A 136212-nucleotide genomic window follows, 5' to 3' on the forward strand; every position below is an offset into this window, starting at 1 on the left:
TGAAGAGGATGGTTTGCGCCTGAACGATCACACTTCACTCCTCCGATCACAGAGACTGCAGTCTGGGTATTGGCTTCTAAGGCCTGGGCGGTGACTTGGGGGGTTGATTAAGGAGAGGATTAGGGAGAATCCTTCCCCACCACCTGACAGGTCACCTACAATTCCACCTTGCCAAACTCATTCCCGTAGGTGTTTAACCGCCACGTAAAACACAAAGGTGATCCGTTACCCTGAGGTCTTAAGAAAGAGAGGGGTGGGCTGAGAGCAGGAGATGGAGGGGACGGGGTGTGCGGGTCACCATCAGGTGCCCCTGAGCTTGGCTGAATGACTCCCAAATGACTCCCACCAGAGGATCCCTGGTCCTAGCACCCACACGGGGGCCTTTGTGTTGCTATGAAATGTGAGATCGGCTTTTCTTTCAAAGACTCTGGGGATTCTGGATCAGCCTGAGAAGGAGGAGGGAGGTTAATAGGAACACAATGGGAGCCTTGATTTTAGCAGTGTGGGGGCCAGGAGGGGAGGGGAGGAAAGAGAGATGAGAATAGATCTTGGTGAAATCACATCCTGGCAAAATTGTATCAAAGCCCTTTGCTTTCAAGGAAGGGAAATAAAACCCGGGCCCAGATAACACAGTGACAACGTGGGCGCGTAGGGAAACCGGAAGAAAGCATTCCTACAGAGCTAGCTCAGCCTGGCACTATTTCTGAGGCGGGGCCTCCCTCTCCCCCCCACCCCCCCCACCCCAGGATGGGCAGAATGCGTCACTAGCGGGGGCACCTTATCACCAGAGTGGGCACAGGAATAGGGCAGAAGAACACAGACCACTGAGATCCCATCAGCTGAGTAAGAAATGATGTGATGTCTGTGGAAACTCAGGCACAGGAAGATGGACAAGAGGCTTATGACAAAGCAATCTGTGACCAGAAGACAGAACATTTGTGTATAGCCTCAGAAGGTTAAATTTTGGAGCCATCTGGCTTTTTGGAGGCGGGGGTAAACAGCACAGTGGATTTGAAATGGTGTTATTATGACAAGCACTGTCTAGGCCTTTATCTAGACTAGAGATATCAAGTTGGTCAGCTGTACCAGTGGCCCGGATCCTGCACTAACATCAATTCTTGTCATTTTTTTAAAGGCCGAATGCCTGGGAAGTGCCCTTAAATATGGTTGTTCTTGTAAAGAATCATTCACCAGGCTGTATGGGGGCTCTTTGTACTATCCTGGCAATTCTTTCAAAATATTCTTGCAAATTACTTTTAAAATAAAAGGCAAAAACTGGGTTATTCTCTCGGGGCAGCAATTCTATTTCTGAATATTTAGCCAATGAAATAAAAATTTAAAAAATTTCCCATGCAAGGAAAGGATATGTACAAACCATTATTTTGTCTATCTAAAAACTGGAAATAACATATGTCCCCAAGTAAGGCAATAGTGCGTTATAATGCAATATTGTGTAGTCATTCTGAGGATTGATAATAGAATTATACAGAATATCAAAACCGCCAAAACCGGTTTGGCTCAGTGGATAGAGCGTCGGCCTGTGGACTGATGGGTCCCAGGTTAGATTCTGGTCAAGGCAATGTATCTTGGTTGCAGGCACATCCCCAGTGGGGGGTGTGCAGGAGGCAGCTGATCGATGTTTCTAGCTCTCTATCCCTTTCTCTTCCTCTCTGTAAAAAAAAAAAAAAAAATCAATAAAAAGATATTTAAAAAAAAAGAATATCAAAATCAATCACATATTACCACAAAGAAGTAGAAAACAAATTTGTACATGAACTGTGATATAAACTATGTGATATAAAACAAACACACACACACACACACACACACACACAGATTAAAAGATAAAACCAAGTGTTGGAGTGCTGCGATTTTTGGTGAATTTTTTTTCAGTTCCTTTCTCGAAACTTTCAGATTGCTTTAGTGAAAAGAGACTTACGGGCTCCACACGGGGTCCAGTCTGTTTCCAGTAGCTTCTCTCTGACGCAGGGTCTGAAAGGCAGGCTTGTCCATGACTGTGTGTGTGGGGGGGAAGGTTGGGAATTTCCCTTAACCTTTCACAGAATTCCATGAACTTAATTCAAACTCTTCTTCAACACATCTCACTTTCAGTCACTTTGTGGGGGGAATGGAGCTTTTCCGGGTGGCTTCCCAGTTCTCTAACACAGCACTTCTTGCCTTTGGGCCTAAAGCAGCCCCTGTGAGCGTTGAGGCAGAGCTGGTTTCAGTCTTCTAGGAGTCAGCCTACGGCCGCCTCCACCTGCGCTCCCGCTCTGGTGAGCCGTGCGGCTGGTGGGGAGAGCCTGTGGGCTGTGAATCAGGAAGTTTGCCCTTTTTTCTCCGAAATTAGTTGCCTGTCTGTGGGCCAGTGTGCCTTGTGCGTTAGCTTCCTTGTGCTTCAGAGGATTATTATTTGACTGGAAAGGGAAAGAAAAGGCTTTGAGACAAATGACATGCCATTGGTGATTGAATAAGCTGCGCCATACATTCTGTTTCTGCAGCTTTCTCCCTTTTCTACTTCTGTTCTCAGAGGGGAAGCCCTTTGCAGGGGAGAAACTCACTCTTTTTTCAGAGGTGCCGTAAGGGACCTGAAAGAGCACCTACTTGGGATTTTCTTGAACCGTCTTCTAAGCAGTGTTAGTGCCACACATGTGGGGCAGGGTCAGAGGGGAGGTGTCAGGGGGGATATCAATGCTAGTAATATTTTTTTCTCTTAAAAACATTACCACACATTTCTTTTACAAATACCACCACTCTGAGCTCAAGATAATTACGGGGAAACAGTGGGGAGAGGGAGGGGAGCAGGGTATATGGGAAACTGTACTTTTTGCTCAATTTTCTGTAAACCTAAAGCTTTCTTAAAAAATAATGTCCATTAACTTAAAAAATATTTACTTGAAAATGCAAAATGCAGCCATTTCTGATATAAAATAACAGTACCATGTATTCGTGCATATGTATGAGACATTGAAATCTAACTTTTATGGAGGTTTTTGCAGAGATTAGTTGGTCTATGATACCACTAAAAATGCCATCTATTTATATTTAGGAATTTCCTATCCAATCAATACCTGCAGGCATTTTATCAGCATTTCATGATTTTTAAGGGAATCTGTAGTCAATTGAGTTCAGGAAAATTGAGCTCTTCTAGTCCCTTCACTTTGTTTTTCTTTAATTTACTTTTATTGTTGAAAGTATTACAGATGTCCCCTTCCTCCCCCGACCCCCACCGACTCTTCCACCCCACTCCTGCCCCCCGCCCCCTTCCAGGCCTTCAGCACTGTATTGTCTGTGTCCAAGGGTTATGCATATATCTACTTACGTCCTTTAACGTTAAGCTCAAGGACACTGAAAAGTGACTGCTCCTAGTCCCAGGGCAGGGGCTGCTGGCTAGCGCTGGCATTCTGGTGTCCTCTGCGTCTGTGACCCCTGGTCCTAGTGCTGTGCCGAGGGCCACCACACCTGGAGGCCTCAGGTGAGGGGCTCCATTGGTTTCCTTTCAGCCTTTCTGGTCGTTTGTCTTAAAATAATGACAGCAGCAACAGCCAAAACCAAGTGGCCCGGGGTCACCCAATGAGTCCTGCCCTCCTGCTGACCCTGACGTGTTATGTCCTTGCTACCGGGACAGAGCGGGCAAAGCCCGCCTCACCTCAGCCATGAGATCATCGTGACACGGGAGGCAGGCTCCGAGTGCGTGGTGGCTGACGAAGGGGAGGCTCTCCCTCAGGCCTGGTCACGGGCTGCGCAGCGGCATGGTTGGGAGGCAGGGGGGAGGCAGGAACAGACTGTTGACATTGGACCCACCTTCCCCTGCAGTGACACAGGACTCCCTGCTCGGGAGACCTTCTCCCTGAGCCAAGCATTTTTGCTCAGTGAACACAGTTCTGAGGAAGCTTTCCTCAGACCCTTTCCTCACCTCGGGGAAGTGATGCATGTTTTATGGGATTCTTTTACCGCATCCTGACTGAGTTGTACGTGTTTTCCCTGTGTGGGGTTTGAACCAATCCGAATGAACCTGAGATTTTTTTATTTATTTATTTTTTTTTTCTGTCAGCCTCCCTTTATCTATGGGGCACAGGGTTTCCTATTTAACTTTTTTGATGGAGGACTTTTATCACATTTCAAATGTCCCTTGTCCTATCTCACTGTGTTGGCTCAGGAGTGACTCAGTCCCCAGCTTTTCTTAGACACGGAGGGAAGCGGTGAGAACACAGAGCACTGGAGGCGCTCCTGTCCATCTGGATGATCTGGCCTTATCCTCCAACGAAAAAGAAAGACTTTCGTGAGCGCCGACTCACTGCCTGTCATGACCATCACACCCATTCTGAAATCACTATTTCATGTGCTTGGGCTAATATGGAAATGACTTTGGAATGAGGAGAAATACATCAGGTTACCAAACCCTATGAAGCCAACTTTCAAAAAGCACACACTCCTCAAGAGGTTAACAGCAGAGGAGAGGTTGTAGCTGAAGATTTGAAAAACAATTGCTCTGAAATGATATTTGAAACCAAGGGAGTGGGCGAAGCCCTCAGTAGGGAGTGTTGAGATCACCAAAGTTTGAACCTTGGCATCAGAATAAGGGAGGGAGGATTTTTAGGATGTTAGTAGGCACGGGGGTAATGGGTCGTTGAGTCCAGGCTGGCAGAGGGCAAAGGTGTCAGGGACAGGTGGGGATGGTGCTGAAGGGCAGAGGAGGTTCGAGGACCAGGAAGAGAGGAACTGGGAAAGCTAAGGGGGTGGCATGAAGCTGGGAAAGAAGGCAGCTTACGGGGGAAGTGAAAGGGAATCTGAGCCATCAAGGAAGGTAGAAATTATTTTTGAAGGGCGGTGCTGATGGCACGGCCCTCTACGTCACCATATCACAGCTGATACCTACAGGATGGTGTGTATTTGGAGAGAAGATAGAGGGGGAAGCCACATGCTTCCAATGTGAGCCTGCCTTGCAGACACCACGTGGTTGTGGCTAATAACTAATTTTGTATCGTGCTTGGCCTTTCACAAAGCACTTTCACGCACATGGCCACATTTGTTCTTCACAAACGTGATGTCCTATGAGAGGGACAGAGAGAATGTTATACACAGACCACAGAGCAGGGAACTGGGCCCAGAGAGGACTCGCCTGTGGCCACAGAACTGCTTGTGAGTATGAGAGAGAGCCCAACAAGGTCAACAGAAATAAAATCTGGGCTCCAGCCAGGACACCACCCATTAGAAACACTCTCCTCCTTCTGGCCACCTGTCAGCGGGCAATTAGAGAACCCCACGTTGGCTGTCCCAGGAGGCCGCTCAAGTGAGGATTAAGTTTGTTGATGTTTTTGTCTGACTTGCTACCAGCAGCACCCACACCACATCAGAAACAGACTCTCACGGCGTGCTGGCCAGGAGGGATCCTGCGGTGGTAGGCTCACATGCCAAGTGGCTTCCTGTAGCACACGCCACCCCTGTGCTCGTCATGTCCTCACGGCAGAGCTGTGGAGCTGGGCTCTTGTCCCCACAGAATGTTCCTGAGACTACTGCATATTGTATTTCCTCCTCCTCGTCTCCTTCACGGATGGGAATAGAAGACCCTTCCCTGAGTCTTACGGCTGCCCCCGCGCCGTTTCCTGGGCTTCTCGGCTCCTGCGTGCCAGTGGGCAACCCTCAGGAACTGTTGATCTGAAATGACCGCAGCCTTTTCTGGTCAGGGGGAGGTCACAGCCACCAAGAAGCTGCAGCTGCAGCAGAGCTTTGCCCCCGTACCTCCCTCCTCTCTGTCAGGCTGAGACAGATCACTCTTTTTCCATCCCTACGGATGCCAAAGGCGTGCCCTTGCCAGAGTCATTAACGTCGTCCCTGTAGACGTGACCTCCCATTGGGCTGCGAGCCCCATTGTGACGGCGGGTCCTTCTGGCCTGTGCCCAGCCAGCAGCTGGGATGTGAGGGCCAGAGGATGCTGGGCCCCAGCCTGGAGAGCAGCCCCGCCTGCCGCCACAGGGCCAGGCCGGGGAAGCTGATTTCCGGCTGAGAGAGGTGCCAGGAGGCAGGTGGGAGCAACAGGCTCACATCTAGCACATCAGCTCAGAAGCTCTGACAGCCTGTATTCGTACTGATGCGGGCCAGAGGGCCAGCTCCCAAGTGCTCAGAGCCAGTTTCCTCATCTGTAAAATGGAAATGAAATCTGACGCTACGTACTTGCAGAGGGATTTTGGAGGACCCAATGATAATTGGTGAAACATTGCTATGCAAACCTAAGTTAAATGATTCTGTATGAATTAAAAAGAGCCCAGACCGGAAGGGAGGGAGGGGACAGGGAAGGTGGGGAAGGAAGTAGGCTGCCTCTGCACACTCCACCTGGTGACCCGGCTGCATGGGATTTGTTGAGGCCAGTGTGGGGTCTTCCAGGCCTGCGGGTGTGGTTGGCAGTCTTGGGGGTCGACATGCAGGGAGCACGGGTGCCAAAGGCTAACAGCACCACTTCCGGGAAGCCCTTCTGCCTGGTCTAAACAGGAAATGGTAACTGAGTGCTAAATTCCCATAAGTGACTCAAGGTAAAGCACTAAACAAAAATATATCTGAAGTGGCTCTATCCTGCAGCAAGTGGAGACAAGATGTTAAACAATTGTTTACCCATATCCACATGCTCTCCTTGCACAAAAGGAGACTGTGTTTCCATCAGTGGCCTAAACTTCCTCAATTGGGGCAGGAAGGTCAAAGGTCAAGGCTCCCCCCATCGGCACATGTCAGCCCACCCCACTGGAGAGAATATTTCAGGAACCTAAGAACTTGCATTTTTATTTTCTGCAGATTTAGGTCCCAGGTGGCTCTGTTATCTACAAACTCACAATTCTGTCTGGTTCTGTGTAGACCTTTTGTGACCCTGTAACCGGACAAGCAAGAGGCCTGAGCTACCTGTCACCACTCGAGCCAATGAGCCAATCTGACCCTCCTTGCCAGTTGGTTGGTCTTAGGCACACGAGGGAGAAGATGGCTATGTGCAGCCACAAGCCGCAAGTGTAACGTGGGAAGGGGAGGGGAGGGTGTGCAATCTGGCCTTCAGGAGCTCAGTGTCCAATGACAAGCTGGCCAATCGTTTAGGATGTTACAGACAGCTCAACCCATTCCTGGAAACAGAGAATGGTCAGCGTTCCTGAGAAAAACCCCTGGGGTGGGTCAGAGTCTGGGCCCAGCAGCCAAATCAAAGCATTTCCTGTCTTTGGTCTGTTTTCAAAATGAATTTCTTTTCTGAGTAATAGACCCATTGAGGCGACTTATCTTTTTTCATCCTCCAGTTTCCCAGGGTCTGTAAGAAAACTACTTATCAATAGTTAGTAAGGTGAATAATTATTAGACAAGTGTGGCTCTATTCTATTTCACGCCCTTTCCCACTATCAACCCCGTTTGATAATACCATGCAGAATGGCTGCCTCTGGGGCCCGCCACCTGCTAGAACCACCAGAGTGACTACTGACATTCCTACTGTTAACGTTTCAAGCATTTCATCACCTCTGACCATCATTTTTAAAATATATTTTATTGATTTATTTTTATTATTATTTTTTTTTTACAGAGAGAGGGATAGAGAGCTAGAAACATCAATAGAGAGAATCATTGATCAGCTGCCTCCTGCAAACCCCCTACTGGGGATATGCCTGCAACCAAGGTACGTGCCATTGACCAGAATCGAACCTGGGACCTTTTAGTTCACAGGCTGCTGCTCTATCCACTGAGCCAAACTGGTTTCGGCCTGACCATAATTTTAAAAAAAACACTTTTATAGTTTTATTAAAAGGAGGATTGAGTTACTATGGAGAATTTTTTCCCCAATGAATATTTTTTTATTTATTTATTTATTTATTTATTTATTTATTTATTGTCTAAAGTATCACACGTGTTTCCTTTTCCCCCCAATTGACTGCTCCCCACCCCCGGCCATTCTCACCCTGGGCAAGCCCCCACCGCCCCAGTGTCTGTGTCCACTGATTATGCTAATATGCATGCATACAAGTCCTTTGGTTGCTCTCCAAGCCCCAACTTTTCCCCTACCATTTGTCTCTGATCTATTCTTGTTCATCAAATTATGTTGATCATTATATCCCACATATGAGTGAGATCATGTGATATTTATCTTTCTCCGACTGGCTTATTTCCCTTAGCATAATGCTCTCCAGCTCCATCTATGCTGTTGCAAATTGTAAAAGTTCCTTCTTCTTCTTCTTCTTCTTCTTCTTCTTCTTCTTCTTTTTTTACAGCAGCATAATATTCCATTGTGTAGATGTACCACAGTTTTCTAATCCACTCCTCTGCTGATGGGAACTTAAGCTGTTTCCAAATCTTAGCTATGGTGAATTGTGCTGCTGTGAACATAGGGGTGCATATAGCCTTTCTGATTGGTGTTTCTGGTTTCTTGGGACACTATGGAGAATTTTAACAGCTACCTCTTATAGAACACATTTCATAGGCAGGCCCTTCGCATATGTTTAATCCTGGAGGCAGGTGCTGTGATTGTCCCCATTTTGCAGATGAGAAAACAGAGGCACTGAGAGCTGGAGTCACTCACTCAGTGTTATGCACCTAGTAAGTGACGGAAACAGGATTTAATCCAGCCTCATCCAGTCGGCTTGTGTATCCACCATGCAACACAGCTTAGTGAAGACACGAGCTCCCTCACAAGACTCTCCCGGGGAGGACAGAAAGGGCGTTAGAAAGGGTAGTAGTATTTTGAGCCCAAGAGAGACCTGTGCTTGAAGTGCTGTACAAAGGCCAGGCCTCTCCCATGTGCTGCTCAGGGATGGCCCCAGGGAGCTCTCTTGAGCAGAGAAGGGGATATATTAGCTGAGTAAACAAACCAATGAGCTGGCCTGAGGGCAGCAGACCCTGGGGCTTTGCCCGGCGTCTCTTCTATCTGCAAGATGGCTCCTCTTAGGCTGGTACTCTATGCCTCTGAGGGACACAGACGTTATAGCTCCAGGCTCAAATTCTTACAGCCTATAACCACAGAGAACTCCTGCAGACCTGCCCGGCCCGGGCCACGTGTCTATCTCTATGGCTTGGGGATTGAAGTCTGCTATCAGAGGCAGAAAGTGAAGTCTGTTACCAGAAGCAGAAAGGGGTGCAAGGAAGACAAAACAGTAGATACAACATACCAGTCTCTCTCTGCACTGAGGTCCTTGAACCTTCGTTCCATAAATGAGAAGGGAAAGACAAAACGCCTTCTCTAGTACATGCTTGCAAAGACAAAAGCACAACAAATCAAATTTGCAGAATTATGAACTAGATGAAGCTTTAGATTTCATTTGGTTTAGCCTATACTTCCATTTCTCCGCACCCATCGGTACTCAACCAGTTAGTAGAACTGGGAAGCAGGGTCCTTGACCCAGCCTAGGGCTTTCTCTAGAACAAACATCATGTGATAAAACTGCTCCAAAGAAATGAAATCAGGCGAGGTGAGATGACGATAGGGTAAGCGATGCTGTCTCTCAGAAGAGAGGCTCAGTGATGACCCTCCATAAAAACAGGTATTAGAAAGCCCCAGATAGGGGCATGAAGCCACTATCACCTCATGAGGGACTCATTTGACCCCTTGTTTTCCTTTCCAAAATCTGACTGCGGAACTCTCCCTTAGACAGAAGCGGGTGCACACAGTTTCTGCTGGGTTTCTTACTGTTCTCCTGCCTGTAGAGTCTGTTTTTTTTTTTAGTTTTGGGCCCTAGGAGCCATCCTCAGAGGCACTGTGTAGAGATAGGGAATCTCTTGTATGCAATCAAGCTTTTCATGATCTAAGAAAGCTCCTTTCTTTCGCCATCTCATTCTGATACACGATTGGGATCCAGGAAACCTCATCTCAATCAAACAGATCCTGCGCCTCTGAATTCAAGCCTCACAGAAGGTCCTCACTCCACCTACGGATAAGGAAGACTGAAGAGACATGTGCATTTATTTATTTGTGTGTAAGGTCTTTTAGTCCTCAAACATTGACTGGATTCTTGCTTTGTTGCAGGCAGTGTGCTACATGCTGGGGATCGAGAGGCAAGGGACAGTCTAGTGAGAGACAAGTATGTACTAGAGAAGGTGTTTGGCAAATGTTTTGGTAAAGGGCCAGAGGGTAAATATTTTTAGGTGTTGTCAACCATATGATCTCTATCGTAGCTATATAACTCTGTCATCGTACCATGAAAGCAGCCAAGACAATATGTTAGCATACGAGGGTGGCTGTGTTCTGATAAAACTTTATTTACAAATCGGGTGGAGGGTTGGCTTTGGCTCAAGGGCTGCAGTGTGCTGATGATCCCTGCCCTAGAAGGTGGAGGTGCAGGTGGAAGTGAGCACCTGGTACAGCATGACTTAAGAAAGGGAGTTGCTACTTTACTAAGGAACAGGCTTTGTGAAGAAGGCTTTGCTGTGCTGAACCAAACAAGAGAAGTATGGATTTGCCACGCGGGCTGGGGCCAGGGAGGCACACCATGGAGCAAAGGCGCTGTGATAGGGGCCCTGCACGGGGGTTAGGTGACCACCACCAATTAGTGCGATGAGACCGAGGGGGGAGAGGGGAGCCATAGACGGGGCTAGAGAAGGAGGCGGCAGATCAGAGAGGCCATTTAGGCCACCATGAAGACTTCGGTCTTTATCCTCAGGGCAGAGGGAGTAGAAGAGCAGACATCCCTGAAGCTTCAGTTGTTCAGCCTTGATTCCAGATAGTGTACAGAAACAATCTCATTTTCATTCTCACAACGTGCAGTGGGGTGGGTGTTAGTAACCTCATGTTGTGATGGGAATGCTTGTCAGGATCAAACCAGATGTGGTTGGCGCCCCACCCTTGGCTCTCTCCACATTCCTGCCCCTCAAAGGGGCCTGAGCTTGGAGGAACCTGTCCTCCTTGGTCCCACCGCCAGTGGCCTGCCCCTGCCAGCAGGAAAGTTTAGACAATACCACGATTTGTCAGAGGTGGATGGAGACTTCCACGGTTATGGGGGAGAAGATTAGGCCTTTGGTGATGTGTGGAGGGGATCTCCAGGAAAAGGGGTGCTGACAGATCACCCCATTACTCAGGCGGGGAGGTGGCAGGCTCCTCTGGGCCCTGGAGCATTCCCTCATGGCTGGCTGTGAGCCAGGGAGATCCTGGTCCCTGGGGGGAGAAGGGAGTGCCTTGCGGCAGAGTGTTTGCCTGCTCTGTTCCAGCCGTCCTGGCTGAGCTCCACCTGATGCAGGGGCTGCAGCACCATTAATCTTCCTGCCTGAGATCATGAAGGGAAAGGAATTCCAGAGATTCCAAGTGAGGAGTCATTCCTGGCTCATCTCCTCCCAGTGCCTAGTTTACTTGGTTGCCTAGTTGCTGCACATTTGGGTCATTGATTCCACCTGCTGAAAGTTAGGGTCATTCTCAAGACCAAGCCTCTTGTTCCGCTCTCATGTATGCCAGGCATACATGAGAGGTGTCCAATAAATATGTGTTTAATTAAGTAATTCATATCAAAGAATACCATTTGCCCAATGCCTTTTCTTCAGTTCTTCACATTTGCTCCACACCAACACCTGCTGAAGCCATTTTACAGAGGTTAGTCCTTCACAGAAGTCTGGTTTGTTGCGACTCCAAGTGTGGAGTTGGACCTGCTGGGAGAATCTCGGGCCCTCCCCCAGACCTACTAAATCAGAATCTTTTTACAGTAAGACCCCCAGGCGATCCATATGCACACTTGAGTTTGAGAAACACCAGAGACATGATTTTGCAACTACACTCAGAAATGGTCACCAACCCTAATTCTAGTCCTTGAGTAGCCTCTAAAATAATATTCTTAAAAAAAAAAAAAAAAAAAAAAAAAAAAATATATATATATATATATATATATATATATATTAGATTTTTTACAGAGAGGAAGGGAGAGGGATAGAGAGTTAGAAACATGGATGAGAGAGAAACATTGGTCAGCTGCCTCCTGCACACTCCCTACTGGGTATTTGCCCGCAACCAATGTACATGCCCTTGTCCAGAATCAAACCTGGGACCCTAGAATCTGCAGACTGATGCTCTATCCACTGAGCCAAATTGGCTAGGGCTAAAATAATATTCTTTATATATATTGATTTTGGAGAGGAAGGGGGGAGGAAGAAAGAGATAGAAGCATCAATGATGAGAGAGAATCATTGATCAGCTGCCTCCTGGGGATTGAGCCCATGACCCAGGCATATGCCCTAACCAAGAATCGAACCATGACCTCCTGGTTCATAGGTTGACACTCAACCACTGAGCCACACCAGCCGGGCTAAAATGATATTCTTTACGTATTTTGAGTCCAGCTATATTCTGAATCTAGAAGACATTGTTAACCCCCACAAATCTCTCCTCCTTCCCATGTATCTGTCCTATTCCTGCTTCTAGCAGCAATGGTAGTTGGCTTTTAGTCTTCCAATGGTGGTGGTAGTTGGCTAGGCAAGAAGGAAGTGAGAGCAGAAAAAAAAAAAGAAATTCGATGACACATTTGAGGGTCAGAGCCAAATACCTCACCCTGAAAGTCCCATCTTACTAGTACATAGACTACGTATATTCAGTATCCTGTTTCTTTATTCGGCTGCCAAGCTTTTACTGGTGTAGAATAAAGGCAAAGTGACTTCTCTGAGGTCACACAGCTAGCAAAGTGGCAGGGATAGGGCCAGGGGAAGAGGATCCCTTAGATGCACTATGGTCTCTGGAAAGTCAGAAGCCCTCCGGTCCCTGGTCCCCAGCTCAGCCAGTGCTCTCCTTTGGCAGAAGGCAGGGCTTCTCCAGGTGCTCACTGAGACAGGTGCTTAGCCTGGAGGAGAGGAAAGGAGGCGAGCCTCAGAGCCAACACACTTGCTTTGAATCTTAGTTCCACGATTTGCCAGCAATGTGGCCTTGGTGAGCTACGTGCTCTCTGAGCCCGCTCCCCATTTGTAAAACAGGCTGAGGGGCTTAGAGAAAGACTATCCACTGTGCTTGCACAGAGCCTGGCACATACTGGCTGTCTCCAAATTATCCTTTTTAAAAATATATTTTATTTATTTTTTACAGAGAGGAAGAGAAAGGAATAGAGAGTTAGAAACATCAATGAGAGAGAACCATCGATCAGCTGCCTCTTGCACATCCCCCACCGGGGATGTGCCCGCAACCAAGGTACATGCCCTTGACCAGAATCGAACTCGGGACCTTTCAGTCCGCAGGCCGACGCTCTATCCACTGAGCCAAACCGGTCTCGGCTTCAAGTTACCCTTTTTTTTTTTTTTTTTTAGAGAGTTGTCACTATCCTTTTATAGAGACTTGTTCCCAACCACCTCCCAACAACACCTTCTTCGCATTTACACCATGCTCAGAACATTCCTTAGCTCCCCAGTGCAGATGGGAGAACTGCGCCCCTCCCCCGCTCCTGTCGGCGCCCCATCTCACCTTTGTAGCTGTCTACCCTACTCCTTTAAGTGAAGGTGTGCTAAGAAATCTGATTTTCTTATCTCTAACTTATAACTAAGTGTTATTTTTTCCTACAAAGGTGTCCAATAGTTTGGTGAACATACTGGTGGGTTATTGGAACTAAGCCATTTAATCAATGCCCTTTCTAGTAGGAGGTTTGGTATTTTTATTTTGTAACAAAGAGCGCTTTCTATTTCAAAAGAGCTGCACCTTTCTTTTTTCTCATGAAAATTACCTTGTGGTTACTGTTCTAAAAGTATATTTAAGCCCAGCTGGTGTGGTTTAAGCGTCCACCTGTGAACTAGGAGGTCACCGTTCCATTCCTGGTTAGGGCACATGCCCAGTAGGGGGCGTGCAGGAAGCAGCCAATCAATGTTTCTCTGTCATCATTGATGTTTCTCTCCCTCTCTCCCTCTCTCTTCCTCTCTCTGAAATAAATTAAAAAAAATATTTTCAAAAATGTATATTTAATGTTTAACCTTAATTTTATCTTAGGCAACTGTCTCTAGGCAGAAGTGACCTCTCCCCCAAAACTGATAAATCTCTCACTATGTTGCAACATAGATGACATCCCTCTGTTCATTGTTCATGAGTTATTCATTTAGTTACGGGATTTTAAACCAGTAAGATTTAGGGTGTATAGCTCTGGTTAATTTTTTATGTCAAAGATATAACTTTTGGTTTTCACCACTTTTACAATTACTTTGTCATTTTCTTTGAGAATTTTAAAAAAATACCCTGTATTGCTTCACTTCTGTGAGTGAACATAGATGCTTAGGAAATATTAAGCACAGTTTAATTAGACTTAGAAAGAATTAGGGTGGGTTCAGAGTAATCAGGTGTTCCCCAGGTTCAGAGTAATCAGGTGTTCCCCAAACCTTCCCCAAATAAATGGGGTGCTTGGCTTGAGTTACAATTGGATTCATCCAAGTGAACCGTTTTGACTGCTTACTGTACTCTGACTCATCTTTGTTAGTTCCAATAAAACCCATCATACTATGACGTACAAATTTTTCATTGAGGATAGAGATAGAGAGGTGGTGTGGGAGTGTCTTATAGATTGGTTGGATTAGTTATTAAATCCTGCTTTTGTCTATTTAACCATGGACACATTCATAAACTAGATAATGTAGCTGATTTATTTTTAACCCAAATACTGTAACTTTTCTTAATGATTTTATGACTGTACTTGTGTGTATTTTTTTTAAAAAAATATATATTTTATTGATTTTTTACAAAGAGGAAGGGAGAGGGATAGAGAGTCAGAAACATCAATCAGAGAGAAACATCGATCAGCTGCCTCCTGCACACTCCCTACTGGGGATGTGCCCGCAACCAACGTATGTGCCCACAACCAACATACATGCCCTTGACTGGAATCGAACCCGGGACCTTGTGTCCACAGGCTGATGCTCTATCCACTGAGCCAAACCAATTAGGGCTGTGCTTTTTCTTCTACTCAATTAAAACTCTGCTGATATAGAGAGTAAGCTGACCCTTATAGGAGAATATTAATTATAAAACGGACTCAAAGAGAATTATAAGAACCATCCATTATTTGAGTTTTAAGCCATTACTAGCAATTCTCTGGCAAAAAAAAAAGTGCTTTGTCTGTATTAGTTTAGGATGAAACATATAAAGCATCTAATGTCAAAGTCTTGACTTATGCATTCTCTAATAGTAAAGCCATTTTCTTAAAATCACCAATTTGCATCTACAAATGTAATAATTTGGTCAATCAAGGATTATCAATAGGTGTTAAAATCATTAGGTGAAACATTCTTAGTGAAGAATATTTTCATGGCAACAAAATAGCATTCATGATTAATTATGAATTTCAAAGATAAAATGTATATTTATTTATTTATCTATCTATTTATCTATTTATTTATTTTGATTGTTACTTTTGAAAATGTACCTTTATAATGGAGTGATATGGTGGCCACCACTTTGAGTGATCAAAATAAGCCTCACAAATAGTGCGGCAACCTGACCATATGTGATATGATGATGGGAAAACATATCACCCATAACGTATTTTTTGTTCAAATGTTGAATCTGTGTCTAATCAAGGCTGTAAACCTAACTTCCAGTTCTCAGGACATACAGGGAGGGAGAAGAATTAAAGGACATCAAGATACCAATTAGACAAACTTAGACAAACTTGTGGGACTTTCCACAAGACAATTATTCTGGACTCAACAAAAGTCAAAATCATTGAGTGGGGGGGAAATGAGTGAGAGTACTAGTAGACTGAAAGAGTCTGAAGAACTTAACAAGCGATTAAAAAACAATGAAGCTGGGACCGGTTTGGCTCAGTGGATAGAGCGTCGGCCTGCAGACTGAAAGGTCCCGGGTTCGATTCCGGGCAAGGGCATGTACCTTGGTTGTGGGCATATGCCCAGTGGGGGGTGTTCAAGAGGCAGCTGATCGATGATTCTCTCCCATCGATGTTTCTAACTCTCTATCCCTCTCTCTTCCTCTCTGTAAAAAATCATTAAAAATATTTTTTAAAAAAAGCAATGAAAATATTTTTTGGAACAATTTAGAAAATTTGAATATGGGTTATTATATAGTTGCTATTATGGAATGATGTTAGTTTTCTTTAGGTGTGAAAATAGTACTGTAGTTCTGTAGGAGATTGTTCTTATTCATAGAAGACTCCTGATAGAATATTCAAACCTGTCCTCCTGCCGTAATGTCTACAACTTACTTTCAAATGACATAGCAAACCATAAATTATATAACTGTATGTCTATCTATCTATCTATCATCTCTCTCTCTCTCTCTCTCTCTCTCTCTCTCTCTCTCTCTCTCTTTCTGATGAATGATTCTCTCTCATCATTGATGTTTCTCTCTTCCCTCTCCCTTCTTCTCTGAAATCAATAAAAATATTTTTAAAAAAATATTTGAGAAAGAAAGTGCTTTGAACAATTGGCCAGGACCAAGAAGAATATTTTCCAGTTATGCTGCTGGTTCTTCACAAGTTTACTGATCAAGAGAAGAAGAAAAGCACCGGAGATGATATGCATGGTGATAAGGCTTACAAATAGTATGAAATTTGTCCCATCAAAAGTTTAATGTACCTCGCCTTTAAAAAAATACTAATGAAGCAAATATAGCAGGATGTCAACATCTATTTTTAAATTAGTGGTGGATATGTGGTATTCAGAATAGTTTCACTACCCTAAAAATCCTCTGTGCTCTTACTCATCCTTTTCTGCCTCCTATCTGCTGACAACCGATAATCTTTTTACTGTCTCCATAGTTTTGCTTTTTTCAGAAAGTCATATAGTTGAAATCACCCAGTCTGTAGTCTTTTCAGATTGACTTTTTTCACTTGATAATATGCCTTTAAGTTTCCTCCGTGTCTTTTCATGCCTTCATAGCTGTGTGGTGTGTTTTTTAAGATCGGAATAAATTTCCATTGTTTAGGTACATTCCGTTGTTTATCCATTCACCTACTGAAGGACATCTTGCTTGCTTCCAAGTTTTGGCAATCATGAGTAAAGCTGCTGTAAACATCCATGTGCAGGTTTTCATGTGGACATAAGATTTCAGCTCAGTTGGGCACTTACCAAGAAGCGCAATTGCTGAGTCACGCGGTAAGAGTATGTTTAGTTTTGTAAGCAACTGACAAACTGTCTTCTATTAAGTGGCTGCACCATTTTGCATTCCCACCAGCATCATATGAGAGATTTCCTGTGGCTCCACCTTTTGGCTGCCACTCGGTGTGCTGTCAGTGTTGGGATTTGGTTCATTCTACAAGAGCTGTAGTGGCATCTCACTGTTGTTTTAATTTGCAATTCCTTAAAGACAAACTGTAGAGCATCTTTGTATATGTGTATCTGCATAGATGTGTCTTATTTTCTAAGTAGGTTTGATTAATTTAAATTAGTATTTTTATTACTCCTAGTAGGTCAAAAGTTGACAAAAGCAACTATTTTTAAAATATTACTTTTTAGATGGCCAGAAGCAATGTTGCCTGGGCTCATTTACAGAAGTTTAGGGTTCAAATATTTTGTTTTCTTTTATTTTCTCTAGGAAATATTAGGTACAGATTAGTATAAACAAACCCTGTTCCTACTTTTGTCCTGGAATGTAAGGTTGTTAACAGTGAGACTTCTCTGGTAGAAGGCAGTTAAGACCAGAGGTCATACTGGGCTTAATAATCCTAAAATGAGTAGCCAAGTAGGGTTTATTATAGAAATTAGTTTAAAGGGTAGGAAATAGAGTTAATTATAAATTTTTCAAGACCTGATTCAAAGATGATTTTTTTCAACCCAGTTTTTGAGAACTGCTTGGAGGGGATGCTGTGTTTGCATCTGTTTGACCATATCATTGATCATTTAATAACATGACATGATTTCAATGTTTTATTACCCAGTAAAATCTTTGAAAATATTGTTGAGTAATTTGAAACAGTGACCATAAATAAGGGCAAAATTTTAAAACAATTGATTAATATTTGAGTAAACACGCACCCATTTTTGATATTTTCAGAAATAACCATGTTATGAAAAGGGCAGTAGAAATAAAGATTACTGAAATATAATAAAATTTAGCATTTTGTTAGCCTAATTATTATGATGATGATTAATATTATTATATTGACTATGGCTCAATGCAGGTTTGAAATGCTAGTCATCTGCTCTACATTAGTAAATGTAAGAGTATGGACAAGACTGGTTATATAGGCATATGGAATAACTATTTTAAGATTATTTGGATATTGATGTTACTTGTGTATATGTATAGATGATATAGGAAAAGTGATCACATTTATTACTATCAAAATATTCAGATGATGCATTTAAATCACTGAGCATATCTGACTTTATTAATAGTTTATCTAAAGAGGCTTGTATATCCTATTGTCTATAACTTCTGGGTTATTTATGGTAACCAGGTTTTGGTTGCATTAAGGATATATTGACACTTTTCATAAAATTATTTATTATTTTATGTGGGAGTTTTATCATGCTTTGAGGTCATCCAACCAAAATGAGCAATCCAGTCCTATGCATTTGTCACATGAGTGGGGTAATTTTATTTGAAAGGATTGATTACTAAAGCTTCTAATCTGACCCTACTCGACACCAGGTGGTTAATTATTCTGGTTAGGAGAAGATAGTGAAACAGCCTATTCTGTTTCCTGTTTAGAAAATAAGGAGGATGTGTCCTGGGCAGTCCCAGTGCTGTGGTTGTTGGACATGTAAACGGACAGGGCGTACCTGTAACATATGATGCCACAGATTGTGTTTTTTCTTTATTTCCTCCCCTCAGATTGTGTTTTGAGCAAACAGGCCTGATTTAAGTGTGCCAAGTTCCTTTTGCTTCTTTTAATCTTCTTTACTGTATTCCTGTAGATTAATAATGATTTTAAAAAACTAATTTGTAATTAATTTTTTAAATAGCAAATTAATTTTATTATGTACTTTTCCCATTCCATTTCAACGTTTCTTTGACCTACATCAGAACAGTTAGTACTCAAAACTGCACCACCAGACTTCACAAATGATTTGTTCATGGCACGTTTCACTTCATCAGAACCATCTGAATAGATCTGTTGAAATAATTTGTTTAAAGCTGCATCTCCCCCCAACTTCTCATTCTTTTCTTCTTCCTGGATTTCTCCAACCAATTTATCCCAATTTCTTGTATAAAGAAATGATGATGGATATAGGTTCTTTACATCTGCCAAGAACTGTTTTGGTTTAGGCACTTCTCCTTCTCGCTCTAGCTTTTCCCATCTCACAGCCTCTGACTTTTTCAGTTTAATTTCAATCTTGAAAGAACTTCAAACATGCTCTGTTCTGGTATTACAGGATGAAGAAGTCTCAGATTCCAATTGTAATCCTCTTCAGCAAGAAGTTTCGCCAAAGCAGACAACTCTTTTTCTGAAAATCCCACATTCATGTCATTCTTCTGAACATTCTTGATCACAAGTGTAATGATTACTTGGGATTCTGTTTGATACCAGTCACACTTGATTTTTGACTGAGCATTCCTCTGGGATACAGACGCCGTTGATCGTAACTCATTCTGAGCTTCTTGACACCTTTTAATCCAGACAATAAAATCAACATCCGCACTATCTAATTTCTGTTCTTCTGTAAATGTTTCCAGAGCAGCAGCGTAGTTTTTTGTTTGTTTGTTTGTTTGTTTGTTTGTTTGTTTGTTTTTTATGGTATTCACATATCCCCTTTCTCATCATAGCAGTGGGATTATTTGGATTAAATTCAAGAGATTTCTTTGCATCAGCAACAGCATCACAGTAATTCCCAAAAAAGATATGACAATAAGCTCTCTGACAGTAATATTGTGCATCATCTGATTTCTGTTCCAAAGCCTTATTCAGCTCCTCTAATGCCGCCTGGGGGTCCTCGTCAATCAGAGCATCTGAGAAGCTCCGCAAAACCTTTGGGCTGTTGCAGGTCCAGCTGCTGCCGCCACCATCTCTATGAGTCAATGCTGTGTTGCTACAGCTGCTACTACGGAGGTTACCAGCTCCGCCACCGCCCAAGGGGGAAACTTCTGGAGGGACACCCACCGAGCTTCCTGTAATTAATTTTATATGGTAAATTGTCAACTATCAATGGATTATCCAGTCACACAGAGCTGCTCCATGTAATTGGTCCGGAATTGGGAGGCAGGACCAGTCCCTGGACATCTGAAAAGCCTGACCTAACCCTTTGTTTAGAAATCACTCGTTTATAATTCCACATGTGTTAGGAACACCTGTCCTTAAACCCCCTCGATACCGCCAAGGAAGCCAGAGCACTGTGATTGGATGACACCATGGGTCTCCAACTTTTGATGTAAGGAAAGCAACAAAATGAGCTAAGACACTGCAGTGCTGCAGGCTGTGTTCACAAAGGTTCAGGGATAGGTCGCCAGCCACCTGTCAGCCTCAGTGCCCAGGGAGCCACCCTGCTCCGAGGGCAGAACCCCTTGGGCGATTGAGAATCACACAGGCAAGCAGAATAGTGTGAACTTTATCTGGACGCCACCTGGCATGCATTTGACAGCAAAAGAAAGGGCAAGTGAGGCACTGTCTCTAGGAACCCATAGTTTCATCTTCTTGTGATCACAGGAAAATCGAGAACTCTCAGGCTCAGAGGGGAAAGTTTCTTAGTTTCTCAGACTCAAGAGCCCTTACCCAGAAAAGGCCTGTAAGACATAAACCCCGCAGAGAGCAATTTGGCAATAACTATTACAATATTTACATCTGCATACTTCTTTTTTTTTAAAAAATATATTTTATTGATTTTGTACAGAGAGGAAGGGAGAGAGATAGAGAGTTAGAAACATCGATGAGAGAGAGTCATCGATCAGCTGCCTCTTGCACACCCCCTACTGGGGATATGCCCGCAACCAAGGTACATGCCCTTGACCGGAATCGAACCCGGGTCCCTTCAGTCCCCAAGCCGATGCTCTATCCATTGAGCCAAACCGGTTTCGGCTGCATACTTCTTGAACTCTTAATTCCACTTCTGGAAATTTCTATGAAATTCTTCACATGTGTGTAGAGACACATAACAAAGATGTGTACTGCAGCACTGCTGTCATAGCCCAAATTTGGAATAGCCATCAATGGAGAAATGGTTAAGAAGTGAAACATCCATCCAATGAGAGAATCTGCTATGAAAAATAAGTGGAAACATTACAAAAGAGTTTATCTCCGTGAATGGCCTTGAGAAAGCCTTTGCTTTCTGTAGAATTTATTCTGTATTAGACATTTCTGTATTGCTCTGTTTTTTCCCCCCTCTGAGATATATTGTTTTTTCATTTAAAAGTGCATTAAAATAGGAAATATATATATTTACAAGTATAGATGAGGATACAAAGAGATTTACAAAGCCCCTAGCACAGATGAGGCATGGAGCGACACTAAACCTTAGCTCTGCAAGATCAGTAAACATCGGGATGCCTTCTTAGACTTGTTGCAGAAAACCACAGCAGCTCAGTGAGGAGTGCCAGTGGAAAGTTCCTCAGCAGCTTTTCCGCCCCCTGACTGTCCCTACACAGCAATTTTTAGCTTCCTGTTTAGGGAAGATGAACTGTTGATACTATCGTTTGTCTTGCTGGCCATCATGTCAGACAGCTGTCCCGTGAATGCCAGATGCTACGGTAGTGAAGTAAGGTGGAGGATGTTCTCCAGGAAGCACTGATCTTTCCCCTACAGCCCAACCTTACTGCTCCCTTTACAGATACCTCGGGTCTTCGCACCCATATGCCATATGTGATAGGATCCAGTGGCGCTGGTATGCCTCTTTTTAAGAAACTCAGATAACCTCTCTAAATACAAATCACGAGACAGGGAAGGGAAGGAGCGAATTTTACAATTGCAGAAGGACTCTGCTTTACTGGTTCTCTAGGTTCCCTTCAACAGAGACTCTGGTTGGTTTACAAAAGGATTCGCTTTATAAAAATTGGGAAACTGCTAATAAAGCCAGATATGTTCAACCTTCCATCAATGTCTATCACATGGGGCAGGAACTGTTTCTACTAACTGGAACGATCTAAGATTAATGAGACTAATAAATGGCAAGCCCTTCAATTGTCTCAAGAAAGCCTGGTGTCTCTCCCGAGTCTTGGTGAGACACCAGGACTTCCTGAGCCCTGCTATAAGGCCATGCATTGAAGAAAGCTCTGGAGGGAGATGGAGAGGTTGGTGCTGGTCCCAGTATTCTACTCACTTCTCTACAGCCAGGTATAAGTTGCTTCACCTCTTTTCCATTTTTTTTATTAGCAATGATGGAGAAATATTTTGAGGTTCAAATGAGATCATGTATCATCTTCCAGATCTTAAAGCATATGATGAAACTACAATAATTAAAATGATTTTTTTTTTCATGGAGAAGAAAAGAAAGCTTAATTAAACAAAATAGAATGAGGCATAAATTCAAAACAAATGAGAATAAAGTTTCTAATAGAGGTGTCATTTCAGTTCAATGAAAAAGAAGATGAATTTTTAAGTAAATGGCTTTAACAATAAGCCAGCCCTTTGGTGTGTGTGTGGAGGGGGCAGTGCTGAATTCTTACCACATTACTCTTACAAAAGCAATGCTAAATGGATCATTAAACCTAAAAAAAAGAAAACACATAATTACAAAGTGAAGATGTGGCTGAAATTTATTTATAATCTTATAGGGAAGGCTTGTCTAAACAGAATATAAAGCCTGAAGCCACAAGTTATCAAATGAATGTTTAAAAATTTTTTTTACCACAATTCCGACCATCGTGGCTTGGAGGTTGAGCATCGATCTATGAACCAGGAGGTCATGGTTCAACTCCCAATCTGTCAGGGCATATGCCTGGTTTTCAGGCTTGATCCCCAGTGTGGGGAGTGCAGGAGGCAGCCAATCAATGATTCTCTCTCATCATTGATGTTTCTATCATTCTCTCCTTCTTCCTTCCTCTCTGAAATAAAAAAAAATTTTATATATATATATATATATATATATATATATATATATATATATTAAATTTATGATATAAAGCCCCACACTAAGCAGTGTCAGAAAATAAATTGGGAAGCTTTTGTCAAAAGGCTTATTTTCTTAATTAACAAGGGAAACATACACACACACATATGAATAAAGAGAATGTATGTTTATGAGAAAAATATTTGATCAGACAGTATGAAATACAAGTGGTCATAACCAACTAAAGAGATTCAACATCAGTTGTAACACAAGAAATGTGTTTATAACCATAATTAAGTTGACAAAAATGTAAAATTCTAATAGTTTTAGAGTAACAAGATTTGGGTTAAAAAACACTCCATACATCCCTGATGGGAATATATGTGAATAACAACAATTTTCTAATCTTTGAAATTGGGAATAATTGAAATACAGGAATAACTGAAAACATCTATAACAGTTTTAAATGCATAAACCTGATCCAGCATTTCATTGCTAGAAATTTGCTAGCTAGTCTAAATGTTAGCTGAGATATATTGGGTCGGCAGCTAAGTAATTGCGGGTTTCACACATATATGGCTTCAGTTGAATTTTTAGGTTTGCAGACGTAGTACAAATGTAAAACACATTTTGTTATTGATAGTTGGCTATTCAGCTGTTAATCAGTAAAAAAAGTTTTTTGATCTGTTTTGTAGTTTTCGTTTGGCGTTCATTGAAAAATGGAAAATCAAAAGGAACATTTTCGTCATATTTTGCTTTTTTATTTCCGCAAAGGGAAAACGCATCGCAAGCTCATAAAAAGTTATGTGCTGTTTATGGTGACGAAGCCTTAAAAGAACGGCAGTGTCAAAATTGGTTTGCCAAATTTCGTTCTGGTGATTTTTCACTCAAAGATGAAAAACGCTCTGGTCGTCCAGTTGAAGTTGATGACGCCCTAATCAAAGCAATAATCAATTCGGACTGTCACAGTACAACACGTGAGATTGCAGAGAAGCTTCATGTATCACATACATGCATTGAAAATCACTTAAAACAACTTGGCTATGTTTTAAAACTCGATACATGGGTTCCTCACGAAATTAAAGAATCACAGTTAACGCAACGCATTAGCAGCTGCGATTTGCTAAAGAAACATAATGAAAATGATCCATTTTAAAACGACTGATAACTGGCGATGAAAAATGGGTTGTTTACAACAATATCAAGCGGAAAAGATCGTGGAGCAGGCCAGGTGAACCAACTCAAACAACATCAAAAGCTGATATTCATCAAAAGAAGGTTTTGTTATCAGTTTGGTGGGATTACAAAGGAATTGTCTACTTTGAACTCTTACCACCCAACCGAACGATCAATTCTGATGTCTACATTGAACAACTAATGAAATTAAACAATGCAGTTGAAGAAAAGCGGCCCGAATTGACAAATCGAAAAGGTGTTGTATTCCATCATGACAATGCAAGGCCACACACATCTTTGGTCACGCGGCAAAAATTAATGGAGCTTGGTTGGGATGTTTTGCCACATCCACCATATAGTCCTGACCTTGCACCATCTGATTACTTTCTGTTTCGATCTTTACAAAACTCCTTGAATGGTAAAAATTTCAATAATGATGATGATGTCAAATCGTACCTGATTCAGTTTTTTGCTAATAAAAACCAGAAGTTTTTTGAACGTGGGATTATGATGCTGCCTGAAAGATGGCAAAAGGTCATTGATCAAAATGGGCAATACATTACAGAATAAAGTTATTTAGTTCCATGAAAAAATTGTCTTTGATTTTCTTTAAAAAATCCGCAATTACTTAGTTGCCGACCCAATATGTGCAGGAATATTCACAGCAGCACATTTTGTGATAACACTCCAAATATACACTAACTGGTGGTTATATAAATCATGTTACTTACATACAATAGAATAACACTCAGCTGATAAATCAACTAGGTGAAAACGTATGTGCTTGGTTTCCAAATACCATTCTCCACTCAAAGGAACCAGGACTCCTTTGAGAAAAGTGTAAGCTGATCCTGGAACATCTTGTTGTACCAGAATGTAAGGAAGTACTCAAAGAATCATGGGGACATGCCAAAAAGACTCAGGCATGAGCTTGCAGTGACTTTCACTGAAACAATTTGAGCATCAAAAAATAAATAAATAAATAAAATAAAATAAAGCATTGGATTTAACTCATTGAATAAAATAAGAATTAGAATTTATATTAATATAACAAACATAAAATAGCAGAGAAGGGAATGTTATTCTTTATAAAATTTATTTTATTGATTGATTTTAGAGAGATTGGAGGAGAGAGAGAGAGAGAGAGAGAGAGAGAGAGAGAAAGAGAGAGAGAGAGATCTGTTGTTCCACTTACCTATGCATTCATTGGTTGATTCCTATATTTGACCTAACCAGGAGTCAAACCTTCAACCTTGGTGTATCAGGATGACACTCTAATCAAATGAGCTAAATAATAAAAAAATAAATGTAAAGGTCAAGGAAGACAAAGAAAGGTTGAGGAATTTTTCTAGATTAAAAGAGACTAAACAGACAGGACAATTAAGTGCAGTACTGAATGTGATCCTGGATTGGGCCCTGGACTGAGGAAATAGCTATAAAGGATAGTGCGGGAACAACTGTAAGTATGGACTGTGACCCAGGTAATAGTTTTGTATCAATGTTCAATCTCCTGATTCTAATAATTGAAATGTAATGGGAAGTCCTATTCTTAGTAAATGCACACTGTAATAATGAAGGATAGAAGGTACCCCCAAAGTTTCTAATGTACTCTAAAATGGTTCAGAAAAAAATAATATGCAGATGGGTAGATTACAGAGAAATTGACTAAGCAAGAGGGATGAGATAGAAATAATGAGTGAATCTGGGTTACAGGTGTACAAGAGTTCCTTATATTATTCTTGCAACTTTTTTGTAGGTTTGAAATTAATATATATATACGCTGGCATTGAAAGAGCTCCAACATGGATTAGGCAGTGACAAAAGGGAAGGTGCAGAGCCACACGTATATTATGTCACTTTAAAGCAATATCCCCTCTTCGCCCCTGCAAAGGACATGCAGGAAATGGTTGACCATGTTGCTCGGAAGGGACAGACTAGGAAAGAGACTTTTTAGTTTTTTCATTTTGTGTCATTCTTAACTGTTTGAATTTTCCCTCCCTTCCCGTAGAAGATACTCAATACACATTAATTTACTTTCTACCTCCAATTAGAATTCAAATGCTCCTGCAAGGGTTCCCATGGACAGGGGCATGAAGGTGAAGACAGAGGCCCAGGAGAGAAAGGAGCTGGGCGTGCTGCTCCCAGTTACAGCCCCAACCCCTGAGGTTAGAAAGGGGTGGCTCAGAGGTCGAGACCCAGTTTGGGTGATCTGGCGGCGCTAACAGTCACTCTGCAGAAAGGAGAAGTGGGGACCAGCAGGCAGGTGGGACAGACACCCCCGACAAGGGGAAGTGCCGAGAGCGGCCTGGGCTCAGGATGGATTTGGGTCTGACAGTTGAATTGCAACACAGCTCTGGGCCCTTCAGTGACGTTCCCATCTCCGCTGGCTGGGTGGCCTTTCCCACCCCTCCTCCCTCTCCACTGAGCCCCGGCTTTCCCCCTTCCTCTCTGTTCCTCTTTCTCGGTATGGCCTCTGGAGGCTCATGAGTAGCAGTCCTTCCCGCCTGGGCTAGCTCAGCCTCAGTCTGCGTTATTCTAGAGCCACTGACCTGGGAGGTTCTGGTCTGGCCATCTCTGGTCTCTGACTCCTCTGACTCCTCAGCATGAAAAATCCGGCCCAGCCCAGCCCAGCCCAGCCCAGCAGTCTGGCCACACTTTTGGCATTCTCTAGAAATGATGGCTAAGACCTTAAATTAAAATGAGCCAAGCTACAAAACTATAGTGACTGTGGGTCAGTGGTTGCTAGGGGCTGCGGGGTGGGGGTTTGGGGGAGAAAGGAGGAAGCCGGGAAGGACTGTGTCAGAGGGTGGGGGAAGGGGGGTGATGACTAGGGGAGGAGCTGGAGGGAATCTTTTGCAGTGATACAACCTATAAGCAATTGTAAAATAACTCATTATACTGTACATTTAGCATTGGTAAATTTTATTTTGTGTAAGTTACACCTTTATAAACCTGATTTTTAAAAAATGACCAAAATGAAGTGGAGACATTACTTATGACTGTAAACCATCTGACATCCTCCGGGAATAAAATGAGTAGGGGGTCTATAGTTTTTCCCAAAAATCTCCCCTCCCATTTTGCCATTCTTTGCCCACTTTTCAGACCACCCACTCAGTCAGTGTCAACTGACTCCTCAGAAGGGCAGTTTGTAGCAGCATAGAAGCAGCAGAGAAGAAAAACCTAGCTATCTAGGAACAAAACTAGTCTGTTGCTCTTTCTAAAAAGGGAGGCATACATAATTCATATCAAATCGTTATGGATCCCTTCTTACCGGGAGTGGTGGCTGGGCAGGGACAGAGAAAGGAATTAGACAGCATGGATAGCCTGTTCAGCTCAGAGCTTGCTTATGCAAAGGGGATACCCTAAGGGGTCACAGAGCCAGAAGGGGGTCACTGTCAGCCTGAGAAGAGCAGAGTAAGAGCAGGTGCGTGGGGCCATCAGCAGGAAAATGGGTCTCAGCCTAAGGCACTGGGAATCAGAATGGGAGTTAGACTGCTGTGCTGGCCATCTCAGAGCCCCTGGCTGCAGGGCCCTACTGAGCAGCCATAATCATAATATTAATAACAATTATTAATATTATTATTATGTTGTGGCCTGCACACATGTAGGTGATGCATGGACACTGGGGGATAGAATAGGCAGACAGGAAGCTACCATTAGTGGGAGGGGCAACTAATAAACAATGACTAATATTATATTAAAATTAGTGAGGGCCTCTTTTCAGAGCTGCCATTAAGTGCTCGGTAGCTTCCAAGGGAAGGGAGGGCTGCTTTGGGGTGAGGCTCTGTCTTCATCCAGCAACCAGCAACAGGCCTGGTAGCCACCAGCCCAGCACTCACCTGCATCAGGGCATTCATCTTTCTTTCTTTCTTTTTAAAAAAAAATATATATTTTATTGATTTTTCTACAGAGAGGAAGGGAGAGGGATAGAGAGTTAGAAACATCAATGAAAGAGAAACATCAATCAGCTGCCTCCTGCACAGGGATGTGCCCGCAACCAAGGTACATGCCCTTGACTGGAATTGAACCTGGGACCCTTCAGTTCACAGGCTGACGCTCTATCCACTGAGCCAAACCAGTTAGGACAGGGCATTCATTTTTTTAAGCAGTTTGTATCTTCTGGTCCTCAAACTGCAGGACAATGAGATGACGGTCATAGATGATAGGATTAACGCCGTCATTACAGCAGCTGGTGTGAATGTTGAACCTTTCTGCCCAGGGTTGTTGCAAACGCCCGCCCTGGTCAACATCAACATTGGGAGCCTCATCTACATCGTAAGGGCTGGAGGCCCTGTCCAGCACAGGCTCCTGCCCCTCCATTCCTGAAACCCCTCAGTGGGGGAGAAGAGAGTGGAAGCAAAGAAAGAAGAATCTGAGGGGTTTGATGATGGCAAGGGCTTTGGTCTTTTTAACTAAATCTTTTTGGTAACATGTTCAATAAAAAGCTGAAGTCTTTAAAAAAAATTAATACTAAGTGCTCTGAAGGACTAGAATAGAGTGTGGTGACAAAATAGCCAGTTGTGGTGGAGAGGAGGAGTTCTTTAGAAAGGATGGTTAAGAAACTAAGAGACATACCACCCACCTTTTACATCAAATTCCTGGAAACATGAAAGTTCACTGTAAGGTGGGAGGGTTTGAGCCCATTTCATTGGAGTCACAAAGGACTCAGATAAGTTCTGTGTTATTGCATACTAATAATAGCGAAATATGCAAATTGTCCAGGACTTTGTCACAGTAATGACTGAACAGCAGGCTGCAGGCTGCGTGGGGCAACAAGGCCCATAGGGGGGTTAGTGAGGGACAACCAGATGATTGAACAGCAGGCTGTGTGGGGTGACCAAGCCAGCAGGGGGGTTAGTGAGGGATAACCAAATGACTGAACAGCAGGCTGCGTGGGGCGACCAGGCTGGCAGGAAAGGTAGTTGGGGGTGAACAGCTGGTGGGAGAGGGGAGGCAGTGAGGGGCAACCAGGCCAGCAGGGGGGGGAACTTGGGGGTGACCAGGCCAGCAGGAGGAGAAGTTAGGGGCGATCAGACCAGCAGGCAGGTGAGCAGTTAGGAGCCAGCTGTCCTGGATTGTGAGAGGGATGTCTGACTGCTGGTATAGGGCCTAAATTAGCAATTGGACATGCCCCTAGGGGTCCTGGATTGGAGAGGGTGCAGGCTGGGCTGAGGGGACCCCCTCTCACACACGAATTTTGTGCACTGGGCCTCTAGTTTAAAAATAATAGCATAATAACCACTATTCAAAGAGGGCTTAGTAAGTATAGGCTCTGTACTAGGCACTTTAAATATAATCTCACTTAAACCATACAACCATGAAGAATAGGTTTTATTAGCTCCCATTCTACAGACGAAAAAACTGACACACAGTAAGGTTCAGTAAATTGAATTCACAAAGCCAAGAACATGCAGAGCCAGGATTAGAGCCCACATCTCTCAGACTCCAGAGACGACATATAACCAAAAGCTACAGAGTGCAGCTATCACCAATCTTTACATTGGCCAGTCCACTCAGGACATTTTTATTGAGCGCCTATGATATACCAGGCAGTGGGAGCGCAGCAGTGAACAAGATCTCTGCTACCTTGGAACAAAAGCAGCAGCTCAAAACTGAAGTGAGTGGAGAAATGTACCTGCCAGTGCATAAACATATAAACCTAGTGTCTATCCTTACTGTCTATCCACGGTCTCTCTGCCACCACCACCAAGGAAGGTTGTGTTTGTGTGTTGAGGGGGTGGGAGGGGGGGTTAGGGGGTGGGCAGCTGCCTTTTAGTAACTTGTTCCTCTTTAATTTGAACTTACTGGAATAAAACCATGTGTATGTAAATACCAAGGCAGAGTTCAAGCTATCATTCCTCCCCCAGTCTATCATTCCTCCAGGGAGGGTGACTCAGGGGCCCAAATCCTCAGCTTTCAGCGTTTCCCACCAAGGTTGGAGGCATGATGGCCTGGCTGGCCCTCTAAAACTTTCCTGATTCCTCTAGCAGGCGTCTTCAAACTACGGCCCGCGGGCCACATGCGGCCCGCAGAGGAGTCTGATCCGGCCCGCCAGGTTTTTTGGGCAGTGAGCGCAGCTGAGGTGTTACAGTAGGAATTAGTAGTTCATATAGTCCGGCCCTCCAGCTCTCTGAGGGACCGTGATCTGGCCCCCACTTTAAAAAGTTTGAGGACCCCTGCCTAAGGTTTCCCCATTGGTCCAGGTCTCCTTCACAGAGGCTCCCCTCCTTTCCTCTTTTGCAGCCAGCGATGCGCTGAGCCCCGAAGGACCTGGACCAAAGTGTATTCTCACCGTAAGCCTCCGCAAGCCCACCCCCACGTCCCACCGACTCCCCTAGAACAAAGGAGGATTTCTCCAGCTCTTCCAGCTTATAGGCCTAGAACAAAGGAGGATTTCTCCAGCTCTTCCAGCTTATAGGAGTTTCCCAACGTTTCTGGCAGAAGGTTTGTTGAAGGAGCAGTTTGACTTGCAAAATCTTCTCCCTGCAGGGGTAGGGATAAAGGATCATGAAAACGTTGCTGAAGTCGCTGAACCAGAGCTGACCCTGGGGGCTGGAGAAATCCTCCCTATCACGAGTGGGTCTGTTTTATTGCCTTTCTGTCTCTCCAGCTGGCTTCTCCTACTATGACTCATCTTTCAGAAAACAATCCTCCCCTCCCCAGGAGCTCAGTGCCGCTTTGCCTGGATGCTATCAGTGAGAGAGCAGTTTTCTCAAATGGTGGCACAAAAAAAGACTGAGAGGAGAGATATCTATGTCTGACTCTGGGAAGAAGGTTATATTTTACAAAGAACGACTTGGAAGCCATATCTTTATCACAAATACCAGTACTGCCTCCTAATTAGCACAAGGTTTTTATTGCCTGGTCCTTATCTGGAATTCTTTGATGGCCCTCTGGGCGTCTTATGTCCCCAGGAAGATTCCTGGTGTCTCTGATGAGAGTTGTTACATTGCTTGAATTCCTTGGGACGGAGGTGCCCAGGGCTTGGTGAGGCATTCTGGCTGCTCAGTATTTCTAGATTATCCACTAATCACTGCTAAGTAGCATTCACTGCCTCAAAACAGGAAGCAAAAGAGATACTATTCTGCCCACATCTCTAGGGCAGGATAGAGACCAGATATAATCAGTGGACATGTCTTATCTGGAGGGAAAACAAGGCATAGGCTGATAAATATCTGGGACATGATAAACCCAGAAGCGCCTTCCTGGGCCATCATTAATTTTTAAAAAAATCTAGTAATCGATGACATATCGGAGAGATTTATGTTCCGTTGCAAATCAAGTTATTTTGAGCTGAGCAATGAGAACTCCTAAATGACAGTGGTCCAGAGTACACCTTCAGCTTATCGGTTATCAGCGGAAGTTTCAGGGACAGTGATTTTCAGAGGTGACAGGATGTCATACAGGAAGTAGATTCTACCGAGAGCCTAGCTCCTGTACATAAGTTTTTATTTTTAAAAACTTATTAAACAAACACTTATATTGCTTTACAACTACTTACTCATGCTCCTTTCTCTTCCTGCATTGAGTGTTCTATATACTTAGCAGAGATCAGATAGGGTAAGCTGAGAAATTCTGAGCAGCCCAGAGTGCCTGGCGTGGCTCTTTGGGCACTGCTGACCCCTCTGTTTGGGTTGACATCGTTCCTAAGAATTAATTAACTTCAGCCTCTGGACTCGTTCAGGCCGGAGTGTCCTTTACCCTGACCTCATCTCTCCCTCACAACAACCCTGCTGGCGCCTGCTTTTCTGACTTGTGTGCTGAAGCCGCTCTTGTGCTGAAGCAGATGACACGGCTGATCTTTGTTGCTGATGTCTCAACTGCTTTTGGCTTATACAAATGACAACCGCGTGCAATTCAACCTAATGCTGCCTACATTGTAAAGAAGAGGCATGGATGCTGGCACTGGTTAGGTAATTGGAAGTGGATCCTCCAAGGTAGTCGTCAGTCAATAGCAGTAGCTGCTTCGAAATTCAGTTGACCTTCTGAACGTCTTAGTAGGGTACTATGAACCAAATATTAAGATTTTTTCATATATATATATATATATATATATATATATATATATATATATTTTTTTTTTTTTTTTTTTTAAGAGGGAAATGGAGCCAAAACCTGTTTGGCTCAGTAGATAGAGCATCTGCCTGCGGGCTGAAAGGTCCCAGGTACGATTCCGGTCAAGGGCATGTACATTGGTTGTGGTTGCGGGCACATTCGTGTGTGTGTGTGTGTGTGTGTGTGTGTGTGCAGGAGGCAGCTGATCGATGCCTCTCTCATAAATGTTTCTCACTCTCTATCCCTCTCCTTTCCTCTCTGTACAAAAATCAATTAAAAAAAAAAAAAAAAAGAGGGAAATGGGGGCTGTCACTTTTAAGGAGCAGGCTGTGATTAATCATTCTTGATGAGGAGCCAAAGGACCTCCAGACCAGGGGAGCCAGCAGCAGGAGCCCCGCAGGCCGGCCGCACTTCTTGTGAACAGGCCCCAGATCGCCCCCGCGGGGGCCGGGAAATTCCACCTGGGGAAGGTCTAGGGAGCGGGCCGCTCACCCAGGCCGCGGGGTGAGGAAATCCCCACCAACCCGGTCCTGGAAACCGCTCCAGTGCCAAGTCCTTTGTCTAATGAGAACTCCGGCATCTCAGGGCTTGTGGGAGCGCAGCTTGTACAACTTGGATTAAAAGGGTCTAGAAAAAAATTAAAACAAAAATAAAATGGTCTAGAAGCCATACGCATCTACCCCGGAGCCACCGGAGCGCGAGGCCCCCCGGGTACCGCCCGCCCGGGAGGCGCCGCCGCCTGCGGGCACCAGCCCCCTGCGGCCCCTTTAAGGGCGGGCGGCGGCCCACGTGACCCGTGACGCCAGAAGCAGGAAGTGTTTGAGGAAGTGGCGTTCGGCCGGCCGCTGTAAATTCCCACCTTTTTAATGTCTTCGGGGTGGTGCCAGAGCCCCCCGTCTTTCCGCCCCAGCCCCCCGCAGCCCCCGCAGCCCCCGCCCCGGGTCCCCGCCGACAGGTGAGTCCTCGGGCGGGCGTGGGCCGCGGGGTGCTGGGGCCCCCGTGACACCTGCCGAGCCCCGGCCCCCCTGCTCTGCCTGCACCTCCCTGGAGTGTTTAAAAAGTCGGGGGTTCCGGGCGTGGCAGCCCGTCCCCGGTGCAGGTGGAGCTGGGAGGCCCCGAGAACAGCCCCCGCCGGGCGGTTCCAGGTGGCTGCCTCCCGGTGGGTGGCTGCGGGACGGAGCCGTGATTCACCGGGACGGAGCCGTGATTCACACGTGACCGCGGGGAATCCCAGGCACATTCTGCCCCTGCCACCTGGGCCGAAGGGCAGGGCAGGGCGCCCCTCGCTGGGCATCCCTTTCCGAGGTCATGGGCTGTGGGAGGCATCGTCTCCTCTGCATGACCTGCCTCCCTGCTTTGCTGACACCTCAGCGGAGGTGTGGGTGGGGGAAAGCGAGAAAGACAAAACTTTGTCACCCAAACCAAAAAAATACACACTAGACTTGCATCCAGATCGAACACCAGCTAGCTCAGCGTTTTTCCTTCTCTTGCATGGAAAGGCCATGGTAGCTCTTACCTTCTCCATTTCCTTGAGTTCCATTTTTTTTTTCTTCTGAACCATAACCTTTTATCCCCCCACCCCAAATTGCTTGCAGAGTTAGCACGGCATCGGTATGAGCTGGTCACCTTCCCTGCCAACCCAGACATGTGGGGCCTGGGAAATGAAAGAGCGACTTGGGACAGGGGGATTTGGAAACGTCATCCGGTGGCACAATCAGGTAGGGGTTCTGTGCAGCGGGGAAGGGCCGTGGGCAGGCAGGGGTGGGCGCTGTGGAATAATATATATATTATTGATTTTTTACAGGGAGGAAGGGAGAGGGATAGAGAGCTAGAAATATCGAGAGAGAAACATCCATCAGTTGCCTCATGCACACCCCCTACTGGGGATGTGCCTGCAACCAATGTACATGCCCTTGACTGGAATCAAACCTTGGCCCTTTCAGTCCGCAGGATGACACTCTATCCACTGAGCCAAACCGGTTTCGGCTCTGTATGATCCTTTTTAAGCCCCTCAACCATTTTATGAGAGTTGTTAAAAATTAGAGAATACAACTCATAATTATAACTAAGCGGAGCACATGTGACCTGCAACTTTCCCCCATTGGCCCCTGTCCACCCCTGACTATGAAATGCCCTTCTCCTTAGGAAGCCTCGAGTACCAGAAGTGGCAAATGACCTTTTGACCAAAGGTCTGAGGAGAGTGCCAGATAGTTAATATCAGAAAAGCTTAGTTTCTTTTTTTTGTTGTTGTTGTTGTCGGAACCCAGTTTTGGGTAACCCTGCAGTGCATATAACCCAATTTGGAGACCACTGCGCTAGGGAACTCTCACTCACCAAAAAGCTAAATTAGCTTCTTGATCCAAAATTGAGACCTAGCGAAGCCCTTGAAGGCACCTGCTTTTCAGTCAAGGGCTGCTGGGTCTTCACCCGAGGATATTTTTTCCAATGATTTCTAGAGAGAGAGTGGAAGGGAGGGAGGAGGGGGAGAGAGAGAGAAACATCAAGGTGAGAGAGACACATTGATTGGTTGCCTCCTGCATGCACCCCTTCCTGGGTTTGGGGAACCTGCAACCAAGGTTTGTGCCTTTGACCAGGAATCGAACCTTTCAGTCCACTGGCTGACGCTCTAACCACTGAGAAATACTGGCCAGGCCATGAGCACCCCTTTGGACTGAAGGGATGGCAAATTGCATACCACTTGCCAGGAGCCTGGCTATAGCAAGTAGGGAAGAGTCATTGATTGTGTCTGTTGGCTAGACAGTAACATTCTTATACCCAACTGGTAAACCAGGGTTCTAGCAGAGCCTACCCCTGGCCGAGGGGGCCTCAGTAACACCACTGGCTCAAATTTATTCTGGTCAGAGCATAGCCAGGGGTCTAGCATTACAGCACAAGATCCAGATCATTCTATAGCCTAATGTACCTAGGCTGGGTTGCTTTTAGACACGCCAGGGCTTTTAGAGTCTGGACTATGGCAAACATCTTGCTGCAGCTGAACTAGAGACATCTTGGTTCCCTTCAAAAGAGTTTGGCCAATTGTACCACTTGTCTGTTATCTCCAGCTCAAAATGCCCTCTATTTGCTCCCTGGGTTTGGAAAGCTATTGTGAGATTCAATTTTCTTTCTGGCTTCATATATATGGGCCTAAGAATATGCATGTGTGTGTGTGTGTGTGTGTGTGTGTATTACTTTTCTAGAATAACTATTTTCAAGTTCCTTCCCTTGTTAAAAAAAACAACAACACAACTTTAACTTGTTTTTTTTTCTTTTAAAAAGCCAACAGCCAAACTCCCCCTCATTCTGCTGTTTGAGGCCCCTCCTCAGTCTGGCCTCCCTCTAGCAGTGTCTGACTCCTCCTAGCATTACTGGCCTTTGTTGGTTCCCAACAGGTTTGCCAGCTGAGCCCCCTCTGGACCAAGTCTCCCTCTCCTGGACAGCTTTATGTGAATTCTACCCATTCCCCCAGGGCCAGCCTTCTCCATAAAACCACCATAGACCATCTCCTCCATGAAACCACTGTAGACTCCTTCATTCTGCAGGGAATTTTGAATTCCTTCGGCTATACTCATTTGGCATGCCTCATAGAATGCCTTTTTGTCTGTGTGTAGGAGTTTGTCTTTGAAGGCTCTAAGTTTCTGGTCAGCCAGGGCTCTTTGTGGCTTTGGGTTTCTTTCACTTCCCCATTCCAACTCTCTTTATGTTATGTATGTGTCAGGTACACAGAATCATTCATTCAGTCCGTCCACAAATACTGTCTCTTATGGACACAGTGGTGATTAAGTCCTGTTTGGCTTTTGATAAAGAGAACGAACCATTAATCAATAATTATAAGCGTAAGCTCCCAGTTATGGTAAGTCTATCATGGGATAGGGGCCAAGGGCAGTGAGTCCCAATACTAAGTATCAGGGGAGGCTGTCCCAAGGAAGTGGCACCCAGCAGAGACCTGAGGGGCTGGCGAAGCTGTTTGGGTAGAGAATGTGGGGAAGAGAGATCCAGGCTGAGGGAGCAGTCTGTTCAGAGCCCCTGTGGAGGGGTGGGTCATGGCAAGCAGGTGGGACTTAAAGGCCAGTGAGACAGGAAAACAGGTGCCAGGGAGGCTGAAGTGTAGAAGGTGAGAGCCAGACACTGCTGAGGAGGTTTTGCTGTGATTCAAAAAGCAACAGGAAGCTGTTGAAAGTGGTCCGCTCTGACTGCAGGGACAGATTGGAAGGGGCCCACACAGCGGTGTGCTGGGAAATCAGCTGTCCAAAAAAAAGCACTGATTTCCGCACAGTAACTAGTCCCATCATGGCTTATTTCAAGCCACTGACAGTTTGACAACCAGTTCTCACTAAATGTTTTCAATCAGTTTGAATTCCTAAATGTTTAGCAATCAGCTCTGCGGAACTGGTACCAGGACCCCACTGGCACTACCTTGTCATGTGGGGATACCAGTTATGAGGTTTTTTGAGTAGTCCAGATGAGAGATTGGACAGGACTGATGGTGGTGGAGATGGAGAGAAGGGGGAAGATGTAAGATCTATTTTAGGAGTGAAATTGATAAGACTTGGTGGTGGAATAGAAAGTGGCGGGGCTGAGGGAGTGGGAGGAGTTGAGTGTTCACAAATTCTTAGTGATTGCTTGCTGATGAGCCTGGCTCAGTCCAGGAAGTTCTGTACCATCCTCCTGGGTTTTTCCTCAGTTGGAGAAATCTGTAGAGCTGCTTTAGGTGCTTAGGGTGCGGGGGGGGGGGGGGGGGGGGGGAGGGAGGGGGGGGTGTTGGGGGGGCGGGCCCGCAGTTCTTGAATCAATGTTCAGGATCAGAAGATGAGCATGTGTTGTCTGCTGGATACCCCTCTGTTCAGGACCTCTTAAAGAATTCAGCTGGGCTAGGGCAGTGTCTATTTGCTTAACTATAGTCAAGTATAATGATTATACTTAATATAATCATGCATGTTTTCCTAATACTCTATGTGCTTTATATTGCCTACAAAAGAGAGACTATTATTATTATTATTATTTTTTTATCATGAGACATTACATAAAAGAACTTAAGCATTTGTATCCTCAGTCAGATAAGTGATGCCTAATAATAGACCCATCATTTATTGAGAACTGACTACTTGCCAGCATTAGGCAAGGTATTTTATTGTATTTTAGGTTTTTAAAATACATTTTTAGCCGAAATCGGTTTGGTTCAGTGGTAGAGCGTCGGTCTGCGGACTGAAAGGTCCCAGGTTCGATTCCGGTCAAGGGCATGTACATTGGTTGCAGGCACATCCCTGGTAGGGGGTGTTCAAGAAGCAGCTGGTCGATGTTTCTCTCTCATCGACATTTCTAGCTTTCTCTCCCTCTCTCCTCCTCTCTGTAAAAAATCAATAAAATATATTAAAAAAATACATTTTTATTAATTTCAGAGGGGAACAGAGAGAGAGAGAAACATCAACGATGAGCAAGAATCATTGATTGGCTGCCTCCTACATGTCCCCTACTGGGGACCGAACCCACAACCTTAGCATGTGCCCTGACCAGGAATCAAACTGTGACCTCCGATTTCATAGGTGGACGCTCAACCACTGAGCCACATTGGCAGGTCTGGGCTAGGTATTTTACGTGCTTTATCTCCAATCTGCACAGTAAACCTAGAAGGAAGTACTATTGTCTTTAATTGCATTTTATAGCGGAGAAAATGGAACTATAGCCCAGAGGCTAAGCCGCTTATCCATAGAGGGTAAGCTAGTAAGTGGAGGATTTGGAATCTGAACCTACGACTGTTTGAGTCGCAGCCTCACGCTTTCTCCACTGTGGCTGCTCTACGGTGGGGCAATCCAAGTGGGGAAACCCCTAGGACAGGGGTCCTCAAACTTTTTAAAGTGGGGGCCAGATCACGGTCCCTCAGAGAGCTGGAGGGCCGGACTATATGAACTACTAATCCCTACTGTAACACCTTGGCTGCGCTCACTGCCCAAAAAACCTGGCGGGCAGGATCAGACTCTCCTGGGGGCTGCATGTGGCCCGCGGGCCATAGTTTGAAGACCCCTGCCCTAGGACATTACCAGTTCTCCACAATCAGTCTGAACCATTTCAAAGCACTAAGGGAAAAGGGAGGACAAAATAGATGCCTTCCTTCTTTAACAGAGAACTCTAAAAAGATTATTTCCCAGTGTGGAAGGGCAGTGTAACAATGACCGCAGCCCTGAGACCTTGAGGTTTTTTTTATTCTCTTACCAATCATGGGCCTTGACAATCCTTGCTGCGTGGTACTCCCTTACATCTTCTGCCCAAGGGTCCGTACAGCCTAGATAGGCTGATAGTTTCAATAAGATCTTTGTTGCCGAAACCGATTTGGCTCAGTGGATAGAGTGTCAGCCTGTGGACTGAAAGGTCCCAGGTTCAATTCCGGTCAAGGGCAAGTACCTTGGTTGTGGGGATGTCCCCAGTGGGTGGTGTGCATGAGGCAGCTGATGGATGTTTCTCTCTCATCGATGTTTCTGTTTATCCCTCTCCCTTCCTCTCTGTGGAAAATCAATAAAATATATTAAAAAGAGAAAAATCTTTGTTAAAAACAAAAGAAGAGGAAGAGGAGATGACCTGAGTGGCCTCAGCCTGCAGCACCGTGTGGGGAAAAAAGGGGGAGAAAATACATGACTCATAATCACACAACATTGGGTTCAAATCCTGGCTCTTATCATGACTTAGGGCCACAACTTCCTCTATAGATTTTTTTTTTTTTTTTTAGTACATTTTATTTTTCCCATCGCCATTTGTCTCCTCTATGCCCTCTTTCCCCGTGGATTTTGAGGATGCTAAGATACTGATCCCCTTGGCTCTGGGCCAGACATGAGCAGCTCTCTGGAAGCACCTGGAAAAGTCCTAGGATGCCATATAGACATATTCTTTGTGTGCTTTGATGTGAAAGGGTCTGTGTCTTGGGTTCCAAATGATGCTTGTGTGAGGATAAAATGAGGTCATATGTGCATTGCCTGTTATAAAGATATAAAAGGTAAGTTATTACTAAACATCCCTTCTTTGAATTAGTACTGACTTTTACTTGTCCCCTCACTGGATAAGACTGAGCTCATTTCAGCTTACCTGTGTGTTTTGAAGTCTTAAAGACTTTAGTCAGTCAGTTCACTTTGAATTTTTTGAGCACTGACCTCAGCTCCATCACAATCCATCAAGGGAAAAAAGGACATGACCTTGTCCTTAATGTGCTTATGCCCTATTTGAGGAGGGAAAACGAATACTTAGGAATTTATCCAGTATATTGAAATTTAAGCACCAGTTGTGTGGAAATGATACTGGCTACTGTTTATCAAGAGTGTCGTGTGCCAGTTGGTCTAGGTGCTCTATCTATATTGTCTTCTTGAGTCCTCAGAGGGGAGCGAAGGCTTGAGGAAATGGAACTTGAGCAGGATCTTGAAAGGAAGTAGACCTAGATAGTCTGATGGGAGAAGACAGGGCACTTCAGATGGGTACAAAGGGCCAGAGAAAGGAAATGATACCAGTCATTTACTCAAGGCTCACTGTGTATCAGGCACTCCATCTCATTTTAACTGCCAACACCAGAAGGGGTAGAGTCATCTCCATCTTGTGGACTAAGACCCAGGAGCTTAAGTAATAGGCTCAATGCCACCCATTTACCAGGTGAAGGATGAGGGAGTCCCACCCGGACCTACTTCATCCCTGAGCCCCGTGGGTGAGTGGGTGAGTGTGGAGGCTATTGTGTCCATTGGGTGTTTACACGGAGCAGGGTGGGCTGAAGTCTGAGCTCTCTCAGCATAGAGTCTATGCCATAGACTGTTCAACACTGCTGAGGCAGGGGTAAAGCCGCAGTCAGACCCTGGACCTTTGGACTATTGGGCCTGGATTCTGTCACTAGGATCTCTCAGGGCTCAGCTTTGCACCTCCTTTCTGAAACATCCATTTTAGAGGGCAGGACCTGAGGAGGAATGAGAAGGTTATTACTAATTGCCCCCTTATACCACAAAGTCCTGTTGGATGGTGGCCATGGTAACAAGAGACTGGGCTTTCCATGCTAACTAAAGGTTGAATGTACTTTTTGGCTTCCTATGAATTTTCCCTGGTCATTAAAAGAAGGCTAACTTTGGGAAGTTGCACCAGCTCCTATATAAACTAATCTTCTAGATTACTGCTGTGGCAACTTTTTATTTTTATTTTAAAAAAATGTATTTCGTTATTGATTTCAGAGAGTTAGGGAGGGAGAGAGAGAGAAACATCAATGATGAAAGATAATCATTAATCATCTGCCTCCTGCACACTCCCTGTGGGATCAAGCCTGCAATCCCGGCATGTGCCCTTTGCCGTAATCAAACCCACAACCCTTCAGTCCACAGGCTCACGCTCTATCCACTGAGCCAAACTGGCTAGGGCTGCTATGGCAACTTTTGATAACTCAGAAGTTTGAGGATGTGTCTCCCCAACCCACCACCTCCTGCCTTCTACACCTTATAATACACTCACATTTATACACACTTTTTATGTTTGCATGTACAAGAAGCAAAGAGTAACAGAAACTCTTAGTGACCTTTGTAATGAACTTCATCCAACATAGATAACACTGTTGGCCCCTGTCTCCATTTCTCAAAATACAAACCAATCTTAAATTTTGTCCTAAATGAGGAGTCCGCTTACTGAAAGTTGGACAGTGAGATGGTTCTGGGCCAAATCTAGGATTCCACAGAACAGAGCTGAAAGTAGGGGGTTCCAGGCCAAATAAAGAAACCACGTGCTGCTGTTTGAGTTTCACTGCTGGTGAAGAACAAACTCCCCAGGACTTCAAAACTGGTATTCATAGTCTGTTTCTGTGCTATTCCATCGAATTTTGCTTTCTAGACCAGGCATATTTTAGGCAGCAGAAAGTCAGTGTTCAGACTTGTAGTTCAAGTGAAATATTACAGAAAACCGGAATGTTTTAGGATATTCCAGAGGGCCATTGTGTAAAAATAATTGGTGTGTCTGTAACTGTAAGGGACATCCCCAGGCCTAGGAAGTTAGGATTTCCCCTGTAACCTTAGGACTAAGTTGGATTGTCCACAAATAGAAAGACAGTTTTGGTCTCTACACCCAGTCGCCCAGTTTTCCCAGTGTCCACATTACTCAATGTACTCTTTAGTTTGTGTTTGAATATTGAGGCCAATATAAAAATTTTCCATCTTTAAGTGTCGAAATCTATTTCTGGATTCTGGGTTGGGCCAAGGTGACAGATGTGTTAGGTTTAATGTTTGTGTTGAGCAGAATACGACAATTCTCTACAGTTATCCAATGTATAGATAGAGTACCTAAAATATTATCTAAGTCACCTAATAAATCTACCTTTAGAGATTGATTTATCATCATTTCTCTGAAGGAAGCATACTGTTTATGGTAGGTAGAATAATGGCCTATATCAAAGATATCTATGTCCTAATATACTGAACCTGTGGATATATGAGGCTTCACGGCAAAGGGGAATTAAGATTGTAGATGCAATTAAAGTTGCTAAGCAGTTGACTTTAAATGGGAAGATTATCCTGGATTGGATGAGGGAGGCAGGAGAGTCAGTGTCTGAGTAATGCAACATGACAAAGACTCAACTGGTCATGGTTGGCTTTGAGGATGGAGGGAGATGCCCTGAGCCAAGGAACATGGGCACCCACCATCTAGAAGCTCTAAAAGGCAAGGAAACACATTTTCCCCTAGAACCTCCAGAATGGAACATGGTCCTGCTACCATTAACCTTTTTATTTTGGTCCAGTGAGACCTGTTCTAGACTTCTGACCTCCAGAACTTTAAGGGAACAATTTGTGTTGTTTTAAGCCACCAAGTTTGTGGCAGTTTGTTATAGCAGCTAAAAAAAACTAACTCTTCTGTGAATTGAAGTTAAAATAGATGCACATTTTAAAAAATATATTTTTATTCATTTCAGTGAAAGGGAGAAGGAGAAGGAGAGAGAGAGAGAAAAGAAAGAGAGAGAGAAACATCAATGATGAGAGAATCACTGTTTGGCTGCCTCCTGCATGTCCCCTAACGCAATCTGGGCATGTGCCCTGACTGGGAATTGAACTGTGACCTACGGTTCATAGGTCAGTGCTCAACTACTGAGCAACACTGGCCTGGAAAAATAGGTGCACATTTAAAATATCTTGGTTTAAACTCTCAGAGTCATTCTGAGTTAACAAGCCATGTGTGTCTTCTGCTAACCTGTTGCTTATAAGTCTGTCCATCAAAATGTCACATACTGGGTGGACACTCTCCGCAGTGTCACCTCATTTTACAGCGTGGCCCCCCAGTCTTCTCTCACTTGTAAAACTCTGCAATTCCACAGTCTGAGATTCTGTGGCGATCCCATCTGACTGGAAACAAGCATCTATAATGGCATGTGAGAGCTGTTAACTGATGAAGTTATCAGAGAACTGGGCAAAAGTGCAAGTCTGAATGCTGATGGGAAATGAAACTTGAAACCAAATTCAAACAAGTTTGAGAACAGACAGAGGAATTTAGAAGTTCATGATGTAGAGGGGGTGAGATGTAATTAAGTCTGTACATCGATTTTAAAAAAATGGTATTCTTTTTGACACATTTCCTAGGTGGACTTCTACTCAAGTTCACTTGTACAACTCTACTAACTGGTTCAATAGAAACAAAATTCGCAATTTTCAACATCTTCAGAGAGAGCCTTAGGATCTAGGCAAAGAGCAGAGCTCTAACACCAAAGTATGTGAATGATACTTATGGCAGACCTGGTTACCAATGCCTAGTACTACGTGCTGCACCAAGGACTGCTGTCACCAAAGTAGGCATGTGGTGAGCCTTAGAAACATGCTAAGTGAAAAATGTCGTCACAAAAGACCAAATACTGTGTAATTCCATTTATATGAAATGTCCAGAACAGGCAAATCTGTAGAGCTGGAAAGTAGGTTCGTAGTTGCCTAGAGCTGCAGGAGTTGGGGGCAAGAAGGAGAGTGACAGCTGATGGATGTGAGGTTTCTTTGGGGGATGATGAACATATTTTAAATTTGGTTGTGGTTTTGTTGCACTACTCTGAGTACACCCCAAACCATTAAATCCTATATTTTCAATAGATGAGTTGTATGGTATGTGAATTATATCTCTATAGAATTGCAGAAAAAGGGTAGGCATGTGAGGGTAACTGCATGATGGAGAGCTTAACCACAGCAATATTGGGGTTTGATAAAAGCAACTTCTGAGAGTATCTTAGAGGTGTTGTAAGTATCTGTTTTCTAGAATTGGAGCTGTAAGGGTCAAAGATGCTGCTCCCTTATTTCTGAAGCTTGTAGTTTTGACTGTTGGTTTTAGGATTTGGCTTATTGGGCAGTGAGTCGGTGGTCTTACTAGAAGACTTATGCTGTGTCTAGAGACTTCCATTTTTCCTTTTCTCCCTGCCTGCAGGGATCATGGCTAGTTTGGTAAATGTGTGTCTGTGATGCGGTTCTGTTGCCACAAGGACAGCCACATGCACCCTGGGAGGTCTTGTCACGATCCTTGGCATGTGTTTTTTTTTAAAGTCCCATCCAGTACCATATAATTGCTGCACTTATAAGGCTAATAATTATAAGGCTTATGATTGTTTTCAGTATGCGTTTTTATAACATGAGAAAATGGTCTGGCAGCATCTCGACACCAAAGTATGTGAATGATACTTATGGCAGAGGGATAGAGGGCAGCAGTAGGATTTTGGGATGGTTTTGCAATATTTTCTTATTGAGCGGTTATGTACCGTCCTGCACTCTGTGGCTCTTCCCGGGTGCATCCTGAGCACAGGGCTATTGGGGAGGTTCTTGCTGCATGTGTACAGAACACAGTATTGGTATGGCTTGCTCACTAATGGCAGGACCATTTCCCAGGCTGGTGTCACCAAAGCCTTAGCCAGGGGCAGCTGCTGTCCCTCAGCATTCCTGCAGGCCCCCATGGAGGTTGGAGCAGCGTAGTGGGGGACCCCCTTGTAGTGTCTGGAACAGCCAAGGCCAGGGCCACTGTCCCTGCTACTGCCAGTGCTGTATCTCAGGGCCTTCCACGTTTAGTCTGTCCCCATGAGCTCCTTGGTGCTGCCTAGAGCACTAAGTCAGAGGGAGGGGCGGATCCTCAGGACCCAGGCAATCGGTTAATTATTCACAAACATTTTATTACCTTCTCTTCCATTCACAAAACCTCAATTGAGGGCATTGTGCTAGTTAGTAGAGAGGTTAAAGTGCATGAGGACAGACAAATTTAACTAAGAAAAGAGGAAATAACCCCATGGCCCCATGGGAAATAAGTCTTTGGCAGGTATGTACAGTGGAGGAGTTACCTGTTTTGGGAGGAGGGCAAGAACCCCTTGCAGTAGGAAGACTGTAGTGCCTGTGCACCTGTCGGAGCACAGTCTAGAAAAACGCGGGAGTGGGACAAGTGGACTAGCCTAGCTGCAGAGTCAGATGCCTTGGCTGGAGCCATGGGAGAATGTCTGGGAAGGCAGTTGGAGCCAAGCTTCAGAGGACTTCAAATGCAGGGGTACCTGCAGAACATGGGTGTTCCCCCAGGAGTGTTGTTGGACACCTGCGTGGGGCTCAGCTTCATGGCAGTCCTGAAGTTGGGCATCTGTATCCCCATTTTAGAGATGAAAAAACTTTGAGTCAGACCAAATGGTCTGCTCAAGGTCACGGAGCTAGTAAATGGCTGAGTTGGAATTTGAATCAGTCTGTCTTCCACCTACTGTACTAGCTAGGCCTGCATTCTCTCTGGAGGGAGAAACATGAAAAAAAAGAGAAACACAAAACATGAAGAGAATGTGGCATTAACTCTTTGGTTGAGCCACATGGAAGTATCAGTTGTGCAGGTCAGAATGGTCAAGATCGCAACGTCATATGGTTGAACCTGGTATGACTGCAGACGGGTTCGGAGGAATGAGAAATCTCTGGGGCTGGGATGGTCAGCCGAGGTTGCAAGGAGGAGGTGGGAGTGGAGCAAGGCCTCGATGTGGACTCTGGATGGATAGAAAAAAGGAGAGAGAAGGGCAGGGTGAGAGGCAGGGAGGGTGGAGACCAGCCTGATGGGCCGGCAGGTGACTTGGGGATATTTACCAGCGGGTACATAGATGGGCCCCAGGAGCTGGGAGGTGATCAAGATCCATGCTTTGGGCTCTAGGGAGACAATTCCTGATTTGACCATGAGTTTCTCTGTGGTTGGCCATTGGTTGTGCTGATCCTTCCTGTGTGTGCTCTCCCCGCAGGAAACAGGTGAGCAGATCGCCATCAAGCAGTGCCGGCAGGAGCTCAGCCCCCGGAATCGAGAGCGGTGGTGCCTGGAGATCCAGATCATGAGAAGGTGAGGTCGGAGCACCAGTACGCCCAGCCACTTTGACAGAGTTGCCCCCGGGGAAGATTGGGGATGGAGGGAGGTGTCAAGGGTACTGCTGGAGTGAGGGACCATGGGACATTGAGATGAAATCTGGAGGGTGCCAGCTGAACTTTGGCATCTGGAGCAACAGCCCCACCTGCTGCGTATCTCAGTCCCTCAATCAGAATACCGGCCACACCGTCCAGGTAAATGGGTTCCAGAGCAGTGGTGCTTAGTGTCCAACAACTGGGCCTTGTCCGGGGCTTCTGGGCAGTGTTATTTGTCATATGAAGGACTTTAAAACAGTTACCCCAGTGAATTTTCCTTCGTCAGCAAAAATCCCTTTCCCCCTATATTTCCAATTCCAAGGTGGCATGTGACTCCACTACTGTGAACCTATTGCTGGTATTTATTCCTCCAGTGTGGAGACACGGCCTGTCAGTCCCTAGATGGATGCGGTCCTCCCAGCAGCCCCATCAGCTCAGAAGACCTCAAACAGGTGCTCCCTCCACGAACCTCTTAAAAAAGGGGAGGCGTCACCTTGTCTGCATGCACAGACACGCATCCGGGCACTCACACACCACCGCCACTCCAGTGGCGTGAGATTGGCAATCCCTCTACTTCCTCTGCTTTTAGAAGCAGTTTCGAAGTACGATGAGGACTTGATATGGGGCACTCAAAAGAAAATTCAGTTATACTGATGCAGCCACAGAGCTCTTGAGTTCATGGTGCTGAAAGCAGATCTGGGTGGATGCTAACGGACCAGGCACCGGGGTGAGTCTCCGGTTCCTGACCTCTGCCTTCCTACTTACTCCCGAGAGCACCTGGCTATTCTAGGCCTTTGCTAGAAGGCGAGCTCCGATGAGACATGGACAGAGTGGGGAATGGGTTTGAGCCAACGCTTGGGTTCCTCCCTCATGGGTTTCTCCTCCTTCTTTAGGCTCAACCACCCCAATGTGGTGGCTGCCCGGGATGTCCCCGAGGGGATGCAGAAGTTGGCTCCCAATGACCTGCCCCTGCTGGCCATGGAGTACTGCCAGGGAGGCGATCTCCGAAAGGTGAGGCGTCCAGGGCGGGAGCCGTGGGGAGGGAGACCTTTCACCTCTTTCATCATCAGGAAGCTCAGGGAGCCCCGGTGACTTCAGCGGGATTGCTTTTCCTTCTCAAATCCTCCTCCCGTGCCCCGTGTGGGCGTGTGAATCAGAGGCTCTTACGAGAAAGCCAGGGAAGGGCTCACTGTACGTTCTGCACAGCGATTACTAAAACTACAAGGAAACAGTCCCCGGGTCTTCAGTGCGGGGAGAGACTGGACACACTCCAAAACAAACTTTCCTCCCTCGGCACGTCAGGGCCGCCTCAGCCTCTCGTGGCAGCATCTCTGCTGCCCTTTTTAGGAGGGATGGCCCCCACAGACGTGGCAGCAGTGCCCCCAGGGCCCCCGAGTGGAGCAGGAAGGGGGCTGGCTCAGTAGTCAGGGGACCCAGCTGGGGTTCCAGAGCCACCACTGACTCGCCTTAGGGGCTCTGCTCTCTTTCTTCCCACATCAGCTTCTCTTTACGAGAACGTGCACTTCAGGGTGGGTGATGGCAGCTCTCCCTCCTCTCAGGGACGGTAGTGTGTGTCCACCTCCCCGGTGTTCTCTGAAACAGCATCCCACATCCTGCTTTTACACATTGCCTCGCCCTTTTTTTTTTTTTTTTTTTTTTTAAATATATTTTATTGATTTTGTACAGAGAGGAAGGGAGAGAGATAGAGAGTTTTAGAAACATCGATGAGAGAGAGTCATCGACCAGCTGCCTCTTGCACACCCCCTACTGAGGATGTGCCCGCAACCAGGGTACATGCCCTTGACCAGAATCGAACCCGGGACCTTTCAGTCCCCAAGCCGACGTTCTATCCATTGAGCCAAACCGGTTTCGGCCACATTGCCTCGCTTGATTCACAACCCTGTGACACTAGCTAAGCAGTTAGGATTCCCGTGTAAAGGGTGGGCATCCTGGCCCAGAGAGGGTAGGTGGCTACAGCCCTCACCGCTGCAGTGGCAGAGGTTCGCCACAGCCTGCGAGAACCCGAATGCAGGCCACCTCTCCTCCCGTGAAGCTGGGTTTTGCCGTGTAGCAAGAGGAGAACTGACAGCTCTGAACAAAAACACTTGTTTTGTGTTGAAATGTCCCTGTTAGTGCGCTTCTCCCTCGGCTCTTCACTCTAGAGTGGGGTTTGAGAACGTCCAGCCTATCGACCGTATAAGGGAGGTGGGAAGACAGAGAGAGAAACTTCACTGTGAGAGAGACAAATCCATCGGTTGCTTCCCGCACACAGGGCTTGAGCCCGCAACCAAGGTACACGCCGCCCTTTCAGTCCACAGGCCGAAGCTCTGTTCACTGAGCCAAACTGGCCAAGGCTAGCAGGCTAACTGTTAAGGCGGTACTTTTGTGTGGCCCTTGAATGATGCTGTAAATATCCAAGTGGCCCTTGGCAGAAGAAAGGTCCCGCAGCACTGCTCTGGAAGGAGGTCCATGAGGGGGGTGCCCGGGCAATTCTTCTGCCTTCACAGGGCAGTTTCCCAGCACCATGCGCTGTTCTCATTACTCTGTGGCCCCTCCTGCCTCCTTTCTCACCAGGAAACTTTCCGTGGAGGTTGATCCGCCCCAGTAGCTCTCTCCGCCCCGGGAGGTGGGCACATCCTGGGAGTGCCACAGCAGGATGTGAGCACAGCCGCTGGCAGGGACCGCAGGCAGGGCACTGATTACAGATGAGAAATGAGGAACGTGACAACGCTTCGATTTCCCCCTGTATTTTCCTAACCTTTGACAATCATCGGATTACTAACTGCAGTTATTTGAGGAGATAAAGCCACGTTGCAGTTGAGCAGATGGTTCTTTGAGGGCAATGAAGGGAGGGAGGTAGGAAGAGACCAGGTTGTGGAGGACTGAGCAGGGGACGACGGACTTGCTCTCGTAGGCGGCAGAGAGCCTGCCAGCCAGGGGAGAAGACACACACTTCGGCCTGATCGGCCTGGCGTGGGCGCAGGGTGCTCCGAGGAAGCAGGAAGTGATGGCAGCCCAAAGGGCCTCTGTCCGTGGTGTCACCCACAGGGTGGGGGTGGGAGAACGTGGAGGAGGGTGCTGCTGCCCAGAGCGATGGGGTTCTCTGTGTTCTCCAGATGAGGTGGCCTGTCTTTCCCCCCTCTAAAAAGTTCACAATCTACACCCTGGTCTTAGCGAGACGAGCGTGGCCAGCACGCGAGCAAGTGTAAAAGCCAGAACAGACTGAAAGAGCGAAGTCCGTATGCCCCGCTCAGGAAGCAGGCTCTTGAGGGTTCATGGTTATAAGTGCTAGTCAATGACTGTAAACATCAATGGGGAAGTTTTGTCTCTACTGCCAATTTCCAGCAGTATATCGGGGCCCCTCCATAAGCTGAGAGGGCCAGGAGGGCAAAGGGGTTAAGTGTTTGGGCTTGAGCCAAAAACAGTTTGGCTCAGTGGATAGAGCGTTGGTCTGTGGACTGAAGGGTCCCAGGTTCGATTCCGGTCAAGGGCATGTATATTGGTTGGGGGCACATCCCCAGTAGGGGGTGTGCAAGAGGCAGCTGGTGGATGTTTCTCTCTCATCAATGTTTCTGGCTCTCTATTCCTCTCCCTTCCTCTCTGTAAAAAATCAATAAAATATATATTTTTTAAAAAGTGTATATTTGGGCTCGAGCCTCAGATACACACAGCTTCCTATGCCAGCTCTGCCTGGAATGGCTGTGTGAGCAGACAGGTCGCTGACCCCTCCAGTCTCAGGTTACTCACCTATGAAATGGGAATTCCACCAGCGCTTACCTCAGTGGTAGTGGGGAGGATGCAGTGAGACATTGCAGCTTTACCTGGCTTATCTGTGCGGAGGTTAGCCCGGTGCCAGGCACGTAGTAAGTGCTCATTCATTATTCTCTCCTGTCATCATCACCCCACTGGCAGGGTAATGCTGGGAAGCGGTCAGGAGGTGGTTTTTAGCGAGAGCCTTCCACCCTGCCTTTTGTGGGACGGTCAGGCCCCGTAGACCAATTGTGATTGTGCTTAGACTCCGGCCTGTCTCCCTCAAAACTGCACCGCAGGTGAGACTGAAAATCCCTCATCTTAGAATGACTCAGAGGCGCCTCAGATATTCGTAACCGAGCGCTTCTTGGAGTTCTCAGTCTGCTTCCTCCTCTTCCGCCTCGGGCCAGTTCCTGCCCGTCCCACTGCCCATCAGCCCGGGTCCCCAAAGCCCAGGGCCAGGGTCTGCACTCACATGACTTCAGCTGATGAAAGCCCCTGGGGGACTTATTGGCGGTGGGTGACCAGTCAGCCTGACCCTTCTTTCCATCTTCTTGACAGTACCTGAACCAGTTTGAGAACTGCTGTGGCCTACGGGAAGGAGCCATCCTCACCTTGCTGAGTGACATTGGTAAATCCCAGACCTGGAAGGCAGGTCTAGCCCTCCAGGGAGAGTGTGGGGTGCCCCTGTGAGTCCTCGTGGGGCACAGCGGAGAGATTTTGGTCATTACAGAGGGCTGAGGTGTGACAGACAGACAGCGTGGGGAGGTCAACAAGGGGTTAGGCCAGTCAGGCAGGCGCTGAACTCAAATAGATTTCCCTTCCTTCCGGACTAAGTCATGAAGTGAATTATGATGTATATAGAGCCACAGATTTCCTTTCCCATTACAAATCTCCCCTCCCTACTTTCCTGGAATGGCCAGCGGCGGGGCAGGTTGTCACTTGAATGAATCTCACCCCTTCGCAATGACTTTTTCCACTTCCACTCTGGCAGCTCTTTTGCAAACCCCAGGCATAGGAAAAACCGCCCTTGTTCAATCCTGGGGCACTGATGGTGTCCTCAGAGGAGGGCGTCAGTGGCACTCTCTGAGAAGGCAAGTCTGGCTTCGGGGAGAAGAGTGACCACTGACTGCAGAGGTCAGGAGCAATGGCAGGTTGACTGAGATCTAGAGTTATCCAGAGTTTATCACTGAGTGTTGCCCTGAGATTTGGGGAATGACATACCATTTTTATCCCTTTCTCACGGAAACATTTTTAAGGCTGTATTTCGTTTGCTCACACTTTGTTTTATAGAAAAATGGCAAACATACAGAAAAGTTGAAAGAGTAGTCCAGTGAAACCCACATACCTGTCACCGAGATTCACCACTTGTTACCATTTTGCCCCAAGCTGTGTTCTTCTAAGTCTTGGCCCAGTCTCTAAGACACTTTGCCTTGCTACTGTGGGTCTGCCTCTAACTTGCACTATGCCACTATATATATATATACACACACACACACAGAGTGGCCAGATTATTATGATCTCTGAATGCATAATAATCTGGCCACTCAGTGTATATCCTATATAATAAAAGGTTAATATGCAAATTGTCCCCTCAACCAGGAGTTCGACCAGCAGGCAGGCTGGCCAACTGCTCATGTCCCCTTCCCCTGGCCAGACTGGCTGGACCCTACCCATGCACAAATTCATGCACCAGGCCTCTAATATATATATATAACACACACACACACACACACACACACACACACACACACACTGAGTGGCCAGATTATGATGTGTTCAGAGATCATAATAATTTGGCCATTCAGTATATAAGTGTGTGTGTGTGTATGTGTGTCTGTGTGTGTGTATATAATTAAAACATAATATGCTAATTAGACCCGACAGCTGAACGACCTTCCAGATGTCATTCTGGACATCCTTCCGGATGAAGCTGTGGTGGCGGGGCCGAGGCAGAGGCAGTTAGGGGCGATCAGGCAGTCAGATGAGCAGTTAGGGGTGATCATGCAGGCAGGCAGAATGGTTATGGGTGATCAGGCAGGTAGGCAGAGTGGTTAGGGATGATCAGGCAGGCAGGTAGGTAGATGGTTAGGGGTGATCAGGTAGTTAAGTAGGTGGTTAGGGGTGATCAGGTAGGCAGTGGTTAGGAGCCAGCAGTCCCAGATTGCGAGAGGGATAACAAACTGCCAGGTTAGGCCTGATCTCTGCATAGCAAATCTGTTCATCCTATAAACTTTTGCTTGATGTCACTGCTTTAAGGGACATCTTTAGGAAATCTGACCCCAAGAAGTGAGTCAAGTACTGTTCCTATGTTTTGCTATAGCATTTTCTGCTCAGCCACATTCTAGGTCCTATCCCCATTGAAATCTGATTCATCTGTCTCCCTCCTGGACTGTAAACTCCTCAAGGGATTGGGCCTAAACCGACAGTCGGACATCCCTCAAGGGGACCCGGATTGCGAGAGTGTGCAGACCAGGCTGAGGCCTCCACCCCATGCACGAATTTTGTGCGCTGGGCCTCTAGTATATCTACATATCTCTATATCTCTATCTTAAATTGATTTTTAGAGAGAGAGAAAGGGAAGGAAAGAGAAACATTGATATGAGTGAAACATTGATTGGCTGCCTGATGCACGCCCCTACCAGGGATCTAGTCTACAACCTGGGCATGTGCCCTGATTGGGAATCAAAAAGGCAAACTTTTGGTGCGTAAGATGATGCCCAGCTAACTGAGCCACACTAGTTGGGCACTCTGTGCCACTTTTGATGGAAAGTAGGCAAGAAGGAAATGAAATGGGGCAAAGTTAAACAATGACATATTTAAGAATAAGATCCAAACAGTCTGCTGACCACTGGCTCAGTGGATAGAGCATCAGCCTGCGGTCGCAAGGGTTCCAGGTTCAAAACCAGTCAAGGCGTGTACCTTGGTTGTGGGCACATCCCCAGTAGGGGGTGTGCAAGAGGCAGCTGATCGATGTTTCTCTCTCATTGATGTTTCTAACTCTCTATCCCTCTCCCTTCCTCCTATAAAAAAATCAATAAAATAAAAAATAAATTAAAAAAAAGATCCAAACAGTCTGAAAATTTCATCTCCTCCTCTATCCTGTGTCTTTATCTTTTGGATAGAGTTCACAGTAAGGGCAGTTAGACATTGCACCAATTAGATCTGATTGGGGTGGATATCCATCACTGGCCAGACTGATTCCTTCATGCATTGGCCCCTGTGGGTCTCCCGGAAGGGTCCTGTCTGTCTACGTAGAGAGTCTAGTCTGTAGGTCGAGAATCTCATCTGTGTCTTTGACACCTTGCTACATGGCTAGCCCATCTACATTTTGCTCAGACATTTACTTGATTGTTTTCCCCGGTGGCCAGATCATTAATTTATTCTCTGTTGAGTTGGGTTGAAAGCAGGTTAATAGGTTGGGGGATATTTTGCTCTTCATGGGCAACTTTTATTTCTCCCTTGTTAGTGCTTCAGGTAATTTACTAAAATGTTTTCCTTGCCAATATTTTTCTTTCACACATCGTGCATTCAGCAAATAGTTATTAAGAAAGTCTTAAATTATTGGCTTAGGCACACATAACTGTTTACTTCCTCATATAACATTTTAACTTCCTCAAGCGATTCTCTAGTGATATTAATAGAAATTCTTCCAGTTGTATATCCAATTACCACTGACTTGTGGAGTACCTTTTGTACTATTTATTACCTGTTTAAGTTGTACGTGTGTGTTTAAGATATCTGTAAATCAGAATAACCAAGAGGTAAACATCAAAGGACTTAACGTTGCTGTTCAGTTCACTTATAGGTGAATGAATATTAAAATTATTTAGGTCTCTGATTTCCTATCTTTCCTCTCCATGACCACAAATTGGTATTAATGAGGTGTTGAAGTAGTAGTACACTAGAATTAAATTCTCAAAAGTGGAGACTGAAGTTATTGCTATGACTTCAGCGTTTGGAACCATAATATCTTTTTTTTTTAAATTTTATTTTATTGATTTTGTACAGAGAGGAAGGGAGAGAGATAGAGAGTCAGAAACATCGATGAGAGAGAGTCATCGATCAGCTGCCTCTTGCACACCCCCCACTGGGGATATGCCCGCAACCAAGGTACATGCCCTTGACCGGAATCGAACCCGGGACCCTTCAGTCCCCAAGCCGACGCTCTATCCATTGAGCCAAACCAGTCTTGGAAGGAACCATAATATCTTATCTAGCAGCTTCTCCATAAATATTTGTCAAATGAGTGAAATAAATTCCAAGATAAATTAAAATAAGTAAGGACCTATTAAAAAGAAAGATATCCACATATATGTAACACTGCCAGGTCAAATACCAGCTCTTCTATTAATTGGCAGTGTGACCTTAGGCATGCTACTTCATTTTTAAGAACATGAGTTTTATTAGCTGTGAAATGGAACCATTACTCCCATTATTAGAATTGTTATGAGGATAAAATGAGATGATGTAGCTGAGACCATTTTGGCTCAGTGGATAGAGCGTTGGCCTGTGGACTGAGGAGTCCCAGGTTCGGTTCCGGTCAAGGGCATGTACATTGGTTGCGGGCACATCCCCGGTAGGGGTTGTGCAGGAAGCAGCTGGTTGATGTTTCTCTCTCATCGATGTTTCTAGCTCTGTATCCCTTTCCTTCCTCTCTGTAAGAAATCAATAAAATATATATATTTTTAAATGAGATGATGTACATAGGGCTTCTAGAAGAACTGCCGTCACCAAGTGTTGGTTTCTTTCTCATTTCCTTTCCCCTCTGGATTTGGATTTAGAGCATCCCTTTTGAAAATCTTATCCTAATATGGGTGTGGACCTGGGATTGGGATCCAGTGAGCCAGGTAGGAGGTTGTCTTTGAAACTTCTCTTCCTCAGACCCATTCCTATCAGCCAGTCTTTGTAAGCAGATACCTCCCCTGCCTTTGTTATGGTTGGTTGAGGTGGCTGATAACGTTGTATTTTACTTTTTTTTTTTTTTTTTTTTTACCCATTTCTGATTTGTATATTCATCAAATTTATTTCTTTTGCAAGCGTTTTGTCACTGAGCCAGAGGTCAAAAGCTTTCCTTGGAGCTCATCTCACTTAACTGTTCTGTACTCTGAAACATTTCCTGAACTTATTTTGTTCTAGTTTGTTTCAAGTGCTGGCGCCACGTTCCCTTTGTTGGAGTTGCCACTTCTGTTCTCTGCCAGGTTGACTTCAGATAAGCGGCAGAGCCACACCCTTCACTGCTGGGTCGGGATTCATTGCCTTCTGGGTTACACCTGTGTAGCCCCCCCCCCCCCACCCCGACCCCCATATCTTCTGTGCCATTCACCTCCCAGAGATGCCCACTCAGAGCAGCTCCAAGATAATAGACACAGGTAGGATTTTCCCAGTGAACTTTCCATTGCCCGAGAAGTGCTGCAGTGTACATGAGAGAACATGAGCAGGTGCCTGGCGAGCACATGGTGAGCCCTGTTTCCTCTGCCAGGCCAGGCCAGTTCAACCATTGTTCTCTGCTGGTAAGAGATCCAGAGACAGGTGCAGGGGCAGCTAGGAAATATTTGTCTTCCCAAGAATATGATTCTAAAATAGCTTAAGAAGGTTGTATCTGAATGGACTCTATTAAAGCAGTCTTGCTCATTGTTCATTGGAAAACATTGGCGTGTATTTCCTTCTGTCAGTAGAGGAGCAGACTCCTGGGCACTCAGGATTGAGGCACAGATTGGAGTCCCACGTCTCTGCTCTCTGAGGGTGGGGACCTGCCACGCAGGCCAGCTGGGTGGGCCAGTTGTGCATTTGCCAGGGTCTTACTCAGTTTCAGATCTGACTCAGTCTTCCCAATTCTCCAGGTGGCTGGCTAACTGTGGTGACTGACCATCCTATCCTCTGAGCCTTCAGGAACTTCACTCCCTGTTTTTGTCTGTGCTTCTTCCTTTGAGTAGCCATCTCTGTCCTTATTGGAACTGCTCCTAGAAGGCACCCAGTACTTCAACATTGAAGAGCAGAGAGGGATTCAAAGAGGACACAGGGCTTTAGGGAACAAAGCTGTCAGTCTGGAAATCAGAAAATTGAGCTCTCCATTTAGTGTTTCTCTAATTGTGGAATCATAACAAAAGAGGATCACTCGATATCAGAAATGCAGATCATTTGTATATAAAGTATGTTGGAAAGCATAAATTACCAGGTTAATGAATATCTGTATATATAAAAGCCCAGCGACCAAATGGCGGAGTGACCAGGAATGGTCAACCAGTTGCTATGACGCGAATATTCCTGTATATTCAACAGCTCGACGCAGGAGCTGCCCCCTGGTGGTCAGTGCGTTCCCATAGTGGGAGCAGCCGCTAGCAGGCCCAGGGTGAGGCCGAGTCTCTGCACCTATCAAATACCTGAGACAATCCAGACACTGGCCTGACCCCACCAGCTGATGTGGCCCTCTAAGGTGTGTTCTAGAAAGAGCGCAGGGAGCTGGCATAGGCAGATGGCAAGAGAGGACGTGACTGTGGACCCCCCAGGGAGGCTGTCCTGCTGGCTGAGGATCCTGGAGCATGGCTGCCCTAAACATCCCTGATGGTGTCACCGACCTGGCATCACACATCAGAGGACATTCACCGAGTGGCTTCGGCGTGCAAAGCTCTCTGCCAGGTTCCTCCAGGACACAGAACATGCTTTTACCCAAGACATTACCCCGAAATAGCAGCTCAGACTAATTTCCTCATTCAGCAGCTGCTCAGAGGGCAGGCCCACAACTGCTCAGCTGACTGGGATGAGCGGTGCTCCTACAGCCGGCCAATCCCCACAGGCCATCCTCCCACCAGTGCGTGAATTCGTGCACTGGGCCTATAGTCTACTAATAAAAGAGTAATATGCTAATTAGATCAAGTTGACTGTACATCTTCTGGTCGTCCTGCCTTCCTTTCAGACAAAGCCATGGTGGCAGGGGCTGAGGCATAGGTGGCTAGGGGCGATCAGGCTGGCAGGAGAGGGCAGTTATGGGTGATCAGGTAGGCAGGCAGGTGAATGGTTAGGAGCAAGTGGTCCCGGATTATGAGAGGGATGTCCCAGATTGGAGAGGGTGTAGGCTGGCTGAGGGACCCCCCCACCCCATGCATGAATTTCATGCACCAAGCCTCTAGTAATAATAATAATAATAAAAGAGAAAACAACTATCTGTCAGTTCTGGCTTCTCCTCTTTCTCAGCTCTGTCTGCTTGTGTGAGGACCTTTATTAGTCTACTTATATTATTATTTCCTCTTTATGGAAAACTATGGTAACTTTCTGGGCCTACAAAAAAATGTAAAAAATAAAAGAGAGATTTGGGCTAGGTGGCCTTAGAGAAGGTCCATTCTAACTTTAAATATTCCATTTTCATTATTCAGGTAGCTGATTTTCAGAATGGTTGCCCCAGAATGTCTTTATTTTAAATGTTTTTACTGATTTTAGAGAGAGAGAGGAAGGGGAGGGAGAGAGAAGCATCAACCGGCTACCTCCTGCATGTCCCCTACTGGGGATTGAGCCTTCAACTGAGGCATATGCTCTGACAAGAACTGAACCAGAGACCTCTCCAGGCATTGGACGACTCTCAACCAACTGAGCCACACTGGCCCGGGCACCCCAGAAAGTCTTGATGTTCTCTCCATTGTTCCATCCTGACTACTTCCCACAGTTTCTCTCCCCTCTCCCTTAATGCATCCTCTTTTCCCCAGAGCTTTGCTTGATGCATTCTTTTATTTTTGCTCCATCCTATCTGTCCCTGGACTGACCACCCACTACTTCCCAATATTCTGTCTGCCAGGTCATTCTCATGACATCTATAGCAATCACATCTCCAAAATCTGCATGTTCAACTCTGACCTCCTTCTTGCATCACTTGTCCTACCTTCCTGCCAATTTTGAATCTCCTATTTAAAAAGTGTCCAAATCCTTTCAGCCTTCCTTTGTGTGGTATATGCCACTTTCCTTTGTGCCTCCACTATTGGTGTCATAGGAAATTACTATAATGACCTCCTACCTCACCTCCTTATCCCCGTTTTATTAATCCATCTTTCATTTGAAAGGACACTTTAAAAATTTTTTTATGTATTGTTTAAAGTATTACAAATAGTAATACTTTGTCTCCTTTTCTTCCCCATTGACCTTGCCTTTGCCTCCCCTATTTCCCCCCCCTCCCCCACACATGCCCTTACCGCCCCTACCCCCCAGTGTTTTGCGTCCATTGTTTATGCTTATATACATGCATACAAGTGAAAGGACACTTTCCTTATAAATCCATCGTTAGATCAAGGCCAAACCTCTTAACCTTGCATTTCTCCCAATCCACTGTGCCAGCTTCACATGTACATGACTCTGAAAATCCACTTTTCAATGCTGCTAGCCTTTGCATATGCTCCTCCTCTGAGAATGCTGCTCCTACATCTCCCCAACAACCCTATGCCTTTTTATCTTTTGGAGGTCTCCCTTCCATGGAGACTTCCCTGATCCGTCACTCACCATGGTTTTTCCTCTCATGGCTTTCCTTTCCCCCTTTTGCCTATTTCCTCACTTGGTACCTGGCATCTCTGCTGTTGTTACACGATCTCTGCCTGTGCTTGGCAATAAGGACTGGCTTCTGGGTTTGGGGCCTGTTGAACAGACTCTGTGCTGTAAGTGAAGAAAGCGCTTTGATTCACTGGCACATTTTCCACAACACCTAGCAAACAGAAGACACTTTATACGTTGCTAGTTGAATGGATGAGAGAATTATTTTTCACTTTTCTCGTAGCACTTGGCATGACCGCCTCGCCACCTTGCCGATTAGTCATAGGAACCATTTTAGCTGAGAAACCGTTAGCTGGACTAAGTCTTTCTCCACATGTCCGCACTTGGCCTTTTAATGTGTTTCATTTGGAAAGTCCAGTGACACCAAAATGACTGGCACATAGTAGGAACATGGTCGGTTTTTATGGAGTGAACGAACATCCTGTTGCCCTTCTTACTCATTGCTCACTTAAATCACCAATTGCTGGTTGCCTTTTCAGTCTCTTCTAATCTCTGTGTTAGTCTTTCGGTCCATTTATCTTTCCATTTCTTCTTCTATGGAAATTTTCCCAAACACAAATGTTCTTAAGGGAGTTTAGTAATCCTTTTGAATTTGGAGGGTGGTAAGTATAGACTCATGGACACAACCTTTATAAACCTGTTTTTCTACAAGGAAGTCTAGCTGGTCCTATCTGTCACCTATCTTGTGATTTGTAAATCTGAAGAAATACTCAGGATCTGTGCTTTGGGATTCTAGTTCATCAATAAGGTGTGACACACTCTTCAGTTATATATTCGTCTACCTCATGAGCTAAGGGAAGGCTGGGGTAAATACTGGATGCCAAGCCTAACAAGGATAACAGAAGGAGGCTGTTGTTTTCCTGTATGCAGTATCTGTCCTAGGAATTCTTTTCTATAATTGGAACATGAGAAATGAACTTTCAGGCTTTGATGCTTATGTTGTGGTTTTCAATTTTTATGCATGTATATTATCACCATTGTTAGATGTTTAGATTTTTAAATAAAATTTCAAATGCTAAAGTATTTTTCTTAACCTCAAATTCTTGTTTTCCACTTGACTTAAATCTAATGAGGTTCTCTTGGCTTCAGACAATTTTGATTTATTTTATTATGATCCTCAGGTACTATTTGGTAAGATGTAGCACAGTCAAGCTGAACTAAGCTTTTTAAGGACTGATTCTGCCTACCAAAGTTTTGACTTTTTCACTCAGCCAAGAAACTATATATAACAATGCCTTTAATTTTTTTTTTTAATATATATTTTATTGATTTCAGAGAGGAAGGGAGAGGGAGAGAGAGAGAGAGAAAAACACAATGAGAGAGAATCATGGATCGGCTGCCTCCTGCACACCTCCCACTGAGGATCAAGCCCGCAACCTGGGCAGGTGCCCTGACCGGGAATTGAACTGTGACCTCCTGTTCCATAGGTTGATGCTCAACCACTGAGCCATGCCAGCCAATTAACTTCTTTAATTTCCAACTTTAAGTTGATAAAAATAACTGAGAATAAATGACTGCTCTAAAATGAAGGTTAAAGTTTGTTATGTACAGTTGCTGAAGCATAAACGTAGTCAGCTATTAATAGTAATCAGTAGATTGAGTGACCAGCCTGCCATCTGCCCTCACCAAGGACCTGGTGACAGTTCTCAATCAGCAGGGCGTAGAGAATGGGGCTTTCAGTCTGATCCGAGCTCTTCTCCTCATGAGGAGCTGCTTGGGGCATCTCACCTGCTCATACCCTGCCATTTGCACTGAGACGTTCACATCTAATACAGAGGCCCTGTGTTAGTCTGTGTGCTTGTTCCAAAAACAGTGAGTCTTAATTTTCATATCTTCTTCTTTTGAACACATCAACCCACACTTTTTTTTTTTTTTTTTTTTTTAATATTACTAGGGTCCCTTAGCCTGGCCTGCGCCCTCTCTCAATCTGGGACTCTTAGGGGATATCTGACTGCTGGTTTCAGCCTGATCCCCGCAGGATGTAGTAGTGCAGGAAGCAATAGACAGCCAGGGAGGAGCCCAAGCCTGGGCCAGGCAGTGCTCCTGCTCATCCTGGCGGCTGTGCCTGCTGCTGCAGCAGCAGCTCGGTAGCACTGCTGTGGAGGCGGGAGAGGCTCCCACCGTAGCAGCTGCACTTGTCAGCCGTATGCCCAGCATCTGGCACCTGTTGGTAAGCTGAGCAGCGCATTGACCACCAGGGGCAACCCCTGCATTGAGCGTCTGCCCCCTGGTGGTCAGTGCATGTCATAGTGACCGATTGACCAGTCATTTGGTCACTTAGGCTTTTATATATATAGATACCCTGACACTCTTGTCATACACCCTAACAGGTCTTTTCTGAGCCCATCAATAAACATTTTGAGTTATTGCACATCTGTGCTCCCTGCTAGCCACTAGTTCAGTTTCAGCAGCAGCACCATCCCTGTGTGCAAAGTTGTGTTTGTGTAATTATTACAGTGTGTTATTGTACTTTGCTTTGATTCTTTAATAAAGCTTAGTAAAACAAAAATGAAAGTGTGATAAGAAACATAAGTCTTTAAAACTTAACACAATAGAGAACAAGATGGAATAGAATTTTTTTAGGCATTGAAAGTAGCAAAGTCTTTCATTTCATTTGGACAATCAGTGGATCTAAGCCAATTTAGACTGTAGTTGGTGACCTCAAGGATTCGAAGCTACGAGTTCTTTGCGTGAGAAAGTCAGATTCCTGTGGTGGTCCAAGTTCTGCTCACATAGCCAGGTCCTCCTCACTTGGCCTGAGGGGCAGCTGCCTAGGCCCCATCCCTCCACCGTTTCTGTGCCTGGGGAGTTAGACTGTGGGTCAGGCACACGCATATTCATTTCTCACAGTACAGGCGATTTTGAAGTGAAAAGTGTTTTTTGTAGGCTTAATGAAAACTCCTTCCCCTTTCCACCCTCTCAGCCTCTGCGCTTAGATACCTTCATGAGAACAGAATCATCCATCGGGACCTAAAGCCAGAAAACATCGTCCTGCAGCAAGGAGAGCAGAGAGTGAGTGACCCCCTCCTGGGGCTTGGAAAGTCCCAGGGGAAGCGGCTCTGGGCTCTGGCGGAGGAGGGACAAGCTCTGCATGTTTGTTTATACTTGCATTTCCTTGCGTTTACATTTGCTTTGATTCTCTGGGACTGCTTTTTGATCTGAAACAGGTGGAGGCAAGTTTGAATGGATTACATTGTTAATGGCCCAAGTGGCGGGAATCTGATAAGGAAAATAATGTTTTTCTTCCCACCTCCAGCGCCAACCTCTAGGACTAGCACTTCTTGGAAATAAAACTTTTTGTTTCCATTTGTTTGAGAGCGTCCACTTTTGACGCTAGTATGGGAACCAGCTAAGTTGACTCTGGGTGGGGCTGAGAAGAGGTATTTGGAGCTGGCACCTGCCCATGGAGCCCGGTGCAGCCTGTGGTTTCCGCAGAGCCCTTGGCGGCCTCACCAGTGGCGCTCCTGAGTGTGTGGTGGTGACCTCTCCAGGGGCTCTGGGCTGCGCTTTCTCATGGCCCTGTTTGTCTAGCTGGGGGTGATGAGCAGGGGCTCAGCTGAGAGGAATGTAGTAACTCCATTGTGGGCCACTGAATCTCTCTGATACAGCTTCCGCCAGCATTCTAGGCTGACCTGTGATATCGGTTCATTGTTTCAGTTCATACTCATACTTGTCATTGGTTCTAAGAAGTGAGAACTGAAGGTATTTACTTCCGAGAAGAGACCGGCCTCACCTTTCACCTTGTAAAGTCCGGATTTAGCAATGTTGAGGGCTGGTGCATGGTCTTTTAACACTGATTTTCCTCTGGTGATTGGTCACAGACCAACAGAGAAAGTATGCCCTTTTCCAGCATTTTTACAGCATATGTTTGTTTCCTTCTGCCCTAAATCCACCACGATGAAGGCATTCTCCTGTGTATTTGGTGGCTCGTAGGAGCTTAGGCTTTAATACCACCTGGAAATTCAGGTATATCCCCTGACCCGTCAGCAAACAAATCAGAATTGTTATAGGAGACAGTGTATTCTCATAATCTTCAGATTTCTCCTCTTCCCCCCCCCCCTTTTTTTTTCAGTTAATACACAAAATCATTGACCTAGGATATGCCAAGGAACTGGACCAGGGCAGTCTCTGCACTTCCTTTGTGGGGACCCTGCAGTACCTGGTAAGAAATGGGGTTCTATGTTTGCTCATCAGTTTCTCTTTGATGGCCACACTTGTGGGGCTCCTCTCTGTCCTCGCCTCCTAGCACCTCAGTCTTGCCAGCTCCTTGTATGTCTCCTAGATGCGTAGGAAATGTTGTATGAGGTCAGAGCCATCATGTATCTGGTCAAGCCAGCACTTCTGCCAACAGAGACCCTGAGGAAGGATGTGGTCAAAAGGGCTGCTGATGCGCCCTCACACAGATGCAATAACCTTTGTGCTTCGGTATTTTGTCTAAAAAAAAAGAATTCTTGCCGAAACCGGTTTTGCTTAGTGGATAGAGTGTCAGTCTGTGGACTGAAGGGTTCCAGGTTCAATTCTGGTCAAGGGCATGTACATTGGTTGCGGGCACATCCCCAGTAGGGGGTGTGCAGGAGGCAGCTGGTCAATGTTTCTAGCTCTCTATCCCTCTCCCTTCCTCTCTGTAAAACATCAATAAAATATATTAAAAAAATAAAAAGAAAAAGAAAGAATTCTTATATTGTCTGGAAATAAGAATTTAAATTAGATTCATACTGGTCTATAGATACTACCGTTTCCATGAGGTGTCTCAGGGGCCACTGAGGAAGATCTGAGCTCTGAGTCCCTAACCCTTTCTTATTTGGTCTGAATATTGTGGTTTTATTTGAGTCATTCATTCATTCAAGAAATAGTGATCGAGTGTAGGCTCTGTGCCAGGCACTGTGCAGGAGCCAGCAAGGCAATAGGAAAGAAGACAGGCACTTCTCTGGCCTTTAGTAGTTTAGCGTTTAGCAAGAAAGTAGGCCTTACCCTGAGACTTACACCAATAACTAAGAAAGTGCAGTTGTGGTAAGTGCTGCAAAGGAAAAGGGATAAGAATATATATTAGGAAGACCTAACTTAGCCTGGGACCTGAAGGGTGAATTGGTGAAAAAGGGGGCTGGAGGTGGGGGAAGGAGAGGAAATCTCTCTGGGGATAGTACATTGGAAGACCAGAAAGTGAGACAGGAATCTAGAGGAGAAGGGAGAGAGTACCTCGAGTTGAAGTTGGAGAGAGGTAGAGGACAGACGATTCAGGGACTTGTTAGCTGGCTTAAGATTTTAGGCTTTCTCCTAAAACATTTGGAGAGACATGGAAGGATTTTAAGTTGGAGAGAGAGATTAGGTTTACCTTTAGAAAAGATCACTCTTGATAGGGTGGGAAGAATGAACAAGAGTGAAATCTTGAGCAAGTAGTAAGAAGGAGGACATTGTGATAGGCAGTTCAGAGCTGATGGCAGCAGTGAGGATGTAGAAAATGATGTAAGCAGTGCTTAGCAAGAGACTTAGCAAGACTTGGTAGTAGATTGTGTCAGCAACATGTTGATTGAATAGAGGAGCCTGCGGTTTAAAAAAACAAAAGCAATAAAAGATTGAACGCCACTGGGTTGGATGAGCTTAAATATTCTTTCTAGTTCTTAAATTACAAAAAGAAATTCTAAATCTTTCTGAGTGCATTTACTTTCTACTTATCCTACTAACTAGGTGTGGGCTCCGTCAGCTTATCACCTACACTATGGAAGAGAGGTTTTGGGGGGCGGGGCTATGGTAAGGCACTTGTGTCCACATAATGTAATTATGCAGGTCCTGCTAAGTATCCTCGGGAATCCTAATTGACTTAGCAGCATTCTGGGAGAAGGGGAGGACCAAGGATGGTCCAGGATGCTCAGTGAAACTGTTCACTTGCAGGAGACAAAACTGTCCATAGTGAGACCCAGAGATTGACCTGACCACCCCCCAGTTTTCCACTGTGGTTTGACTCCTTAGTCCGTCCATATGTGTCACACATTTAGCCAGACCACACACGGTCCTGCCTCCCTGCCTTTGCTTGTGCTTCAGAGCTTTCCTTGGTCACCTCACAGCTCTCTCTACGTGGGCAGCAGTCATGTATCTGACTTTTTTCTTGCCTGATTGTAAATATTCCATTTTCATTGTACACACGTCATAAAACACATCAGTTTAGGAGACGTGGCCAGCCTTTAATGCATGTGTTATGCGTTTGGTATATACAGCTCAGTATCACTTTCCTTCGTTGTGTATAGTCTACTTTCCCATTTGCCTAAGAGAAAGATATATGATGTATATCTACCTAAAAATGCCCTTTTTTAGTCAGCGAGGTACAGAAAAATCCTAGATACCACCACCTAAACACGGTCACCTCCTCACCCTGGTGCGGGCATGCCAGTACCTGCCGAATGGAGCCAGGAAAAGTGTGGGGTGTGAGCGGAAGGGCTGGTCGCCCCCTCTTGCAGTGGCTCAGGTGTGTCTCCCTCATGTGTGTGGCAGGCCCCGGAACTGCTGGAGCAGCAGAAGTACACGGTGACTGTCGACTACTGGAGCTTTGGCACCTTGGCTTTCGAGTGCATCACGGGCTTCCGGCCCTTTCTCCCCAACTGGCAGCCTGTGCAGTGGTGAGTGAGAGACCACAGCCCCGGGGGGGGGGGGGGGGGGCGGGGAGGGAGGCGTGTGGGGGCTGGGAGAGTCTTCTGAAAGAAGGGAGTATGTCCTTTTGCTTTATCATGTCACGTCACCTGTTTCCATCTCATTGGGGCTCCCAGGCCAGGCCTGAGCCATCTGTGTTCTGTCTTCCAGAGTTCAGGTCCTGTTGTGACCCACTGTGTAGGCAGTTCAAACTCCGAAGACCTAGAAAGGTAGAACAGTTGTCAAGTGTGAGCATCATTAAATATAACTAACTATACAAGTGGCCTTTGTCCCCCATTCAGTAGCAACAAGTCAGTACATTCACAGGCCATTGTGTAAATGTGTGCACGCACCCTGACAATGCTGTGTATTAGTAAACAAAGCAAGGATATGTGTACAAGACAAATGAGAAATATTTACATGAAAACTTATTGACAGTTTTTACTAAACCTGAATATACAATTTGTTTTAAAATTATAAGAAAGTGGCTTAAAATGTGAACCAAATAAGTTACAAAGAAAGATTTTTTCTAGTAAAAACAACCAAAGGGTACAATTAAGTTTTTAAATGTCCTTTAACTTTTTTTTATAATAAAAATGTGTTGATCATTATATATGTAAAAGTTAATCATTACTGAAATGCCTAAATAAAAATTAACATTCCTGCCCTAACTGTTTTGGCTCAGTGGATAGAGTGTCGGCCTGTGGACTGAAAGATTCCAGGTTTGATTCTGGTCAAGGGCATGTACCTTGGTTGCGGGCACATCCCCAGTAGGAGGTGTGCAGGAAGTAGTTGATCGATGTTTCTCTCTCATTGATGTTTCTAACTCTCTATTCTTCTCCCTTTCTCTCTGTAAAAACTCAATAAAATATATTAACAAAATGTTAACATTCCTGCCCTAGACGGTTTAGCTTAGTGGATAGAGTGTCCACCTGCAGACTGAAGGGCCCTGGGTTTGATTCTAGTCAAGGACATATGCCCAGGTTGCAGGCTTGATCCCCAGTAAGGGGCGTGCAGGAAGCAGCCGATCAATGATTCTCTGTCATCATTGATATTTCTATCTCTCTCCCTTCCTCTCTGAAATCAATAAAAATATACATAAAAAATAAAAATTAACATTCCCTAAATTAATTAAGTTTCACTCAAAATTGCTCTTTGAGAGGCCACACACTAATTTAAACGATGCTATGTGGCTCAGATTTTTTGTTTGTTTTCAGTTTTTAGTTTTTTGTAGTAGTAATGTTTCATGGTTCAAACTTCAACGAGTGTGAAGTTTGATTTCCTTCCCCACAGACACTCGATAGCATTGGTTTTTGGTATGTTTCCACGGATGTTTCATACACATACAGGCAAATTTGGCTTGTATATGTTTGTTTGTTAATGTGTTTCTCCCCTTTTTTCACCCCAGTGGTAGCATAGTATGAACTCTGTCTTGTATGTGCTCCTAAAGCAGTTTTACAGGGTGAGGGTTTCTTTAACACTCCTTGAAAACAACCACTATTAACATTTTTTTGTGTCTTCGGCTCTTCAGTGTGTGTGTGTGTTATACTTAAAAACCACACCGTGCAAATAAATTACATATTCTCATAGAACCTGCTTTCAAACTTAGTATTGAAAATGCTTTACATTTTTCCATGTTATTTGTAATGTCTGTTTGGTATGCTATTGCGTGGCCGTTTTACAGCTTATTTAGCTTCTCCCCCATTACCGGAAGCATGAGTGGTTTGTAATTTTTACTTCTGAAAATAACACCAAGATAACATCTTTGTAGGAAAATTCTTGTACATTCACAATTAATTTTTCCCTAGGACAATTTTCTAGAAATGGAAGCAAAAGATCAAAGATTATACATGTTGTAAAGTTTTTGTGAAGCAACAAAATACTCCATAGAGAGGTTATATAAATACCGTTTCCACCAGGAACATACAAAGCTGTCCCTTTCCACACACCCTCACCAACACTGGCTGTTGTCATTTTTCTACCTTTCTGGAAGTAATAAAAACAGTGAACTTTTTCAAAAACAGGTTTTTTTTTTTTTTTTTTTTTATCATGAGAACACTTATTTATGAGAATAAGATGTATTACAAATAAAATCTGCTTCAGCGCCGTTGCATGTGATGGCAGTCCAGTCACACTTGATACACCAGATGTTGGAAATGCAATGATACATGAGGTGAAGGCCCTGCTCTTGAGGAGTCCTGTGAAATGACAAAATACGCCCTCCTGTGGTGGCTTATTTTAAAAACAAGTAATGCTTGTTGATTGGCACAGGTTCTGAATATTGAGGAATTAGCTAATTAATTAATTTATAGTTACAACTTATTCTGTGACCATTATGAAAAAAAATTAAATATCTGTACAGCTGCAGTGTCTCTAGCTAACCAAAGAATTACTGCTTTTCTTCAGCTCAAATGTTGACCTTTTCTAGTATTTATAACAAAATTAGTTAAAATCCATTTGGACTGGAAGAACAAGTGCTCTTTGAAAATATATTCCTAATGGCTCATCATTTTCCTAGTACGTCTGCTGTCTGCAGAATCAGATTCTTAGAACTCCCCTCATTGGTGCTGGAAGGCCAGGCGACCACTTTCAAATGGATTTCTCGGCCTGCTAAGGAGCTGTGCAGTGGAGAAGTGTGTGAGAAGCACCTGTCTCAGCTGCTTTGTAAAGCCAAAACAACTCTTAAAATTTCACTCTCTCATCTCAGGTGGCAGGTAGATGGTAATTTCAGGACCAATGTAATTTTAGCTTTGTAATTTGATTATAAAGCTACGTTGCAATACACAGGACCTAAGCAATAAGCATTTTATTTACTATGTCCTTCTATTTTTATAATTTCCTGTTGACAGACTAAGTATTCTTAGAGGATCATCCCACTTGAATGTAATGAAGAGTCTTGGTGCACCTGACTTACAGCAGTCAGTCTCAGCCAGAGCTGTAAGCCGCCAGCCTCGGCCATCTGCCAGCTCTTTGAGGTTTCCCATGAGCTCCAGATAGGCGAGTTCACCCTTTACTAATGAGAAGTGTTCATGGGAATAGTCTTTATTGACATTTCCAAGGTGTGTTTGGAAAGGAAAGGTTTAGACATTCAAAAAAAAAAAAAACACCAGACTTTGGATTTGAGTTACCAGTTCTGACATTTTGTAGTTGTATGACCTTGGGTAAATCACTTGATCTTTATTTCCTTACCACTGAATGGGAGTCTAAAAATAGTGTCTGCCACATGCGGTTATTATGGCAAAGGAAGTGTGTGTTCAGTGTCAAAGTACTTGCTTAGCTATGAAGCATTATTCAAATTATTATCCTTGTCATCAAGAAGATTTGAAACTGGTTGGATTTTAATTTTTTTCTTTCATTTAAAAAATATTTTTACTGATTTTAGAGAGGAAGGGAGAGGGAGAGAGAGATAGAAACATCAGTGATCAGAGAGAATCATTAATCTGCTGCCTCTTGCAGGCTCCCAACTGGGGATCGAGCCCACAACCTGGGCATGTGCCCTTGATTGGAATCGAACCCAGGACCCTTCAGTCCGCAGGCCGGTGTTTTATCCACTGAGCCAAACCAGCTAGAGCTAATTTTTTTTCCCCTTTAAAAACGATTTCAGGTGCACTGATAAATTCTCTAAATTGGGAATTGTAAACGTTCACTCACCCTTATAAATAATATTTAACCATATACATTTTGAGGGAGCTCATGTGTTGTGCATATTTCCTGTAAATGTGATATGTGCATAGTCATAGTTTGGAAGTCTCAGTTTTATCCTCCATCAAAACGTGGGAGTTTTAAATTAGAGAAAATGAAAAGGACGGGCCACGGATGAAATGAGTCAGCAGCTCCAGCTGCAGAACTCTGGGCACAGGAGGGTTAATGACTCAACTCGTTCAGGCAGCACCATCATTCCTACTAGTAAATGCCTTCCTCCCAGGATACACTGCACTGACCATTATCTGCAGAGATTAAGTAGTGACCCGGGGGTATCCTGCACAGTTGTAAAGGGACATGTTACAGGTGTCAAATGGCTCTTGACCACGAAGTGAGATAAGGGCTGTAAGTAACAAGAATGCATGTCTGCAGGCATTCCAAAGTCCGGCTGAAGAGTGAGATGGACATCGTTGTTTTTGAAGACTTGAATGGAGCAGTGAAGTTTTCGAGCTCTTTACCCTACCCCAATAATCTTAACAGGTAAGGGACGGTGGCATTTTTCTTCAACAGTTTCCCCCCCTCTTTTTGAAATAGATGTCTGAGATGACATTTGATAGCTTTTAAATGCGCTATCAGGATATCATCCTATGATAAAAACTGGACATAATCCATCTCGATCTTAAACTTAGGTGGATTCCCAGCCCTACCCCCACCTAGAAATCTTCTTTTCTAAATTCATATAACAATTCCTATGTACCTTTTATTACAATTAGTAGCTTCGACCTTGTGTTACATTTGGTTTTGCATCGAGTTTATCTCCTACTCACCTGTAAGCCTTTTTAAAAATATATATATTTTATTGACTTGAGAGGAAGAGAGAGGGATAGAGAGTTAGAAACATCCATGAGAGAGAATCATCAATCAGCTGCCTCTTGCACAGCCCCTACTGGGGATGTGTCCGGCAACCGAGGTACATGCCCTTGACCGGAATGGAATCTGGGACCTTTCAGTCTGCAGGCCGAAGCTCTATCTACTGAGCCAAACTGGTTTCGGCTCATCTGTAAGCTTTTTAAGGGTAGGGAATATTTCTCCTTGCATTGCTCATGTAACCTAGTACTGTACAATAGCCAACAAATAAACTTTGTAGTTTGAACAGCATTGCATTCTGGTCTTAGAGTCAGAATGTGAACAGCTAAACAATAATATCAGAATTGGGGATTGGTACAAAAGAAAGCCAGAAGGCGGTCACATTGTCCACAAGTAGCATGGATAAACAATTACCGTGAGGGTATAGAGGATGGGGAGATGTATTGGGTGGATGAAAGCTATGTGGAATGACTTCGGCTGAGCTAGAACTTGGTGGAAGGATCTGGAAAAATGTGCAGGACATGGATAAAGAGGAAGGAAGTTCAAAGGGGAAAAATTGCGGGGGAGCAAAGGCACGTTTAGGGAGTCAATCAGTGGCAGCATTGGCTTCATGAAGGGCTTTCGTGGGAGTGGTGAGAGGTCAGCTAAGACCTTACAGGAGGCAGGTTGTGAAGGGCCTGCAGTGCCAAAGGAAGGAGTGACTTTTGTCACGTGAACCTTTGACAGGGTGATTAACAAAATAACTCCAGCAGCAGGGGTTCCAAGTTGTGTGTGGAGATCACCTGGAGGTCAGGCCACGCCTATAAAGTGCACTTAAAAGGCTTACATCATTCTCACAGAGCCAATGGGACATCAGCCTGTTTGTTGACCCATCTGCTGAGAATCCCTAATTTTGAGGAGGTGTTTTAGCAGACCAGGAGAGGGGATAAGCACCGGAATAATTAAGTTAGTTGGAAATGTTTACTTTTTCTCTCAGATTAATTCATCTTAAGTGATTGTTTCTTTGGATGCCACCCGTGTGTATAGTGGTGAAATGGATGTGAGGGTGTGCTTTTTAATTCCATATTAAGGCCCCCTGAAATTTGCATTAGAGGCGTCTCCTCCTACATTGTGCTCTTCTTCTTCTTTTTAATTTCTTTATTGATTAAGGTATCACATATTTGTCCTCAACCCCCCATTCCAGTACCCCACCCCTCCCCACTCATGCCCTCACCCCCTATTGTCTTTGACCACTGGTTAGGCTCATATGTATGCACATAAGTCCTTTGGTTGATCTCTCCCTTTTATTCCCATCCTCCCTCTGAGGTCCAACAATCTGACCCATGGCTCCTTATCTCTGGGTCTGTTCTTGTTCATCAGTCTATGTTATTCACCATTTCCCCTAGCTGAGTGAGATCATGTCCTACTGGAAATATACTTATAAGAATCAAAAATGCAATAATCATTATGCTGAAAGGCATATGAATCAGTCTGTAGAGTTTATTTCTGGGCCACTAGTTCTTTTGAGACCCAATTTCAATGTCAAACAATTCCTTATGTGTACATGTCAGCAATGATATTTCAGTTCTGGATGGTGGGCAAATGGTGGTAAATGCAGGTCCAACCCTCTCTGGTTTGGTCCTGGGCAACCTGCAGTGATACACAGCTGCTGACTGCTGTTATGGCAAGGCATCGTCAGCAGCGTCTTCCATCTCTGGACTGCTTCTCTTCTGCCTTCATGGTTGGAGTAGTCCTGTAAATTCCTCTCTGTTGCCAGAATCCACATGGTTTCGGGATTGTTTTCTGAAAATATACAAACATATTCTCGACGCCTGGTATTGGCACAAGAACAGACATATAGATCAATGGAATAGAATAGAGAACCCAGAAATCGATCCAAATCGCTGTGCTCTTCTTCTCCTCAGCATCCTGTTGCAGCGCCTGGAGAAGTGGCTGCAGCTGATGCTGATGTGGCACCCCCGGCAAAGGGGCACGGACCCCGGGTACGGGCCCAACGGCTGCTTCAAGGCCCTGGATGACATCTTAAACTTAAAGGTGAGCCTGGAGGCCACAGGTCAGATCCCCATGGGACACGGCAGTTCTATGATAGAGACATACTCAATAAAAAACAGGTCACGGGTTACCTGACCATTGGGGAAATTTAGGCTGCTGTGAGAATATCTCTCTACATAAGTAAGAGGATAGAGCCCACGCTGACTTGATGTAGGTCATAAAGTTGTAGCTATGGACAAACACGAATATTAAAGACTAGATTTTATATATATAGCATGGCCCTCAAGCTAGGCCCTTGCTTTTTGTGGCTGGGAAGTGTTGGGAGTAGCAAAGGACTCAGAGATGGGCATCTCTGTAAAATTGGGATTTTTCAATAACCTCTGGGTTGTGTTGCAGCTGGTTCATATCTTGAACATGGTCACAGGCACCATTCACACCTATCCAGTGTCAGAAGACGAGAGTCTGCAGAGCTTACAGGCCAGAATTCGGCTGGACACAGGGATCCCCGAGGAGGACCAGGAGCTGCTGCAAGAAGCGGGTCTGGCGTTGATCCCCGACAAGCCCGCCACCCAGTGTATTTCAGACGGGAAGGTGAGCCCCGGGCTTCCTGCAAAATGCCCTGTTTTGCCCTGACATTGCCTGCAAGGAAAATAATCACGCATTCAGATTTTAGCTCTACTTAATCAGTTCTGCTCATCACACAGACACTTGCCTGTATTCTTTAAGTTGGAATGCAAAATCCCCTGTGAGTCCTAATGGAGACACCAATCACTCCACACCTGTCTTGTTACTCCCAGACCACTTAGGGTGCCTTTATTTTGCCTTTGTTGTCAACGTGATACTTCGTTTTTCCAAGTCAACCATGTTTATGATGGGCCTCTTGTGTACAGAAGTGGGCTGACAGCCACAGCAATGCAAGACTTGGTCCCTGCCCCTACAAAACTGATGAAGTTAACGTGTAAGAAACAGTCACTGGAGAGAAAAGGAGATAGCAAATGTCTAAATTGCACCTAAAAGACCATCACAGAATAAAATGGAATGTAGTAAGTTGCAAAAGAGGTGGAAAAGGAACAGGGGATAAATAAGTGGAAAAGGAACAAAAAGAGGAAGTAGAGGCCAGCTGGGTGCTTAGTGCTCGCTGACTGAAGATGATGCTGTTGGTAAACAGTGGGAAACATGCTGAAAGATCTTCATTATTCCTTCAATAAAGGAGGGGTTGGATTCACGAGATCTCATTTTGTTCTTGTCCCTTCACAGCTCAACGACGGCCGCACATTGGACATGGATCTCGTTTTCCTCTTTGACAACAGTAAAGTCACCTATGAGACTCAGATCTCCCCACGGCCCCAACCTGAAAGCGTCAGCTGTATCCGTAAGACATCATTGTGGTTATTTGTTGTTGTTGTTTTAAATAATCACTTACAATGCTTGGGACAAGGCAGGACAGAGAGATGTGGGCCAGCTGAGGGGCCCAAACGGAGGTCAGCTTACCCTATCCTCGGGCAGCCTTCTTTACCAGGAACATGTGAGAGGTAGCCCAGCCAAAAAAAAAGAGGAAAGGAAGTCTTCTGTTAATTTCAGCCTTTTGGTAGAATTTGAAACAGACAGAGAACACTGACTACAATCCACTGACCTTGATTCAGATGGCCATTTTATTTATTTATTTTTTATTTTATTTATATTTTAATAATGAATATATCCACAGATGCCAACAAAACCAAAAGATGCAAGAACATAGAGTGAAAAATAAGCCTTCCTCTCTCCCCAGTACCCCCAGCCTCTTCCAGAGAAACTGCTACTATCAAATTCCTGAGTTAACCTTCCAGGGGTTTTCTACCGATGCGTTTATAAATGATTATGTACTTCTTCATTTCCCCCTGAAACAAATGGTGGCATACAATACTTACTGTTCTGTATCTGCCCTTTTCACTTCACAATATATTTTGGAAAACTTTTTTCCCTTTTACTGCCTATTTTTAAAATGCCTGTGTAGCAGTATTCTATTGTACAAATGTTAGATAGACATTTAAAAAATGTTTCTTAATCCTCAACTGAAGATGTTTTATTTAAAAAAAAAATTTTTTTTTTATTGATTTCAGGGAGATGAAGGGAGAGAGAAAAAGAGATAGAAACATCAATGATGAGAGAAAATCATTGATTGGTTGTCTCTTGCATGTCCCCTGCTGGGGACTGAGCCCACGTCCCAGGTATATGTCCTGACTGGGAATCGAACCGTGACCTCCTGGTTCATGGGTCGATGCTTAACAATGGAGTCACAGAGGCCGAGGATGTGTGTTTATTTTTTAATTAATTTTATTTTTTATTGTTGTTATTTTGGGGCAATTTAAAAAAAATATTTATCTTCATTGTGGAAAGTATTACAATGTCCCTCTTTTTCCCCCATTGACCCCCTCTACCCAGCCCCTGCACTGCCTGCCCTCTCTCCCCTGGCCCTCACCACACTATTGTCTGTGTCCATGGTTTTTTATTGATTTGAGAGAGAGAGTGAGGGAGAGAGGAAAAAAGAAACATTGATGTGAGAGAGAAATATTGATCAGTTGCCTCCTGTATGTATCCTAATGGGGAATCAAACCTGTAACCTTTTGGTGTATGGGATGACGCTTCAACATACTGAGCCACCCAGCTAGGGTGATGGACATTTTAATGTATCTCCCAATCCTATTCTCTCTCTCTCTCTCTCTCTCTCTCTCTCTCTCTCTCTCTCTCTCACACACACACACACACACACTAAACAGATCAAGTGTCCAAAGGCTTAGAGATCTCCAGGCTTATTTCTTAGTCATCTTGCAGGACTGCTGGTTGAAGCTATTGTGAACATGAAAGTTTCTATTGAAAATATGAGCCTGTGTACATAGGACTATCTCCACATGATTCACAAAGCCTTCCTTCCAATCAAATCTAAAGCTGTTTATTGACTTGCGCATGCTTGTTCTGAAATGGGGTACAAAAGTGTATGAGAGGGTAACCAGGCATAACACCCAAAAAAGTTCTGTAATAACATAGAAGTTACGTAACATTTTAAAATGTGAAAGTGCCAGTGAAGTTGCAAGGCAGGATGTGGTTAATTGCAGGGGAGTAATTCTCTGACAATTGTATACGACTCTGTTCCAGTTCAAGAGCCCAAGAGGAACCTGCCCTTCTTCCAGCTGCGGAAAGTGTGGGGCCAGGTCTGGCACAGCATCCAAACCCTGAAGGAGGACTGCAACCGGCTGCAGCAGGGACAGCGAGCTGCCATGTACGGTGCCAGGCGGTTTGGGATTTGACTTATTTAAAATTGCTTGGTGGCTTTTGCCACAGGGAGGTGGCGGAGGCAGGGGCCCAGAAGCAACTGCTAGGGAGACACTGGTTTGGAAGGGCAGGACGTGGTCAGCTGGGCTGGATTGAGGAAAACCCTTTTAGACATGGCAGGGTTTTCTTTCTCATCAGCTCATGGAACTGGAGCATAAATGGAGGGTTGGGCTGGATGAACTGGGGGCAAAATTTGGAACCTGGAGGAGCTCATTGCAATTTGGGTCAGCAACACTCCCCTGGCTGTCATACCAGGAACTGCCTGACTTTTTCCCCAGGTAATGACTAGTTTGGATTATTGGTCCTTTGTGTAGTACTCTGTCCAATTCCAATTTTGGTGCAGGACCTCATGCATTGCTGAGGGCTAGGAAATTGTCTTGATGGTTATGAGTGGCTGCTCTTATAATAATTATAGCAGGGATCTGCCTTGGCATTTGAGGCAGTTTTGTTATTGTACCGGATATGGTATTTGGATCCAAAGATGCCTGAAGGCTCTGCTTCTTGCGGTCCCTACAGGATGAATCTCCTCCGGAATAACAGCTCCCTCTCCAAGATGAAGAATTCCATGGCCTCCATGTCTCAGCAGCTCAAGGCCAAGTTGGATTTCTTTAAGACCAGCATCCAGATTGACCTGGAGAAGTATAGTGAGCAAACTGAGTTTGGGATCAGTGAGTGTACTCTTTGCAATGAGTTTGGAGAGACCATTTCATTCCTGTTTTCTTTTCCTGAGGTTTCTTTTATCCTTTTATAATCGAGTTGCTTGTTTCTGTTTTGGTTTTGTGGTGTCTTCATTTTGTTTTTCATTTTTTTCCCCTACATTTTTTTTTCCAGCATCAGATAAACTGCTGCTGGCCTGGAGGGAAATGGAACAGGCTGTGGAGCTCTGTGGGCGGGTAGGAGACTCATTTTAGGTTTATATCCTTACTGAGTCTTTTCTCTACCATTTTCCACTTTCTCGTCAAACACTAGGCTGATCTTGTATGTGAGAACTCAAGTTTTCCTCGCCATGCTCTTTGACTTAGCTAGAACTTGCTGGAAAGAAGCTAGAAGAATAGCCACTAAAAGGGGCCCTACTATAGCAGATCCAGGAGCTATGCAGATGGACTGAGCTGGTCCAGATTTGAATAAGGAGCAAAGTGTGAAGTACCCTTGGGGGGGGGGGGGGCGGGGGAAAGCATAGACATCTTCCTATTATAAAGGGCCTTGGATGAATGAATAATCAACACTCCGTCAAAGGTTTTTGCCTCATTTTACTGGGACATTAAATCCATTTTATTGGGACTTTAAATCCATAGGAAAGAAAAGGTCTAGACCAAGGGTCCTAGGACAGTGTAGATCAAATGCCACTGAAGAGGTTGATTGGGAAGGCAGGGGAAGTATTACTTAGTGACCCTCACACAAATTGAAGACCTTGGGCTCTGAGCCTTTTTCTTGGACTTTTCCACCATTTCCCCCTGTGACTTTGGGCAAGGACCTTCACCTCTGTGTTTTTTAATGTTTGTTTCTTTAAATCAATACTGAATGAATGCTTAAAGGTGAATATATATAGATAGCACATTATTTAGCCATAGAGATGGGCACTCATATACAAAATCTGTGAAATAAAGGAATCCAGGCCCCCCACATGGGATGGCATTGGATGGACAAATTAAGAGAAGAGGAAGTAGGGGGCACGCTAGGCATTGGGCATCTTTTATATGCCAGGCACCATGCCAAGATACTTAATTGACCCCTAAAACAGCCCGAATAGAAGCTTATTTTATGGTGGAGGAAACTTCAGATCAAGGGTTAGGTAACTTGCCCAAAGGTCACACAGAAAGTGGTAGACCTAAGATCCAAAGCCAGCTCATTCTGATTGTGGAGTCCATATTCCTTCTACGAGTCAGTTGAGATTCTACAATCAGTTTGAAGGGTTTCTCTCCCCCCCCAACCCCCAAACCTTGTGTCTCAGGATACTCTTATGTCAGTTGACATTAGCGCAGCTTTTTCATCAGGAGAATGAAGTGAAGCATCTGGTGGAACGGATGATGGCACTGCAGACGGATATCGTGGACTTGCAGAGGAGCCCAATGGGTCGGAAGCAGGGGGGGACGCTGGACGACCTGTGAGTACCAACCGGGCGGGGATCACACAGTGTCCCTAACACTGCATGTGCCCCAGCTGGAGTTTCTGTATGTGTGTTGGGAACACGTGTGGTTATTATGGAAGCTCATGAGATTGTTCTGTAGAGCATGCACCCCTAACCCCCCGCAATGAATCATCTCGGCAAGCTCCAGAGATGAGCAAGGACAGATCACCATCATTCTGAGCCTTAGTTTCCGTATCTGTTTAGTGGCCAGAAAAGTTGTCTCACCTCCCAACGTTGTGAGGATCAGTTCAGCTAATGCATAGAGCAGTGATTTGTAAAATATAAAGGCTGTACCGCAAGGAGCCTTTGCCATGGTATCGGGCATCACCTTTCGTCAAGCTCACCCTATCCCAGGTGTAGCTTGAAAAGCAGAAACTGGCCCAGAGATGGAGAAGCCTGGAAACCCTTAGAAGTTCAGATCTGGAAATGGTTCATTTGAGACTTTATCAGGACTTTGGCCTTGGTGCCAAGAGAGGATGAGGCACCCAAGTAGAGCAGTCCTGCCTGAAGGAAGTCTTACGTAGCGTCCCCTCTCCCCCTCGGTGCAGATGGGAAGGAGGCAGGCGGGCACATCAGCCTCTCACAAACTAGCCCACTTGGGTTCAGTGGTCTTGTGTTTTCAAAATGAAGTCATGTTCTCCGTGCTCAGATCCAGGGATGGCACCTGGAACCACTATTGCGGAAACCAGAAATTCCAAGGGACAAAGTGGAGACTCCTTTTCTTAGGATTCTCTCTAGTTAAACCTTGGAGATAGTTGATAATGCGAGTGGTCATGCCCTTATTATAGACACAATATTACCAGGAATAATTATTTTCTCCAGTCAAGACATATCGCCAGCCTTACTTCTAGAAATCAGTAATTCTACTGGCAGGAATCAGCTTATCAATGCTTAAGATGTTCTAATGTGGCTTCAAATCTAGATAGAGCTTCTTTTTGGTATATTTCAGAGAAGAGCAAGCGAGGGAGCTTTACAGGAGACTCAGGGAGAAACCTAGAGGTAAGTGTGGTTCTGTGCCGGCCTTGGGTTCCTTGGTATCTCAGGTGTGAGACATTGGTCCTCTTTGCCAGCCACCTCTAGGAACTGTGCAATTCTTTTCCTCTTCCCAGACCAGCGAACTGAGGGTGACAGCCAGGAAATGGTGCGACTGCTACTTCAGGCAATCCAAGCCTTTGAGAAGAAAGTGCGAGTGATTTATACACAGCTCAGGTATAAGCCCCGACTTTTCTACTCGAGGTGGAATGTGAAGAAGCAGCAAGGCCGTGTGGGGCCATTTCTTCACTCCATTCTGATGCATTTGTCCACGTGAAGAAAATACCTACAGCTGCTGACTGGATTCGTAATCACCAGGGATTATGTTTTCCCACTTTCTCCAACCCAAATGCCACTGGACTTTGTCTTATTCTTTACAGTAAAACTGTGGTTTGCAAGCAGAAGGCTCTGGAATTGTTGCCCAAGGTGGAAGAAGTGGTGAGTTTAATGAATGAGGATGAGAAGACTGTTGTTCGGCTTCAGGAAAAGCGACAGAAGGAGCTCTGGAATCTCCTGAAGATCGCTTGTGTGAGTGAACCCCTGCAGCCTGGTCCACAGCCCTCAGCCTGCCATCTCCTTGGGCCTCTCCCTCCCTTCCCTACAAGGGAGACCATAAGGCCACCTCTTTGCAACGTAGAGAAGCAGGAGTGGCAGAGTTAGGGCCTAGGTCCATTGTTTTTATTTATGCATGTATGTATTTCCTATGGCTACTCTAATAAATGACCACAGAATGTTCTGTCAGAAGTCTGAAATCAAGGTGTTGGCCGGGCTAGGCTCCCTCTGTAGGCTCTAGGGGAGGACCCTTCCTTCCTCTTCCAGCTTCTGGTGGTTCCAGGTGATCCTTGGCTTGTGGCCGCATCCCTCCAATCTCTGCCTCTGTCTTCTGGGTGTCTCTTATAAGAACACTTGGTCATTGAATTCCATTCCCACGTGAAGAGTCCAGGATGATCTCATTTCAGGACCCTTAACTACATCTGCAAAGACCGTCTTTCCAAACGAGGACACATTCCTAGGTTCCTGGAGTTAGGAATGGACAGATTTTTTTGGGTTCCTCCATTTAGTCCTCTGCAGGGTATGGCAGCATGATGTGGTAGATTCTCATCTATGCCTGCTGCCTCTATTGTAACTCTTACTCTCTGTGACCACCATCTGTCATAATGTAGCGGTGACTCCACTGGATGCTGCTCAGAGAGAAAACATGAGAAAGAGAGCTCAGGACAGAAGTGAAAGAGACAGGTAAAAGCCAAGGAACCCACAGCTGATGGGAAGACTGCAAAAAGGCGGAAGAGGCTGAAAAGAGAGCCATGTAGTCATTGATAGTTTTTAAGAGGGGAAGGGGAATTTTTTTTTTTAATATACTTTATTGATTTTTTTACAGAGAGGAAGAGAGAGGGATAGAGAGTTAGAAACATTGATGAGAGAGAAACATCGATCAGCTGCCTCTTGCACACCCCCTACTGGGGATGTGCCCTTGACCAGAATCGAACCTGGGACCTTTCAGTCCGCAGGCCGATGCTCTATCCACTGAGCCAAACTGGTTTCGGTGAGAAGGGGAATTCTTCAGGTGGAAAGTGAGATACAAGGATGTTGTTTTTTAAGATCATGGCAGCTGGAGCATATTGTAAGCCAAGTAGAAGTAGACAGTGTTCTGGGCATTCACAGTATCAAAGTAATAGGAGACAATTTAGTCTCCAGTCTTGAGAATAACAGAGAGGTCAGAATAATGAGTGTGGCCTTGGGAAGTAGGAGGAAAAGAAAAGGGGAGAGCTAACGAGGCAGACAAGATTTAAGGGGGAGAAGGAAGTTGAGGTCTTCACAGGCAATATTCATTCAACATTGAGTGCTGACTATATGCCCAGCTGGGTGCTGAGTACTAGAACTTGGGAGGGAAACTAAGCATGGCCCCTGGCCCAAGCTCATAATCTGGTGAGGGGCACAGCCAGGGAAATGAATGAGAACAATTTAGGTCAGGAGGTGACATACAGCAGCTATAGTAAGCACACGCTATAGCACAAATGCAGAGGAGGAATGCTAGCTTCAATCTTAGAGAGGAGGGAACCACAGAATTTCACCTGAAGAATGAGTAGGAGTTGGGTAGCTGGCTAGGTGGAGATGAGGACACTCTAGGACAAAGGCCTGGAGCAAGGAGGTATAAGCAGGTTGGGATGGGGTGGGGTGGGGGAAGGTATCCCTGGGGATGGCATTGGACAGCTAGGCAAGGGCTAGCTCAGACAGGCCACACTTTATTTTGAAGAAATAAAGGAAACATTGCAGAATTTGTTTTTTCCTTTCATATTGAAGAAAGTTAAGTATGGAAATGGGATGGTCACATTAGGATTTTAGAAACTCACTCTGATGGCAGCTGGAGAACAGATTTGAGACGTTCACGGACCTCACCATTGACCATGAGTGGCCACTCCATGGCGGCAGAATTGAGTACTTGCTGTTCTCCCACTTTGGTATCTCAGGTGTGGATGGTAGAAAAGTCAGGAGTCCAAAAGCACAATAGTGACCTCCTTCCTTACTGTGGACACAGGCAGAAGTAGAGGAGGTAGATGGGTCTCCCCAAGAGTGAGCGTCGCCAGGGAAGGATCAGCAGAATGATGAAGAGCAGGGCAAACTAGGGTTCTTGAATGGTTGGGTGAGGTGGGACCTTGATGTTCAGCTGGAAGGGAGAATGAGGAGCCAGTCTGTACAGCTGAAAGGGATGAAAACAATGCAGGCTGCAGTGAAGGCGAGGAGAGGGGTTAATGAGCAGTAGGTGAGGCCAACAGATGAGAGTGTGGTGGAAATGAGGGAAGAGGTGGCTTGAGGTGCTGAGAAGGTGGACTGTACTGTAGGTCATGTCTGTGGGCTGTAGGCTTGAGGAGGTGCAGGTAGCTGGAGCAGGAGCTGTTGATGGAGCATCTTGGTTTTGAGGGGGAGTGGCTGCCACAGCCTTGGAGTCAGACTGTCTCGGTTTCCTCAGCTGTCCCAGAGATGGTGCGATTCACAGGAAGTCCCTGAAAACTTTTTTTGGGTGTGTGTCTTAGTCTTCTACTTGAAAAAGAATTAAAAAAAAACCAAGAACCCTCACTTTTAATCTCCTTATAAGAGTTCATTAAGCAGTTGAAACCTGTTTGGCTCAGTGGTAGAGCGTCGGTCTGCGGACTGAAAGGTCCCGGGTTCAATTCCGGTCAAGGGCATGTATCTTGGTTGCGGGCACATCTCCAGTGGGGGGTGTGCAAGGGGCAACTGGTCGATGTTTCTATCTCATTGACGTTTCTAACTCTTTATCCCTCTCAATTCCTCTCTGTGTAAAATCAATAAAATATATTTTAAAAAAAGAGTTCATTAAGCAATCGAACTTAATGAAATAAAACTTACAAATACAGGCACTCAAATCTCTCTGTATTTAGAATCTTTTATGAAAATATAGAAAAATTTTCTAAATTGAAATGCAAACTACCAGCTGATGTCACAGATACAGGGGTTGACTGTTATCCTCTAGGAATAACATGTGTCTTGTGGCCAATTGTTTCATGAGAAAATACCATGGTGTGAGTGCAAAAGTTGGATTATCTCTTTGCTCCAAAATTTTGTTGTCTTTCTTTTTGGTTTTGTCCTTTAGAGCAAGGTCCGTGGTCCTGTGAGTGGAAGCCCAGATAGCATGAATGCTTCTCGCCTTAGTCACTCTGGTCAGCTGATGTCTCAGCCTCTCACTGCCCCCGACAGCTTACCTGAGTTAGTCAACAAAAGGTACGACATAGTTAACAGTGCCAAGTGTAATATTCAAGGGCATGTCAGGGGGTCATGGGGTGGAAATGGATGTTGACCACTGATAGACCATTTTCGTCTCTCTAATGATTTTGTGCATGTTTTTCTTTGTGTTTGCTATATATGGTAGGCACTGCAGGGACAAATGCCTCAGAGTCCCTTGGGAGTCTGAATATGTTGGAAACTAAAATTTCTTTGTCTGAGAGTTGGATTACTAATTGCTCAAAGAGAATACTGAAAGTGCTGGTCAGTCACATGCTGATATGTAGCCCATCAGTCCTTATCTGGTCTTCAAAACCAGATTCCTTATAGGGAGGGCCTCATTCAATCCACCTGAGTCATCTTGCCTCTTCCCTCCCCCCCCCCCCCCCCCCCACTTTTGAGTTACCAAGTTACCGGTTTCCTCCCATCACCACCTCTCATCACCTCCCATTCATCCCTTCCTCTCCCCTCCTGTCACCTGGACCCCTGCCACAGAGGGGTGAACGAGCACGTCAGCCTTTCTGGCAAGGCTTCCCGCCTCCCTAGAGCAGCCATTCGAAACAATTTGCCCTGGAAAGGCATTAGGGGTGAGTTAATTAAATGTTTGACCAAATATAGCTGCCGGCATGGGCGCACTACTACATCCCTCAGGGAACGTAGGACTTCCAGTTCTCACCGAAGTGGACTCCACTGGTACTCAAATCCATGTACCACGCCTCCAGTTTAATATATTTAGCCATACAGTTAAGCCTGAAAGAGCCCTTTTTTTCACGTTTAACTTTTTTATTAAGCCTAGATCGGTTTGCTTTTTCACAGCAACAGGTGCTTGTAGCTAGATTTGGGGTTCCAGAAAGTGCTTCATTAGATGAATGTGATCACTAATCAATGACATGGTGTTTTAAGATACTCAGAACAAAAATAATTCTATTACAATTTAAAACTTTGTCAAAAGCTCTTTAGCATATTTTTAAATAATAGTATTATCTCTGAAAAAATATTACTGACACTTCCTAATAACTCGACCCTTTTCTCTAGTGAGGAACTGATGGCCGAAGCACACAGCCTCTGCACCCAGCTAGAAAGTGCAATGCAAGACACAATGAAAGAACAGCACCAGAGCTTACGGGTAACGGCCTATCTCATGTCTTTGCTACAACAGACGAGAAAAAGAAAACAGAAAGGCAGTCCAATATACACTTGTGATTTTCTAGTACATTGACCCTTAACCAACACAGGGATTAGGGGTGCCAACTCCCTGCACAGTTGAAAACCAACATATAACTTTTGACTCCCCAAAAACCCAACTACAAATAGCCTACCGTTGACCTGAAGCCTTACTGATAACATAAACAGTTGATTAACACATATTTTGTATATGTATTATAGTGGTTGGCAAACTCATGCATCAACAGAGCCAAATATCAACAGTACAATGATTGAAATTTCTTTTGAGAGCCAAATTTTTTAAACTTAAACTTCTTCTAATGCTACTTCTTCAAAATAGACTCGCTCAGGCCGTGGTATTTTGTGGCAGAGCCACACTCAAGGGGCCAAAGAGCCGCATGTGACTCAGGAGCCGTGGTTTGCCAACCACTAATGTATTACATACTATATTTTTATAATAAAGTAAGCTAGAGAAGAGAAAATGTTACTAAGAAAATCTTAAAGAAGATAAAATGCATTTACTGTATCTATTGGAAAAAATTCGTGTATAATTGGACCTGTGTAGTTTAAACCATGTTATTCAAGGGTCAACTGTACATTTATTATTAATCATTATAATAATGCTAACAATTATTGAATGGGAACAGTACATTATGTGCATTGTCTCATTTAAACCTTATAATACTTGATCTTTATAAAGAAGGTAACATTATTTTGAAAAGGCCTTTCCCCCACCCCCATCAACTTTTGTCCAATTGCTGAACATTTGTGTGTTGTGGATGTTGTGCTGAACTTCAGGGATAAAGCAAGAACCTGTCATGGTCCCACTTCTCAGGGACTCAGAGCTTAAGCAGTAGGTAGCACTAGTTATAGAAAAACTAGTCAACATACAGATACATTAGGATAAAACTAACATTACTTCAAGGATCCTAAATCATTCCCGCAGATCTTTAAATGGCCTTTTCCTGCCAGTACAATCACCTACTAGCCTCCCTCTTACGTCTTAGTTTTCAGAATAATCAGAGGGGACACCATTAATTGTAATGATCTGGTATTTATTTAAGTGTTCTCTGGTTTGGGGGCTTTCTATATCTGTTGTTGCTACTGTTCCTCCTCCTGAGACTGTATGTTTAACCCTTTCACTGCTAATTTGCATTTCTGCCAGAGGAAAAGGAAGTCTTATTAGAGCGTTTCATTTGGTGAGGCTGGAAATCAATAGCTGAGATTTGCCCTGCTCCTAGATGATGCTGTACTCAGCCAGGATACTCCTGTACTCCTGTGCTATACTCCTAGGGCCTCTGCATGTGCTTTTGCTCCACCTGAAATGCTCTTGGTACCACCTACCCACAGTGGGCATAAATAAGCACTGTGAGTACAAGTAATACTAAAATTGCTTTTCTACTTTCCATAAGGCCAGGAATCTCAGGGACTCCTAGCCAGTCCAAAGAAAAGATTCTGAATGGTTTTGAATGTTTCTTTAGCTCAAGGGTATCCAGCAATAGCTATCATTAACGAGAGGGTTTAAATGTCCTTCTAAATTGTGCTGGTTGCCTCCTGGAAAAACAACCACCCCCTGAGGTGTATTTTTAACCTGCCTGTTGACTTTCAGTCTCTAGACTGGAGCTGGTTACAGACGGAGGAAGAAGAGCAGAAGAGCTTGGAGCAGGCCTCCTGACTGTGTGGGTGGCCTGACCACCTGATGGGGCTGCCTGGCCTGAGGCTCTCCCAGGTATGTGCCCTGCACTACTGATGTCCCAGCAGTCTTCGGTCCACAGATGGAGATCTTCTTACTTTCCCAATCGCTGTGGCATTGACCGTGGACCAAGGGTGTGGCCCTCCGTGGGCACTGCCAGCAACTCGTCAGGACACTGGAAGTCCTCCATCACAGAGGCCCAGCAAGCATGGGTGCCAGGCAGGAGCATGAAGGAGACCAAACCACAGAGGCTCCTTCCTCTGCTCTGAAAAAAGTGCTCAAGTACTGTTGCACCACAGACCGCTGGACAAATGTCTAACATGAATATTCCAGGGCAAAGTATGAACAGCCCTTGATGCCAGCCTATCCTCTCCTGACCCCTCCTGATCTTCAGAGGCCATGACCCACGTTTCCTTACAGTTAATTGGATTTGTTTTCTCTTGAACAGACTTTTAAGTCATGGACTTGGCCTGGTCCCATCCCTTCTCTTCCTCTTTTCATTTCACTGCTGCTAAAATCGTCTTTTTACCTACACTGTGGTGGTTATCCTCCCTTTGGCTCCCATGTCTTTTAGCCACTGGAGAGAGGATGGAAAAGAAACTCCCTTCTTTGGTCCCCAAAGATTACTTGGGAGTGAGTTGCCATGGAGATGGAGGAGAGAAGAAAAGGTTACTTCTTAACCATTGGCCTGCTGAACACAATGCTCACACCTCTGTCCTTGCTCGGACACATCTGTGTGTGGTGGAGGTGGGACAGGGAGTTCCTGCCTCCCGTATCATCTAGCAGTATTATTAAATTGATTTATTTAAAAAAAAAATAGTTTATATTTCTTGTGAAATGACTCAACACTTATACTGGATTCCACAATCCTCTGGTTAGAACTTACGAATTCGTAATCAACTCAATGGAAAAGTACCTGGATCAGACAGTGCCATAGCAGTTTTAGCCCATATGTTCTATATCCCAGTAAACTTCTCAGTCCCTGTCAACCCAGGATGATAAATCATCCTACATCATGATGTGTCCATATCCTGTGTAATTCAAAGTATTTGACAGTTTACTTCAGCAAAATTGCAATTAGGAATTCAACAAGTACCTATTGAGCACCTCTATGTGGCAAACAAGAATTAACTACTTTCATGGAGGTTACATTGGTGGGAAAAGGGGTAGAGTAAGGATTCCATAATAGGCAAGTAACACATGTAAGTTTCAAATAGTTTCAATGCTATGAAGAAAATAAAACAGTAATGGATAGAGTGCATAGTGTTATTCAGGAATGTGACAAGGAGGTGACTACTGTTCTAAGATATGAATGATGAGAAGAAGGCAGCCAGGCCAAGGCCTGAACAATGAAAGAAGATCCTTGAAGCAGGTGCATCTGTGTAGTAAACAAAGGGAAGTGGGAAGTAGGAGAGATGGTAGAAGGTAGATCACATTAGGCCATGGAAAGGAGTGTGGGGTTTTAAAAAAAAAATTGATTGTAGAGAAAGGGCGATAGATGAAGAAACACTGATGTGAGAGAGACATCAATCAGTTATTTCCCGCACATGCCCCAACGGGGGATCAAACCTGTAACCAGGGTATGTGCTCTGACTGCCACCTTTTGGTGTACAAGTTGATGCTCCAACCAACTGAGCCACACTGGCCAGGGAAGGACTGTGGATTTTATTTTAAGTGCAATGAGAAGGTATTTAAGAAAATGAACGATATAATCTGATACACATTTTTAAAAAAAGAATCACTCTTGTCCTATTTGGAGGGAACAAGAACAGAAGCAAGAAGCCCATTGAGGAGGCTACGGCAGTAATTGAGGATTGAGATCATAATAGAGTGCACTAGGGCAGTGGCAGTAGAGATGGTGAGAGGTAATCCAGTTGAGAATATATATTCTAGAGACAGATCAGACAAAACTTGCTGACAGATTGGATGTGGAGTGGGAAAAGCACAATTAAGAATGACTCTTGGGTTTTTGCCTGATGGCAGGGTAGATTAAAGTGTCGTTATCTAAAAAGGCAACCAACTGAATAGGAGATAATATTTTCAAACAATAGCTCTGACAAGGGGTTAATATCCAAAATATATAAAGAACTCATACAACTCAACACCAAACAATCCAATTAAAAAATGGGCAGATAACCTCAACAGACACTTCTCCCAAGAAGACATACAAATGCCCAAAAGATATATGAAGAGATGTTTAACTTCACTAACTATTAGGAAAATGCAAATCAAAACAACAACGAGGTAACTACCACCTGTGAGAATGGCTATTTTCAACAAGACAAGTAATAAGTGTTGGAGAGATTGTGGAGAAAAAAGAGCCCTCATTCACTGCTGATGGGAATGTAAATTGATACAGCCACTATGGAAAATAAATAGTATGGCGGTTCCTTTAAAAATTAAAAATAGAGCTACCATATGATCCAGCAATACCTTTTCTGGATTTATACCGGAAAAACTCGAAAACATTTATTTGCAGAGATATATGCATCCCTATATTCAATGTAGCTCCATTCACAGCGGTCAAATACGGAAACAATTGGTGTCTTTCAATAGATGACTGGATAAAGAAGATGTGGTACATATATACTATGGAATACTATTCAGCCCTAAGATGAAACACTACCATTTGTGACAACATGGACTTTTGAGAATATTATGCTAAGCAAAATAAGTCAGAAAAAGTTAAGAGCCACATGATTTCACTTACATGTGGGATATAAAACTGAAACTCATAGACAGTGGTATGGTGGTTACCTGAGAGAAGGGGGTAGGCAGACATTATAGAGCAAAGGGGCCCAAATATATAGTGTTGGAATATGATTTGACTTGGGGTGGTAGACACACAATGCAATATATAGATCATGTATCATAGAACTTCACACTTGAAATCGACCTCTCAATAGTGTCATTAGCCGAAACTGGTTTGGCTCAGTGGATAGAGCGTTGATCTGCGAACTGAAAGGTCCCAGGTTCGATTCCGGCCAAGGGCATGTACCTTGGTTGTGGGCACATCCCCAGTGGGGGGTGTGCAAGAGGCATTTGATCAATGTTTCTCATTGATGTTTCTAACTTTCTATCCCTCTCCCTTCCTCTCTGTAAAAAAAATCAATAAAATATATATTTTTAAAAAGTGTCATTAACTTGAGACGGGGAAAAGTTGAGAAGCTAGTGGGGCAAGAATCAAGAATTCTATAGGACATTTTATCTTTGAGATGACTATTATGGACAATTAGAGATAACCAGTAGGCAGTTTGATAGTGGGACTAGAGTTCAAGAGAAATACAAATTTAGGAATCTTCAAGCTAGCCATTGTATTTTAAAAGGTGAAACTGGACAAGGTGGGGATCTAAAACCGAACAAGATGGGGATGTAAAGGCCCAGAAGATTAAGGCCTGAGGTACTTTCCCATTTAGTTTGGAGAGTGGAGGAACTGGGAACCAACACTCACAAAACCCAACAAACTTGAGGAGTGGCTACTACAGAAGAATAAGGAAGAAGGGAAATGCAGAGCATGTGCTATTTTAGAAGCCAATTGAAAACTATTTCAAGAAGTAAGTGGTTAAGTGTGTCAAATGTTAATGGTTGGTCCAAGAGGATGAGGACAGAGAATTGACCATTTCCCTTGATATTCTGGCACTAATTATTTTTAAAGTTGGCATAATACTCATATAAAAAAAAATGGTCCCACAATTCCCTAAAGTTGTAATGCTCATTATTCAGAGGTCAATAAAATATTTAAAGAATGACCATTCTTCAGAAAAAAATAATATGACTATAGCCTAGAATAGAGATGGATAGGAAAATGAATGGAAAAAAAACTAATATGACTCATCCCCCCCCCCAAAAAAAAATCTTTAAATATTTTATTGAAGAACAGCTACTTTAGAAACTAAAGCCACTCAAGCACTAGACTACTCATGGAGTTTCTATACAACTAAAGAAGTTGACATCAAATGGACAAAAAAAAAAAAAAAAAAAAAAAAAGTACAGAAGACCCATGTATTTAAAAAATTCATTTCTAGAAAGTAGGTCAGATGGATTCAAAGACCTCACTGAATGTAGGTAACAACATCAGGCCTTTTGCTGGGGCATAAAGATAGGAACCAGTTCATGCAGTCAAGAAAAAGTTCGTTTGCCTCCTGGTCTACATGCTTGCCTTTAGTCTGGGTTCAGAGAACGGTCCTGATCATTTGAACTGGTTGTCAATCAAAGTCCCCTTCATTTTCGCTTTGTTGGCTTCTAGCTCAGCCAGCTCCTGCAGCCGCCTTTTGCTCAGGCCTTTGCGCTCCAGCTGTTTTTCAATCACTTTGGCATTCTGTGCGTACGAGTCAGCCACCTCCCTGGCCTCAATCTCCTCTTCCTCTTCATCAATAGTGGACACAGTGACAGAACTGAACTTGCCCATGTCTTTCGTTCGTTTGGTCACCATCACCTTCTTGGGAGGCTCTCGCTTCGGAGGATACATATTCATTTTCCCAAAACCCTGGCCAAACTTGACTACTGCTCCATCCACAATAAAGGTCACAGGAGCATTCTTTGGCTGGGACTGGTAGAAGAGCGGCAGTCCACACTTGGCACACTTCTTTCTGTACTGCCGTTCAATGCCTTCTGGCCTGCGGAGGTACATAGTCTCCTGGTCTTCCGTGTTACAAAACTTGTGGGCGTGTTTGGCAGCATCGATCACCCGGGACCGATCCCGGGGCCTCATGGGCAATTTCTCCAGCTGACAGTCCAGCACCAGAACCATCTGGCCACACAAACAGTAGTAGATGTGGAGGGGCTTCTCGCAGTCCTCATATTCCTCCCGGTCTCGGGTGTAGGAGCAGACAACTGACCGGGACACAACTTTAGGCATAGCGCGCAGGAGATGTCCACAAACTCAGTGCCAAAAAGAAGGGTTATGCAGAAAACGAGATGACTCACTTCTAATTGAAGGTTGGAATCAAAGTGGTAAAAAGCTTCAGAATAAAGTTAAAAGGCAAGGGATTAAAGACAAATACAAATATTTACAAAAACCATACAAAGCTGTGCAGAAGGGTTAGTAGTAATATTTTTAAAATCTAGCAAATTAACACTAGACAATACCCTATTAGAAAAATGGATATAAATAGGAAATTCACAAAAGAAGAAATACAAATGACCAATAAGTATAACCTAAGATGTACATTGATATTGTAAAAATAAATAAATAAATAAATAAATAACAAAAAACAAACGAACACACTTATACTTATTCCTTTCTAATCAAGGAAAGATATCTAAAGCATTCCATTATTTTAAAAAAATGGGAATTTTTAAAGGACTGGATTAGAAGATTTGGAAACATGTCACAAAATATTAATAGTAAAGATAAGTGGTGAGACATTCACTGATTTTTTTCTTTTCTCCTTTTATACCTTTTCCCCCGATTTTTCTACAGCAGCCATTTATCATTTTGTAATAAGCTTTTAATTTTATTTACAAAGCAATTGCCTGGAATTTGGCAGTACGAACCCCAGGAGTTAACACTTGTAAAATATTGCTGATGTCACATTTTCATTTCTCAAGCAGAACTTATACATTTATGAGATGCAGGTTATCATGTTGTAATGGCAGTTTCATTGCTCATTTTGTGTGTTTTCCCCCCACCCCCTTAGCCCCTACTACAAAAAGCAGGGGAATAAAAAATAAAATGTCTTTTGACATTGGTTGGCATATCTGTTTAAAAAATTTCATAAAGGAGGCTTTCCTATTATGCCGGCTCCTGCTTCACCTAGTACAGAACACCATTTCAGTGAGGACTGCACCGTCGTCTTACAGAAAGTTTTTTTTTTTAATTAAATTATTATATGTGTACATATCTTACCATTGCCCCCCCCCCCACTTCCATACATACCCTCCCTCCCCAGAGTCTTGTGTCCATTGGTTGTACTTATATGCATGTATACAAGTCCTTCGGTTGATCTCGTATCTCCCCCAGATCTCCCTCCCCTCCCCGCTGTAATTTGACAGTCTGCTTGTTGCTTTACTGTCTCTTTATATCTCTTGGTTCATCAGTTTATAATGTTCTGTATTATCCATAAATGAGTGAGGTCATGTAAAGTTTTGACAGTATCCCCCTGGTGGCGTCGCCTCATCCCATACAAAACGCGTCATGGATTCAATAACTATTATTGTGCACACCTAAAACGTGCACAGAGCAGAATTCAGCATTCTGTCTCCCATCCAACCACCTGATGTCCCCCCGCACCACCTTAAGTTTTGACCTCAGAGTGAAACATCGGGCTCCTCTGTTTCCCCTTTTAGGGGGAGCACTTCAGAGATACGTACGGAGAACACAGAAACGCCTTAGGTTGGGAACCCAGGTCTTCCCACCGAAACCCCATTGGGATGTAACGCTGGGGTGTGTGTCCGCTTTCCTCCGGCCAAACCGGAGCTTCAGGTGCCGCCTCCCTACCGGCTCGGTCCCTCTCGCAGAAGATGCTCTGTCCCCTTCCGGCCCGCCAGGCCCCGCCCCTCTGCGTGACGTCACCACGCGCGCCGTGCGCCGGGCGCCGCGCCTCCTGTCAGTGGCAGCCATTGTTCCGCCGGTCGCGGCTGGCCGTCCGGGGGCTGGGCTGGTCCTACCCACCTCTCCGCGTCCCTGTCCCCCTTCCAGCGGGGCTAGGGGTCCCGCGCCCGGCTCAGCGCACTCAGGCTCTCAGGTGCCGGCCGCCATGAGCAAACGGAAAGCGCCGCAGGAGACCCTCAACGGGGGGATCACCGACATGCTCACAGGTGAGCCCGGCGCCGGGGGGCCGCTGGCTTTCTCCGTTCCTGCCACCCCATGGCCTTCCCTGCTCCCTTTCCCGGCCCGACAGCCGGGCCCGGGGGAGGGGATCGGCGCCTCGCAGCGGGGAACCTCCGTGCGGATCTGCTTTCCGCGCCCGCAGCCGGCGGTCCGTCAGCGCTGCTGGGACCGGCGTCCCGCTTTCGGCGGGACAGTCCCGATTTTTAACCATTTGTCCCGCGTCCCGCGGCGTTTTAAGAGAGTCTCGATTTTTGGAAAGATTTGAATCTTTCCGATTTTTTAACAATTTGTCCCGCGGCGTTTTAAAAAAAAGTCTCGATTTTTGGAAAGATTTGATTAATGGTTAAATGGTTAAAAATCGGGACGCCTGGTCACCGCCGGGGCTGCTGTGGGCTCGGCCCGCGGAGCAGGGGTGGGTCCCCGCCCTGGAAGATTAGAGGCTGTCACTTCCCCTTTCGGGAAACTCGGCTCTCGTTTGTTTACACTCGTGGTTCTTGCTCACCCCGAGCCTCCTGTTGCCTTTTTCAGAACTCGCCAACTTTGAGAAGAACGTGAACCAGGCGATCCACAAGTACAACGCTTACAGGTGGGACGGGCGCCGTGCTCTCTGGGGACTACACTTACCCTCCGGGATGCATGGCCATGAACAGGGCGGAGGGGCCCGTGTGTATTCGGGCCATCTGCAAGAGGAGAAAAAAAAAAAAAAAAAAAAAAAAAAAAAAACAAGGTCTGAAGGCACTGACTAGTGGTACCTTACTGCAATATCAGAACTTGGGCAGAGCTCTGTAAGATCAGTTCAGTCCAGCTCGGACTTAACCATGAATTGCTGAAGACCCAGTTTGCCTTTCACGTACATGAAAGACAGTGGAGGAGGACTGTGCTGTGACATAGATGTGGTTCAAGGAAACACATTCCCCCCTCTGGTTCGTCTGTGCCTTACTTATCCTGTCACCGTTTTGGATCCCATCCTTGTTCGTCTCACTGGGGGCCTTTTTCTAGACATTATTCCACTTGCTTCTGATCCTTAGCCTATAAACACATCCTAATCCCTCAGCTCTTCAAAGCAAAAAAACAAAGCAATCTTCTTCACGCCCCTATGACTAGGACCTTATCTCTCTCTTCTACTTGACAGTGAACCTTGAGGGATCTGTGTTCTTGGCCTGGCCTTCTTAATCTCATTGCAGTAGGATTTCTGTTCTGCCGAACCTCGGAAAATGCCCTCACCTACATCTTATCAGATTCTCAGTGACATCCACTACTAGCTCATTCTATTCATGTCTTACCCTTGACGTCTGTGACAGCACAACCTTCTGTTCTTTCACCTCTTGTCTTCTGTGTTAAAATGGCAGTGCCTAGAGATCTGCCCTCAGACTCTCCTCTCACTTTCTTGGCAATCTTATCATTCTTGGTGGCTTTGTATACTGGTTATGTCAGTGACTCCAAATATGTATCGCACTGGGCTTTTTTCCAGATTTTTTACATCTGTATCCCCTTGATCTTTACCTTTCCAAAAGTGAACTCAACTTCCTCCTTCCCTTCCCAGCCGGCGTAATCTAAAAAGAATTATACTCTTCTACTTTACCTCCTGTGGCTTCCCATAGAAAGTAACTGTCCGATCATCCGCAAAATTTGATGATGTAGTAGTCAAGAGATATTTTCAAACCTATAATTTGAGTCACAGCAGGCTTCAGAGAGAAAATGTTTAGTCTTGTCCTTTGATTCTAATTGATAGTTTTGCTGGGTAGAGTAGGACCTTGCTTTTCATCACTTTGAGTATTTCTTGCCACTCCTTTCTGGCCTGCAAAGTTTCTGTTGAGAAATCAGCTCACAGTCTTACAGGAGCTCCCTTGTTGGTCACTAACTGCTTTTCTTTTGCTGCTCTTATGATTTTCTCTTTATCTTTTGGCATCTTAATTGTGATGTGTCTTGGGGGTGGGCATCTTTGGGATTATCTTATTTGGGACTCTCTGTGTTCCTAAACTTACATGTCTATTTTCTTCACCGGGTTAGGGAAGTTTCCTATCATTTTTAAAAAAATAGTTTTTCAACTTCTTGCTCTCTTCTTCTTCTGGCACCCCCATGACATAAATGTTGGTGTGCTTGAAGTTGCCCCAGAGGCTGCTTACACTATCCTCACCTTTTGAATTCTTTTTTCATTTTGCTGTTCTGATTGGGTATTTTTTGCTTCCTTATATTCCAAATTGCTGATTCGATTTTTGGCTTCATCTACTATACTGTTGATTCCCTGTAAATTATTCTTCATTTCAGTTAGTGTATCCTTTATTTCTGACTGATTCTTTTTTATAGTTGTTCTATAATTTAGTTGTAATTTTGAGGTCTCAATTGTGAGTATTTTCAAGATATATCTCTAATAGAGAGGTATGTGATTTCAACTCATCTCTGTGTGTGTGATATATATATATATATATATAAAGTTTTACAGATATGGAAAATGAATTATCTCGATGAAAGTTTAAGCTGCATATTTGCTTATATGTGTATTCCAGTTTAAGAAAAATTAAGTCCTTACTGGATTTCTAATTTATTTTTTTCTTATAGGAAAGCAGCATCTGTGATAGCAAAGTACCCAGACAAAATAAAGAGTGGAGCAGAAGCTAAGAAACTGGTAAGTTTAGTAAGCAAGTTGATTGACGAATTCACACATATACGAATTTGGTGGGCTCCCATAAACTAAATTTGCCTCTTTGAAGCTGCCTTGGCCTACACAGGCAAATTTCACTGTACAGACTTATTGGAATAATATTTATTTTGCTTCAAGCATACTTCAAGCTCAAAGTGTTTTGATTGGGAGAGGGATGAGTTTAAAAATTTTTAAACGTGTAATTAAATTTTTTTCCTCTATTTTTTTCCATTTAATGCATGTACTCACTCATTTTTAATTTGAGCGTAGTCCTGAAGAAGAGTATGGAGACAGCATATCTGGTCCCCATATACCTTTTTCTGATCCCCACGTATAGGAACTTACATGAGTTAGTGTTCCCAAAGAGATTTTACCTGTTAATAAGCACATGATTAAACAAACCCCTTTGTATATTATGGCATTTAGCCCTGTCCTCTGTAATTTCCATAAAGCCCTGTATGCTAGCAGTGTCACAATTTCTAGAAGGTCGCATCCTTGATAATTTGTAATAGTAATGTTAATATTATCCCGGGAAAGTGTACTTATTGATAATCAGATTATTCTCTCATCTAAATCTCACTAAAAGACTCTAAGTTCTTAAAAATTAAGGACCATACCTTTTTCATTTTTTTCTTTTATTATTTTTTAAAATCCTCAACCAGGATATGATTATTGATCTTAGAGGGAAGGGAGGTGGGGGGAGAGAAAGAGAACATTGATGTGAGAGAGAAACATTGATTGGTGGCCTTTGATACACGCCCCCGGGGGATGGAACCTTCACCTTGGGAATGTGCCCTGATCCAGAATTGAATCTGCAACCTTTCGGTATATGGGATGATGCTCCAACCAACTGAGCCACACTGGCCATGGCTTATTAATTTTTTCTTAAAGATGTCAAACTGGCATGGCTTTTAATTAGTCTCCTGATAGTTATCACCTTCTGTTGTTCTTTATGTGTTTTCAAAGTCCTCTAGAATTTAGGTATTGCTATTGGATTGTCCTTAATTTTCTCATGAAAACCTTTAGCACAGGGGTCCTCAAACTTTTTAAAGTGGGGGCCAGATCACGGTCCCTCAGAGAGCTGGAGGGCCGGACTATATGAACTACTAATTCCTACTGTAACACCTCGGCTGCACTCACTGCCCAAAAAACCTGGCGGGCCGGATCAGACTCCTCAGCGGGCCGCATGTGGCCCGCGGGCCGTAGTTTGAAGACCCCTGCTTAGCATGTAAACTATAACTGTTCTTATATTTTCACCTTTCAAAGTCTTAACATTACCATAAATCTTGTACTTTATGACTAAGTGACAGATTATACACTTTAGTCATGTACCACATCTTCATCTTGAATTTATTACTCAATACAAATCATGGTATGGTGTCTAGGTTTTAAATCCTTTGTGTTATAATAGTTCTCAACATCAATACATCCTCCCCAAATAGACGAGCCAGGCAAGTTATTAATACATTAGACTTTAATTCTAAGTTTCTATGTTGTTGAATTGATCCAGTGTTAAACCTCAGAAGCCACTTCTGCTCCCATTCTGTTCCCCTTTAATCACCATTGAATTTCCCTTTTTATGTTAATTGTAAATAGCCCAATCATTTATTAAAGGCAAACTTCTGTCAAACTTTGATGCACTTCATTCCAAACCTCAGTTATGGTATATCCCTAAAAAGAACCCAGAAGTACCCAAAATTCCTTTTGCATAAGATTGGACTTAATATGAAAATGTCATTTTTATTCCATTTTACTATTATAATTTTTTCACTGTTACTTTTGAACAGACATACTTTCTGATGCATATGAGTGCTTCTCCATAATTCTAGAAATCTGAGATTTTCAGAATAAGTATTTTGCCTTATACTTTATAATATTAGTTATAAAAAATAGCCTGGCTCTAAATTGCTTTGGGTCAGTATCTTCTGACATAGAAAATGAGAAACCTTAGCAGTCCCTCCCCCCCCCCTTTTTTTTTTAATGTTTTTATTGATTTTAGAGAGGAGCAGAGAAGGATAGAAGATAGAAATATCCACAAGAGGGAGAGAGAGGCATTGATCGGCTGCCTCCTGCACTTCCCCCATTGGGGATGAAGTCTGCAACCCGGGCATGTACCCTGACCAGGAATTGAACTGTGTTCTCCTGGCTCACAGGTCAGTGCTCAACCACTGAGCCACACCAGCCAGGTACAGAAGGTAATTTTTAAAAAACAGGTCATTTAGAATTGTTTTGCTAGGGCTTCTCTTTTGTCCATCATTTAAGTATTTTATATTTTTTACTGAGGCCCAATTTCTTTGTTCTTTGTTTTAAAACTTGTCATAGGATAATCATTTGTTTTTAATTTTGTACTTTATTTTTAGAGATTTGGAAAACATTACATTTACATAACTTCTGTGTTTTTAATTTTTTATGTAGCCCGGCGTTGGAACAAAAATTGCTGAAAAGATTGATGAGTTTTTAGCAACTGGAAAATTGCGTAAACTGGAAAAGGTAAAATTTTAATGTATTTATTTGCTTATTTGGTTATTGTGTCTGTCTTAGTGTGTGTGTGTGTCTGTCTTTATGGCAGCTGTCATGGAGCACCATTGCAGGTGATTGATGTCACTGACTCGAGAGACTCAGAAGGAAAAGAGAAAAGGGGAGTTTATGGCTTTGAGTGTCTCATTTTTAAGAATATTCTATAGAATGTTCATTTATTTTATGTAGCAATTAAGAGACTATTTACATATATAATAGAATTATCTTCATATTTCCAGAACCATTTAGGAGGGAGATTATAAACTTTGACTAAAAGGTATTATCTTTTAGAACTTCAATGCTTAAACTCTTCCAAGTATTGCTATGGTTTTATTTCACTCTTGTGAGAGTAATTATATCACTTTTGGTTTTTCATGAATGTTATTTAAGAGTATTGGATAAGTTAGAGATGAGACATCTTTAGCTGCTCTGTTATTTATATATGATGTGTGTGTGTGTGTGTGTGTGTGTGTATTATATATATATATATTATACACACACACACACACACACACACACACACACACACACACATATATATATATATATATATATATATATATATATATATATATATATATATATATATATAAAAAGCCAGGGACTGGAACGACCAGAAGGACTGGTCGCTATGAGGCTACTTGCCAACCTCCCATTGTCCCTCCCCCAAGCCAGCCCTGATTGGCCCAATCGGGGTGGACCATCCTCCCTATAGGCCCAGCCCTGATCCACCCCAGTTGGGGCTGGCCAAGCCAGCCGGACCCCACAAGTGCACAAACTTGTGCACTGGGCCTCTAGTCACTTATAACCACCTATATTTATATGAATACTCCTTTAAGGGTTATCCAGACACATGTAAGTGTTGGTTTGTTTCCAATAAGATCATTTGAGCCCTTGAAGCATTCCTAAATCATTGTCATGCTCCCCCCACCCCTTACAGATTCGGCAGGATGATACAAGTTCATCTATCAATTTCCTGACTCGAGTTACTGGCATTGGGTAAGAACTATTACTTTTTTTTAATCTTGACCCAAGGATATGTTTTTATTGATTTTAGGGAGAGAAGAAGGATTTCAAACCAGCGCCCATTTGGTCTATGATATTACACTCCAACCCACTGTGCCAGGGCAAGAACTATTTTTTAAACAGACACAATGTGGGGTTGGTTTAATTTTTTATGTCAGCCAAACTAAAATGCATGCTTTTCTCTTCAAAACCTGCCTCTTTGCCTGTCTGTGGCTTTGCCCACACAGTTTGCTCTTCCATATGTTGCATATGTGAAGCTGGTTCTCTAGTTGTTGCCTTTACTGTGAAAGCCTCATCCAAGGCTAGTGTTACCTCCTTTATGAGGCCAGTTTGATTCCCCAGCGGAAATGATTTCTTCTTCCTCTAAACTCCACTAACGCTTGCTCTTCGTACATCTTATTGTGTTTCCCAGATTAAACCTCATTTGCCTCTTTGAGCATGATATCTTAAACATTTAAGCTTTTATTTCCGTACCACTACCATAGTACCTTATGAATGTGAAACAAGTTCTCAAACATTTTTTTAATGATGGAATCTTTATCTTAAAATTTGAACTAGCATGAAAGGAGCTTCTTTGACACTAGACAAAGTAAAGACGAACATTGAAATATTAAGGCTGTCATGCTTTACTTAACTATCATCTTCGTGGAATGAGAATTTTTTTTAGATATGATTTTTTATATGGCAACATTTTTATGAATGTTACTCTAAAATAGTAACTTAGTCTACTGAAAATGAGCTTGACTCCTTGGGGACAAAAAACAATTATGCAATGTTACCGTGTTTTCCCTGAAAATAAGACATCCTCCAAAAATAAGTCCTACTTACAGGTTTCCTTCTGAGTGAAAATAAGGCCCCCACTAGGCTAAACATGAGAGATTTGGTCCACTGATTCTGAAAGAAATGGAGTCACAAGAAATTCACTAGGAAATTCAGGAATTGGATTGTTATGATGATGTTCTAGAAGATGATGACATGATTGTCATTGAATAAATGAGTAAATTCTTGATACTGTAGGATTCACAGTTTGTCTTGACAACTACCGTACTACCGTACCATATACAGGTAATAAATTTCCTTTATTTTCATTTAACAATAAATGTGTACTGTATTCTTCTTCATGGAAAAATAAGACATCCCCTGAAAATAAGACCTAGCACATCTTTGGGAGCAAAATTAATATAAGACACTGTCTTATTTTCGGGGAAACAGGGTAGTTAAAAGTTGTTTTATAGGGTATCTATTATATTGTTCCCTTTTTCCAGACAAGAAAACTGCATACAGAAAGTGAGAAAAGTGTGGCAGAATCAGAATTAGAACTGTTTCCTGACTACCTTTCAGTTCTGTTTTTTTCTATGCTACATTGTCTTCCTGCCATGAATATCAGTTTCTTTGAATAGGCTCTTTATCATTCCATTCTCAGTTTAAATATCTCAGAGGCCTTCACTCACCACCCAATCTAAAGTAGTACCTAACCACTCTGCTATGTTTCTCTATTTTAATTCACGTGCCAGGTATTTTTTATTTATTTGTTCATATATGTATTTATTCACTCTACCCACTGGAATGTAAATAGGTAATACCAACACCCTTATTTGTGTTGTTCCTGTTGAATTTTTAGCACCTAGCAGTGTTATCTGGTACATATTAAGCCCTCAGCAAATCTCATGAATGATGTACAGTTTTAAAATACCTGTATGTTTTTTATGAATAAAAGACATGGGCAAAAGGCCACTTAACTGTTGAGATATCTTTTTCATTTCTAAGTTTATGGTTGTATTCCTAGTTTGAGGCTTTACGAATTCTTCTCTTGGGATGAAAATGAACATTACCCAAATTACCATGCACCATTTTAGCAAGTCTTGTTCACTTCAATAGTAACTCTTTTATGTTTAACAAGAGAAGACATAAGTATTTGTTTCAAGAATCCTGAGTTTCACTTGATATGAAATAATTTGTTTCTTTCTTGTAGTCCATCTGCTGCAAGGAAGTTTGTAGATGAAGGAATTAAAACATTAGAAGGTGAGTATGTAAATGTGGTAATGCTCTAACAAACCAGAACTTGAAAAAAATCCCTACTCACCCTAGCTGGTTTGACTCATTGGACAGAGCGTTGGCCTGTGGACTCAGGGGTCCTATGTTCGATTCCAGTCAAGGGCATGTATCTGGGTTGCGGGCATGATCCCCATTGGAGTGTGTGCAAGAGGCAGCCCATCAATGATTCTCATCATTGATGTTTCTATCTCTCTCCTCTCCCTTCCTCTTTGAAATCAATAAAAACATATTAAAAAACAAAACAAAAAACCCCTTCTCAGTTAGATACAACTGATACGGATTTTTTTTTTTTTTAACTTTACATTAGAGAATAGATATACAGAGTAGTTTAGATTCCTATCTTAACTCAGAAGAAAATCAGGAAGAACAAGAAATGGCTTTTGGTTTTAAGGCAATGATTTCATTTGCAGGTTTTAATTGATGTAAATAAACTTTGTTCGTTAATAGAATTTTAAACAACAAAGTCCTACATTCAGCTTAAAAGCCAAGTTTTGTATATTGAGAAAGATTCTGTAAGAGACTTGTTTTGCTTATTGAATTTTTGCTTTCAAAGAAGTGATAAAAATAGTAACATAAAACATTTTTTCTTAAATCTAATATAGCAATCATTTAAATATAATTTATTCTTCATACATTTCAAGGGTGTATATATATATATAGGTATAGATTCATTCAGTATATCTGGCATTTAGGGTTTAAAATTAATGAGTTCAACTACTTGTAAGCAATGAGTTCATTAAGAATAAATGATTGGTGCTTAAGTTTCTCAGCTACAGAATGGTATAATTTCTGTCTCATGTGATGTAATGAAATAATATATGTAAAGCACTTAGCACAATGCTTGGTGCCTACTGAAGTAATTAAAAATAGTAACTGTTTCTTAAGAAGTATGGTTAATTAGTAATATTACTAAGAATTTGTGTGAGTCACATGGCTAATTAATGACCTCTGTTACATCTGCATCTCCGAGGGTTGTGCTTTTCTGCTTAAGGCATATACTGAAAATGGGGTCAAGAATTTGTTTTTCAAAGGTATTCAGTTGTATCCCTTGGGAGTGTGAAGGATCTATAATTCCCCTCATTCTCTTAACTTTTGTAGGGTTTTTACATTATCATTTCACAGATCTGTAATATAATAATTGTTGATATATCCATAAAACAAACTCAATATTTCTGTTTCATTTTAGTCATATACTTCATTGTTTTCTGTGTATATACAACTATGAGAAATATTAAGTGCTTCATATTTTATAAAGATACTTATTTTTCTCCATTTTACATTTCCAGAGAGAATTTAGGTGAATATATGGGTGATTATAGGAATTGCTTGTGAAGCTTAGTTATCTTTAAAAGCTTACTCTTGTATTCATGCCCAATAAAGGAACATCTAAGTGCTACTAAGCCACTTTTAGATTTAAGGTATGTTAGGAAATGACAGTTTTTAAAATAAAAAAGTAAAAACACATCTCTTTTTAACAAGATTTTTAGCACAGTTTCTACACAAACTGGTACTCAATAAATGTTAACTAAATGAAGAAGTGAATAAACAAATGAGCAATACAAATGAACTTATTTACTCATAATACATTCAGAAGTTGTGGTTATACTGCTGCTGTTAACTATAAATTAAGCAATATAGTTCTTGTAAGGCTGCTTTGTGCTATAGTCAGTGAAATTTGGTCTGATCTTGGTATGTTTTATCTACTGTTACATGTAACTAATTAAACTTTTGATTCAGTACATAAAAAATGATCATGAAATAACTGTTAATTTGAAGAATCACTTTTATCTAATTCTTTTTAGGTAGATTTTTTTTACTGTCTTTTCACAGTAGTTTTAATGTATTTTCCATGTAGTTTTTTTGTAAATAGGATCACTAAATTTACCATTTTTCCAAAAAATGTTTGAATCAGCACCTCAATTTTATCTTTTATACAGATCTCAGAAAAAATGAAGATAAATTGAACCATCATCAGCGAATTGGGCTGAAGTAAGGTGGCAAATTTTCTTTGACACTGGAAATAAAAGTAAAATTTTTTATAGCCATTCTTTCATACATCATAATAATTCTTCAAACTTAGCTAAACAACCATTTCTCTATTCAGAAATGCTAAGATTTGTTGCAGACACCTGTAGAGAATATGCCTGTATTCACGTGTTTTGCTACTGCTTTCTAGTTTGCCTGTTTTGAGTTTTCCCCTCATTCACTTAGCTTTTGTAGGGAATTCCCTATGAAAGTGCATAGAACTGAGTGCATCAGTGAGTCAGTGGGTGTTTATTTCATGGTTTCATTATACAGAGCACTACACTAGATCTGGGGTAAGGATATGAACAGGCTCAGTGTTGCTTTTATGAAGTTTAGAGTCTACCTCAGAAGATAGGACATGAACTTGAAACACTAAATTCAAAAAGAAGAAAAATACCAAGCACTTAAATAATAGTAATGGGATAACTAATAGGCATGTTGTATATCAGCATTAGCTATTATTTATGTTGTATACCAGATATAATCAGGAACCCCCTTTCTAATTATTTAAAACTGGAGACCTGGTGTATGAAAATTCATGTACTGGATTGGAGGTCCTTCAGCCCAGCCTGCCCCCTCTCATAGTCCGGGAGCCCTCAGGGGTGGGAGTGACTCGGCCATCAGGGGAAGGTGATGCCCCATCACACCTCTGCTGCTGCCACTGCTGGTAGCACAAGTCTCAGCCAGCCCTGATTACCTGAGCCTTGGGTGGCTCTGGGCGGTTGGGTAGCCGCTATCCAAGGCTTGTCTGTGCCTCAGGTTGGCCCTGGGCAGCTGAGGGGACTGGGTGACTCCAGAGGCAGGCAGGCCCGGCCTGGCCACACACCTGCCACCCAGCAGGGCTGTAGGGACTGGGCGCTGCTATCTTGTGGCTGTGGGTGCCTCCATCTTTGAGGGAAGGGTGGTCAATTAGCATATTCCCTCCTTATTGGCTGTGAGCACCACCCTCTTTGAGGGTGGGACAGTCAATTAGCATATTCCCTCCTTATTGGCTGTGATGGCGTGAGGGTCAATTAGCATATTCCTTTTTATTAGATAGGGATACATAGTGCATAAGCTATGTACATGCATAAGCATGTTTCTTTCCTCTAGTCTTAAGTCTTGTTGGCAATTCAGTCCTAATAACCTGCACTTTTCTGTTGATGCTTTACCATACTATTATGCTGCCCTTCCCAAAATTTGAGCAAATTAAGAGACCAGGGTGGTATAGTTCTCACTATCCTTGCATTTACATAGTAAATAGAGATCTAAGAACTTAGTTGTGAGAATTGTTTTTGAGCCAGTGCTTTATTCTTAGATGCTATTTCATATTTAGATAATATTTTTATAACAATCTTATAATTCCTATACCATATAATTCAACCATTTAAAGTACAAATTCATTGGTTTTATTTTTAAATTTTTTCAATTTATTTTTATTGTTTGAAGGTATTACAGCTGTCTCCCCCCTTTAACCCCTTTCTCCCCACCTCTCCATTTCTCCCTCTACAGGCCTTCACTGAGTTATTGTCCATGGATTATGTGTGTATATATATATATATATATATATATATATATATATATATATATAAGTTCTTTGGTTAATCTCTTCCTACCCCCTCCCCCTCCACTTCCTTTGAGATTTGTCAGTCTGTTGCATGCATCCATTTCTCTGGATCTGTTTTGTTCATCAGTTTACTTTTTCAGGGTTTTAGTATATTCACAGAGTTGTATAACCGTCACTAACCAAATTTTAGACCATTTTTGTTGCTTGTCACTCCCATTTCTCTCCAGTCCTCCACCTCTACTCCCCAGCTCCTGGCAACTACTAATCTACTTATTGTCTCTATAGATTTGCCTATTCTGGACATTTCATATAAATGAAATAATACAATATGTGGTCTCTTGGCTTCTTACAGATAGAATAATGTCTGGGTTTGTTTATGTTGCAAAATCCTACTAAGGTATTTTAAAATACAATAATTTTACATGATTTAAGGACAATAAATTATAACCCCTTGACTTGTCAATAGGGAACACTCTAATTTGGAAGTGTACCAACTTAAATTTATTTATTCTTGGTATGTAAATGTGAAGTTTATTTATAAATAAGTTTAGGTGGAGTATCTGGAATAGCAGAAAGGATGGCGCGTAAGGATTTTGATCAAGTTTGAGGAATAAACCTTTTCTACCTCAGTTTTACTGTTGTCTTAATGAATTTTAATTTTGATTTTTTTAATGATCTGACGATATAAGAACACTTGATATAGTAGGAAATTTAATTTTTAAGAAGATTTAAATGTCACACAAATCTTACCTATTTATTCTGTCTTTATAGATATTTTGAGGACTTTGAGAAAAGAATTCCTCGTGAAGAGATGTTACAAATGCAAGTAAGAGTGTGCTGGATTATATTCTTTGATTAGAATTGACAGTGTCACTCTGAAAAGCCATTTTTAGAATACTGACTTAATTTTTCTCCTATTAGGATATTGTACTAAATGAAGTTAAAAAAGTGGATTCTGAATACATTGCTACAGTCTGTGGCAGTTTCAGAAGAGGTAATACACTTCTTAATCTCAGGTTATTCATGCCTTGATGTTAAAATTGTTTAGTATATATAAAAAAAATGGATTAAAAAGATGTAATTTGTGCCCTAGCCAGTTTGGTTCAGTGGATAGAGCATTAGCCCACAGACTGAAGCTTCTCAGGTTCAATTCTGGTCAAGAGCACATGCAGGCTGATTCCTGGCCCATTCCAGGTGCATGTGGGAGGCAATTAATAGATGTCTCTCTCACATCTATGTTTGTCTCTGTCTCTGCTCCTCCCTTTTTACTCCCTAAAAATCAATGGAAAAATATCCTCGGGTAAGGATTAACAACAACAAAAAAGATGTAATTTGTGTTACTTAACAGATTTGCTTAGATCCAATAGTATTAATTAAGTTTATTTATTTGTAGATGGAAATATATATATGAAAATTAGAGAAATCCATACTGGATTTATTATAGGATGATATTTTAGTGACTAATTTTAATAAAAATTTACAATAATTTTGGATGTGTTAAAATACTAATGGTGGTTTTATGGCTAGATGCAAGTGAATCTGTGTAGTTTTTATTTGTTTTACTTTTTGTATTTTTTAAGTTTTCTTTAATGGATCTAAGAATAATGTCTCAGAAGCACCAATTCTCACAACAACCAGGTTCTGCTGATGTCAATTTACTATGTGAATAGGAGCAAAGCTATACAATTGTGGTCTCAAAAATTTGGAAGGGTAATATAAGTTTAAAAGTATAAACTTTAACAATTAGAATAGAAAAATTTTATTTAAAATGTTTAGAAAGATATCTGACTGAATATCCGGCCACACTGGAGTTTTGCTTGGAAGTAGGGTTAGGCTCTAGTCTAAGCAATTCTCTGGGTAGCTGCTGTAAGAATCTAGAGTTGGGGATAGAAAAGGACTAAATCCATAATTACTGATAAGCAGAAAGGATATTGGATTGGGGCCAAAATACCTGGGTTCTCAGGCCAAATCTGTCACTGTATGATTTTAAGTAAGTTTGTCTCTCCACAGACTTTGATGTACAGACTTGAATAACTTGTTAACTCTAATCATCTCATTCTGCAAATATGGAAAACTTGCAGAATGAGAAGATTAGAGTTAACAAGTTATTCAAGTCTGTACATCAAAAACACCTAGGAAGTTTTAAAAACATACACATTGCAGTTCCCTGCTGCAAGCCTACTAAATAAGAATCTCCTTGGGTAGGGCCTTGCAGTCAGTATTTTCAAAACATACGGTAGACTTTGATATACAGCAAGCCCCATGCTATGAGAAGTAAGGCCCTTCTATGTGTGTCATCCCCATGGCTCTGTTTGTCTCATAGGTAAATTTACGTGAAGAATTCCATACGTTTTCTCTGTTATCATAGGTGCAGAGTCCAGTGGCGACATGGATGTTCTTCTGACCCATCCAAGTTTTACCTCTGAGTCAAACAAACAGGTACTTCAATTTATAATCAATGCGATCAATCTTACATAGCAATGAGCATCATTTTCTAAATGATAGTTGTCCATTTCCTGAAAAAGTTTTTGTTTTATTTTTCTAAAATATATATTTTGTTGATTTCAGAGAGAGAGGGAGAGGGAGAGACAGAAACATCAGTGATGAGAGAGAATCATTGATTGGCTGCCTCCTGCATGCCCCTTAACTGGGGGTCGAGCCCAAAATCCGGGCATGTGCCCTGACTAGAAATGGAATCGTGATCTCTTGGTTCATAGGTCAACGCTCAACCCGTGATCCATGTTGGCCAGGCCTAAGTTTGTTTTTTTTTTTGTTTTTTTTGTTTTTTTTTTTTTAATAAGTTTTTATTTTTCATATTATTACAAATGTTCCTCCCCCCCCCCCCACCACCATTGCTCTCCTCCACCAGGTTCCCACCCCACCCTCTGCCCTTTCCCCTCTCCCCATTGTCCTCATCCATAGGTGCACAGTTTATGTTCAGTCTCTTCCCACGCCCCCCTCTCCCCTTTTCCCCAAGAATCGTCAGTTCACTCCCCTTCCATACCTCTGATTCTATTATATTCAACAGTTAATATTGTTCATCAGATTTTTTTAATTTCCTTGGTTTTTAGATTCACTTGTTGATAATTACGTATTTGTTGTTCATAATTTTTATCTTTGTTTACTTTCTCTTCTGAAAGAACCCCCTTCAGCAATTCATATAATTCTGGTTTGGTGGTGATGAACTCCTTTAGCTTTTTTTTATTAGTGAAGCTCTTTATCTGGCCTTCGATTCTGAATGATAGCTTTGCTGGGTAGCTTATTTTTGGCTGTAGGTTCTTGCTATTCATCACCTTGAATATTTCTTGCCATTCCCTTCTGGCCTGCATGGTTTCTGTTGAGAAGTCAGCTGACAATCGTATAGGTGCTCCTTTATAAGTTACTACCTTCTTTGCTCTTGCTTCTTTTAATATTCTCTCTTTATCTTTTGCTCTTGGAATTTTAATAATGATGTGTCTCGGTGTGGTCCTCTTTGGATTCCTTCTGTTTGGAGTTCTGTGTGCTTCCTGGACTTGTAAGTCAAATTCTTTCACCAGGTGGGGGAAGTTTTCTGTCACTATTTCTTTCAGTATGTTTTCGATATCTTGCTCTCTCTCATCTTCTGGAACCCCCATAATTCTGATGTTGGTTCGCTTGAAGTTGTCCCAGAGGTTTCTTACATTATCTTCAATTTTCTGGATTCTCTTGCCTTCTAGCTTCTGTGGAGGAGTGTCTTCTGGCTCTTTATGTTCCAAATCTTTGACTTGATTCTTGCAATCTTCCCTTCTGTTTTTAGGACTCTGTAGAATATTTTTTATTTCAGACAATGTGTTCTTTATTTCTTGTTGATCCCTTATCATTTCTTGTTGACTCCTTATTAATTCTAGTTGATCTCTTTTCATATCCTCATAGGCCTTATCCATCTTTTCTAGGAAATTCTTGAAAAACCTTATAAGCGTAGATTTGAACTCTATATCCAGACGCTTTTTGTCCTCCATTTCTTTCGTTTGTGATCTATTTTGTTGTCGCATTTCGCAGTTACAGATGGGACGGGGTTTCAGGGTGGAGCCTGCAGCTTTGGCTTCCGTCAGCCCCGCCCTATGCGGGTCCTTCAGTGCTCGCTGCCGGCGCCTCTGAGAGAAAGGTGCCCTCGATTTTCGCCTGCTGCCAAACAGTCTATGCTCTCCCACAATGAGCCCGGTATTGGGGTTCAGTTCAGTTGGAAGTGGAGTTGGAGGTGGCGTTCACAGCAGTCTGGAGCCCCAGTCTCCTTCCCGTCAGGGCAATCCCGCGGCACAGCCGACCGTCCCTTCTCTGGGGGCAGTGTGCGCGCCTCCGGGACCTCCTTTCTCCGCTACCCCGGGGTTCCGCCGTACAGCCCAGCTCCCTATGGCTGAGCCTGAGTCCCCGGGGTCTGGCCCAGAACTGGGGTTCAGAGCAGTCAGGGGCCCAGCACAGTCGGAGTTTTCTCTCCTTCCCGCTAGGGAACGCCCGCCAGGCACTCGGCCTCCCTCCTCTCCGGCTCCGTCCTCTCCGCGCGCGCCACGTGTCTCCGTACCTTAGGCTTTTACAGCTCCTCCGTGCTTCCTTCTGGTTTTCTCCTTGCTTCTTGTTGTAGGATTTCCAGTCAGTCGACTTTCCTGTAGTTCTGGGTAATGTCCATTTTATATTTTAGTTGTATTTTATTAAAATTGTTGTGTGCGGCTGCAGCTAGTTGCCTACCCGAGCAGCCATCTTGGATTCTCTCTCCAGGCCTAAGTTTTTATTTTAATCTTTCTGAAAAGTCACACTGTTCGGTACTGATTGAATTATGTGAAAGGCAAAAAGTAAGTTGTTGAAAGGAATTGAATGGACAAGGAATTGAATGGACAATCCAACACTTGAAAGGGATGACATTTAGTAAAATATTTTCAGGATTATTTATTCTCTATCATAGATATTTAAAAAATACTCTATATAATCAGATTTTCAATAAAGGGTTTAAAAATATATATATATTTTATTGATTTTTTACAGAGAGGAAGGGAGAGGGATAGAAAGTCAGAAACATCGATGAGAGAGAAATATCGATCAGCCACCTCTTGCACACCCCCTACTGGGGATGTGCCCGCAACCAAGGCACATGCCCTTGACCGGAATCGAACCTGGGACCCTTCAGTCTGCAGGCCAACGCTCTATCCACTGAGCCAAACCGGTTTCAGCTAAAGAATTTTTTAAATTAAAAAATATTGTATTTAGAAACTTTACCTCTATTAGAAATCTCAAGAAGGCAAAACATTCTTTATTTTGGAATACATGCCTTTTAAAAATGAAACAGCTAACTTTTTTGTTTTAATGAAACAGATAAACACAAATGATGTTTGTTTGGGTGCATCATGATATTGGTGAAAGATGATGGTATCTAAAAATAAGTTTCATTTAATAAGATGAATTTCCTGTTAAAAGGAAAAAGTACTTACTCAGGACATAGGAAAATAGGCATTTCTCCACAGATCATCAGAAAACTTGTGTTAAAAATGTTTTCTTGCCATAAGAGTAATTGTTCTTTTTCTTATTCCTTAATTACAATTCTACAGCCAAAACTGTTACATCGTGTTGTGGAGCAGTTACAAAAGGTCTGTTTTATTACAGATACTCTGTCAAAAGGTGAAACAAAATTCATGGTAAGTACTCGTTTGAGTTAACACATCAGAAAAAAACTTTAAAGACTGTTCAGTAATGGTTGTGAGGGTGTGCCCTCACTGTAGCTTAATGTTACAGTCAGTAACTATCCAAGAGGTCTTAAACAAGAAGAATTAGCAGAATGCTAATCTCAGACTATTTTAGTAAAGAATTTGGTTTTAAACTCCCCACTTGTAAATATCTGTGCCATTGGAATAGATCATTAGGTATTCTCTGCTATTTTTAAAATATCCATAATGACCTTGACATATAAGTTTTTCCCTAAAATAACAAATGTTTTTATATTCTCTGACTCAGAATTCTTTAAAATAAGTGAGATTAAAATTTCCTAGAGTGTTAATTTATTATAATACCAAAGAAAGAAACGGAATCCAGGTATGTGCTGGAACACGCAGGGAAAGAACACATTGTATGGAATGATCAGTGGGGGAGTTCAGAGAGGGGGACACGGGCAGAGATTTTCAAATTGAAACCCTTCATGATGAACTGTCAAAATCCTGGAGTCCTTCTAGGGAATTAAAATTTAAAGATTTTAAAAAAAATGGCAAATGGGTTAAAAACAGATTAATAAATGGCCCTGAATAAAAATTAACAGGAAGGCAAATAGAAATATTTAGATTAAGTTATTAAAAGCTTACCTTTATCCTACTGGTCACTTATATGTATGTACTACACTAGATGCGTGTGATTGAAATCATGCGAGGAGGCACCCCACCGGGGCCGGGATCGGAGCCTGACTCTCACAGCGCCATCCGCTTCGGGAGTCAGGCCGGATTGGCGCCCCAGAAGGCAGTACCAGCGCTGCGGGGGGCGGGACCCATGCCTGACTTGCAGGTCTCCTGGCGCCCCTGGCTGCTGCCCGAGCCACTGCACTGGCTTAGGCAGGGCCCCCTGCCTCTGTCTCCGTCTCTGCTCCACTCACCTGCAATCTCCTCCTGTCTGGTCTTGACCCATTATAGAGTCCCAGCGTAATTTTCATATTACCTCTTTATAATATAGATCATTTGGATTCCCTTTCCTTGGTGCCCCCCTTTTTCCAAGTTCCATAACTGAAAGGAAAAAGACATCTTTTGGAGAACAAACATGATAGAATTAGCAAGTCTCATGCATAAATTTGATGCATGAGATGGTTTTAACCTGTAGAATATGGTTGAGATAGATAATTGAAATACCATGTCATTCAGAAAGTAGAATGGTGGTTGCCAGGGTCTGGGTGGAGGGGTATGGGGAATTATTGTTTAATGGGTATGTAATTTAATTTGGGGTAGATGAAAATGGTTAAAATGGTAATTTTATGGTATGTATATTTAACGTGTAGAAACATTGTTATTAAATTCAGCCTGCTGATTTTTATGGACTATGAAAGTGTATTGTTTAAGTTACTCACACTTTATCATTGTTTTCAAAAGAACTTTGGGAAAGGTAAGAATAAAAATTCTAGTCAGTCTTTGAGAATTAAATGTTGTCCTGAATCTGTCAGATTTTGAGCTCTTAATCTGTTTCTAAAACTAGGTCTTATTTAAAATAGGGTTTATATATGCTCCATGAATATCTTTTTATTTTATTTTATTATTATTATTTTAAATATATTTTATTGATTTTTTACAGAGAGGAAGGGAGAGATAGAGAGCTAGAAACGTTGATGAGAGAGAAACATCGACCAGCTGCCTCTTGACACCCCCTGCTGGGGATGTGCCCGCAACCAATGTACATGCCCTTGCCCGGAATTGAACCTGGGACCTTTCAGTCCACAGACTGATGCTCTACCACTGAGCCAAACCAGCTTCGGCCATGAATATCTTTTTAAAATTTAGATTGATTTTAATTTACTCAAAATAAATAGGTATGAATCTTACAATTAAAGTACATCCAATCAGATAAAAATCCTAAAAACAATATGAGCTGGACAGGTTGGATTTGTGTTTGTTTTTTTTTTCATAGTAGGAGTGTCCTTGTATGCCTGGGCATGTTCTGGTTCCCCTTCTGGCCTCACTCTCCTCCAGTAGTCATCTCTGAGAGGCACTGGGATCCCTACCGGGAAGTGTACCACCTGCTTTCAGATTTAGCAATACCATAGCAGAAGCTTTTATTTATTTATTTGTTTGTTTGTTTGTTTGTTTGTTTGTTTTACAATCTGAACAGTATTCTGCTGGTGCTCAGAGAGATCCAGAGGAAAAATCAACAAAGGTGGTAGTAATATAGCTAGCAAGAACACAAGGAAAAATTATAAGCTGGTGGGCTGGGTATAACCTAAAAAGGAAAGGTAGGTAGCCAAGTATATGTGAGCATGAAGATTTATTGATGGTGGTAGAAATGGGTTTCCTAGTAGCTGCTCAGTTAAAAAACAAACAAACAACAACACACAAAAAAAACTTTGCCTAGGAAGTGCATGTGCAACCAAATTCCAGGGACTGCTACAGAGTAGGCTGGGTCAGACCTTACTGTGCATGATAAGAAAGAACAAAATGGAGAGAATGAGTGTTAATAGGGTGAGAAGGTATATTCAGTCAGTTCAGCAAATATGTATTATATTAAGCATCTACTACATTCCAGGTTCTAGGAGTTTGGGATCTATCAGGGAATTTAAGTAGAACTTACATTTGGGGAGTGTGGGAAGGGACTTAATAATGGAGAACTTAAGTGAGTAAATTGTATAGTGTGTTAGGTTAAGATAATAATTATTACTTTTTAAAAAGAAAGGGGAGAGCAGGACATAGGGCAATGGGCGTGCAGGAGACAGTACTATACAGGGTAGTCAGAGGCAGAGAAGGTGAGAGTTGGGGAAAGACTTGAGGTAGGAGATTTAGACAAGCAGATACCTGGGGGGAAGAGAGCAGTGACTCTAAGCGCATGAACATTAGCAGAGATATCCAAAGAAGTTACGATCTCTAGGTTTCTGAAAGGAAGTTGGCTGCAAAATGAATTCAATTTATAAAATGAAATAAACCCTTCTCATTCCATATCCACTTGATTTTAAAACCTCTTGTTCCTACAACTATCGATTTAGTAGTTTTAAAGATATGACCATTCATGTGTTTTTCAAGTTATCTTCAAAGCATTAATTCCTTTAATAGTAATCAAACTTTAGGGAAGCCAGGGTTATTCCAAATCTTCTTATAAAATCATGGTCTTTAGATAATTGAGCTATTCTCCCTGTGAATATACCATTTGAAAGAAAGATAAAACAATTTCCTCTGCATTCCTCTGCCTGTTTGATTTATATATGAGGAGTACCATTCAAATTTTAACATTCTGTGCAAGTTTGCCCTTGGATGATTTTCTGTGGAATATCTACAATAAGGATTAAAGAGATAATAAAAGGTACCTTGACTACCCTAAGGTATTGAGAGGAGCATTATTTCAGACGCTTGCATGAGGCTACCTAATTGAAATGTCAACAAAACTAATCCACTCTAATGAACAATCTATACCAATAAAAGGGTAATATGCTAATTAGACCCAGAGACCTTCCAGGAGACCTTCCAGTCGTCCTTGGTGGCAGGGCCAAGGCAGAGGCAGTTAGAGGTGATCAGGCTGGCAGTGGGGGCAGTTAGGAGCCAGTAATCCTGGATTGCGAGAGAGATGCCCAACTGCCCAATCTCTAGGATCGGACCCAAACCGGCAGTCAGACATTCCCCGAGGGGTCCCAGATTAGAAAGTGTGCAGGCTGGGTTGAGGGACACCTCCCCCCATCCCGCACAAATTTTGTGCACCAGGCCACTAGTGTACAATAACACAGAGAAATTCTTTGACACTAGCACTTCAGAAAAAGTGCAGGAAATAAAATTAGCCTTGAAGAAAGGAACTAAGCCATTAGATGAAGACCTAGTTCTGATGTCATGAAAAGTAAGATCATTGCCTGTGGCATCGAAACATCCATATCTGGAAGGTAATACCTCATGGTAATTCCAGATAGAAGTAGTTTCTGATTCATTTAAACATTGAGTTGGGACTAATTAATGCCAAAGAAGGTAGGTTTCATATTTTGAACATAAATAGGTTTCATTAATCTTTCAGCCATAGCAACCCATTTTGGATTTTAGATTTTAACTTTCCTATGTTGCTGAGTGAAAAAGTATGGCTTTTAGTGGTATGTACCAACTCAACTACTTTTCAGAATCAGAAGCCTGACACGTATATTTTTCTTAGAATGTGGCATTTGAAAGTTTTACTTTTAAATTTATTTATGTCTGTACTTTTTACATATTTATGGGTTGCTGACTAGTCTAGAATTTTTGCCTATTTTTCTGAAAAAGGAGAAGATAACAAAACAGATCTTGAAAAAATCTGTCTGAAACTAGAAGTATAATGAAAACCCACTTCTAGAGAAGCAAGAAAATAATCCCCTGGTTTTCTTATCTTAGATTATTCTTCTCTTAGTCTCATTTCTGAGAGGTTTCCACAATTTCAAACTCTCCCATTTTTTCTCTAATACCTTTTTTGTTTTCTTTTTCCTGAATAATCATTTCTTCCAAGTTGCTTTTTTTCTGTTTGTTTTGGTCTGTCTCTCATGTTTGATGCTTTCCTCAATTAGCTTGTTGTTTAGAATTCACAAAGGCCAAATCCTCATCACTCTCATCCTTGCCTGCCTTTGCATGTAGTTCTTTAATCATCAGGAAGTGTAATAAGAAGGTAGTGATAATGTACAGTGCATAGAAAAACTAAGTTAAAAGTGCTCCAAATTAGAAAACTGCTCCATATAACAAAACTTACCTCACATTTAACAACATTTATTTATTATTTATTTTATTTAAACAAATATATATTTTATTGATTTTTTACAGAGAGGGAGAGAGATAGAGAGCTAGAAATGTCAATGAGAGAGAAACATTGACCAGCTGCCTCTTGCACACCCCCTACTGGGGATGTGCCCACAACCAATGTGCATGCCCTTGACCGGAATCGAACCTGGGACCTTTCAGTCCGCAGACTGATGCTATACCACTGAGCCAAACCGGTTTCGGCACATTTAACAACATTTAATTAAAAATTAAGCTTTTAGTTTAAAAATATCATTAAACATTCTTTTAAATATCCATTTCAGGGTGTTTGCCAGCTTCCCAGTAAAAATGATGGAAAGGAATATCCACACAGGAGAATTGATATCAGGTAATTGTCTCTGACCTATTAACTTTCCCTTCTTTATTCCGTTCCCCCCGCCCTCTATTTATCTTGGAATTCACATAAATACCCAGAATCCCTTTTCATTCTGAAGTACCTTATGTTTCTGCTGTAGAAAATGGTTAGCCTGAAATGTAGAAATAATAACTGTCTACAGAATCTAATTTATTTTCTCTAGCTATCCATCTCATCAGGATGCCTTCCACAGCTCAAAAGTCATTTCCCACCTGGGGAAAGTTATTGCAATAAGTGGCACTGCTTTTCATTTCTCCACACCTCTTGCAGAGCATAGTTTACTAAAACCTAAACTGCAGGGTTGGGGTAGTTTGAATGGTTTACCTAGTGATAGTCTCCTTTTCAGGTTATGTGACACATAGACCGACATTTTAGGTGCTTTGTATCTAACTGATTTTTAAGAGTCTTATTTTTGCTACATTTGAAATGTGTAGTAGAAGATTTCTCTATTGCTTTTTTTTTAAGGTTGATACCCAAGGATCAATATTACTGTGGTGTTCTCTATTTCACTGGGAGTGATATTTTCAATAAGAATATGCGAACTCATGCCTTAGAAAAGGGTTTCACAATCAATGAATACACAATCCGTCCCCTAGGAGTCACTGGTGAGTATTTGTGTTCCTTAGAGAAAACCCCAGTCATCTGAAGAGAAAGTTCTTTTCAAGATATTTTGGTTTAGCAACTTTGATTTCTCTAAAAAGCCTTCAAATAACTATGCCAGTTAATTAGTTACTTTGTATTGTTAGTTCCTCAGGCAGCAAATGGGGCTTTAATCCATATATGTTCCCAGGCTCCCACTTGAAGGCCTATGATGACAGGAATTAATTCTAGCTCTATCACAGTGGATTAAATTCTTTCTACCTGTGATGGTCAGTAACAATAAACTTTACTGGTCTAAACTTTATTGTTTTATAAAATGTATCTCCAAGACTTCTGAAGCATCCAGGTATCATTGCTTTCAGTGCCAAGCCAAATCTGGTAGCTTTGATCCCATGTTTTATTTATTTATTTATTTTATTTTTTTACAGATTGGAAGGGAGAGGGCTGGAGAGTTAGAAACATTGATGAGAGAGAAACACAGTATGTCCTATACAACTGTCAGTCCTGAACCCTCTAAAACTTTTGATTCTTTTGTCTCTTGTAGGAGTTGCTGGAGAACCCCTGCCGGTGGATAGTGAGAAAGACATCTTTGACTACATCCAGTGGAAATACCGAGAGCCCAAGGATCGAAGTGAATGAGGCCTACCCTTCCCCCAGCACAGCCCAACAGGAGTCTTAATTTATTTCTTAACCTTTGCTATGTAAGGGTCTTTGGTGTTTTTAAATGAATGTTTCTTCTTCTTGTTTTAGCTTGTACCGTAATCAATAAAACCTCATGCACTATTATCAGATGATCTTGTTCTGATTTTATTAGAAAACATATTTAAATTAAAAAATTTTAACCACACTTTACTGACGGTTTACTAGAGAGAATTAAGAAATGAGATGATAGTAAGTCTTCAATGCAAATTTTTATTTTCTCATTTTCTGCCCTTTTGCTATAAACCAACATTACTCTCACTTCCTTTCCTCCTAATTACTGATTACAAGTTAGTCAGTTAAGATACACCAAAGGCTATCCTCTTGAGGATGGTTCAGTAGTTTTCCAAAACTAGTGCCTTCATAAATTTAATTTTTTTCTTTGGCCCATATTCGATTTAGTAATATATACTTAAAACTTAAAAAGAAGAACAGGTGTGTGGTTTATCTCTTAAATAAAATCTGTACCAACTGGCTGTAATCCATCAGAAAGAGCTTCTCTGAGCAATACCACTTCCAGTTATACCCATATGTACAAAATATGGCCTCTCAAACTTCAAAGAAAAATTTCACTTTTTGCCCTAGTTTTCCTTCAAGATAATATTTAAGTTTAAATGGTAAACTATATAACTAAAAACACCAATTGAAAGCCCTAGTTTTACAATATAAGAGTTATCCTATCTAATAAAAGAGTAATATGCAAATTAACCATCACTCTCCTATACTCACAAGTCTTGCCCACCAGCCAATCAGAGTGTGTATGCAAATTAACCCCACCCAAGATGGCTATGGCCACAGAATAGGAAGGAGGCTTGGGTTTCCTTGGCAATGAAGGAAATCAAGCTTTCTACACACCCTGGCAGGCCCAGGCCTCCACTCAGGTACAAAGTTTCAATTATAGAAGGTAAATAAATTCCAGCAGAAATGGCAGCAGCCATAGAGCTGGAAGAGCAGGAGACTAGGGTTTCCTCAGGCAATGGAGGAAGCCAAGCTTCTGCAGCCCTGGCTGGCCTAGGCCTCCACTCCAGGCTATAATGTTTCAATTGTAGAAGATAAATAAATTCCAGATACCAAGGCCTCTGCTTCTGTCACCAGGGGGCATGGCTGGCCTGCAAACCACCACAGGCCCTTTGCCCAGGCCACCCCATGCCCCAAGGGAACCCTCACCCTGATCTAGGACACCCTTCAGGGCAAACCAGCTGGCCCCTACCCAGGTACCAGGCCTTTATCCTATCTAGTGAAAGAGAAATATACAGATTGACCATCACTCTAACACACAAGATGGCTGCCCCCATGTGGTCAAAGATCCTGCCCCCATGTGGACACAAGATAGCCAGCAGGGGAGGGCAGTTGGAAGGGACCAGGCCTGCAAAGGAGGGCAGTTGAGAGGGACCAGGCCTGCAAGGAAGGGCAGTTGGGGGGGATCAAGCCTGCAGGGGAGGGCCAAGGAAGGGCAGTTGGGGGTGACCAGGCTGGCAGAGGAGGGAAGTTGGGGGCAAACAGGCTGGCAGGGGAGCAGTTGGACATCAATGAGGCTGACAGGGCAGTGGTTAGGGGGTGACCAGGCTGGCAGGCAGAAGCGGTTAGGGGCAACCAGGAAGGCAGGCAGGCAAGCAGTTGGGAGCCAGTAGTCCTGGATTGTGAGAGGCATTTCCGACTGCCTGTTTAGCAGTCGGACATCGCTCAAAGGGTCCCAGATTGGAGAGGGTGCAGGCTGGGCTGTGGGACACCCCCGACCCATTTGTGCACCGGGTCTCTAGCGTAAATATAAAATGCAAAAAGTTATCAAATGATAAACTACTGAAAACAAACTATGTAGGAATGCTTTGTAACTTACAAAGGACTATACAAACATAAAATACTATTTTTTAAATCTCATTTCCTCATTAACTACAAATTAGTTTGTAGTAAAGTGTTATTTCCCTTCCAAGAAATCAAAGAAAAGAAACAATAGGGTTTTTAATGAAAAATAATATTTGCTGTAGTAATTTTCACTGGTAAGATATAAAAGTTCATTGAACCACAGATTCCACCACTTCTCCTCCTACCAAGTTACTGTCAGTTACCAGAACTTCACCAAAAATCATTTAAGATTTATTTCAACTAATTGAATCACTAGATCCAAATTAATTTTTTGTTGTTAATTCTCACCAGAGGATATTTTTCCATTGATTTTTACAGAGTGTGGAAGGGAGGGGGAGAGACAGAAACATTGATGTGAGAGAGACACATTATTGATTGCCTCTCACATGTAACCGAGCCTGCAACTGAGGTATGTACCCTTGACCAGAATCAAACCTGGGAGCCTTCAGTCTGTGGGCCAATGTTTTATCCACTAAGCCAAACCTGCAAGGGCAAAATTAATTTATTTTTTGTTATAGAATCATCAATTTTCTGCAGAAATAGACAAAAGCCAAAGCTAGCTTCTATTTATCACACTTCTCTTGCCAAGTCTATTTCAATTGTTACCAGATTTGGATTTTAAGATGCATTTGTATGGGAAGATTTAAAAATTGATGTCTGTCATTTCTGCTTGAATACAATGAGTCATCTTTATTTCAAAATACTTACAGCTTTTTAAAATTTTTTGGCATACTCTTAACAGTGCATGTTCTCCATTGCCAATCACTTCATGTTGACATAACAGTTCAGGGCCATAATCACAATGCTGGAAGATTTCTGCAACTAACAGGACATGCTCCCTATGTGTTTCTGGGGTAGAGAGGAGTGAGTCAGTTTTAACCTATCCTTAAGATGTTTTTCTTGCCCGCTGACATGGCTCAGTGGTTGAGCATCGACCTATGAACCAGGAGGTCACAGTTCGATTCCTGTTCAGGGTGGGCTCAGTTATGGGAGGCAACTGATCAGTGATTCTTATCATTGATGTTTTTATCTCTCCTTCTTTCCTCTCTGAAGTCAAATATTTTTAAAACTTGATTTCACAGAGGAAGGGAGAGGGAGAGAGAGAGAAACATCAAAGATGAGAGCAAATCATTGATTGGCCATCTCCTGCAGGCCCCTCACTGGGGATTGAGCCTGCAGCCTGGGCATGTGCCCTGACCAGGAATGGAACTGTGACCTCATTAATGGGTCGATGTTCAACCACAGAGCCACAGTGACTGAGCTGCCTTGTGATTTCCTAATAGTTGGCTTCCTTTTGGGTTTGCTTTCCTGAATCGGTTGCTCAGTTTTTCCTTTTGTCTCTATATCGTCATGGTCATCAATCTGCCTTTCCAATACTGGGGTTGTATCTTCCATTGTAGCACAAACATCTATGAGACAACCATGTGTAGGAAGAGTTATTAACTTCAAAGATTAGAACCACAGACTTGCTAGTCATCATACTATTACATAGTTTGGCAGTACCTCTGCCTTCAGTTTATATGCAACTTTCTAGATTTCTGGGACCTGTGCACTAAATATTTACATGCTTACATATGACAAAGAAGGTAGGTAAGTATTAATTCCCTAGTTAAGTATTAAATCCAAGTGGAAACAGAAGAATTTCAGATTCTAACTTCTACCTTCCCTTAAAATCATCTCCAAGTTGCTAGCAAGAGTTCTTGCAGGAAATAAACTATTTTGCGCATCAAGAAAAGGTAGCTGCGTGAACTTATGGCAAGCATGATTCCAGGAAGCTTTTAGAGACCGCCTCTCTTCGAATATTCTAGTCTATGAGATTGAGATGCTGTCTTCAGTTTAAAAGTCACTGGAGCAGAGCTGTCTTGCAGGGTTCATGATACTCACTATTCATGCAGAGCGTGCCTGGGCAGCATGTGGCGTGACGTTGGCACCTCTGTAACCCATGGCTTCTCGTCTAGGGGCTTGCAGCAGAGTTTTCTGATAATGCAGTCATCGCCAGACAAGCACTGTGAAGAGAGCCCTGTAAAGAGGAACTGTTGTCCCAGGTATAGGGACTCCAACAAAATATAAGATGACGTTTTATTCAAGGCAGGGGGTGGAGGAAGCCAAATCACAGTGGCACTGTTGTTATTTTGTTTTTAAGATATCAAATTTTATTGATTTCAGAGAGGAAGGGAGTGAGAGAGAGAGATAGAAACATCAATGATGAGAGAGAATCACCAATCAGCTGCCTCCTGCACGTCCCAAACTGGGAATTGAGCCCACAACCCAGGTATATGCCCTGACCAGGAATCAAACCATGACCTCTTGCTTCATGGTCGACACTTAACCACTGAGCTATGCTGGCTGGGCTATATTGGCACTTTGAATGCTGTGATAGACCCTAGGCAGCATCTTAACTTTTTAGTAGTCATATAATTGTTTTTCTCCCACAAAGGGGACCAGTACATTTTTCTTGTTTGCTATCAAGCTCTAAACGGATTTCTTATATTTGAAATCTTAACTCTCAAGTTCTCCCTGGAGCCTTATTTCCCCTTCACCTTTGTCACTAATCACAAATTTATATAGGAATCTCCCGAAGAGTCATTTCTGAATACATTATTTCAAGTGGAGGATGGAAGTGAAACCAGCTATTGCCCTGCTACCCAATACTATGAATCATTCAGTATTTTCCTTCAGTCCTATTGTAGTTTTCCCCAAATTTGTTCAATTTTGTATCTAGCATTTCTCCACACTTAAGCTGGCCTCATTACTACTTCCCAACACTAAAACCCAACTCAGCTGTATTACCTGGAATGGCTGTAACATATCCCACCAATGGTGGGTGGTGCCAGAAGTTACTTAACCACGCAGTTGAACAATGTTTTGCTATTATAAATACTTTGGGAATAGAGCTAAGCTTTTATAGTTTGAGAATGTCCTCTGAGTCATTCTAATTCAGACTTCCTTATTATAGCCACTGTTTTAGTTCTGGTGGGTTTTTTTTTTTATATAAACCATATTTTACAAATATTTTCACACAATAATAATATAGTTCTTGAAATGTTCAAAGGAATTCTCTCAGGAAAATTCTCTCTTTCAAGTGAAGTCATTGATGACACAATGTATTATGGAAGCATAATACAGCTTATGTTTCAAATATTGGAAACATTGGCCCATGCCTTTTTACAGTTGGTTGTCCAGGTGTCATTACATCAAGCGTAATAGGTTAGTTTCCTGTTTTAGGAATGGACTTGATTATGCCCAGCCGACGTAGCTCAGTGGTTGAACATTGACCTATGACTGGAGGTACATGCCCAGGTAGCAGACTCGATCCCCAGTATGGGGCCTGCAGGAGGCAGTCAATCAACCATTCTCTCTCATCATTGATGTCTCTCTCTCTCCCTTTCTCTCTGAAATCAATAAAAATACTTTTAAAAAATGGATGTAAAAATCAGCAAACAAAAACCCCTCAGTTAATCCAATGTTAATTGGATCTCTACTGTATGTAGGACAGCATAAGCCCTAAATACCCTCTCAGGAAACTGATACCTAGTCGGGGCCTGCTGATCTGGAATTGACTCTGAAGTAGACTGGAGTATGTAGAATGGAAGTACAGAGATGCAGTGCTGTGAGGTACACAAGTGTAGCCACGTTTGATTTGAGAATTTAGGTCAGGCTTTCTGGGAGACTGTGGGAATGAGGATTAAGTTGATAGAAAAGGTCAAGAAAAGGACTTTCCAGACTAAGTGAAGTACATAAATAAAGACACTTGCTTTACTTTTTACTTATAGTGTACAACTACTTACTCATAGTATGGTATTCTCCTTTCATTTCTCTTGGGACCTACAGAGAGAACCAGATGTAGAGGAAGGGAGCTCTATTAATGAGAAATGCAGTCAAAACATATTTGTTCCGTGAATGTGTCTTCTCCCAGTAGATGTTCTTTAAATGTGCTGCAGTGCTGCCAGTTTCACTGTAACCCAATGGAAAAAATGCCCATCAACAAGAGCTACAGGAAATCAAAATTAGTTGCAGTCATAGTAGGAGAATAATAAAGTTGGCTTATATTATAGTACTATAGCTGCCAGCTTCTGTAGAAAAAGTGGGAAAATATAAAACCCATCTCGTGGTTTATATGAGGAGAATGAACTGAGACAAACAAGTATGTAGTAAATTATACTAAAACTTGCTTATTAATTTATTCATGTAAAATTTTACTGGACATTTAGTTGAGACTTCGGGAAGCTAGCAAAGCTATTTTTATATAGCCCTCACGTTATTCTTTACAGATGTTTAGATTAACCAGATAATCTTAAATAGGTGATTTTAGATAGCTGCTCTAATATTAAGTTCTGCATGTTTTGCGTGTACAAGATTTTTTTATGCACTACCTTCTCAATCTTATAAGTGTCTTATTGACAATACAATTTCTAACACTGCTCAAAATGCACGCTAAGCTTTTGAATGGCAATTTGTTTCATTTAGTCCCATTTTAGTGTTCCTTTAAAAATTTTAACTGACGACTCTGGAAATTCAGCCAAGAACGTTGTATCAAAAACCTGCTTGAATTTATCTAGAAATTCATAGTCAGTGCTGAACCTGAACTTATTTGCCCAAAGTAACACAGTCCCGGGCTGGCAGAGGTGCGCCATGGTGGAGAGCAGCTTGTCCAGGCAGTAGTGGTGGTAGACCACGTCGGAGGCCAGAACGTAGTCATAATAGAAAGTCGACTTGGGGAAGTTCTGTTCCAGGCCCTCTCCCCACACCAGTTCTTTCACTTCAGGCAGATGTGCTGTGTGTGTTAGTGTGTTCTTTAAAAGGTTGTGTTGAAGGTTTCCTAGGACGTCAGGCAAATCCGTGGCCGTGACTTGAGCTCCTAAGAGAGAAAGAGGAAAAATGTAATAATTACCTGGAATCGTTTGGGCATTCAGCGTGAACATATACTCTCAGGGAGAAAGAAAAGGACTAGAACTGGACTTCTCAGCCTTGGCCCTATTGACATATGGGCTGGACATATTTGACATAATTCCACTGGGTAATTCTTTTGGGGGCGGAGCTGGGGAGGGGCTGCCCTGTACTTGTAAGACTTTTGGGAGTGTCTCTGTTACCCATCCAACAGATGACAGTAGCACCGCCCCACCCATCCCCAAGTTGTGACAATCAAAAATGTCTTCCGACACAGCCACATGTCCTTCGTGGGACAAAAATCACCTTTGGTTGAGAACCATCTGTTAAGAAACTTTAAGCAATGGTGCAATGTTAAGAGATTTCAGGACAATTAGCTAAACATATTATGGTTTTCAGCAGCTGCTTAATATAGTAATTCATAATTTTCCCTCTAAAAATACATTTATCTGGTGATTTTCTTTTTCTCTTACATGAAGTATTCAGCACTCAATTTTCTTTCCACAAAAGATAATCTATTTTGTCTGATTCTCGCCCTTATCTAAATTAATTCTCAGATAGGCATTTTAAAGCTAGTGACATGGTTCACCAAATAGATCACTATTATTTCCATATTAGTTTTAAAGAAAGAACTATAAAAATGCAGGCAGAAGTAGCCAGATTAGTACCACCTCTTGCCCAGTGCCCTGGAACTCACAACCTGCATTTTGGGTATAAATCTGTCTTTACCTTGGATTAACTCACTTTTTACTTCCTTCAAAATGTTAGTGATAATATTTGCAACCAAGAGCAGGAGTCAATATAGCATAGTTGTTCACAACAGAGGATTTGAAAGTCATACCTCCAAATTTTCAACTTCATCACATGGTAAGGTGGACTGGGAAAATTACTGAACTTCTCTAAGACACAATAATCTTACCTCTGGGGATAACAGTAGTAATTCTAGCTTGTGACATTTGGGGGAGATTCAACGAGTGAAATCAGGGCCAAGCACCTAAACCACAGCCTGTCATACTCCTTATCATTGTTGTCACAATAAAAGTCTTTTGAAGCAAGGTCAGGAATAAGTAAAGAACAAACCTAAAAAACTGGCCACGATGGAAACTAGGCCTGGTCCAGCACCAATCTCGAGTATTTTAGCATCTTGAAAATTCAATTCCTCTGTGTGCTCCTCCAAATACTGACACAAAGCCATAGCCTGAAAAAGATGTACAGTTGTCACTTGGGCATTGCAACATTGGAAACCAGTAGCCACCTCAATCCCCACCCCAAATTAAATACTATAAGACATGTCATTAATCGTTTATTGAAAGGTTCATCAGAATCAAAATATACATTTAATGGTGTGTTTAGACCTCTGGAATATGAAAATTACAACCTAAATCAGAGGAACTAGAGGAACAGGTTTGTGAATAGAAGACTCTTGCTCAACCTCCAGGAACTGGAAGATCAGCTCATCTCTTGTAAACCCAAGAGGTGAGGCCTGCACAACAGCAACTTCCTCTGCTGGTTTAGTCATGCCATGCCTCCACCTGCTTTAGGAATGCTGGATAAACTTCTCCAAGACCTCTCTCCCAGCCTCTATCAAAATTCAGGTGAGCCAGGGCTTTGTCTTCTATGCTGGACAACTGGGCAGTTTTTAAAATATATATATATATATATATATATATATATATATATATATATATATATATATATATATTATTGAATTTTTACAGAGACGAAGAGAGAGGGATAGAGAGTTAGAAACATCGATGAGAGAGAATCATCAATCAGCTGCCTCTTGCACACCCCCTACTGGGGATGTGCCCCCAACCAAGGTACATGCCCTTGACTGGAATCGAACCCGGGACCTTTCGGTCCACAGGCTGATGCTCTATCCACTGAGCCAAACCGGTTTTGGCTGGGCAGTTTTGTTTTGTTTTAAGTGGTTTCTCAAAGAAACAGACTCAGAACAATACTTCCCACACTTTAGTGTGAGATCGCCTGGGGCCTGGCTAAGATGCGCGTCTGTGTGCTGTGGGCTCTGGCTGGGGTTCTCAGGACTACGTTTCCCACAAGCCACCAGGGGATGCCAGGGCTTCTGGCCTGTGGACCACACTATGAGTAGCAAGGAGACGTTAAAAACATTTGCAAATAATTAAGATAGCTTTTTATACAGACAATCAAACATCCCTTGAGAAAAGAGGATAATTATTTGTGATGTAGGGGTTTCAATATTAGGAAGACAGTGTCAACTAGAGCTTCGGAGAGGACACATGGTTTGGTGTTTTCTGAAGGGATAGCCCTGCCCTGTGAGAGGCTGGCCCCTCTGGGTTGGCTATCTGGAAACAATGCTTTTCTCAGGAGCAGCTCCATCTTTTGACATTACAAACACTCCCCCACCCTCCTTAGCCCTGTTAGCAAAATCTGGAAAGTGATCTCTTTCACGGAGAGCTGCACTGGACTACACATAAGGCAAGCGTGTTACATGAATCCTCCTGTTGCAATTTTCAGGAGTTTGAGGCTCCAAGAGGGGCGAGGGTTTGTGCATGAAAGGCTGAGGCCTTGATGAGCATGAAACAGCCCAGTGGACAGTTCTAATCTCTGATCCCCCTGCTATTGTTGTCTATTTGCCAAATATCTGTATATATAAAAGCCTAAGCGACCGGTCGACTGGACAACTGGTCGACCAGATGACCGGCCAGTAACTATGATGCACACTGATCACCAGAGAGCAGACGCTCAATTCAGGAGCTCCCCCCGGTGGTCAGGGTGCTCCCACAGCAGGCACAGCAGAGCTGGGATAAGCGGGAGTGGCACTGGGGCCTCCTGCCTCTTCACACACATCCCTCGCCTGTGGGGATCGGGCTGAAACCAGCAGTCTGACATCCCCCAAGGGGTAATAGATTTTGAGAGAGCACAGGACAGGCCAAGGGGGCCTCTAGACAAATATATTAAAACAAAACAAAACAAAACAAACAAAAACAGCGACACCAGTATGGTGATTACTAGAGGGAAAAGGGAATAGGGGGCTAGGGGAATAAATGGTGGTGGAAGGAGACTTGACCTGGAGAGCTGAACATACAGTACAATATACAGACGATGTATTTAGACTTGCACACCTGAAATCTGTATAATTTTATTAACCAAGATCACCCCAATAAATTCAATTAAAAAAAGAGAAGGAAAGCCTTTGTTTGAAGGAAATCATATTCATGTATAAGAAATAAAAATGGACTATCCCGGGAATGGGGTGTGTGGAGGAGCAGAGGATGGAGCTCTAAGAGCGAGGGGACCCCTGACTGTCCATTCTTCCTCCTGCCCCTTCTCACTCGCCACCAGTGCCCCAGATCACCCCGAGGGCCCTCCATGGAACCTCTAATCATGGCTACTCATTGCATGTGCAGTGCCTGGACCAGCAGCTCTGTGTCACCTGGGAGCCTGGGAGACATGCAGAGCACAGTGTCCCCCCTCCCCACATTAGAACCTGCATGTTAAGGAGACCCCACATCCATGCTGGTGGCTGAGCTGTTGATCCGGAGCCTCTCTAAGCCCTGGCCGGAAACCTCTGCGGTGGAGGGAACGGCAGTGCTGCCTCTGAGGCCGCCGTCCCAGCCCGTGTGCAGGTGCCCCCGGCAATAGCTTTACCAAGGCAGGAGCTTTTCCTCATCAACTTAGTAACTCATTAGTATTAATCATCCTGCATCAACAATGACGATCTAACATGAGCTTAGGTGTGTCACTTCCCTGAGCCCTCACAACCATCTCGGAACTGGACGTGAACACGGCCCTTCACTTTAAATATGGAAATGAAGGCAAACAGGCGAAGTGACCGTCCCTGACCACACAGCCAGGAAAGAGCAGGTTTGCTGGCTCTGGAGTCGGAGCGTTTCCCCCATTCTGGCGCCATCCTCCCGGAGGGTCGTGGCAGGGAGAACATGAGATGCAGCCATGGTTCTTGAACATCCCTGCTGGAGTGTCCACAATGCACACAGAGAACGTAAACCCGAGGGTGTGTGGGAGTGGCCCGAAGGTACAGGAGGCGAAGCCAGAACTCCGAGATGTGACTTGTTCCCTTAACAATCCATGTGAATTTTTCATCCTGCTTCCTGATGTAGTCAAGCTTATCTTAATGCAGTGGGACAGCGCATGGAGGAAAACCAAAGCTTATGGGGGAGACGCGATGGATTTGTGGAGCACACGCACCCTACCCGCACCCCTGGTTGTGGGTTTCAGCTGGAGAAACCCAAAATGTTAAAGTCCTTGGAAAGTTGCCCAAGGCCATGCAAATGGACAAAAGTGTGATCATTGTCCTGCCCTCCCAGGGTAACGGTTCTCTCACCCCTGGCCACACCACTGCTCCGTAACTCTCTATGGATTCTTGGACAACAATCTTCTTGCCTGCAAACAGGTAATTCTCCTGAGTGTAGCTAGCATAATTTGTAGGAACAAATTTCTGCAGGCTACGAAGAGATGGCTCTGTGTTGTTAAGATCTGTGGGGCAGAAAATAAAATAGGTTTCGTGATTTGTTGGTTCACTGCAACTATACACTTAGTACAATTGGTAGGAGGGGAACAGAAGGGTGATGCTATCAATGACAAAGGCTGCAAACTAGTACAAAGCAGTGCTATGGAGTGACAGGGACATAGCATGCAGATGTGACATCTTTATCATTTATGATGAAATGCCCAAGGATAGTCCCCCTATGTAGAAGAGAAGGGAAGAAGCGTGGTTCATTCCCACTCTCTTGACGACAGGAGAAAGCTAAATGGTCCAGGAACATGGCACACAGGAGCCGCCTGTGTAAGGAAGACCCGGGCAGACATGGACCTGACTATTTTTAGGTCTTGAAGTAACATTCCCAGTGTTGGCTGGAGTGTGTTCCTTAAATCCTTCTTACATCAGCTCCTCAAAAGGTATAGGTCACCCAGAGATGAGCCAGCCCCACAGGCCAGGGAGGGGCTGGGGTGTCAGATGAGCTCTGAGTATCAAGTTACTGCTGTGTTCAATGCTTCTTTGCTCTCATGACCACTCCAGCAGCTCTCAAATGCCATATACAATGAGAGGAAAAGAGCACATGCTCAGAAGAGGATGTGAAGGGTGGCAGGTCTTTGAAGAAACCTATTCTGGCGTCCACCCCTGGAGGCAGGTAGGACAGGCTATTTCAGGCACCACCGCTCTCCAGGGGCACTACGACAGCTCTAGGCCCCTGGTCTGCGGCCCATTTGTACCAGGTTTCCAGAAAGAACACTACAGAAATGTGGAGTAAGCCTTTTGAATGTCCACAACGGGATCATGTCTGTTGTATCTAATTACATGCTTATATGTTGCATGTCTGTGTGTATGTATTCCCATTTTGTCTTCCTAGCAATTCGTTTTTGTTGTGTTTTACAAAAAAAAAAAGAAAAAAAAGTGTCAGTATGCAACAGATTGGGAAAAGGCCTTTCCTGTCAGGTGCCCTGGTTAGGGCTGTGGGGAGGCAGTAGGGGAGGGAAGGAGACCTAGGGTCCTTGCCTACCTCTTATGGGAAGCTCCTGACACACAACACCAACCCAACATTTATGAATGACCAAGGAGGCGCTAGGTTCTGCCACTGGTTTGTAGGGTTTGATAGTGACCATGATGCAAACAACCTGCTGATAAAATGTCCCTGGGGACAGATGTGCAGCATACACCATAATGGAGCTTCTACCATCCAGATACAATGGACATCAACAGCCTCAAGAACATCAAATGCACTAAAGTAGTCCATGCCCGGTCCAGAGTATTTATTATTCATGGTTTTTAAAAAATAAACTTTAGCCTTTTATATAATCGATGTCATTGTAATTTATGTGACTGAAGTGTCAATAATGGCCATGTTTAATAGCCAGCTCACCGAATTCCTGAAATTTAGGAGCTGGCACAGGCCGGCTGGTACAGGAGTCGGTACAGGGCTGTGCTCTTTTCCACACAGGCTTTCATCAGTGGAGTGTCTACATGGAGCAGCCAGACCATCGGGTACTCATGCCAGCTCCTGCCGGCCTCCTTCCCCCAGGCACCCCCTCGGTGCCCCAGACCTTTCATTCCTCCCTTCCTCCCACAGATCGCCAACCAGGGACTCTCAAGAATGGGGGAAAAGTCAATGGGCCGATTTTGAATGGCTCATTATTTTATAGGTTAGTAAGCTAATGTTTATGCTTTCCCAATCAACAGGGTAAAGAAGCGTGGGCATATAAATATACTCCCATTAGAACCTTATGGAGTCTATAGAAATATAGAAATTTATGTTTACTGCACACTAAATATTTTCATTCATTGCACCCATGCTAGACTGGTAGTTTTAGAGGGACCAGATTTGAGAGACAGGCAGAGTTGCATTTTTTATGTAAACAGTTTAGTGAAAATAAGTAATATCCTGGTTTAGTAGAGTTGGAACATCATTGTACCACATTAAATAATTGTAAATGTTATAAATGCTGTATCTTGGCTCTCATGACATTATTTGTTATGTCCGTCATTTATTAACTACTAAGTCCCTGTCCAGAAATGCAACCCTAATGTTTGCATTGTCCGGGTGAGAAAATTCACTTTGCTCTACACGGATCCGTGTATGACAGAGCTGCCAGGAATACATTTCGATGAAAACCAGAATTCTTTTTAAATGTTCTTATTACAAAAAAATAAAGTCTTAGATTTATACACAACATAAAAGACATTTGTGGATATTGATAAGCAAATAATGAAAAATAGGGATTACTTGTAACGCTATGCTTATGCTTGCATAAAGGCATTTTTTTACTTACTTCACTATACGAACAATCTAGAAGGATGTTACCTAGACTTACTGACGTGATCATTTCGCCAAACACCCAAATATCAAATCATCTGTCATACACCTGAAACTAATATAACGTTACATGTCAATTAAATCTCAATAACAATCATTGAAAAATCTAAAGTTAAAAGGAAGTGGGAATTCTTGTCACGGAAGTTAACTGGAAAATGCCATCACCAGGAAAACGACTGAGACAGTATTGAGGTCATGCAGGGGGTTACCTCCTGTAGGTCCGCTGGTGTCATCTTTCTGGACAGTCTCTTCCTCCGCCTCTAGCCAGCCAACTGGGGAGCTTGGTCCTTCCCCGAGGCGCCCAGGCTGCTGCTCGGAGCTCAGACACACATCCATAGCCGGAGCTGGCGCTGGAGAGGAGGAAATTGGACAAGATCCGAGTGGCTCAGCCCGGGGTGTCTGAGTCTCTCAGGAGGCTCTAAAAAGTGCAGCTTATCGCCTTCGCATCTGCTGAGTGGAAAAGAGCACCTGCTTTTCAGTTAGTTCCCTGGGCGAGCAAGGCAGCCACTCAAGGAGTTGCCACTGTGGAGGGAGACTGTTCAATGAGACCGAACCTATTTGTACACGAAGAAAGGCAACAACAGAGCAATGGGAGCCGGGCCACAGTCTGAAGTTACCAGGGTCCAAAATGTATTTCTGACAACTTTGGGAGCTGAATTGTAAAGAAAACCTGGTCTGGCAATAGGACCCGTGGGAGTGCCTTGTAGATGGATATGATCTCATGCAGGAGAAGCCAGGATTTGGAGAGAACCCCGGGCTGCTCCCTTTTCATCCGAGGCTTTCTTGTAAGATAGTAGGAAGTGCTGGGGGCTGAGAGCCAGGAGCCACTCTGGCTCACCATTCTAACACTTCGCAACTCATTTAATCCGCTCCTCGCTGTTGTCTCACCAGCAAGAAGGGGATAATGATATCTGCCTGCCCGCGAGGGCTGTGACGAGAGAGAGCAAAAGTGATTAGTTCAGCACAGGTAAGCAAAGAATTATTTCCAAATGCCAGGTGGTGCTTTTCCTTGAGAAATGAAATGACTCCCTCCCCCATCGTTGACTTGAGAAATAAATTCTTTCCCAAAAACAGCTGTGCATTGGAAAACAATCTCGAACGTAACTACAGTGATCTGTCTAGGGTTCATTATTAGTTTGGCACATACGATGATAGATAACACATATATTAGTACTTCATAAAGAACTGGGAAATGTTTTAATGACTCCTTGTTAGTACCCTCAAACGAATTTTGAACTGTTAGTTTAAATATATCTTTACCTTGGGTAGCAGAAGAGAGTTGAGATTTCTGTGTGCCCTCTAATCCCCAATGTTTTATATAGATCTGCACCTAAAAGGATTAGCATTTTGTGAACAAAAGCCAGCCAGTGGAAGTCCAAGTTATTTAGGGTAGCATTACCCACCAGTGCGCAGACACATTTCTTTGCTAGAATTTCTTCTCTCTTTCTCAACCTCTCTTTCTCTCTCTCTCTCTCTCTCTCTCTCTCTCTCTCTCTCTCTCTCTCACACACACACACACACACACACACACACACACACACTCCTTGCAACGTGAAATATAATCACTCTTGAAAGATCCAGAGGCTGCCCTTCATGGTATCCAGTTGCTGTGATGGAGTTTGAATGTGGACTTATATTTCACTTTTTAAAACAGTGGGGGTTGGGTTGCTGGGGTTTTATGGGCATGTCAGCTTTGTGTGCATCAGCAAGCTCCTGTGGCTGAAGAAAGGGGCCTGCCTGCTGGGGACTCTGTCCTGGACCTTGATTCCTGCAACACAAGGCTCTCCCAAGAGGAAGGGAAAAGGTTTTCGAGGAAGATGTGAGAACAGTCTCGACAAGAAGGGACATGAGTCAAAGGCTTAAAGTCACATAAGGGGTATTTAGTTGGGGCAGCAGTGAGTAGGAAACCAGAAAACTCCTTCAAAATAAAAAGCAATCTGTTGTAATTTATTTGATAGAAATAGGGGCACACATTTCTTAAAATGGAAAGAGGAAGAGCATTTGCTCATTTTGGAAGCTTAGAAACCCTTAAAATAGCATATGGGGTATGTAGTTTAAAGCCTCAGGCGAATAGGAATTAAATAATCATTTACTTTTATGAGGGACTATAATTAACCATTGAGCTGAATGAATGGCGATTTAGCTAGAGTAGATATAAGAGCCTATTTTTAAATTTTTTTTTATTTTTTCACTTATTTTTATTTTTATCCAACATTTCTACTTTCTTCTCTGCTGCCACACTTTTTTTTTTTCAATGTCCGGTTCTTTTCCTTTTTTAAAAAATATATTTTATTGATTTTTTTACAGAGAGGAAGGGAGAGAGATAGAGAGTTAGAAACATCGATGAGAGAGAAACACCCATCAGCTGCCTCTTGCACACCCCCTACTGGGGATGTGCCCGCAACCAAGGTACATGCCCTGGACCGGAATCGAACCTGGGACCTTTCAGTCCGCAGGCTGACGCTCTATCCACTGAGCCAAAGCGGTTTCGGCATCAATGCCTGTTTCTTTTAACTCTGGATCTTTGTGTGGATATACTGTGGTCCCAGGACTGTTAGGTCTTCTTTCTCACTCACTCCCTTAAATGATGGCAGGTGGTCTGGAGTCTTTTTCAAATCCATCATTGCAATGCTTTTATTATTCCCCAAATTGTTCAGATCTATGGTTGTGCCCTGAACTTCTGTAACTTATTTCCAGCAATGTCATCATCCCTACATGAAACAGCAGAAGATGGTCATCATTACAACTTTTAAATAACTTTTAAAAACAGATTTCAATGCCTGAGAATATGTGTGTGTACATTCACATATTCATCCTACGAGCTTTGAAAATGAAGACAAGGACAAAGAAGAAAATTTTAAATATCTCCTTTAAGCCCACTCTCTGGAGAAGTAAGCCTGACTAACATTTTCTGGTGTCAACCTTTAGGACCTTTTTTTGTATAAACTTTATATAAAGCTATTCAATATGAAACTAGATAAAAACATACCTTTTTGACCTGGTATCAAATATCCTATTATTTTAAGAGTTTCTTTGCAATGAATCTTCAAATGCCATCTTTTAGGTACCCGCTTTAAGAAACAAAACAGAACTCTGTTGCCTGAGCTGGAATAAATTAGGTCTGAGGTTCCTAAATATTGGACTGTGATGGACTACATTAGAATTACCTGGAAGCTTTAAAATGCATAGACTCCAGTCCCTGGAAATTCCTATTCAAAGGTCTGGAAAGAACTTAGAAGTTTGAACTCGCGGTCCGACAGCTGTTCACCGTGTGTCTGCAGCACTTGGCATGCAATCCCCGTCAGTCTATATGGAAGAGACATGGGAGTTGTGTTCAAATAGTTGAAGTGCCATCCATGAAGAGGGATTAGGCCTCTGCACGGCCCTGGAGGGCACATTGATGAAGTAAGTGCCCAGGAAGCCGAACTGGAAAGGACTTTCCTCAATAGGAAAGAACTTCATCACAAGCAGAGCTACGGAACAGTTGATCTCAGGGAGCCTGGCCTAATGGAAAGTGGGCCAGATTTGAAGTCAGAAGAGAAAAGGTTGGATCAAGGCTTTATACAAGGTCAATAAATAAGCTACGTGTGTGTGTCTTTCTCTGCCTCTCTCCATCGGTCTGGACCTCTGACCTATCATGGCCAATGGTCCTCAGCATGGAGGAATTGTCCCCTCCTCCCAGAGCCCTTTGGCAATCTGGAGACGTTTTTTGCTGGTCACAACTGGGGTGGTGTGCTACTGGCATCTAGTGCATAGCGCCCAGGGATGCTGCTAAACATTATACAGAGGACTGTCTGACCCTAAGTGTCAATAGTGCCGATGATGAGAAACCCTAGTCTGGGCAGTAAATCCAAGTTGTCACAGAGAGTAAATCCTACTTGCTATGTTGCATAGTCTAACTAGCCAGGCGGTCTTAGCCTCCTCTGTCTCGGCGTCCTCATGTATAAAAAGGGGTGAGTTAGTAGTTCCAGAGTGTATAATGCAGGCCAGATTCTGAGCCTCATCTTCCCATAGATCCAGCATGGCAACTGGGCTCCGTCTGCTTTCCCTCAGGAGAAGACCAGAGACAAGGATTAAAGAGAAATGATTTATTTGGGGGAGTGAGAAAGGGGAAATTATCAAGAGTAAGTGTGAAATTATCTGCAAAAAGTGTCCTCTGAGGCCAGGGGGAGATAAAAACGTAAAACTATGGGGAAAGGCTGGAAAATGAGGCAACACACTCACCTCAGAATTATTACACTCCAGAGGGTTTCTGGGCTATTTCTACATCACCATGTCAGCACAGGTGCCGAGACTAGGCTTGGAGCACTCAGATGTGTCTGAGAGATGTAAGTGAGGTCATGACAGCGTCCGCTAAGGTCCAGCTACTCCTTACACAACCGTAGGAGGTAAATGAAATGTTATTTATCAGAAAGAGTTAGTCTGGTGCCGAGAAGGTCATCGTCCTTGGTAAATAAGTGTCTTGTATTAAATTGCATGTCATTCAAGTAGACGGCTGAACAAGCAGTGTTCTTTGAAAAGATTCTGGGTCACTCGCTGAATCAAAGGGAAACGCTGAGGATCGGGGCTTGGTAAAGAAAGGACCCAGGGCTGTGCTGGCCCAGAGGTCTCAGCAGCAGGAGTTGGTGGGCTTCCTCGTTCAATGGTGCTGTGAGAAGCCTTAGTTGCAGTCACCTTCCAGCCCCGTGTAACTGAGGCCAGGATTTAAAATGTGGGGGAAATATTTTAAAAATATTTATATTTTATTGGTTTTTTACAGAGAGGAAGGGAGAGGGATAGAGAGCTAGAAACACTGATGAGAGAGAAACATCGATCAGCTGCCTCCTGCACCCCCCCCCCCCAGGATGTGCCCACAACCAATGTACATGCCCTTGACAGGAATAGAACCCGGCACCTTTCAGCCTGCAGACTGATGCTCTATCCACTGAGCCAAACCGGTTTTGGCAAAATGTGGGGGAAATATTCTGATTGGTCTAACTTGGTCATAAGCTCAGTCAGGGTTGGGTGGTGTGAAAAGCATCTTGCCAAATCATGAGGAGTCGGGCTGGCAACTTAAAGGAGGGATGTAGTGCCCATGAAAAGCAAGAGTTAGGTATGGACCTCCTTCTCTTCCTGGCCACCCTGTGCACACACATTTTCCATAGATACAATTCCAAAACGCAGAGCCACCCTCTCTAAAATGGATGGTAACCTAAAATCTCATTGGCTGATGCACCTAGACAGAATGGAGTTGTTCTCCAATTCCAAACCTCCAGATGGTGTCCTTTCTACACTAGTTCCATCGCTTCTCCCTCCTTAAGCATGTGATCCAGGTCACCATGGACAATAACTCAATTAGCAGTTCCATCACTGCAAACCATGGACTCCTATTCCCATCCCAGAACATGAATGAGAGGCTCATAGCTTTTCACATGATCTTCCCCAAAAGTCCCACAAGGAAGAGTTGCCGATCAGATAAATACTATAAGAGATGTCCACCATTCTCATTCACAGGGGAGACTGCGGTGGGAATTCACTTCCCGAGACGTGGGGCTTTGTTGAACTGAGTGTTCTTAGTAACCCCAAGAATCCCTAACATTAAAAAATGTGTGAGATTTTCAATATGGTATACAGAAACTATTTGGTTGTGAAATTTAATTCTGTAATTTCTGGTCCCTTTATTGTCTGGTAACACAGTGGTTCAGAGTTCATAATCCTCTCTGTGCAGTGATGTAGGGCTGCTATAATACCCCTCCCTAACCAGACTTTGGGAAAGCCCTAAGAGTGTCAGAGGAAAGAGTACACTGAAGCTGCTATAGGAAGGGGGTGTAAAGATTTATACCACTTAGCATTGTATTATAGAAGCATCAGACACCAGCAGAATCATAAAATGGGACTTTTAGCTTGGCTTGGGCTGGTGCATGAAGACAATGGATTCCTTATTATGCTAATGAGAGACCATCTTCAGAAATTTTAAAGTAGGTGTTCAGAAAAACCATTCAAGGAACACATAAACTTTGTCAGTCTGTGGTCATAGAAGAATTTATTTCTGTTTCATTTGAAGCATCCTTTAAACAATGACATATGGTTCCTGTGAAGAAGGAAGGAAGAATATGAGTGAAGCAATCCAATACATTTGGAAAGAAAGAGTGAAGTTATAGTCATTTCATTTTAAAAATAGCACATACCTGCTTCTCAGCATTTGAGTGTGCCCTTCACCACAGGGAAAGGTGTGGCTGCTATCGTTTTCTGCCTTAAAAAGAGGCTCTGACAAGAAACCAACGAGTAGCCTCTATGGACTATAGCATTTGGGAGAAGAGGTGTACTAAGTTGTTGTTTGTTTCTATTTTTATTCCCCCCTCCCACCTGCATCTAGTTCTTACAATAAATTACCACTCAAAGAAATTTTATTGTTATTTTAGAAAAATATTTAACTGCAGTTGTTGAAGATTCGTAATTGTCGGGGTTCATGTCATCAAAAAACAAAACAAAACAAAACAAATGATTTGGAGCTGTGCCCTAAGTCTGCATTATTAACTACATGAAACAAAGTCATGCTTGGGAAACAGGGTTTAGGTAAAAAAAAAACCACACACACACACACACACACACACACACACACACAAAGCACCATACCTTCTGGTCAAATTCTGATCAGAAGAGTTAGTTTGCTAATAACCTTCTTCCTATATTAAAATTTAATAAATGATAGATTTCAGAAATTCACCTTAATCTTAAAATAGATGGAACAAAATGAGTCTCTAAGAATGGGGGGAAAAAATCTCTTCCCAGTAATTCAACATTGTGGAATGATCTGTGGGCTCCAGTTCTATGGTCAGACCTGAAGCAGAAATAACTATGACAACCCTTACAACTCTCGGCCAGAAACAGATTCTTGCCATGTCATCTGTTCTTTCCATATTGTCATTGGCTGCCTGGAAATGGCACTTTTTAGAGGGGCTTAGTGGTAACTAGTCATGCTCCAGTTTTAGCAGCAGCGGTTAATCTGTTTTCAGAAAGATAATTTTCCCCCAACAGATTTCTGTTAGGAAAGGAAGTTTATCTGATGGGGTTATTCTGGGTTGTACCACAAGGGAGATTTCCTTTCATTATTTCTTCTCATTCTAGGGCAGACGCAACTTGAAAAACATATGTTCTTACCTGAGGCTCTCCTGTCATGGATTTGGAGAAACATACTAGTACTGTGTCATTTCAGTATAAATCCAGGTGGAAAAGAGTGAGAGAGGCCCTGGCCAGTGTTCTAAGTGGTTAGAGCATCTGCCCATGCACCTAAGGGTTGAAGGATCGAGTCCCGATCAAGGGCACATATCTCAATTGCAAGTTTGATCTCTGCTCTGGTGGGATGTGTGCAGGAGCAACCAATCTATGTGTCTCTTTCACTTCCTCTCTCTCTCTCTCCCTCCCTCTTACTCTCTCTCTAAAAAAAAAAAAAAAAATCAATGGAAAAAATATCCTCAGTTGAGGATTTAAAAAAGGTCGGGGGGGGGGGGCGTATGCAGGAGGCAGCTGATTGATGTTTCTATCTCTCCCTCTCCTTCTCCCTCTTCCTTTCTTTCTCTGAAATACATACACTGAGTGGCCAGATTATTATGATCTCTGAATGCATAATAATCTGGCCAGATTATTATGTACTCATAATAATCTGGCCACTGAATATATGTATATATTAGAGGCCCAGTGCATGAATTCATGCATGGGAGGGGACTTGGGCAGTTGACCAGTTTGCCTGCTGATTGAACTCCTGGTTGAGGGGATAATTTGCATATTAGCCTTTTATTATATAGGATATACACTGAGTGCCAGATTATTATGCATTCAGAGATCATAATAAACTGACCCCTCTCTCTCTCTCTCTCTCTCTCTCTCTCTATATATATATATATATATATATATATATATAGTCATTTGCAATATAATAAAAATTGTAAGGTTCCAAGAAATAAATCTACTGAAAGGTAATATGAGAAATTGTCTTTTTCAAGATTTGTTTTATCTCTAGTTGGTGAAAAGGCATCTCTAAATAATTACTCCAATTACAGGGACAGAGGTAATATGAGATATCATAAGCCACCTCATTATGAC

The 136212-nt window shown here is 43.2% G+C and overlaps 4 protein-coding genes and 1 pseudogene across 8 annotated transcripts; 2 read left to right on the forward strand and 3 right to left on the reverse strand.

The window, feature by feature from the left end:
* Nucleotides 1-18542: 18542 nt before the first annotated feature.
* On the reverse strand, nt 18543-19858 carry LOC311618710 (protein SGT1 homolog; annotated as a pseudogene). Its single transcript has 2 exons — nt 18838-19858; nt 18543-18633 (listed from the first exon to the last, which is right to left on the reverse strand). The product of its transcript is annotated as a protein SGT1 homolog (transcript).
* Nucleotides 19859-32857: 12999 nt separating this feature from the next.
* Nucleotides 32858-84707, forward strand: IKBKB (inhibitor of nuclear factor kappa B kinase subunit beta). 4 transcript variants are annotated; one of them, XM_084876978.1, is made up of 22 exons: nt 32858-33016; nt 33657-33779; nt 45269-45363; nt 46316-46433; nt 49734-49803; nt 60628-60716; nt 61777-61866; nt 64191-64315; nt 68400-68507; nt 70739-70868; nt 71223-71417; nt 72084-72198; nt 73959-74082; nt 74652-74803; nt 74967-75028; nt 76118-76239; nt 77213-77262; nt 77373-77472; nt 77676-77823; nt 80906-81033; nt 82069-82159; nt 83807-84707. In XM_084876978.1, exons 2-22 carry the CDS (start codon nt 33675-33677, stop codon nt 83870-83872), a joined length of 2283 nt encoding a protein of 760 aa, XP_084733104.1. In that variant the 5' UTR covers nt 32858-33016; nt 33657-33674; the 3' UTR covers nt 83873-84707. The 4 variants fall into 4 exon arrangements, with proteins under 4 accessions (XP_084733104.1, XP_084733105.1, XP_084733106.1 ...); XM_084876979.1 differs by having other exon boundaries at nt 76130-76239; XM_084876980.1 differs by having other exon boundaries at nt 74652-74779.
* A 3169-nt stretch (nt 84708-87876) lies between these two features.
* LOC311619059 (STING ER exit protein-like) lies at nt 87877-90369 on the reverse strand. The gene is made up of 2 exons (XM_084876983.1): nt 90203-90369; nt 87877-88851 (listed from the first exon to the last, which is right to left on the reverse strand). Exon 2 carries the CDS (start codon nt 88746-88748, stop codon nt 88080-88082), a length of 669 nt encoding a protein of 222 aa, XP_084733109.1. The 5' UTR covers nt 88749-88851; nt 90203-90369; the 3' UTR covers nt 87877-88079.
* A 47-nt stretch (nt 90370-90416) lies between these two features.
* On the forward strand, nt 90417-114655 carry POLB (DNA polymerase beta). The gene is made up of 14 exons (XM_084876982.1): nt 90417-90649; nt 91191-91248; nt 93222-93288; nt 95719-95793; nt 96761-96819; nt 98819-98868; nt 100839-100890; nt 103244-103298; nt 103394-103466; nt 104841-104911; nt 108028-108114; nt 113178-113242; nt 113735-113874; nt 114414-114655. Exons 1-14 carry the CDS (start codon nt 90589-90591, stop codon nt 114506-114508), a joined length of 1008 nt encoding a protein of 335 aa, XP_084733108.1. The 5' UTR covers nt 90417-90588; the 3' UTR covers nt 114509-114655.
* A 5929-nt stretch (nt 114656-120584) lies between these two features.
* On the reverse strand, nt 120585-128466 carry LOC311620635 (protein-lysine methyltransferase METTL21C-like; the record flags this gene model as incomplete). The annotated part of the gene is made up of 4 exons (XM_084880180.1): nt 120585-121289; nt 122399-122516; nt 125643-125794; nt 128340-128466. 4 exons carry the CDS (start codon nt 128464-128466, stop codon nt 120895-120897), a joined length of 792 nt encoding a protein of 263 aa, XP_084736306.1. The 3' UTR covers nt 120585-120894.
* Nucleotides 128467-136212: the final 7746 nt, after the last annotated feature.

The sequence above is a fragment of the Pipistrellus hanaki genome (assembly GCF_964339955.1).
Source record: "Pipistrellus hanaki genome assembly, chromosome: 3".
NCBI lineage: Eukaryota > Metazoa > Chordata > Mammalia > Chiroptera > Vespertilionidae > Pipistrellus > Pipistrellus hanaki.

Coding starts and splice junctions, on each gene's coding strand:
- LOC311619059 (XM_084876983.1), bottom strand. CDS start 88,748: ATGCCTAAAGTTGTGTCCCGGTCAGTTGTCTGCTCCTACACCCGAGAC.
- IKBKB (XM_084876978.1), top strand. CDS start 33,675: ATGAGCTGGTCACCTTCCCTGCCAACCCAGACATGTGGGGCCTGGGAA. Junction 77,824..80,905: donor ATCTCCTGAAGATCGCTTGT/GTGAGTGAACCC, acceptor TTTGTCCTTTAG/AGCAAGGTCCGTGGTCCTGT. Junction 82,160..83,806: donor AACAGCACCAGAGCTTACGG/GTAACGGCCTAT, acceptor GTTGACTTTCAG/TCTCTAGACTGGAGCTGGTT.
- POLB (XM_084876982.1), top strand. CDS start 90,589: ATGAGCAAACGGAAAGCGCCGCAGGAGACCCTCAACGGGGGGATCACC. Junction 91,249..93,221: donor CACAAGTACAACGCTTACAG/GTGGGACGGGCG, acceptor TTTTTCTTATAG/GAAAGCAGCATCTGTGATAG. Junction 95,794..96,760: donor AATTGCGTAAACTGGAAAAG/GTAAAATTTTAA, acceptor CACCCCTTACAG/ATTCGGCAGGATGATACAAG.